The sequence below is a fragment of the Cynocephalus volans genome, chromosome 11 (genome assembly GCF_027409185.1).
Source record: "Cynocephalus volans isolate mCynVol1 chromosome 11, mCynVol1.pri, whole genome shotgun sequence".
NCBI lineage: Eukaryota > Metazoa > Chordata > Mammalia > Dermoptera > Cynocephalidae > Cynocephalus > Cynocephalus volans.
In genome coordinates this window covers 80,867,842-81,012,020 of record NC_084470.1, presented here as the reverse complement: position 1 = coordinate 81,012,020, position 144,179 = coordinate 80,867,842, and the positions used below count along the sequence as shown (strand labels likewise).

The 144,179-nt window shown below is 39.3% G+C and overlaps 2 protein-coding genes and 1 pseudogene across 4 annotated transcripts in view; 1 reads left to right on the top strand and 2 right to left on the bottom strand.

The window, feature by feature from the left end:
- PPP4R2 (protein phosphatase 4 regulatory subunit 2) overlaps positions 1-30,135 on the bottom strand; it is a 57,830-nt gene extending 27,695 nt beyond the window's left edge. For 2 of the 3 annotated variants that reach the window (XM_063114830.1, XM_063114831.1), the window contains exons 1-2: positions 29,878-30,123; positions 28,834-28,915 (exon numbers count right to left, since the gene is read on the bottom strand). In XM_063114830.1, the coding sequence (XP_062970900.1) occupies positions 28,834-28,915; positions 29,878-29,911 (116 nt within the window). In that variant the 5' untranslated portion in view covers positions 29,912-30,123. Of the gene's footprint in view, positions 1-28,833; positions 28,916-29,877 lie in introns of all 3 variants that reach the window. The other variant, XM_063114832.1, reaches the window with a different exon arrangement.
- LOC134390859 (large ribosomal subunit protein eL30-like) lies at positions 8,973-21,946 on the top strand (annotated as a pseudogene).
- A 26,029-nt stretch (positions 30,136-56,164) lies between the features above and the next one.
- Positions 56,165-141,551, bottom strand: GXYLT2 (glucoside xylosyltransferase 2). Its single transcript, XM_063115311.1, has 7 exons — positions 141,277-141,551; positions 120,332-120,524; positions 109,500-109,631; positions 73,349-73,600; positions 72,123-72,246; positions 62,190-62,362; positions 56,165-56,347 (listed from the first exon to the last, which is right to left on the bottom strand). Exons 1-7 carry the CDS (start codon positions 141,549-141,551, stop codon positions 56,165-56,167), a joined length of 1,332 nt encoding a protein of 443 aa, XP_062971381.1.
- Positions 141,552-144,179: the final 2,628 nt, after the last annotated feature.

Sequence of the window (144,179 nt, the reverse complement as noted above, 5' to 3'; positions counted from 1 at the left end):
AGTTGTCACTCAGTATCCATAAGGGATTGGTTCCAGGATGTCCTGAGGATACCAAAAACCAAGAATGCTCATGTCCCTAATGTAAAATGGCATAGTATTTCCATGTAACCTATGCACATATTCCAATATACTTTAATTATATCTAGATTACTTATAATAACTAATACAATGTAAATGCCATGTAAACAGTTGTTATACTATTTAGGAAATAAAAAGAAAAAAGTTCATACATTTTCAGTAAAGACAATATTTTTGATCCACTGTTGGTTGAATCCATGGATGCACAGCCCATGGATACCGAGAGCCGACTGCATTTACAGCTGACCCTTGTACAACACAGGTTTGAAATACATGGGTCTACTGACACACAAATTCTGTTTCTGATAAATAAACATACAGTACTGTAAATGTATTTTCTCTTCCTTATGATTTTCTTAATAACATTTTCTTTTCTCTACTTTTAAGACTACAGTATAAAATACGTGTAACATACAAAATTCATGTTGATTGTTTATGTTTATCGGTAAAGCTTCCAGTCAACAGTAGGCTATTAGCAGTAAAGTTTTGGGGAATCAAAAGTTACACATGGATTTTCAATTGCAGTGGGGGTGGTGTCAACACCCTTAAGCCCCACGCTAATGAAGGGTCAACTGTACTTTTATTGCTGTGAGGATTAACATTGATGTAAACAGAGTGCTTATTAGCAAAGTGGCTGACACCTACTAATAAGCACTCAGTGGTTGATTTTCCCCAAGAAACTCAGGATGGGGAGAACATCTGAGTAATATAATAGAGATATGCAAAGAGCTTTAGGGATGAAGGCAGTGTTGTGGGATGGCATTAGTAAGGACCAGAACAGTGAGAAAGACCTCTCTTAGACCATAAGATGCTTGAGCTTATACTGTACAGTCACATAACAGATAACAATTGAGGCAGTCTCTCTGGCCTTGAGATACTTCCAGAGGCACTTTAAATATTCCCTTTTATTAGAGGAGAAAATTCTCTACCCAATATTGCTTCTTCAGCCATTCACAAAACTGCCTATTTGCCTTTTTTAAAAAATAAAATATTTCAACTATCTGAAAATAGAGAACACAAAAAAACACCTAGACATCACTTAACATTGTCAAATCTTAGCTAATTATATTCCTTACAGTTCTTGATGAACTAGAAGACATTTACATATATTACACTTACTCCAAAAGATTCTCTGACTCCACCAGGATTTCCAATTTATTGATCCTACCACTTTTCACTGTCTCTCAGCCCTTTGATATCCTCTATCCCATCATTACCCAGCTTCAGTTATAATAATTATAATCACTCCCTCGTATACAATTGATTCTCTAGCCTCTCTCTGGCTTCACTGTACATTTAAAAAAAAAAAATCAACTTCACTGGTTAAATGCAATTCCCATCAAATCTGTGCCTATACACACATGAGGATGAAAATAAGGTTACAGAAAAATGCACAACCATGCTGGCTTGTCTCATGTACACTATTAATGCTGCCAGACAATATTACACTTCCCTGGGCTATTCACTCTCAGACTCTTCCAGTTAACAATCTCATATCTTCTCTCTCCTCAACCCTTCACTGAGTTCTCCCTCACTCTCACCTTCAATGACCTTGGTTCATAAAACTGAAGCAACAGTGTATTTCTGGAGTCCCACCACAGTTACCTACTTACTAGCATGTACATGTACACACCTGAACTCCCACCTGTTATCACAGATGAACTATCCATGCTGTCATCTATTTACATACCAGATTCTCCATGTTTACCTACTCAAGGACATCGCTTCAGCAATTCCCCCTTTCCCCATCAACTACAGTTACATCAACTTTTTACTCAGTAATAGAGCATTCCCACAAACATAAATATGCTGACATTTCCTCTCATCTTAAAAAATTTTCTGGGCCGGCCCGTGGCTCACTCGGTAGAGTGCGGTGCTGATAACACCAAGGCCCCGGGTTCGGATCCCATATACGGATGGCCGGTTCGCTCACTGGCTGAGCGTGGTGCTGACAACACCAAGTCAAGGGTTAAGATCCCCTTACCGGTCATCTTTAAAAAAAAAAAAAAAAAAAAATTTTTCTTTACTCCTTATCCTCCTAATTCCCACCATCATTTATTTGCTGTTCTTTGCTGTGGAGTATACTATAAAGCAAATATATTTCACAGGGCCTAGTTTCTAGTAGTTTCAGGTTTAGCCTAACTTCTTAAAAGTACATATAAAATGTTGACCTTGCAAGACAGGAAATTTTCACCAGGCTATATAGTCTCTGTTGTAAGATAAAGAATTGTAGCATGGCAAGGCTGCTGGCTCAAGGACAGACAAGTTACTAATTAACATGTAAAGATACTGAGAAACTGCTGTAGGGAAATAGAATGTTTGCTAAGATCAAGCTTTTGTTGGTGTATCAACTTAATCTTTTGCAAACTGCATATGGAATGTCACTTTGCTTGTTACCAGCCTCTATTGTTAAACTATTACCCTACCAATGTTCTTTTTCTGTAACTTTCTGGTCTGGAAAATAAATGTGGGGAGAGAACCCCAATTCATGGTCAATTTCCCAAAGAACCCTCACTCTTGAGGGTTCAGGGAAATTAACCCCTTCAGGGCTTCTCACTGCTCAGAAGAAATGGGCTTTGAGTAATTCTTTTGCTACTCATCACCCAGGGGAAGAGGGGTGATAAATCCATGGGAAGCAAAACAACTTTGCAATAAAATTATTTGAATGGGTTGTCTCCCTCCCATTATCTCTCAAAAACACTCCAATCAAGCTTTCAGCCCCACCTCTAAACCTAATCTGCTCTTATCAAGGTCACCAATGATCTCCATATTGCTAAACCCAATAGTCAATTCTCATACCTCATCTTAACTGGCCTATCAGGAGTATTTCACACAGGGGGCTGGCTAGCTAGCTCACTCAGTAGAGCATGGTACTGACAACACCAAGGTCAAGGGTTTAGATCCCCACACTGTCCAGCTGCCAAAAAAATAAAAAATAAAAAAACTCACACAATTACTCCCCCTTAATAATGTTCCTGGGTTTTCTTTCATCTCACTGATCTTCCCTGCTCATTTTTTTTCTGGTTTCCCAAACTGCTTAATGCTGGAGCACTGAGCAGCTCAGCCTATCACTTCCCTATCTACACGTTGTGTTCTCACCCACTCTGGAGATTTTTAGTACTATCTACATGACAGTTATATCTCCTGATCCCAGACTCATCCATTCAACAATCTACTCCACACCTCCACTTGGCCAACAACATTGTGCATGTCCAAAACTAAACTTCTGATCTTTCCTACAAATTATTCCTCCCACAGCCTTTCCCCCTCTCAGATGTGATGAAATTCCATCCTCTTAGCTGCTTAGGCAAACTCCTGAGTCACTACTGACTCCTTTCTTTCTCTCCCACACCATACCCTGTCAGGAAATCCTGTCAGTTGTTCCTTCAAAATACAAAAAGAATGTGAATACCTCCTGCTTTCACCTAATCCAAACCACTATCACCTCTTAACCTGATTTCAATAACCCCTGCTTCTAGCTTACTTTACCTAAAACATTTTCAGCACAGCCATGCATAGAACAATTTTAACACTTCAGTCTGCTAATGTCACTTCTCTGCTCAAAACTCTGCACTGGCTCCAGATTTGACTAAGAGTGAAGGCCAAAGTCCTTACAATGGTCCATAGTGATCTGCTCTTCATTCCCTCTTCCTCCTCCCCTCCTTGGTCAGTCTACTCCAGCCACAGTGGCCTCCTTGTTAGTATGTAAAAAGGCTGGACACACTCTATTTAAAAGCCTTTGCACTGCAAGATTCCTCTGCCTGGAATGTTGTTCTATATACTGCATGGCTAACTCCCTTCAAAAGTCGCCCTCAAAATGAGCCTTACCCTGACCATCTTATATAAAATTCCAACTACTTCTCCACACTTAACTCTTATTCTCCTTTCCCTTTTACTTATTTTTGCATTGCCCTTACAATCTAGTAACATAATATAAGTTGAACACCCCTAATCCAAAAATTCAAAATCTAAAATGCTCCAAAAATTCCAAAACTTTTTGAGTACCAACATGAAGCTCAAGGGAAATGCTCATTAAAGCATTTCAGATTTTGAATTTTTGGGTTAGAGATGCTCAACCATATACATTCTGCGAATATTCCAAAATCCAAAAAAAGAAAATCCAAAATCCAGAAGACTTCTGGTCCCAAGATTTTGGATAAGGGATACTCAACCTGTATATATTTTATTTATTATATTTACTGTCTGCCCACATATTTGTTTACAATATATGTATCACAAGTACCAAGAATAGTGTCTGGCATATAACAGGTGCTCAATAATTATTTGTGAATGAATAAATACCCTAAAGCCTACTTTTCAGGAGTAATGTTCACAACACACCTACAGTGTTAAAAAAGAATGCCACTTTCTAAGCAGATTTTGGAAGTATTTGTGCAAATGCCTTAGCAATTAATAGGAGAACAGATTCATATTTGAACTACAACACATAATAATAGGAAGCACATAACCACAAATGCCATAGTTCTAAGCACTTTGGACATATTAAATCAATCCTCAAAACAACTCTGAGTTAGGTAGTACTGTTTCCCCCCATCTTATTATCAATGAGGCAACTTAGAAACAGACTAATGATTTGTCCATAAATGCACAGCTAGTAAGTGGCAGAGCAGGATTTCAACTCAGGCATTCTGGCTTCAGAATCCATATTCTTAGTACATCATGACTTCTAGTCATAGCAAAAATATACTCAAGAAAAAATGTTAATACAAATGTGCATCCATATGTATGCTACTTTGTGACAGGAAAAGGGATATGAAAAAGAGTCTAGTTAACTTCAGGAAGCCCACAATCTAAAAAAAAGATAATAGCATAGCAAAATTCATATATGATGGAAGTAATCATTAAGTACTATAAGTGGGCTAAGTCACATCTAACCTAAGGTTTCAAGGGAAGTTTTATAGAAGAGATGACCCTAAGCATGTATTTTAAAAGGTCTCTGTTCCAGGGAGAGGGAACAATATGCACAAAATCAATGAGATGAAAAAGCATGCTCTACCAGAGAGAACTGGGTAGTTAGGAGAACAGAAAAACATAGGGAACAAAAGGCTGAATAACAAGTTAAGCAGAGACAAAATCACCTATGCCTTAAACTTCATAAGGACATTTAGGTTTAATTTGAGTGAGGGGGAAGTTGCATGAAGATTTTAATCATGGGAATAAAATAATATTTACATCGTAGCATGACTACTATTAATAGCATAGATTAGACAAATTAGAAAGGGCAAGCAAAACTGCAATTAGGAAAACCATTTAGAAAACCTATACAGAACCTAGGCAGGATGAGAATGAATAGATAATGTCTACAGAACCATAACCAAATATTGTCCATAAAGCTTCATGCCCATTCCCACTAACCCTGCCCTGCTGCCAGTTCTCATTTCTTCTACCTTAAATACCATAATAGCCTCTTGAGTGATTTCCTTAACTCCCCTGAATTAAGGCTCATTTTCCCTAGAGCAAAGCTCTGACTTACCCTTCCCCTGCTCAAAAGCCTTCAATAACTTTTAAGATCTTTCTAAACACAAAAGTCAATGTTATTAGCAAGATGCTTTCTTATCTATCCTAAATCTACCTCCACAGCCCCAGGCTCTTCCTAACTATCCCTTGCTCACTGTTTCCTCTGCCCACAATGAGTTGAAATGTCTCCTTGTATCATGAAACCATCACTAATTCTCCTTGCCAAAAATCAACTTCTTACTTTACTGTTCCCAAAGCACTTTATTATTGTCCTAAACAATAATCACTAGTTTTGTGTGTTTTTTCCTTATAAGATCAGGTTCCATGAGGATTCCATGTTGATTCCAGAATCATCCACCACAATCTTTTTGAAGTGAACTATCTTTGTCATGAAAACACTTTTATACTAATTTAGCAGAAGCTACAGCCTCAAGAAATATAAGCAATTCAGAGATCCCGGTAAGAACAATGAATGCCTACAATATTAGAACAGGGGTTAGTGCTTAATTTACCTAGATCCTTAAAGGTCAGGAGGCAATTTCTCACTGACATACAAGTCATGGTTATAACTATCACAGTTTTGAGACAACAAATTTGATACTCTTTATCTGTATGATGAAATGGGGGTACTGTATATGCATATATGCTGATTACAGCACATAGCAATTGACTGGCTCCCCTGTTCATGGTTCCCACTTTGCTCTAAAGGTATCTAACACACAGTGAACGGCCTTCAGTAGCTAGCTGCTTCCCACTCACCCTCCTCCCAAAAGCAGATTATTGCTGGGGAAGGCCAACTGGACAATGGCCCTAGAAATGTGAAATATGGAGAGATTCAGAGATTGAAAGTCACTGGTTCCAGGTAAGAAAAACATCTCTTTTGGACTTTCAAATTACAATTTAAAAGTTTATTTCTTATATTTTAATATTTAAATGCTATAAGAATAGTAAGTTAATTCAAGTCTGAGTGGACAGTAAAATGAGCCATTTAAACATCCAGTCTAGCAGACTACCAAATACATAAAAGTCCACCAAGGCAGTTGGACAATTTGGGTTTTAGTTCTCTGCATGTAACCCTTCAGAATGTACAAGGTCCTCTATGTTGTTATATACACTGACAATCTCCTGAAGACAGCTCACTGCCAATGAAGTAACTTTATTGTTATCTTCCTTCTTTGTTATAACTTTCCTCCTTGATTATATTTTGGTGAATTTTATATTTTTCCAACGTAAGTATCCTAGGTCTTCAAAATATCTGAATTATCCTGCATCAAACCCCAAAACTTGATTTTCCTGCGCTAGAAATTAGGTCCAAATTCATAAATGTATGTATTTAGAAATTTCAAACTTTCTAATCTGAAGAAGGTTGCTCTATAAAGCTTTTTACTTTTTAATATAAGCTTTTTCCTTTTAAAATTATAAAAAATTGCTTAAAGTAAGTGAAACTACAAACTGAGAAAATTAAGCTACTAATAGTGAAACTTTGTAATTCAGAAATAAAAATATCCAAACTGAATACCAAAAATCAACATTGATCTAAAATTATACTTCTGAGGGGCTACTGGCATTTCTTTTTCAAATATATTATACCTCAAAAATCTAGATTTAATTCCTTAAAATACAAAGCTTTGCTCAAGTATATTTTAGTTTTTCCTGGTGACTTTTTTTTTTTTAAAGCAACTTAGCAAATGTCCACTTCCATTTTTTATTTTACTGAGTGCACGTAATTAAGTACATATTCAAAATTAATATGCTATATTACTCTGGGGAACAGAAGTGGAGGAACTGTCACATCTTTTATGAACTACTACTGTATTGTTCAAATTGTTTTAGATAAAGTATCCTACTTTTAAAATAAAAATAAATTTTAAATATCCAGCCACATTTGTAATACTCTATGCTTCATATCAATACCAAACTCAATAATTTAAAAAATGAGCACATTTAGCAAACGTCATTCCATTAATGATAAAGTTTCTGTATTGTTCAGTTATAAGTTTTAAAAAAGCAAAATCTTACATCAAAAATTAAGAAATATAATTTATCTACAAATCCTCATATTGACCTAACTTTTGAAAGAATACCAACCAAATATAAAAGCCATTACTTAAATCAATCTACTACGTTGAATGCTCACAAATCTTTCAAGAGTGCATGACTCTTCAAAGCTGCTCATTCTAGTTACACAATACATTTAAGTATGTGCTTCTCCTAAACCTAAAAAGACCTATTAATACTGTATTCATTAAATCTAAGTCAGCATGAACAGTGCATTACTTTAAGAAAAAACTGCTGTCACTTGTAATTCTGGGACACTACTGATGTTTGAAAGATTTTTCCAATTTCAGAGATATTAAAATGTGGGGAAAAAACATGCTGATGTAAAATATTTATTGAAGTTTTAAAACATATGTTTAGGTAGCAAAGAAATTCTAGGGTTAAACCTTTATTTTAATAAAGTTTGTAATTATGTCAAAATTTTGAGGAATCTCTGGAATTTATATATACATATATATATGTATTTATACATACAGCAGGAAAAAATTCTAAAAGCTAAAATGTACAACAATTTTCAATTTTATTCCCATCTAATCTAGCCAACCTCTATTGCACATCACACATGAGGCTAGTATCACTTGACATTAAAACTTTCACCTCCCCACCAAAATTTCTAAAGCAGAAATAATAATAACAACAAAAATAATACTAATTATTTGTTGACCTCCTCTTATACCTGGTTAGTCTTAGGCTCATAGCATATATGCTAATTTAAGCACCAATTTTTAAAAATTACTCTCTTAAACAACTACATTTATAAAAGTTTCCCCCCCAGGCCTAATTTTAAAATAAAGTTAACATGTGGTACAGCCTAATGATGATAAAAGCAGTGAGCAAAATACTAAATGAAACATAATACTTTATTGTTAAAGAAATAAATACTACTAAGAGGGACTATGGTTTGTTTGCTCACCATTGTATCCCCAGCACCTAGCATAGTACCTGGAACAGAATATATGAACAATAAATATTTGTTCACTTAAGATAAATGAAATCTTAATAAAGAAAAAGGAGTTTAAGCAAACAATGTAAAATCAGAAATTACACAAATACTAAACGGTGAATAGTACATAACAAAAGGAACTTCCCCTTTCAGAAAATTCACACCAGTGTTTGTTTCATAATTTATGTTAAAAGTACCTGTCACATAATATGTATTTAATAAACCCCAGCCTCTTCTCCTTCCCACTTTTTAAAATAGAGCTATAGGAGTACACTTAAAATGTTCAATTCACAAAACTCAAATTAACAGAAATTTTAAGAACACATTGGCATAAAGTAACCCATACCTGAATTCAATCAGTAAACATGAAGAGATGCACTACCTGCACAAATCTTCGGCAAGTATTATAGACTAAATGTCGGTGTCCCCCCCAAATTCAGGTAAAAGCCTAACACCTGAGATAGTAGTTGAAGATGGGGACTTTTGGAGGTAATTAGGGTTAGATGACATCGTGAGCATGGGGCCCTCACGATGGGATTAAGGCCTATATAAGAAGAGACCCCAAGATAGCTTAGTCTCGCCAGAACCCAACCATGCTGGTAACTTTATCTTGGACATCCAGCCTCCAGAACTCTAAGAAAATATATTTCTGCTGTTTAAACCACCCAATCTATGGCATTTTGTTATAGCACCCCAAATAAGACAGCAAGTCTGCTATTTGGGGGAACAGTGACACATGATACAGAAGGATAGAATGACTGAACAATCAAATCATACCCTCTAAGGAGCCTAGATGGCAGGAGAAATAATGTTTCTAATAAAATATCCATAAGATACAGAGTAGAAAATGAGTTTAGACTGCAAAGTTACCACCTTCTTTGAAAATCTGGAACAGTTTAGACAACAGCTAAGTTGACAATTAAAGAATAGACAGAATCTGGACATATGAAAATTGGGAGAAAGATTACCTGCCTCAGAAAATTCACACACACACCCCAGCACTCAAGATTCAGATACCAATAATATTTTCCATTATTTTCTAAAGTTAGAAAGAATCATTCCTTTGTGGATGAAGACAATATTTTGTTTTTCTTCTGTTTATATATTAACCCAGCTCCTACTTTGTACCAGATTCTGAGCAAGGCAAGTTCAGCCCCCCCTCAAAGCTTACAGAATCACAAGTAGAAACAAATGTGTAAGCAAACAGCTATGACAGAAAATGCAATCAATGCATTTCAGAAATATAGTAGTTTCTATAGAGAAAAAGAGACCCAAGAAAATTTTTTGGTAGATGAGTATATATTTGAATGGTGCCATCTGAACAGTCTTAAAAGACAAGCTGAAGTTATCCCATGAGGAAGAACATCTGAGGTAATGGACAACAAAGTGCTACTAGCATTTAACACAAGCAAATTAGAGCACTGCATAACCAATGCACTGAAACTAATTTGGAAAAGTCATGAATGGGGGCAAAAGACAACACTGGAAAAGTTAAAAAGTAAAAAGTGCCCAGAGATCAAGAAAGAATTTTAAAGATTCAGACATTATTTGCCTCACTAATAGGATAAAAGTATTAGAAAGAATATTAACTAGCAATGCTGTACACAAGGGAGACATCAAAGGAAACAAGGGAAAGTGACCATATGTCCTAGTTTGCCCAGAATTGTCCTAATCTACATCTGTACACCTGGTGCCCCATCCAGTTTACCATCTGCACCATACATAACACAGTGCTGTTAATAGTTCCATTAAAGTAAGCTGATAAAAATTCAGTAGACTTCTCCACTTTGTACTTCCAACTTCTGCCATTATCTTGTCAAGCTGTTTGTGAAATGCATTTTTAACAGAGTCCTCACTTTATTTTTTAATTTTATTTTACTTTGTCAATATACAATGTGGTTGATTATTGTGGCCCATTATTGAAACCTCCCTCTCTCCTCTCTCTCCTCACTCCCTTTCAACAATATCCTTTCTGTTTGCTTGTCGTATCAACTTCAAGGAATTGTAATTGTTGTGTCTTCTTCCCTCCCCCCCCAGTTGTTTGTGTATTTATTTTTAGCTCCCACAAATAAGTGAGAACATGTGATATTTCTCTTTCTGTGCCTGACTTGTTTCACTTAATATAATTCTCTCTAGGTTCATCCATGTCATTGCAAATGGCAGTATTTCATTCTTTTTTTATAGCAGAGTAGTATTCCATTGTGTAGATATACCACATTTTCCGTATCCATTCATCTGATGATGGACATTTGGGCTGGTTCCAACTCTCAGCTATTGTAGAATGCTGCAATGAACACTGGAGAACAGGTGTACCTTCGACTTGATGATTTCCACTCCTCTGGGTATATTCCCAGCAATGGGATAGCTGGGTCATATGGTAGATCTATCTGCAATTGTTTGAGGAACCTCCATACCATTTTCCATAGAGGCTGCACCATTTTGCAGTCCCACCAACAATGGATGAGAGTTCCTTTTTCTCTGCAACCTCACCAGCATTTATCATTCACAGTCTTTTGGATATTTGGTATACTGGATGTATACCAAAATATTTGTAAATACTGGATGGTATCTCAGTGTGGTTTTGATTTGCATTTCCTGAATGCTGAGTGATGTTGAGAATTTTTTCATGTCTGTTGGCCATTCATATATCTTCCTTTGAGAAATGCCTATTTAGCTCTTCTGCCCATTTTTTAATTGGGTTACTTGTTTTTTTCTTGTAAAGTTGTTTGAGTTCCTTGTATATTCTGGATATTAATCCTTTGGCAGATGTACATTTTGCAAATATTTTCTCCCACTCTGTCGGTGGTCTTTTAACTCTGTTAATTGTTTCTTTTGCTGTGCAGAAGCTTTTTAGTTTGATATAATCCCATTTGTTTATTTTTCCTTTGGTTTCCCATGCTTTTGGGGTCATATTCATGAAGTCTGTGGTCCAGTCCTACTTCCTGAATTGTTTCTCCTATGTTTTCTTTAAGAAGTTTTATTGTTTCAGGGTGTATATTTAATTCTTTAATCCATTTTGAGTTGATTCATCCCAGGGATGCAAGGTTGGTTCAACATAAGCAAATCAATAAATGTGCTCCACCATATCAATAAAATCAAACACAAAGACCATATGCTCATCTCTATAGATGCTGAAAAAGCATTTGATAAAATTCAACTTTCATTCATGACAAAGACCCTCTATAAGTTAGGTATAGATGGAAAGTATCTCAAAATAATTAAAGCCATATATGACAAACCCACTGCCAATATCATCCTGAATGGGGAAAAGCTGAAAGCTTTTCCTTTAAGAACAGGAACTAGACAAGGATGCCCACTCTCACCACTCCTATTCAACATAGTGCTGGAAATACTAGCCAGAGCAATCAAAGAGAAGGAAATAAAGGGCATCCAGATTGGAAAAGATGAAGTCAAACTGTCCCTCTTTGCAGATGACATGATCCTATATATCAATCAGCCAAAAGCCTCAACAAAAAAAACTCTTGGAGTTGATAAATGATTTCAGCAAACTAGCAGGATACAAAATCAACACACCAAAATCAGTAGCATTTCTATTCTCCAACAGTGAACATGCAGAAAGAGAAATCAAGAAAGCGTGCCCACTTACAATAGCCACCTAAAAAATAAAATACTTAGGAATTGAGTTAACCACAGATGTGAAAAATCTCTATAATGAGAACTACAAACCACTGCTGAGAGAAATTAAAGAGGATACAAGAAGATGGAAAGATATCCCATGCTCTTGGATTGGAAGAATCAACATTGTGAAAATGTCCATAGTACCCAAAGTGATGTACAAATTCAATGCAATCCCCATCAAAATTCCAATGACATTTTTCTCAGAAATGGAAAAAACTATCCAGACATTTATATGGAATAACAAAAGACCACGCATAGCCAAAGCAATTCTGAGCAAAAAAAAAATAAAGCTAGAGGAATAACACTACCTGACTTTAAAATATACTACAAAGCTATGATAACCAAAACAGCAAGGTACTGGCATAAAAACAGACACACTGATCAATGGAATAGAATAGAGAATCCAGAAATCAACCCACACACCTACAGTCATCTGATCTTTGACAAAGGCACCAAGACTATACACTGGGGAAGAGACTGTGTCTTCAGCAAATAGTGCTGGGATAACTGGATATCAATACGCAAGAGAATGAAACTAGACGCATACCTCTCATCAGAGTCCTCACTTTAACATGCACTTACAGATGCCAAAGATGACAGAAATAACCAATCTCTTTCTTTCACCCTTTCCACACTCAATGTATTTAGCCATTCCCTTTCAAGGACAGCATGCAGAAGGATCTCCAGTGGTTAGGGCACCTATCTCCTTTGGGTCCTGACAAGAGGTGGGAGAAGTGGTCAACACTGCTGTCACTAAAGACCCACTGGTGTATCAGCCAATTGTGTGGTGGTCTGTGACTTGATCTGTAAGATACACACAGCTCCCAGGCTACCAATGGGCGGAGTTCATGGGAAATTACAGGTTAGGTATATGTGGTTAACAAAGACACAAAGGTACTAATCCATCAATAAAGTGAAGAATTTAAAGGCTCTCTCTCCCCTACATAAAAAAGGCCCAATAAGGCTAACTGAAATTATATTTAATTAGATAAACGATAAAGCATCTGGGACTTTCATCTTCACTGAAAATCAAAAAAGAGAACACATATAATTAATAAACTATGAACTTTTGAGACAAGCAGTATTTATTTTTCAAAATTAGACTTTTCTTAATTTCTCAAACAGAATTCTGAAAGGTAAAACTGGAAGACTTAAGACCTTAATGGCCTTATCACACTCACCATTGTTTTAATTTCAAAGGTTCCTAAACAAAAGTATAAGACACTTTTTAAAGCTTAAGGTATGCTTTTTCTATAAAGCAGGGTCTCTCAACCGTGGCACTACTGACACTTTGGGCCAGACAACCCTTTGTTGTTGGGGGCTGTCCTGTGCAGTGTAACATGTTTAGCAGCATCCCTAGCCTCTACCCACTAGAAGCCAGCAGCAACCCCCTGAACTGTAACAACTAAAAATGTCTCCATTGTCACCCCTGTTAGAGAACCACTGCTATAAAGTATTGAAAAGAAAAATAAACAAGAACATTTTAGAATTAAATAAAAATCTGAAGAAAAATGCCACATCTCGAAAATCTCACACATCTTTAATTTTACTTCCAAAGTTTTATTAGCTTAAGTAGATACAATAGGTCAAATTAAATATTTTACTTCCATTGAAATAAAAATATGTATTTATGATAATACAGAGCAATCTTAAAATGTTAATTTTGTGCGTAGTGTTTTCATTCCTTCTGTTTGAGAGTAGGACTTTATGAATTTCTGAGATCTCAGAGTGCTCTCAGTATTGTCAACCTACCAGCAGAATACAGATTTTTTTCCCTACATCCTAACTGGCTTACTTTGGCCTATTTACAAATAAACAGGCCATGACTACATTTAGCTAAAAAAATTTACAAGGACAAAATTTCAAATATAGTCATAAAAACAAACAAAATTAAATACATTGATCATATTTTGTATTTGAGGGCTATTTTCCTGATATATACGATGACTTGTCTTCGGAATGTAACTGAAAAAAAGATATCTGTGAGAAATATTTCAATCCACCAATTTTTACAAAGACTATCCTTTGTTATATAGCCATGATCATCCTTTTTAAACAACATGCTGCTGGAGACCACCTTCATCTCAAATTACTCCTAACACAATAAAAGTATAATTTATTCAGAAGTAACTTTATCAGACTATTTTATTATTTTTATCAATAAAAACCTAGCAGTTGGGGAGATGCTGGTCAAAGGATACAGAATTTCAGTTAGACAGGAGGAATAAAACACTGTTCAAATTGAACTTCATGGTAACCAAATAGCAGATGAAAGTTCTTTTAAGAATTCCAACTAATAAATTATAAAGTAATGACAGATTTAGAAAATTACTACTTTGAAATCTCCAATGAAATAAAGAATGTAGACAATAAAAAAACCTAGCAGAAAAAAACCTGAAAAAGGAACAAATCATGGCTTAATAAATGTAATAAATGGAGAATATGAAAATTACCAATGACAATAAACAAATGAAAAAATACTGGCACAAAATAAAATAAAACAAATTAAATAGAGCATTTTTCACCTACCAGATTTTCAGATACAGAAGTCTAATAATGCTCAGTGATGACATGAGTATAGAGATAATTTTCACACACTGCTGGTAGAAGCATATATTGAAAAGTTTTGTTTGGAAGGCCAGCTGGCAATATCTGTCAAAGATAGTAATGTACATAATCTTCAACCCATAAATCCCATTCTTGTATCTGTGCCAAAGAAAGAATGCTCATTTAAACATTGTTTGAATTGTTGGTAACTGTAAATAGTCCAAAGGACCATTAAAGAGGACAGTTTAAATAAATTGAGGAACACCCAAAACAATGAAATAATATGCAGCCCATAAAAAGGAGGGAAATTTGGTGTTTTGATAAAAAATATCTAAATATAGCAAATAACAAAAGGCAAACTGCAGAAGTCTGATGCCATGAGTTAAAAAAAAAAAAAAAAAAGGTTAACATATATACACTTACATATGCGCAGGAAATTCTGTTAATAGTTGTTTTTTTTTTTTTTTTTTTTTTTTGGTCTGCATTTTTATAATAAGAAACTTTTTAAATGAGAAAGAAGAATTTAAAGCAGTATTCATTCCAGTAGTCTTTGTACATGATTTTTTTTTCACATTATGGGTACAATAATAATTACTTGATTCATGTGATCCATTACACTCAAATGCTGTTATTCTCAAATTCCTCCTTAACCAAAATGGAAATATAAATAGAAAAAGGATGTATATGATAGTCTCCATACTATATTTAAGATCCTTAAAATTATGAAAGACTAAAAGTTTTTAAACTAATTTTAAAAATTTATTACCTATCCCTCTACCCACCTAATACTTTGTCAGAAAATAATTTTGTAAAGTGGCCACATCCTGGCTGTAGCATTAATTTCAGCCATATCCTAGAGTAACTAGGATAGGAAAACCAAAAACGACAGAAAATATTAACAAGAAAGGTTTCATCCCTATAATATGAAGTAGGGCATGACTAGACAGATATCAATATCTGTACAGGAGGAAAAGAAAGACAACTTGTCTTGCAATGACCCTGTGAGAAGGAATATCCCAAATTCACCAACAGTACTCACTGGGGGGAAAAAAAAACAGCCACATTCCACCCACATTCAAGATCACTCCTTGCAGGAACACTCTAGTGTGCAAACGGTTCTAGAAAAAGTGGACCGATCTTGAGTTAAAGAACCACTTTGAGACAAAAAATGGCCACCAGCCGAAAAGTCACCCTAGAAGTCACGATGGACAACAATATTCCTAAAATAAGACCAGAATTAAACAATCTCCAAGAAAGTTCCCTTTATAATGCACAATTTTAAATAGAAATACTTTGCTGTTAGTTGACAGAAAGCTACCTTACCCTCCGCTACCTTTCTCTCCCTCCCAGAGAAAGTGCAAAAATTGCAAATGCACTTTTAAGTCGCCTCACATCCCTCAAATTTCAAATACTTCTATATAGTATATCGTTTCTTCAGTTTCATCACCTGTAAATGGGAATATTACCACCTACCTCCCAATATTGTTGTGAGGATAAGACTTTTAGTTGACTGAAAATAACAAATGCAAGATGCATATATTAAAGAGAAAGCTAGGCTCACACACTTCTTCAAACTAAAATACATACATCAATTGCATCACATCACCTGTATACTTCAAATTTATGCCTCTGCAAAAATTACAATTACTAAAAGTTTTTAGCCTTTGAGGTCACTGGAAAAGTCAAAATTACAAATGTTAAGGGTACATGAGTCACTTATCTTACTGACCCTTCCACCAAATATCTCCTAATTTTTCTTCAGTCACAATACACTATATCCAACCTCCCCATACTTGCCACAACCCCCCTTCCAACTACACAGCTTCAGTATTTAGGTCATATTATGGTGTGCCATGAGGAAAGGAGAGCTGAACAGTTACATGATGTCAGGCTTAGGAAAGTAACTTGAAAGCCTCAGAAATTACAAAAATAACAGTGACAACATATTCCTACCAAAAGCACACCTACAAATTTTAATGGTGGTTTTCAAAGGATTCTGAGACTGCTGCAGTAAAAATAATAGATGTGAAAAGACAACTGAACAAGGAACAAAGAATATGTAAAGTATGAGTTTATGAGAGGTTCTGAAGTCATAATCCTGAGCATAAACCCCAATTCCATCACTCACCAACTGCACAAGCTTGTTCATTAATATTTGCCTTTTAGGAAGAAAAAGAAACAATAACCCAAAGCAGAAGTTCCTGTGTGAAAATCAAAGTCCATTAAAGACAAAGAGAAATCACAATTTCAGGTTTACCATTTTAAAATCAAAGGCTAGGTAGGAATGCTGAGGCACATGACATAAAACAATAGAGAGCATTAGAATAAAATAACAAAAAGGTCAAAAAATACTTAACAGCCACAGCCCCTACAGGGAGCCTAGGCAAATCGGAGGGAGATGGGAACAGAAATAGACTGCATGTCTAAAAGAGCCTAGGTCAGATCTGGTTGTAGGAAAGAAGAAAAAAAAGTAGCTGAAGCAAGGTTTTGGCAAACAAAACAAATGGCTCACTCAGTCATGAGTATAAAGAAGCTTGATGAAACTTAGAGAAGCACTGGGCCTGGACAGAAACCACTGTAACCACTCAATACATTTTTGTTCTTAAGACTTCATTTCATTAAGGTGCAAAACTTTAAAGTGCCTAAATTGGTATTAAACAGATGGGACTTTTACTACTAATTTTTATTTTTCTTATCACTTGTATAAACAAACTAAGAAATCTAAAATTTTTTGAAAAACCTGTATTTCACAAAAACCTCATGAAGTAAGTGTTATCACCCACATTTCCAGATGAGGAAGAGAAGGCTTAGGTAACTTGTTCCATTCATGGTCATTTAAATAGATAATGCAAATAGAGTTCTAACCAGGGCTGTGTTCTAAGCTAGGATCAAAGCCATTATTAAGCACAGAGGCAAGAGAAATACCCTAACACATACAGCCCCAAATGGTTCTTCACACTCAACCACAGAACCTCTCAATAATGTTTTTTATTTTTCACAAAGGGCTAAGTGATAAAAGAGATTATAAGCACAGAGGCAAGAGACATACCCCGACACATAACAGCTCCAAATGGCTCTTCACTCAACCACAGAGCCTATCAACAAAGCTTTTTATTTTTCACAAAGTGGTAAGTGATAAAAGAAAAAAAGGCCTACTTGCACTACCACATATACGCCAGATTTTTAAGAAAACTATTTTTTAAAAAATAGGGCACCATTACTATTATTTTTATATTATTACTAATTTCAGACCTAAATTAACTATGATTCACTTTATAGTCAATAGTGTGAGTTCTCAGTAATATTTAATATTCAGGTAATAAGTTACCCAAGGTTATTTGATAGGGATAGAGTATGCAGGGTGGTTACAAGGTAGATTCCATACATATACATTACAAACAATGCCAAACCTGGGCAGCCTGACATACGAACAGGACTGCTGTGGGTGAAAACAGAGAGAAAGGACAAGAAACTGATCACATCTGAAGACCTAGCAAAAATGAAAACCTAAAATACATTTCTCAAAGTGTAATGCATTCACAGGCACATGTAATTAAAGAGCTGACTTCTCTTCAACTGTCTATATTCTACGTTTTAGTCACTGATTAAAGTTTTTTGCTATTAAAAAAAAAAAAAAGTTTTTTGCTATTGATACTAAAACTCAATTTAGATAGGTAGACACACACACACCTCACCTTAATAATAAACTTCTGTATCAGAAAAGACATATGGTCCACAAAACAGAGGGAAAGCACAATAATTTATGTACCTTAAATACCTTATCTTCTTACTAATGAGATGTTTTGAGGCAACGTGAAGTTTCTGATAGGCTTCCAGTAATAGTCCATAAGTATTATGAACCCATACGTATATTCATCAATAAGCACAAAGTGGTATCTCTGGTTATAGACAAAAGCCAGACTTTATTAACATCAACCACTGTCAGCATACCCCAGTCCCAACCCTTAATCACTACTGCTACAATAACCCCCCCAAGACAACCTGTGCTACAATATAGAGATTCCTGTAAAATTTTCAAGCTGGAAGGAACCTCAGAGACCATCTATAACAAGCCTCTTATTTTGTATCTGAGTGGCCCATAGTAATTCAAGTGACTTAAACCACTGAAACGAGAATAATTATATTCTATAATACAAAATATATTATAATATAATATATAGAATACAGAATATAATTATAATTACAGTAGCTCCTATTTGGGGGACACTTACTATGACCCAGTCATTGTGTTAAACTCACTTAATCCCCACAACATCCCAGAGGTACATTTACTTTGTTACCCATAATGTACACATCAGGAAATTAAGGCACAGAGAAGTCAACCTTGGTCACATAATATTCAAATCCAGGTCTGTCTGTGCTTTCCTGACTCTCAAACCCTTTCCACAAGATTAAGTACCTCAGATTTGTTTCTTGAGCCAAATTAATTCTATTTATTTCAGACAGTTCTAATTTTTATTCTCCCTCAAATTTTCATCTATAGCCTTATTCTTTATTTATTCAAGGCCTCAGCAATCAAAGCAAGAATAAGGTATAAGCCCTGTTTTTCAAATGAGGAAACAAGCTCACAAATAATTCACCCAAAGTCACACATAGAAGTGGCCAAGCTAAATTCAGAATTCAAGCCATGCTCCTTCCAAGAAATGACATTATCTCCCCACCACATGCTAACTCACATAAAATAAGGGAACTAGCCAACTACTAGTAAAAATCTGGACTGAACATGGAAAATGTGAGCTCACTTGGACACCCACGAGAACAAAGATTAGAAAAACTAACTCTAGTCAGAAAGCAGGGCTGGCTGGCTACCTCAGCTGGTTACAGCACGGTGCTATATACCAATGTCAACCATTTGGATCCCATACTGGCCAGCCATTACCTGCCCCTCCCCCCCCAAAAAACACAAAGCTGGCATGTCTAGCTCCTAGAGCACCATTCAGTATATTTTGTGTCACATACATGACTCATCAGGCTTATAGCACAATGTAATGGGAAAAAAAAAAAAAAAGAAGAAAAACTATTTTCTTCATGTTCATATATTAATCACTGCACTTACTGGAATATTTAGAAGCAGGTCAGCCATTCAAATAATATTTACTGAAAATCTATTGTGCTTCTTCTGTGTACCATTGTGATGACAGTACATGAGGACTTTAGGTGACACGTGGATAATTCATATTAATTACATGTTTTAATATTTGCAGACTGTAAAGTGACTTAGAAAAATATAGCCAATACAATAAGCCAATGGTTTCAGATCCTATTTCCCACAAGATTAGGGGAAAAAAATTAGCTCGGTGGTTATACCTCTGGGGAGGGGTAAATGATGGCTTGACCTTTATCTGCAATATTTTTTCCATTTAGGGCTGGCCTGTGGCTCACTCGGGAGAGTGTGGTGCTGATAACACCAAGGCCACAGGTTCGGATCCCATATAGGGATGGCCGGTTTGCTCATTGGCTGAGCGTGGTGCTGACAACACCAAATCAAGGGTTAAGATCCCCTTACCGGTCATCTTTAAAAAAAAAAAAAAAAAAAAAAAAATTTTTCCATTTAAAAAAATCTGAAGAAAAAAGTAAACTGACCTTGAGTGAGCATTAAATAATTGCACAGATGTAACAAGCATGTGGCAAAAATCGTGAAGGGCAGTATGTGACGGACATTTTAGAAACAATGTTCAAGTGTTCAAAAAACACTGTTAGACAAAACAAAATTCCCCCCCTTAAGAAACCCACAAAAGAATGATCTAACAGCCTCAAGTGCTTAAGATTTTGTTTAGAAATAATGCAGGTCATTGCTGTTGGTAACTTCTTTTACATAACCTAACTATTATTTTCCTGATACGTCAAAATATCTGAACACAAGGAACTTGAAACTGCAGGGAGAAAAACGGAGATCAAAATATGCATATCAACAATGTAATAACTATTATTTATTGAGCACTTACTCTGTCTACCAAACACGGCACTGAGTTCCTGTGTATTAGCTGCCCATAGTTTGAGGTACTATTATTATTCCCATGTTATAAATAAGGAAACTGACTCAACAGGGATTTAAAAGTTTTCCTAAAAAGCGAAATTCTGAAAGGATGGCAGGGGTGCTACAGTTTTTCACCTCTCCAAAGCCCTATGTCAGACAGCACAACTAGAGAGCAAAACCAAAAACCAATGGACAACATTCACAACAAAACTAGATGACAAGGTAGTCCCTCAAACCCCAAACAGTAAGTAGGTAAGGAAAAACTGATAGTCACATTACCTGTACATTATCAGGATCTGTGCAAGAGAAAAGAGACAGAAGTCATGGTACACCTCTAGGGCTTAGGAATAGGAGAATCACAAAACAGCCAACAGATGTTTCACTGGAAATCATGGCAGACCAATTTCAGAACAGAAGCTGAAACTGAGACGGGTTTTGCCCACTCTAATAGTGAGAGAGTAGAAGGGACCCGCAGTGAGACCTGAAAGGGGAGAAGCAGTCTTGCTCACACAAGCTCCTGAAAATCACCCAACAGAGCTCCCATTCAGAGGTAAGCCCCACAAAGAGGAGAATGGGACAACAGTGATGAAGGAAAGACAAGGTCCAGATAAAAATAGGAGTGGAGAACAGAGCCTGCAATTTCAGAACGCAAGCTGCCATGTTCTTAAACACTTCACAAAAACTATGTGAGAGCTCTGTGTGGTTAGAAAAGCTACTCTGAACCATGCCTTCTCCTAAAAGTTTAGGAAAACTAATTTCACATAAAAATGAGCAATAGCAAAATATCCAAACCCAGTAAAGAAAAAAGAGCTTCCCTTCTCACTCCCTGGCCATCTGCTGCTCTTGGTTGGGGGCCATCTTACACTTAAGGCAGGAGAATCGTGGACAAAAAAGTTGCTGGAGTTAATCAACTAGTGTCCAGCTCATTATGAAAAGCAAAAAGCATGTGCTGGGCTACAAGGAGACTCTCAAGATGGTCTGACAAGGCAAAGTAAAATTAGTCATCCTTGCCAACAACTACCCAGCTTTGAGAAAATCTGAAATAGAGTACTACACCATGTTAGCCAAAACTGGCGTCCATCGCTACTGTGGCAATAATATTCAATTGGGCACAGACTGTGGAAAATACTCCAGAGTGCAGAATCATTGATCCAGGTGATTCTGACATTATTAAAAGCATGCCAGAACAGACTGGTAAAAAGTAAACCACCTGTACTGGCCAGCTGCAGGGCGGGGGGGGGGGGGGGGGGGGGGAATAAACCATACAAAGTTTTTCTTTAATAAAACTTGCCAGAGCTTGTTTAAAAAGGAAAATAAGAAGCAGATAACATTCCTATAGATAAGGAAGCAAGCCAGACTCTTTCAAAACACAGATCAAAACTGCATCATACTATTTCAAAATGAGCTAAAAGACATTGAGAAAAATAATACAAGACAACATAAGTCAAAGTTAGAAAAACTCAGAAAATGAAGTGATAGAATTAAGTAAAGAATGAGAAATAAAAGAAATAAAATTACTTCTGAAATAAAGACTACAGTAGAAAGTACACAAGAAAAAATGAACACAACAGATAATGGGATGTCATTCAAGGAAGGAAATTTTAAAAATCAAAATGAAATGAAATTAAAATTTTCCCTGTTGAGCATCTGGAAATCACATGTCAGATAAAGGACTTGTATCCAGAAACCATATATAAAGAACTACAAAGTAAAATAAAATAAAGAACTATACATAAATACATATAATGCTATATATAAAGAACTCTCAAAACCCAATAATCAAACAACCCAGTTTTAAAATGGGCAAACATCTGAATAATCACTTTACCAAAAAAGACATAAATGGCAAATAAACACATGAAAAAATACTCAACATTAGTCAGACAGAAATGCAAATTAAATGTAATTTGCATATAGCAGAATGGCTAAAGTGAAAAAGATTGACCATAATAAGTGTTGAAAAGATGTGGAGAAACTAAACTCAACTCCCACACTGCTGGTGGGAATGCAAACTGATACAACCACCATGGAAAACAGATGGGCAGCTGCTTAAAAAAAGTTAAATATACACCTATCATAAGATCCAGCCATTTCACTCCAAGGTATTTATCCAAGAGAAAAAAGGGTTGGCTGGTTAGCTCAGTTGGTTAAAGCACAGTATTATAAAACCAAGGTCAAGGATTCAGATCCCTGTCACAGCCAGTCTCAAAAAAAAAAGAAAAGAATGCTATGTCCATACAAAAACTTGTACACAAAAGTTCACAGCAGCTTTATCTTTATAATAGAAAAAACTGGATATAACCCAAATGCCCTCAACAGGTGAATGTATAAAAAATTGCGGCATATCTATACAATGATTACTACTCAGAAATAAAAAGGAATAAACTGTTGATACCCAAAACATTTATCGAACTCAAAATAATTATGTTGAATAAAAGAAGACAAAGTACATACTATACCACTCCATTTATATACAATTACAGAACACACAAACTAATCTACAGTGACAAAAAACCTGTCTGGAAGGAGGGGAGCACATACAGGGAGGAAAGATTACAAAAGGGCATGAGGAAACTTCTGAGGATAAGGAATGGATATGTTCATAATCCTGATTGTGGTGATGGTTTCATGAGTGTAGATGTTAAAACTTAGCAAATTGTACATTTTCAAAGAACATAGTGTCAATTATACCTCAATAACACTGTTTATTAAAAAAGAAATGAAGAAAAAGAATTCAAGACAAAATGACAAGTACTGAAGATACGCAAAGAAGATGCAATACAGGAGTACAAGGAATCCCTGAAACAGAAAACCAAAAGAAATAATTCAAGAATTACTTTCCTAAAATTTTAATTATGCAAAATTTGAAAATATTGGAAGAGCATACCATATACTTAAGTATACTTACCCAAAATCCTGAACACTGTTTTTTAAAATGTTTTTTAAGACAGCCTAGAAAAACACTGCACTTTAAAGAAAAATACCTTTTCGGAAGCTAGGCAAAAAGAGTAGGCAGCTTAAGAGACCAAAAATTAGATTATCATCAGATTTTAACAGGAACACTTTAATTGGAGGAAACAGTAGAATTAACATATTTAAGATACTCAAGGACAGAAAATGTGAACTGATGATTTTATAGCTAAGCTGACCTTCAAGAATAAAGGGTAGGAGTGAAAAGACAACAGAGTGGGAGAAAATATTTGCAAAATATACATGTGACAAAGCACTAATATCCAGAATATACAAGGAACTCAAACAACTTAACCGCAAAATAACAAGTAACCCAATTAAAAAATGGGCAAAGGAGCTGAATAGGCATTTCTTAAAGGAAGATATATGAATGGCCAACAAACACATGAAAAAATGCTCAACATTCAGCATTCGGGAAATGCAAATCAAAACCACTTTGAGATACCATCTCACTCCAGTTAGGATGGCTAATATTCAAAAGACTAAGAATGATAAATGCTGGTGAGGATGCAGAGAAAAAGGAACCCTCTTACACTGCTGGTAGGACTGTAAAATGGTGCAGGCTTTATGGAAAATGGTATGGAGTTTCCTCAAACAATTACAGATAGATCTACCATATGACCCAGCTATTCTACTGCTGGGTACATACCCAGAGGAATGGAAATCATCATGACAAAGGGATACCTGTACTCCCATGTTTGCAGCTCTATTTACAATAGCCATGAGTTGGAACCTGCCTAAATGCCCATCACTGGATGAGTGTATAAGGAAAATATGGTATATCTACACTCTCCTATCAGGAAAAAAAAAAAAAAAGAAAAGAAATACTACCATTCGCCGCAACATGAATGGACTTAAGAGAAAATTATATTAAGTGAAATAGGCCAGGCACAGAAAAACACCGCATGCTCTCACTTATTTGTGGGAGTTAATAAAAATAAATAAATATACGAACAAATAAATGAGGGGGGCCACAACAATCACAACAATTCCTTGAACTTGTTAAAATAAGTGAACAGACATGATGTTGATGGGGGGAGAAAAGGGAGAGGAAGGGGGTAAAAGGAAGAACTGGCAAAGGGACACAAAAATCAACCACAATGTATACTGATAAATTAAAATGAAAAAAAAGGAAAAAAATAAAAGAAACTCCCTGGACAAAGGGGGCAGACCTCAAGTTCCATGAGGCCCAGACTCTAGCATTTCCACACCAAAAAAACACAACTATCATCCCCAGCAGCCCCAATCATACCCAGCCCAACAGTCCCCAGGGCCCTGCTATCATGCTAACACTACTCCCCAGCAAATGAAACAGCAACGCTCAGCCCCTGACCTCAAGAAGAGTCGGGCGGCCCTGTGAGTCCCACATCGCAAGCAGAGAGGGCCCTGTAGACCCTTTGCTGGGAGATAGGAAGACACTGGAGAAGCTGCTTTCCCAGAAGCCCTGGAGCAGGGAGGCCCTGGAGAGGACAGAGAAGGTCCAAGTAGGTGATGGAAGACTGGGGGTGACTGAGCAGGAGGATAAGGGGAGGAGGAGGGCAGGGAGTTGCCAGGAACAAACCAAAGTGAAGGAAGAGCAAAAGTAAGCCACCTTGGGTCCACTGCTTGCAGAGATGGGTGTCCCACAAACACTGCTATGGGTGGGGGGCTGAGAGGCTGCATAGCCAGTGTTTGTATTCTCTTTTCGAGTGTGGGTAAGGGGAAGAGAACTGAGAGTGAAGCGAGTTTTCTCTGGTTCCTATCTGTCTGCGGTGGGTTTCTTTTTCCAGGGAGGTGTGGCAGGATCTAAGTCATTCCTCTCTCCTTCCTCCTGATGTATTTGGGGGAACTGTCTGGTTTGGCTGGAATCCCATGAGGATGTGTTACCCTCTAATAAAGGATAGCAAACAGAAAAATAAAAATAGAAAACAAAGGGCATAGAAAACATACAAGACACACATACAAGAACTCAGGAAATACTGTTCCCCTAAGCCACGCCTCAGGAATATACTACAGAATGAGCTTCAGACAACCAGATTACGGACACACATTGAGGACTGATGGTCAACATTAGATATAAAGCTACTGTAAAACTAAGACTAAATGACTGTTAAAAGGGAGTTATATAATAGCAATATACTCAGATAATGTAGATACAAATACTTTTTTTAAAAACGAGCTAGAAATTAGATTATATGTAAAAAAAAAAAAAAAAAGTTGACGTTCCTAGTAATTATATTGTTGCCAGTAATATTATTATTAGTATTAATATTCTTAGACTTTCTGGTGTATAATGCTAGATGCAGTCAATAAGTAAGTATGTGATATGCTAATTCTATCATCCCGTGTCCTTGAGAACCAGGATTTTAGGTGTGAAATTTTAAAATCCCGTAGTTCTGATTTTGAATTGGAAGTCTCAGTATTCAATCTAGCTCTACCATTAAAGAGGCTAGAAACATTGACCAACTCAGTAACAATAAGCATTTCCAGCACAGAAGTTGTAGTCTTTAAATACCATTTCCCACTAAAAGGCGGCATGGCTTCTTGAGAAATGGCTGATTCCAGGTCTGGGGCAAGAAATGAGTTTGGAACATACTCCCATACCAGAGATCAAGGATGCTGTCAACTACTAGGATCATGTCAAAAGGACTACAGAGGAAGTCCAACTGGAAGAGGCTTCCACTGGCCAAATGTGAGAATTTGATCATCAAAAAGGATAATAATTACAACTCAAACCAATAAAATACGTTTAAATCCATGACTGAAACCCACCACATGTTCTTCTGTTTATTCAGCACATACTACATATTTAACATTATATTAGGAAGTACGTTATATTCAGAAAAGTGTTGTCAAGAAAATGTCCCATTTTCAGGAGGAAGTAATCTTTTCAACAAAAAAATTTTTTGAAGTGGTCAAAAACAATTAATTTGGGGATTGTTTAAGTTATACACATATATAGTATCCCTCCCTCAACAATTTAGTACCCCATGGCTTGGCATCTTTCCTAACTTCCTATATTAAATGTTTACAGGTAATTTTAACAGACTAAGAATGAAAATCACTCCAATGCTCTTTAATTTTCCTACAATCTCCTCAGTAAAAGCCTGGACTTAACAATTCTAAAACCTCTCTAAAGTTAAAAACAGAAGCATCATTTTTTGAGAAGAAAAACAAACAGCCTAAGCTGTCACTGATTTTAACCCATAAACAAAGTTTCACATGCTTCTATTAATACTTTCTTTCCATATTATCAGTGAAAATGAAAGTGTTCAGAATTATAGAATTATCTTACGCAACTCATCCATCCTAAAACATCAGAGATCCAAATCGCTATTCTTCAGATTTTCATTCTCCTGTTACAATCTTACAAACTAGAGAAAGCTCGGTTTAGCCATAAATGGATGGTAGAAACTCTGCAAATTTTATTATCAAAAGTTAAGGTACATCATGTTGATAAAAAGAAATCAAAGTAAAAAATATTTCCTAAACTCCATTAAATGTAAGAATAAAGAATCTAAGAACACCAATCATTTCAATACAATACACTCTTAGTAAATACACAAAAAACTAATGTGAGACTGTAAGTCCTCTACCAGGACAAAATAACTGTCCAAAAATATCAGATAATTTTCCTAGCCACTGGTGATCCAGTAAGACAAGATATTAAAGCTATCTTTTAGAAACGTTCAACTATTTACATATTTACAGGCAATGTATTTTATTAAAAAGGGAAGACAGTCTGTACAGACCTCATAAACTGAATAAGAGGTTTTAAGTATTTATCTCCAGATAATTTGATATAATCTTGTGCATCGAAAACTTCTCAAAGTAAAATGCTTTTCCTCTTGCTATTGTAGAGAGGGATAAGTTCAGACCCACTAGCAATTCCAGGGGAATAGTGGCAATCTAAGCATTTCTGTTTTAGGAATTAATTTATTTTTGCAAGATTATACCCAGTCATTTTTAGGCTTATCTATAAAAATTCAATTTACTTGTTTTGCATCAATTTTTTTAAATCAAAGTGTTCTATATGAGACTATAATTCAGAAGTAAAAATGATTTTTATTCCTCTAGAGTGTTCCATTTTTAAAATGTAATAAATAGAAATACAAGATTGAACACATCAGTCACATTCTTAAGATTACTGGTATATTTTAATAGAACACTAAGGAGGTTTGGTTTGTCTATACCACCATTAAATCAAGCATTTGGGCATCAGAGGGTTTTTTCCTTTCTAAAATTAGGCTAGTTATTAAAAGGATAGACTACAACCATAAGCAAATCTTGTGTGAAAGGAACACTTGCTAATAAAGCCAGAGACATTACACATCAGTTGCTGAAGGCAGACAGCCCACTTATTAATGTCGCATCCAAAGAAACCTTCCCCCTCCTGCTCCCTATCCCGCACTCCAAGAAAAGACTACAAGGAAGTCATCAAAGATGTACTATCCTCTACAAATTAACTTAGCCAGACTATGAAAACAACTCCTACCACAGAAACTACAAAACAACAATAAACTGAAATGTTCCTTTTGGAAACAGCCTTAACTTTAGTGTAAGTTTCAGATTCAGAACACTTGGAAACAAGCCTAATAAAATGCTGAGCATATGCAACAAGTTAGCTATCCTTGAAAGTTTACAGGACAGTCAAAACTGTACCATCTGGAATTTGTCAGATAATCACCCTGAGTCCTCAAGACAATAAATAGAAGTGACACTTCAAAACCCACGTATATAAATGACAACAAAAGGTTGGATACAGGACGATATGAGAAAATACCACCAACAAAAGACTGAAACAGAATCAAAGTCACAATATTCTGGGAATAAGCCTGTTTTTCATGGCCAAAAAAAGTCATAATGGAATAGGCATTCTTTTCTCTGGCTCTTTCTGACTAATAAGTTCTCTAAGTGTGTCAAAGGGTAGATATAATGAAAACTTTAACAAATTTTAAAAATTCATTTCAGAGCATGCATAAAACAGGAAAGTATATACACTTACTACATTCTTTAAATGACCAGAGCTCCTACGATTCAAAAAAATGCATTATTTAATTCTTCCAAATACACTTTTCCCCTCTCCTAAGCAATTTAAAATGATGTGTAGGTCTATGACAACAAATGCATGTTTTCAACTCACATTGTTTCTCCAGTCTTGGCTACATGACAAAGAAACTGATCCAGGACAGGACAAACTTCCTTTTTCCCCCTCTTCTCAAAATCTAGATAAGGGAAGAAACAAATGTTATCAGTACTTCTCAAATGCCCCCTAAAAAACAAACTTTCCTTCCAGTCCTTCCCCACATTAAAAAGCAATTTTTAAAAATCTGCCTGTCAATCAAATATGCACCTCGACCCTGCCTGTTCTTTCAACAAGTCACCCTCCTCAGAGATAACAAGAATCCTCCTAAAGGGGGCACTCAACTCCTCTCCACAAACCATCCTCAACACAGTGTTTCTCAAAGTGTGGTCGGTGGAACATCAGCATCAGATTTAACTGGGAATCTGGTTAAAATAAAAATCCCCAGGCCCAGATTCCCACAAATTGTTTCTCTACGTGAAGTCCACAAATCTGCCTTCTGAGGATATACCAGCTACCACAAATAGCTGTCCTCAGTGATTCTGAACGACAAAAAATAATTCTCAACACCTCGCTATTCTAAGTTTGAGAACCACCGTTCTCAAGCCTGTTGCTTGGAGGGCGACCACCTTAGAATTAGGGAGCGACGAAGGATGACTTCGGAAGCCCTGAAAAAGGCTTCCTGAGACAACTTAAAAGTTGCTCTACCACCACCTCCCCCACCTCCCCTTTTACTTTTTCTCTCACCCCGACGCCCGGCGTGCAGGGGGCCTGGAGAAGAACGGAGCCTGCCTGGGAAGAAGAGGGCTGTGGGCCCTCGAGCGGTCCCCGAAGGGGTGAGAGAAGGGCCGGGGCCCCTGCCAGAGCTTCCCCGGCTCCCCTCCCCCAGCCCAGACGCCGGCGGCCGACACAAAGCCCAGAGCGGGGCGGGAGGGAGCTGCCCACAGGGCTCCCCGCCCCTGGGGAGGTGGAGGGGGATGGGAACCGGGGAGACGCGCCCCCGCCCCGCGCCCGGCCCTGGCCTTCGGAGGCACCCGCCCTGAGGGGAGAGGAGAGAGGGCAGCGGAGGGTGAGGAGGAAGGGAGAGGGGGCAGCTACCCCCACCTTTCAGCGCCTCCTGCAGCCTCTCGACGTCCATGGCTTCCCGGTGTCCCTCGCAGCCTCCGCCTCCCTCCGCGGGTCTCCCGGGGACCGGAACGCCTCCCCCCACCCCCCCGACGCCCTCCCCCTCCCTCGCACACACTCCGGCACGCAGGCGACCGGGGGGGGCAGCGAAGGGAGCCGGGGGAAGCGAGAGAGACAGCGAGACCAAGAGAACGAGCACCTCCCCGAGCCCCTACCACCAGCCCTCCAACATGGCGCCCGGCACGTCACCGCGCGCACGCTCCCCGCCGCCGTCCTCGCGCCCGCCGCGCGCCGCGGCCCGGATCCCGAGAGCGCGTGCGCAGTGGAGGCGTGCTGCCGGGGCCGTGGGCAGCCCCGGCTAGCGGCGGCCGCCCCAGCCCCGCCCCCGGTCGTCGCCCTCCGACCTGCTTGAGGGCGGCTGGGGACAGAGGTGCGAGGCAAAGAGTTGCAGGTAGACTCCCTGGCGTGGAATCCCTGCCATTTGCCAGCTCTGTGACCTTGAGTTATCCGCTTCGCCTCTCTGAGCCTATTTTCCCAATCTGTACAATGAGAGCACTAGCTCCGACCACCCTGTACAGTTGCCGTGAGAATTGAGTGACAGCGTGTAAATATTAAGTTCAGAGTAGTTATAAAAAAAAAACTCAGTGCTAACTCTTGACTGGTTAGCCCAGTCGGTTAGAGTGTGGTGTTTGTTATAATGCCAGGGTCAAAGGTTTGGATTCCCGTACTGGTCAGCAGCCAAAAAAATAAATCTCTAAGTGACAAGAATACGTCCTTGCCTGAACTCAACATTCGTCACCGACCCACCTGTGAAGGGAAGCAATGCATAGCAATGCATACAGCAAAGTGATTAAGAGCTCGAGGTTTGGAATCAGCTGGATTCAATTCGCAACTCAACTACTTACTCCCTATGTGAACCTGAACTAGTTACCTAAACTCACGGAGCCTCAGTTTTTTCATTTATAAAATGGGGATTGTACAACAGCCGTGAGGATTGAGTGAAATGGCGAACGTGAAGAATTATAGCACAGTGCCTGGAACTTGTAAGCACTCAACGTGGCTGCTGTTTCTATGATCAGTGTGATTACACGTATTGCTACATTACATAAGCGCCCAGGAAGTAGGAGAGGGCGGGACCTCAGAAATTCTCTTCAGCCCTGACATATTACAGATGGGAAAACTGGGGGCATAGAGAGTAACTCTGGCAAGATAGCACCAGAACCCAGATCCCAAAACATCTGGGTACCAGCCAGTGTGTGGACGTTTTTATACTCTTCTCCTGTCTGTGAGCTTTTAAAAGAGAAAGTACTAAATTGTTCCACTTTCTTTTCCCAAAGCCTAGCACAAAGACATGGAAGGAAGGGAGGGAAAGTGGGATGAAAGCTCTTACTTGAATTGTCTTAGAAGGTGCACATTTGGACACAGCCATTACACTGTTGACCCTCTTGAAAAATAGTGGCTCTGACCCTGACCCTAGGGGGTAGATGTAGACAAAAGCTCCCACACCCAAAATACCTCTCAAATTTTGCCATCAGAGAACCCATCTCCTGTGTCTTTAGACCCTCTCGTTGTCCAGAGCATCCAACTCAATTACAAACAGCCTTGCAGGGAGAAGTACTAGAGTAGCATCATCAAACCGTTGGCAAGCACTTACCATGAGCTGGGTTTAGTTTATCACAGTCCCTTCTAGTCTGAAGGGGCCTACTGCCTAGATAGCAAAGCTTAGTCTCTCCTTCTCTCTGTCACCCTGTCTACTATTCAAGCAGGTCTCTTACTGTAAGAGCTGTGCCATACAATTCAATTGCCACTAGCCATGTGTGGGTATTTATTTTTAATTAACATTAAATAGGGCCGTCCCGTGGCTCACTTGGAAGAGCATGGTGCTGACAACACCAAGTCAAGGGTTAAGATCCCCTTACCAGTCATCTTTTAAAAGAAAAAATCCAGTTTCTCAGTCACACTAGCCACATTTCAAGTGCTCAATAGCCACAAGTGGCTGGTGGCTTCTGTATTGTACAATGCAGATAAAAAAAAATTCCATTAGTGCAAAAATTCCTATTGGAATTTTCTATAAGAGAAAACACCATACTAATTTCTTCCACTTTGCTTTGTCTCTTTCATTACTGTCAGCTCAAGTCAGACCAGATTTCTTATGGCTCTTTTCTCTTATTTCAAGGCCTGTGCACCTGTGGTTTTCCGTTTGAAAGATCCTCCTCTCCAATTCACTTCGCCACCTTCCTCTCATAATTCAGGTCTCAGCTTAAACACCACTTCCTCTGGGATACTTTCCCTGATTCCCTTCGGCTATCATTGCTGTATGTACTTTGTCTCCTGTCACAGATGTCATCCAGTCCTTAGAAGTGAGATTGCAAGGAGAGAATGGGCAAGAGAAAAGGCTGGAAAATTAGTTCCTTTGGTTCATTTCTTCCTTCTTCCTTGGAATTCTTTTCTAGCTGGTGGCAGCATGTATCCTGATGTCTATGATTGCTAGAGCCTCCTACTGGTGTAATTCCCTTGCAGGAAAACAATATACAAATGTGGCAGTCAGCCTCCACAATTGCCCCTTATGATCCTTGCTTCCTGGGGTTCATGCCCTAGTATAACCTCCTCCCACACTAAATCAGAGCTGCCTGTGTGGCCAGTAAGAGTACACTGGAGGACATGATGTGTGACTTCTGAGGCTAGGTCATAAAAGGCACTGGGGCTTCTGCCTTGGACTCTTGGATTGCATAATGGGGACTCAGTGGGGGAAACCAGCTGCCATGTCATGAGATCATGAGACAGCCCTGTGAAAAGACCAACATGGAGAAGAACCAAGGCCTTGGAAGTGGATCCTCCAGCCCCCACTGACATCTGGATCATAACCTCAGGAAAGATCCTATGCTAGAACAGCCCATCTAAGCTGTTTCCCAATTCCTGAGCCACAGAAATTATGAAAGATGACAAACATTTCTAACTGTTTCCTCTAAATTTCAGAATAATTTGTTACACAGCAGTAGATAACTAATGCAACAAATTAGATATTTAATTGTAACAGCTAATATTTATTAAGTACTTTCTGTGTGTTTGGCATTCTTCTAAGCACTTTACAAAAATATCTAAATTAATCCTCACCAAAATTCTGAGATAGGTGATATTAGTATCCCCACTTAACAGAAAACTGAGGTACAAAGAGGTGAAATAACTTGCCCAAAGTCACACAGCTACACAGGGAAGTGACTGACCCATGATTCAAACCCAGACTGGCTTCAGAACCCCCAAACTTTCTTCTTGAGAAGATTGCAAAATACCAGGAGAGAGGAGATGTAAGTGTAGAGTCTGATGAAAGGAGGAAGGCAAATATGCAAATCAGGTGTTCAGAGGCCTGCAAAATCTCGTACAGGCTGGGATGGAAATTGATTTTTAGAAGAGCCACACTTATAAACTGAAAAAGATTTGTATGAACAGAGAAATGACCTCCAGGCAGAGAGAATGGTATTAAAAAGGTAAATAGTCCCTGAGGGTCTCAATGAGCTGGGGAGAAAGAGGTGCATATTCTTTTTCCCCAGTGAGCTCATGGTCTAATGGAGGAGACAGACCTTAAACGAATATGAATACACAGGAAGACTGGCAAGGTGAAGACCCATTGCTGTGGGTATGTACAAGAGGAAAAAGGCCTGAACTTGGAGAAGACAGAGTAAGTGGTGGAAAATGAAGACAGAAAGAGAAGTGGGAGAGAGAAACCAGCCAGGACTATGTCTGAGCAAATGTGGGAGGATCCTTTTATAACCTCAGGAAAAATTACTGGAGTTTGGCTGTCCTGAGATGGGTCTGTGAGAAGGGACAAGAAGAGGAGATTGAGGAAAAATCTAGAAAAGCCAACATCCATTCTACACAGGCTGGAGAACAGGGTACAGGTTGGGTTAAAATACCACTATATTTGGAATCTTGCAGGTTCTTTGATTCTCAAGACCTTTTACTCATGCCTTTAAGGTTTTATTTCTATATCATAATGGGTTTGAAGATGAAGCTGAGGTAGGAAGATGGACAAATAGTGAATAATTCAATTTTCTAAACAAATATGAAGGTAGTTTCACAAATCATTAGAGTTCCCTTTTTCCCCAGAGACTTTTGAAAACTAACAATTTTTTTGTTGAAGTAAGAGTAACAAAGGGTCTGTGCAAGAAGACCATGGGTTGTTTTCTCTAGTGCTACAGTGGGCCTGATTGCTGCTGGTGGCCGTGTTGGGTGAAGAGCAGTGTCAGAGGAGGAGATGTGCAGAAAGTGAGACTGCCTGGGTGGTTGTCTTAATTAAGTCTAACTGCAGTAATGGAAGTTGGCTTCAAGTTGTGTGAAAGAAAATGGGAATTTATTAGGAGAGTAAGATATCCCATGGGATCCAGGACTCTCGCTGAACCCAAGAGCCATTCTCGTCTTCAGCTCTGCACACATCTCTCTCTCTCTCTGAATCAGTGTTCACTGTTCACAAATATACATCATCATGTCAAAGGGATTGCTAAGACAACTGACCAGCATCACTCTGTCACAACCAGAGTATCTGATTGGCCTGACTTGGGCCAATTGTCCACTCAGCTATGGCTTGGAACACAGGGTCTCCTCATGTAAACCTGCATGCTGTAGCCATGGAGATGAGGGCAGCAAAGCCAGGCAATGGCAGTTTCCAGAGAAGAAGGGGAAAGGATGATCAGAGACATCCAAAGAAGACTACAGCAAAGGGGCTGATTAACCCTAACCAAACTCACAAAGGAGGTAGGATGGTGCTGTGTGGAGCCTGAGCAAATGAGCAATCTGAGGGAGAGTTCATCTGGACCGTGGGTGGCTTTTAGAAACACAGTCCCATCCCCATGTGAGGGCACACTCCTCCAGTGCATGCAAGAAATGGCATCTTCCTTTCTCCCTTGGACAGGGCTGGGTAGACACCAATCAATTCTTGCTATCAAATTTCGCCTTTTTAACCTAGACACACTCTCTCTCTCTTCCCCCATCCCCCATCTCTTTACACACACATATATTGTATATACTGTGATGACTAATTTTAAGTATGAACTTGATTGGACCACAGAGTGCCCAGATATTTCATCAAACTTTATTCAGGGTGTGTCTGTGAGGGTGTTTCTGAATGAGATTAACATTTAAATCAGTAGACTGAGTAAAGCAGATTTCCCTACCTAATGTGGGTGGGCTTCACTCAATCAGTTGAAGGGCTGACCCTCCCCTGAGTAAGATGAATTCTTCCTGCCTCACTGTCTTTGAATTGGAACACTGGCTGTTTTCCTGCCTTTAGACTGGAACTAAATCATCAGTTTTCCTAGGTCTCTAGGATACTATCAGCAAGACCAGGAAATTAGCATTGATACACTACCTCCATCTGATCCTCAGAGTCCATTTATTTATTTATTTATTATTTATTATTTTATTTATTTATTTATTTTTTAAAAGACTGGTAAAGGCATCTCAACCCTTGACTTGGTGTTTTCAGCACCATGCTCAACCAGTGAGCTAACTGGCCATCCCTATATAAGATCCGAACGCGGGGCCTTGGTGTTCTCAGCACCACACTCTCGCGAGTGAGTCACGGGCTGGCCCTTCAGAGTCCATTTAAATTGTACAAGTTGACTTAATAATGACCTTTTTAGGAAAATAATCCAGTCCAGGTTCATATATTTCATTCCATCATTATGTTTCTTCAGTCTTCTTTAGGCTGAGAGAGTTCCTCAGTCTCTCCTTGACTTTCATTGCTTTGATTCTGTTGAAAATTACAGTTGTAAACTGTCCCTCAGTTTGGGTTTGCCTGATTTTTCCTCATGATTAGATTTAGGCCATGTATCTCTGGAATGAATGTCCTAAAGGGATGTCATATTCTTCTCATTCCATCCTATTCTATGACAAACAATTTCAGTTTGTCCCATAACTAATGATGTGATTACGGTAGTATCTGCCAGAGTTCTCCACTATAAGATCGCTTTTTTCCCCATTGTGATTGTATTAGTTTCCTATGGCTACTGTAACAAGTTACCACAAACTGGGACGCTTAAAACAAGAAATTTATTCTCTTATAATTCCGGAGGCCAGAAGTCAGTAGATGTCAGAAGGGCCACACTTCCTCTGAAAGCCTTAGGGAAGAATCCATTCTTTCCTTTTCCACCCTCTGGTGGCTGTTTGGTATTCCTCGACTCATGGCCACATCACTCCAATCTCTGCCTCTGTGGTCACTTTGCCTCTTCCTCTTCTGTCTGTCAACTATCCCTCAACTTCACTCTTAAAAGGACACTTGTTATTGGCTTTAGGGGTCACCCAGATAATCCAGGATTATCTCCTCATCTAAAGAGCCATAACTTAAATTATATCTGCAAAGACCCTTTTTCCAAATAAGGCAACATTCACAGCTTCCAGAAATTAGGACATGAACATATAATTTGGGGGACCACCATTCAGCACACTAAAGGAACTAAAAGTGTTTTGTGGGGCAGTTCTTTGAGACTATGCAAATATTCCATTTCTCATGAAACTTTCACTCACTAGTTTTAGCATCCATTGACGTTTCTTGGCTGAATTAATGATTACTATGATGGTTGCCAAGTAGCGGTTTTCTAATTCCTTCATTCCCTTTACATTTGTAAGTTGGCATTCTAACATAAGGAAAGCATTACCTACTCTCATTTATTCATTTTTAATACTTACATTAGTTTGGACTCACGGGTTCCTATTTTATCCAATGGGTTATGATCCATTACTGTCATTATTTATTTGATACCTAAGTTTTCCTCATCTTGGCCAGTGGGAGCTTCTTCAAACTGGCTTCTGCATCCTTTTGATATGCTCCCATCATTCTTGGAGCAATTCCTTATTTTCTGATAAAAAAAGTTATTCCAATTGTACACCATGGTGACTATAGTTAATAACAATGTATTGGATATTTGAAAATTACTAAAAGAGTAAATTTTAAGTTCTCTAACCACAAATAAATGATAAGTATGTGAGGTAATGCATATTAGCTTGACTTAGCCATCCCACGACGGATACATATTTAAAAACGTATGTGAAACACCATAAATACATATGACTTTTATGTCAATTAAAAAATTAATTTAAAAAAAAAAGCTATTCGAGGCTTATCTTCCGTCTTCCATGGCCCAAGCCTGGAATCAGACAGTTCTCCAGGAAGTCCTGATTGTTTTTAGTGGAGAATGCTTTTTAGAAACCAAGATGAGATCGCTAATCAGTTCATTGCCATTGCACCCTATCAGCAGACAGAGCTAGAGAAAACGTACATGTATTAGTATATATACACATCCACGTATACATTTATTTCTATGTCCATGTACATATATAAATACTATGTATATATTGAAAACCATGAGTTCACAGATTCCAATGCCAGTCCAACACTGGAGCATTCAATTTAGTTTTCTCCCTTTCGGTATGGGTAACTCTTCTCCAACAGTAAAGAAACCGTCTGCAATTATCCTCAATATATTTACTTATCAGATCAGTCCTCCTAGTATGTAACTGATCTCTCATCACCACCTCAAGTCCCCTTAACAGTTGCCCTTTTAACCTCCCTTGGGCTCTTACATCCTGAACCAGGCTACCTTCCCTCACTCCCTTGCAGATTCCTACTTTTCTTGGCCACACCTACCTGATTTTAGACTAAATTATTCTGAAAGGAAGGGTAAAAATTATTAGTACTTATAATAATAATAATAGTAATCTCTAATTACTCAAATACTGATGACTTTCATTTCATAAAGCAACTCAAATAATTCTAGGTGAGCAAAAGCCTCTCATGACGCTCTCCACCCAATACCCATCACAGCTACATGGAGTGTTAGGAGTCTGGTGTGAATCTTTCCAGGTGTTATTAGGTGTTTACATGTTGTTTTAGTCCATTTCTGTTGCATATAGCAGAAATACCTGAAACTGTGTAATTTATAAAGGAGGACGCAATTTAATCCATAGCACGTCTCACCTGTTTAATAATTTACGTTTTAAACTATGTCTATTGGATGTCTCTGCATTACTAGAATACAAGTAAGCACCCCAAGGATGGGAAACTATGTTGTTTTTTTTTTTTTTGAAAGATGACCAGTAAAGGGATCTTAACCCTTGACTTGGTGTTGTCAGCACCATGCTCTCCCAAGTGAGCTAACTGGCCATCCCTATACAAGGATCCAAACCCATGGCTTTGGTGTTATCAGCACCACACTCTCCCAAGCGAGCCACAGGCCAGCCCGGGAAACTATGTTTCGTTCGCTAATTTTTCCCAAGTGCCTTGACCAGAATGTCTGCACTCCATAGGTGCTCAATAAAAAAAAATCACATAAATATATATTAAAATGAGTATTCTTGGCTTAAATATCTCTCTATATATAAATGGTAACATATTTTTCTGCAATTTAATTTTTTTAAACAATGTGTCTTGGAATCTTTCCATTTAAATTAGATCTTTCTAATTTAAATCTTATTTTGCTTACTACTTTGGAGGTCAGATGGAATATTATGAATCAGTTCTCCATGAATGATATGTAAGACTATTCAATTTTTCTCTACTAGGTACAATGATTTAGGATAATTTAAGTCTCAGTGTCCTCTTTTACAAAATAGAGACATTGTTCACCTAGTAAAAAGACAGAGGATTAAAAGAGACACTAGGGCAGTACCTGGAAAATCTTTTTGTATGTTTTTGTATTATTATTCTTATTACCTGTGCTAATACTACTACTGCATGCTTCCTTCTGCCTACATAATGCTATTTCTCTAGGACAATTGCTGTATGAGTACATTTTTGATCAAAACTACCAACTGACTCCCCCCAAATAGCACTGTCACCTTCCCAAAGTGTGTAAGTGTACATATACTTGTGGATGGTTTTGTCAATTTAACGGGTAAAAAAACAATACCTCTCTTTTGTTTTGATTTTCTTTCCAAGATGTATCAATTATTTTGAGCATTTCCCCCATGTATTAGTCCGTTTGTGTTGCTTGTAACAAAATACCTGAAACTGGGTGATTTATAAAGAAAAACGATATTTATTGCTAGGCTGGGAGGGTCCAAAGTCCATATGGTAGTGGCAACAGAGACCCAAGGGTCTCACATTGCAAGATGGTGGAAGCAGAGACAGACTCTCCTCTTCTTTTAAAGCTCTCAGAACCACGCCCTTGACCACCATTTTTAATTCATTCACCACTGCATGGTCGTACAATCCAATCACCTCTTCAAGGCTCCAACTTTCAATTACCATAATAGGATTTCCCACCCTCTTTACAGTCACAGTGGAGGCTAAGTTTCTAATACATAAAACTTAGGGGACACAATTCAAGCTTCAGGGAGTTTTGGGGGGACATACTTCAATCCACTACACTCCATATTTTTTGGCCAAGTGTATAGTTTCATCCTTCTTTACATTTCACTCCCTAAAGACTGTTGAGACAACCCAAAGTCATGTTGACTGGATTTAGCTGTCTTCTGGGTTTGTGAATGGGCATGTCATTTCTGAATTGTCTAATGGCATGGGGATGTTGTTAGTCACCACCCACAAGGATGGGATAGGTAGGGTGGGGAAGGGATCAGCCTATTTCAGCATAGTCACAGGCTTGGAACATAAAGCTGACCAAATATTTCCTGAGTGAGTATTTCGGGCCAGGAACTGGTCTGTGGAGACAGCAGTAAACAAGGCAGATAGGCTCCTTGCCCTTATGGATCTTATAGTCTACTGAGACAGACAAGCATAAAGAAAGCAGACAATAAGTAAAAGCCCAGGAACTGCAGATTGTGGTAAATGCTACATAGGAAATGAACAGGATACTATGGTATGAGAGCAATATGGGAGGCCACTTTGGGTGGGGTGTTCAGGGGAGGCCTCTCTGAGGAGATGACACTGGGGCTGAGACCTGAAAACAAGCCATGTTGGGGAAGAGCTGGGGGAACTAAAGATGCAAATGCTTTAGACAGGAAAGGGCTGGAAGAGGTTTGAGGCCTGGTGAGTGATGGGGGAGAAGAGCAGTGATGAGGTAGGTGGAGGCTGGGTACTGTGGGTCCTTCTAAGCCACGCTAAGGAGTTTGGTTCTCAATGGAATATTTTAAGCATCAAAATGACAGGCTCCAATTTTGCTTGTCAAGGTCACCAGGGAGCTTGTCCAGTCTTCCTTTCTAGGAGCCCTGATGGGACACCTCTTTTTTATTGATGCTCCAGTTCTTAACATTTCCTCCAGTATCCTAAAATCTACAATTGATAATGTGCTACATGGACCTGTCACTCTCAGAATTTAGAGTGAATTAGAATTACTTGGGGAAGCTTGATAAAAAATGGTATTCTGGCTCCTCATCCCAGAGATTCTGACTTAGTAGGCCTGGGATGGGAGCCAGGCATCTCCTTTTGGCAAGCTCCTAGGTCAGTGGTATGCATCAGAATTACCTGAAGGGCTTATTGAAACACAGATTACTGGGCTCTATCCCCAAAGTTTTGGATTCAGTAAGTCTGTGCCAGGGTCCAAGAATTTTCATTTCTAATAAGTTCCCAGGTGATACTGATGCTCCTCATCCAGGAACCAAACTTTGAGAACCATTGCCCCGGGTGAGTCTAATAAAGGGGTTCCTGGGCCAACACTTTGAGAAACACAGGCCCAGAGATGAAAGATAATCTTACCAGTATGTCATGAAAGGCCCTTCCCAGTATCTCCCCAGCCTGTCTTTCTGGCCTCATCTTGTTCCACCCACTCTTTGCCCTAGGCCACCCCATAGCATTCTTTGCTCTTGGTACAGAAAACTTCTCACCATTCTTAAAACTTATTGTAGCTGTGCATACATCCAGGCCTTTACACATGCCATTCCTTCTCCTTGCAACGTGCTGCCCCAAACATTCCCCTAAGACTCAGTTCAGCTGTTTTCCCTTCTGTGTTGAGTGTCCCCAACTCCCTGCTATATGTTTGCTGCACCTTTCACTGGAGTGTCTATCACTTTGTATATATCTCTAACATAAGTGCTTGAAAACTTTTTTTTTTACCAAGACTTGTAGTAAAAAATTCATTTTATATTGCAACCCAATAAACATGACTTATAAATTATATAAAATTAAAATATAATTTTATAAGAGAATGCTTTTATTGCTATGCACTCTGATATATTCTACTCTATTTCATTTTTTTTTAATGCTAGCTACAACTTTTTAAATTGACTATGGTATGAAAAACACAGCTATGATATATTTTTCCCTTATCACGTAATTATTTTTATACTTATCTCCACAATTAAGGTATAATCTATTTAAAGGTAGGTTTGTATCTTATTCATCACATGTCTCCAAAGCCCACTAGTGACTTTAGCACTTAGTAGATACTCAGCAAATATTTGAGTGAATGAATAAATGAATATAAGGGCCTATGGCCTTTAATTTTCCTTAGCCAGTATTGATCCAAACATTAATGTTTAGCTAAACACAAGTCAATTGGATGAATTGTTGAATCAACTAGATACCTGTATGGAAATCAATGAATATGATCCCTTATCTCTCAACATACCTAAGAATGAACTCATGGGCCAGCCTGTGGCTCACTTGGGAGAGCATGGTGCTGCAACACCAAGTCAAGGGTTAAGATCCCCTTACCAGTCATATTTAAAAAAAAAAAAAGAATGAACTCACAGTGGATTATATACCGAAGTATATATTCTACTCAGTTTGAGCTGCTATAACAGAATACCATAGGCTGGGTAGCTTAAACAGCAGACATTTATTTCTCACAGGTCTGGAGGCTCGGAAGTCCAAGGTCAAGGCACCAGCAGATCCTGTGTCTAGAGAAGGTCACTCTTCTTGGTTTGCAGACCTCCATCTTCTCATTATATCCTCACATAGCCAAGAGAAAAATCATCTCCCTCCTGTTTCTTCTTATAAGGAAACTAAAACTATTCATGAGGGCTCACCCTCAGGGCCTAATTTCCTCCCAAAGGCTCCACCTCTTAATACCATTACATTGGGAGCTAGAATTTCAACATATGAAATTTGGGGGGACACAAACATTCAGTTCATAATAATATAAAATCTAAAACTATGACATTTTTGGAAAAAAACACAGGAGAAAACCTTTGCAACTTGGGCTTGACGATCATTTCTTAGAACATAAAACAAAAAGAAAAAGTTGATAAATCAAACTTTATCAGCACAAAAACTTCTGCTCTTATAAAGGTACCACTAAGAAAATGAACTGAGGGCCTGCCCGTGGCTCACTTGGGAGAGCGTGCTGCTGACAACACCAAGCCAAGGGTTGAGATCCCCTTACCAGTCATCTTCTTTAAAAAAAAAAAGAAAAAGAAAAAGTAAATGAATTGGCAAGCCACAGACTAAGAAAAAATATTTGCAACAGATATAGTAAAGGACTTGTATCCAGAATATATAAAGACTCCCAAAACTCACGAATAAGAGACAACCAATTTCTAAAAACATCAAAAGATTTGAAGGAAAGGACATTTTACCAATGAAGACATATGAATGTCAAATAATCATATGAAAGAATGCTCAAAATCATTAGTCACTAGGAAAATGCAGCTTAAAACACAATGAGCTACCACTGCCCACTCATTAGATTGGCTAAAACTAAAAACATCGATTGTATAATGTTGATGAGGATGTGGAACATCTGAAACTGTTGGTGGGAATGCAAATGGTACAACCAACCTGAAAAACAGCATAGCAGTTTCATGGAAAGTTAAAAATACACCTACCATCTTGCTCACCCATTCCACCACTAATCTCTACCCAAGAGAAATGGAAATATATGCTCAAAGACTTGTTCAAAGCAGCTTTATTTGTTTTATTCCTAAGTAATAGACTTTATATCAGTTTTAGGTTTAAAAAGAAATCAAGCAGAAAGTACAGGTAGTTTCCACCCCCTCATATGCATAATTTCTCCTATTATTAACATTGTTACATTAATGTGGCACATTTGTTGCAATTATGAACCAATATTGATATATTATTATTAACTCAATTTTACATTAGGACTCCCTCTTTGTGTTGTACAGTTTTGTGGGTTTTGCCAAGTGCATAGTGTCATGTATTCATCATTAAAGTATCACACAGAATAGCTTCACTGCCCTATAAATCCTCTGTGCTCCACCTATTCATCCCTCCCTCCTTTCCTCCTCCCCTGAAACCCTGGCAACTGCTAATTTTTTTCTCTGTTACCTCAAACATTTATTATTTGTGTTGGGAACATTCAAAACCCTCTCTTCTAGCTAGTTGAAACTATACAATAAGTCATTAATGATAGTTTCCCTACAGTGCTATAGAAAACTAGATCTTATTCTTCCTATCCTGCTGTACTTTTGTATCTATTAACCAATCTCTTCCCATCCCCCCTACCCCCTACCCTTTGCAGCCTCTGGTAGTTGCTATTCTACTCTCTACTTCTATGTGATCAACTTTCTTAGCTTCACATATGAATGAGAACATGTGGCATTTCTCTTTCTGTTTCTGGCTTACTTCACATAACATAATGTCCTCCAAGCTAATCCATGTTGCCCCAAATGATTTCATTCTTTTTTATGGCTGAATAGTATTCTGTCGTGTGTGTGTGTGTGTGTGTGTCACATTTTCTTTACCCATTCATCTGTTGACGGATACTTGGGTTGATTCCATATCTTGGCTATTGTGTATAGTGCCGAAATAAACACAGGAGTGCAAATATCTCTTCAATATACTGATTTCCTTTCCTCTGGATTTATACCCAGTACTGGGATTGCTGGATGGTATGGTAATTCTACCTGTAGTTTTCTGAGCCACTGCCATACTGTTTTCCATAAGGGCTGCATTAATTTACAATCTAACCAATGGTGTAGAAGGGTCCCACTTTCTCCACATCCTTGCCAGCATTTGTTATTTTCTGTCCTTTTTTGGTGGCGGGTAGGGTGGCTGGCTAGTATGGGGATCTTGACCTTGGTGTTATAAGGTATTTTCTGTCTTTTTTAAAGTAGCCATTCTAACTGCAATGAGATGATATCTCATTGCGGTTTTGATCTGCATTTCCCTGATGAAATAGGGGTCAAATTTCATTCTCCTGCATATGGATATCCAGTGTTCCCAGCACTGTTTATTTAATAATAATCTTTTCCCTAGGGGGCCGGCTGGATAGCTCACTTGGGAGAGTGTGGTGCTGGAAACACCAAGGTCATAGGTATGGATCCCCACATCGGCCAGCCCCCCCCAATAATACCTTTCCCCAATGAATATTCTTGGTACTTTTGTTGAAAATCAGGTGGTTGTAAATACATGGCTTTATTCTGGGTTCTCTATCCTGTCCCATTAGTCTATGGGTCTGTTTTTATGCCAGTATCATGCTGTTTTGGTTACTGTAGCTTTGCAGTATATTTTGAGGTCAGGTGTTGTGATGCCTCCTGAGCAAAAAAGTATACTGTTCTTTTTCTCAGGATTACTCTGGCTATTCAACAGTTTTATTTGTAATAGCCAAAAACTGGAGATAAGCAAATGTCCATCAACAAGAGAATGAGTAAACAAATTATGGTTAATCCATGGAAAGAAATATTACTCAACAATAAAAATGATTGAACTATTGATACATGCAACAACATGGATGAATCTCAAAATAAGTGGGCAGAGTAAAAGCCAGGCAAAAAATAATATGTACTGTATGATTCAATTTATATAACATTCTAGAACATGCAAACTGATGTACAGCAGTATGGTGGAAAGGAGTGATGAACTGAAAGAGACAGGAAGAGACTTTTGAAGGTGATAAAAATATTTGTTATCTTGAATGTGCAGATGGTTTCAAAGGAGCCCACATAAGTCAAAACCAATCAACTCATACCCTTGAAATATACATAGTTTATTGTATTTCAATTATATCTTAAAATTGTACAAAAATTCTTTTCTTTTTCTTTTTTTGGTGGCTGGCAGGTATGCACAAAAATATTAATGACTAACTAAACACAAGTCACAAATGCAAAAAAAAAAACCCTAGTCTAGAATATAACGCATTTAAAATATATACCTTAAAAAAGGAAATAAGAGATAATAGAACTTAAAGAATTTAGGGATCTTTGGAGTTAAAAATAAATCACCCAACTACGCTATTGTTCAAAATACAATTAAAATAATAGCCGTGCTACAAACTAAAAGATAAATGTTATAAACTTTGAATATGTAAAATAATAATAGTGATGTGAGAAAATAAGAGAATATATAAGAATAGTAAATTCCAAATATTTGTGCAGAGAGTTAATCCAGATTTTCTAAAATGGAAACAGATTAGAAAGAAGGTGGAGGAGGAAGAGAAGAAGGAGAAGTCTCATAATTAGTTAAATAAGATATGGGTATTATTTAAATTCAATTTTTACTCATAAAAAAATACCAATTGCAATGATGAGACAAAGATTTAAATACAAGTGGTTTATCTGGGGACCAAATCCAAGGAAACACTGGTAGAAGAGTGGGGAAGTAAGACAGGGAAGGCAAGGAAACCACTAAAGAATATATTATCGAGGAAGTTACTACTGTGGGCATTTTGTGCTTCCTCCCACTGGGGACTTCTGGGATAGAGTTCTGGAACAGACAACTAAGAGTTTCTCTACTGGAGAGGAGAGGGAGCTGGGGTATTATTTATCCACCACATCCTGTCAATCGGTGGTTGAGGACTATTCCCAGAGGAGTTAATTTTTGGGCCAGCCCGTGGCTCACTTGGGAGAGCGTGGTGCTGACAACACCAAGTCAAGGGTTAAGATCCCATTACTGGTCATCTTTTTATAGGGATTTAAATTTAAAAAAAACAAAAACCAGAGTTGTTAATTTCCCAACACTTTCACCCTGCTCATAGGCAAGCAGAGCAGACTGCCTTGGCAAAAGAGAGCCTTCAAGCATAGAGTCACGGGTTGGGTATTAGAATTTGACCTGGCATGCATGTGTGTTAAGGGAATAAGGCAGGGCGTGTTATGGTGGTCATCCATTACATGCTAGAAACTGTGGGGTCTAAATAGACAGGTGGTAGACTTAAGAAGCTTACATTCCAGCACACAGTACACCAACTATTTTCTTGTTCTTGACTTTATCTAAATTTTTTTTAAATTTGAACACATCTTCTTGGTTTAATGGTCTCCTACACCACCATACTCACTCAAACAATAGCAGAATATCAGGGGAATTATTATAAACAAGTTTTAAGCATTTAATATACCAAAGCTGGTATTAGTCCTTCTATTTTTCCTTCAAGTCTATGCTTGCAATCATTTCCAATAACAATAATTTTGATGAAGAAAATCCAGTTTCTTCACATGACGTTTATACTTACTTTGTCACTTGAGCCAAAATGGTAATCCTGAAAAAATGAATGGTATTGTTTTGATAAACCCTAAACGTTCAATAAAGAGACAGGCACAGGCATTCCCAGGAGTCTCTTTATAGTCATAGCCTATATGTCGTATATGTAACAAGTAGAAGATACAACTATACTTGAGATTTTGACTATCACCTCTGGGTGGGTCTATGGGGACTGTGGAGCTGAGGAATTGGTACGGCACTCTTGTCCAACAGATCAAGTTTATGACAATCCACCCCCTACCCCAAATCATCCATTCATATTAGACTGCTTGATTGTTTGTGATATGAGGGCTTTATTTGGTTAAAAATGTAGTTCTCGATGAGAAAAAAAGATACATTATAGTTGTTTTAAAATAAAACCAGGAGAACAATTTTCTTGAAGAAAATTTAATGGCTGGAATCCTAGAAACATGTGTGGTTTTCAATAAAATATTAATTTAAAAAGCATTGTTAAAATGATACATTTCTCTTGGCATCATTTGAGCCATGAAACCAGAGCTATTTCTGGACTTTTCACTTACATGAGCCAATACATTTTCTCTTTTTTTTTTTTCTGTGCTAGTTTGAGTTGTGTTTGCCGTCACTTACAATCTGAAGAGTTTCAACTACTACGAAATTGGTACCAGGAGTGGGGTGGTTTCCAGGCAGCCAAAATCTCACAAATGTGAGAGCCATAAATATCAGATTGTGGAAATAGAAAGCATTTATTTTTCCTTCTTTTTAAAAGAGAGCATTTAAACAGAAAAGAACTTAAACATCATCTGAACCAACCATGTCATTTTATGGATAAGTACATAAATCTTCGAGAAACTGAGTGACTCAATATACTTTCTATGAATGAGCCTTTATAGGATGAGTTATTATAGCCTGGCCCCAATACTTACATGAAAAGTAATTTTTGAGATCACTCAAAATCAATATACTGTGTTGTGAAGCTTTGCTGACAGTAATTGGTCCCAGTTCATGATGCAGTGAAACTACTTTACTTATGTATTCCTAAAGTATTTTTTGAGCACAAGAAATGTGTTAGACATTGAGTCAAATGTTGGGCATAGAGCAAAGATCAGCAAGGAGTGTACCCTCAAGGAACTATATGTGTCTACTGGGGAAGGTAGTCAATGAACTAATAGTTTTACATATAAGCATTGTTACTGTTATGATAGATAGTGCAAGAAAAGTTCAGAATGATAAGAGTAAATATAAGAGAAGGACCTGCCCTTTTATGGGGGAGCAGGGGGATATGGCATTTAAATTGAAACCTTGGTTGCACAACTCTGAATAAACTGAAATGCACACTTCAAAAGGGTGAATTTTAGGCTCTGAGAATTATATCTCAATAAGTGTGTTATTAAATGTGTATAGGAAAATATCTGCATCCCTCTGTCCATTTCCATATGCTCTGCAATGTGGTCGCAATGTAGAGCTGGGCAGTGAGATTACTGGTGTATGTGCATGTATGTGTGTGTATTTTCCAGACTTCGTGCAATAAACGTACTACATTTGGAATCAGTATTTTTTAAAAGTTTACTTAAAAAGCACTTAATTCTTGCAAATATTATGTCATCATTTATCTAAGCAGAGGTATGGAAATACAAATAGATACATTTTTACTTATATTAGAAAGAAATAGTGGAAGGAAAAACTGATATAAAGTGGTTGCCCATAGGAAAAATAAAAAAAATAAATAGATTCAGACCAGAAGGATAGTAGAAATTTGGCAGGGGAAAGAAAGTGCAAGATCTGGCCAGTTAGCTCAGTTGGTTAGAGAGCAGTGTTGTAAGACCAAGGTCAAGGGTTCGGAACCCCAGACTGGCCAGCCAATAACAACAACAAAACATAACAGCAACAAAGAAAATGAAAGTGGGATGCAGAGTGGAGGATTCCAGGGGTGTGCAAAGTCTTGTGGTAGGAAAGAGCCTGGATTCTTAAAGGAACAGAAAACATACCAGCATAAATGGAAATTAGTGAAGTGGGATAGAACAACTCAAGATGAAGCTGGGTAGGTATGTAGGAGGTAGATCACACAGGGACTTTCTGAGACATTTGGAAAGGAGCTTAGGTGTTATCCTAAGAGGAAAGGGGAAACACTGTAGGGTTTTACACAGGGTGGGGGTGGGTTATGGCTTCGGGGGGCCAGAGTCAATGCGGAGAGATGAGAGATGTTAGAGCAACAAATAGGCCAGAGATGACAGGAACCCAGAGAGTAATGTTTTGAGCAGAGGCAACAATAAAGATAAACAAAAGAAGCTGACTCGGTTAATACTCAGCAGGTAGATGCAGTCCATTCTCTTTTTTTCTGTACTAGTTTGAGCTGTGCTTACTGTCACTTGTAATTCTAAGGGTTTTGCCTACTACAGAAATTGGTACCAGGAGTGGCAAGGTTTAGTAGTGAGGTGACGATTTACTGATGAAAGTGATGTGAAATCAGGGAAAGGGAAGAGATAGGATAGTGTCCAGGTTTCTGGGATAAGGCAAGGTGGTAAATATTGGTGACATTTAATGACAATAAACAATGGAGAAGGAGAAAGAAGGGGAAATTATGAGATTGTGATGAAGGAGGGGGGGCTACTTTTGAGCTGTGTTCTAGAGAAAGAATTTGATAAGGAAGCAAACATAAACAGATTGCAGTGGAAATGGTGGAACTACTGCAGCCAGAGATTCCCCAACTTTTCTCCCTAAGTTTCTCTAAAAAGATAAGGAAGGCAGAACTTCCGCATATGGACCCCCGGTAAGTAAACTTCTTGACACCATGGTGGACTAAGCTGCCATTTCTTCAATCTGATATTCTTTTTTTTTTTTTTTTTTTTTTTGTCTTTTTCGTGACCGGCACTCAGCCAGCGAGTACACCGGCCATTCCTATATAGGATCCGAACCCGCGGCGGGAGCGTCGCTGCGCTACCAGCGCTGCACTCTTCCGAGTGCGCCACAGGCTCGGCCCCAATCTGATATTCTTTAAAAATCCATTAGCCATTTATTTAGTGGAGGAAGGCAGCACAAACAAGAAATTTCATGTTTTACTAATGTTCACCCAGATTTTACTATTTCCTCAATAGTAATAGAAGTAATAGTAATGCATGCTTTTAAAGTTGGCTATTGCTTTGGATCAGCACTATTATTAAGAGTCTTATTTATATGTGAATACCTATTGTTTAAGGCACAGAAAGGTTAAGCTTCTTCCACAAAGTTATATAGCTAATACCTGAGAAAACTGGGATCTGAGCCCAAGTCTGTCTGAATTTAGAACCTATCTTTTAACCACTATTGTTTATTGCTTACCATCATATAGCACTGTTTGAATGTTAAAAAAATCTTCAAAATGATATTCCAAGGCTTATCTCATGATTCAGGTCCCCCACTTCCTTTATAACTCTGTAGGACCATGGAGGCCACTTCCCTTAGTTTGAGATACACAGACTTAAGAAAACATTCATTGATTCAGTATGTATTGAGAACCATCTACTTGCAATGTTCTTCTACCTTCATGGTACCTTCTGTGGATAGACTGTCCCCCCAAAACTCATTAAAGTTTGATCCCCATTGTAACAATGTTAAGAGAGTGGAAAATCAGAGTATGGCGGTGTTAAAAGGTAGTGCCTTAAGGAGGTGATCGGATCGTGAGGACTATGCCCTCGTGAATGGATTGATTCATTTGTCGATTGATGGATTAACTGTTTAGTGGGTTGTCATGGGAGTGGCACTCATGGCTTTATAAGGAGAGCGACTGAGCACATTAAAGAGCACTTGCCATCCTTGCCATGTGATTGCCTGTGTCACCAAAGGACCACGTAGTGAGTTCCCATCTAGAAGGACCTCACCAGATGTGCTTCCTGGTCCTTGGACTTTCCAGCCTCCAAATTTCATTTCTTTTTTTTTCTTTTTTTTTTTTTTTTTTTTAAAAGATGACCGGTAAGGGGATCTTAACCCTTGACTTGGTGTTGTCAGCACCACGCTCAGCCAGTGAGCCAACCGGCCATCCCTATATAGGATCCGAACCCGTGGCCTTGGTGTTATCAGCACCGCACTCTACCGAGTGAGCCACGGGCCGGCCCCAAATTTCATTTCTTTATACATTACCCAGTTTCAGATATTCTGTTATAAGGAACAGAAAGCAGACTAAGACAGAACTAATCTTTTACTTTTAATCTCTGAAACACTTTAGCTTCACTGAAGTTTATGGAGCTGAAAGAGATTTCAGAGAACATTTCTCAAACCTAAATAGATGAAGAAACTGAGGCGTGCCCAAGTTAACACATCTGCCCTATGCCACGCAGGTTACCAGCCAAGGCAAGACCAGCATCCATCTGGAACCCGGGTTGGTCCAAACCAACAGATGTTATTGTATCACAACTTCCTATCATGGGTCCCTGCTGCAGCATTAGCTAATGTGTATTGAGTGTTTACCATGTGCCAAGCACTTTATACACAGTATCCCATGTATTCCTCACAACAATCTATGAGGAGGGGCATCATTGGCCCTATTCTAGTAGGTGAGAAGTCTGAAGCACAAAGGTAAGTAAGGTGTCCCTGGTCACACACAGAAAATTGTGGAACTAGATTTAAAACTCAATTTTGTCTAAATGTAGTACCTGTCCTCACCACACCTCACATAATTTGATGTGAATTCTCAGTTACTCCAGAAAATGATTTCCAATCACCTTAGCATTTTTAAAGTGTTGTTTAAAAATATAAAGAGGTTGGCCAGTTAGCTCGGTTAGTTAGAATGTAGCCTTATAACACCAAGGTCGTGAACTTGGATCCCCATTCTGGCCAGCTGCCAAAAAAAAAAAAAAAAAATATATATATATATATATATATATATAGAGAGAGAGAGAGAGAGAGAGAGAGAGAGAGAGAGAGAGGGAGGGAAGGAGAGGGAGGGAGGGAGAGAAAACTCAGTTGAGGAATTGAGCACCTTGTGCTGGTTTAAAAAAAGACTTGGAATTGGTGGGGGGAAAAACCTTTATATAGACTCAAAACTCTTGGTTCAGTCATTTATATGATTTGTACTAGCTAACAAGTCAGGTTCAATTTTGCTAAATAAAATATAGGAATGTAGAGAAATAATTTTCACATTGTCCAAACTCTGTTCATCCTATCTCAGACACAACAATGTTAAAACCAAATAGCATCATTTACAGTACGGCATTTTTATAAACAAAGCAAATTTTTAATGATTTTTAAAAATAAGGGCTGACTGATTAGCTCAGTTAATTACAGTGCAGCCTTGTAACACCAATGGCAAGGGTTCAGTTCCCGAACTGGCCAGCCACACACACACACAAAAAAGTAGACTAAGTTACTTGTTAAGCCAAATATTTCTTTACTAGTTAGAAGTACTTAAATATTACTATTTAATATTATATATCTTTAAACCTGAAATCTAATAAAGGAAAAGAAACATACCTTCAAAATAATACCAAAAGATAGGGCCAGCCCGTGGCTCACTTGGGAGAGCATGGTGCTGACAACACCAAGTCAAGGGTTAAGATCCCCTTACCGGTCATATTTTAAAAATAAAAATAATAAAAATAATACAAAAAGACATATTTTAAAAGAATTTTTTTAAAAAAGGCAAAACAGGAGATAGCATTTTAAAAAACGAGACAGTAATTAAATCATAATACTTGCATTTCTTTTAATTTGCTTTAGTAATTCCTTTTCTTTGGAGTATTCTTTTTTATGCTCATTTCTTTGTTAAAAAAAAAAAACAGAGAGAGAGAAAGTTTCCCAACATAAAAAATGCATTCAAGGTCTCCTTGGGAGCTATAAACAATGCGTGCAGTTTTTCAGTAACAACACAAACATGTAAAACTGATGAAGCAGAAATTGCACCTAATTCTTACACATTCATGCACATCACGGTGACACAAACACAAGCATTTCATCTCGAAGACTCAAGAGAACATTTCCAGTTTTGACCTGTGAAGAACAAAAACTAGGACAAAGCTCTGCATTTCTTTGTCAGAGAAAAATCTCATCAGCTTTAAATACCAGCAATGCAATTGTGAAATGATTTGATCTACCTGTAATTCTTCAATTCAGAGGTATAACAAATGTTGGCTCCTCCTTTAAAAGGTATATGGTGTATGTGTGCGCACGCACATGTGTGTGTTTTGTTTTTTTTTTAATTTCTGGAAAACTCCTATAAAGATTTGACCTAGGGCTGGCCCATGACTCACTTGGGAGAGTGTGGTGCTGACAACACCAAGGCCACAGGTTTAAATCCCTGTATAGGGACGGCCGGTTCGCTCACTTGGGAGAGCGTGGTGCTGACAACACCAAGTCAAGGGTTAAGATCCCCTTACGGGTCATCTTATAGAAAAAAAAAACATTTGACCTAAAGATTAGAACTTAGTTCTACCTGCACAGGGATTCCCCAGTTCTGTCACTCTGCCACTAAAGCTGAGCTTCTTGGTACTACTCAGAAGCTTACATCATAGACAAAAAGGAAAAGGAAAAAATGAAAAAGAGGAATGTGAAAAAGTAGGAGAGAAACAGAGAGACATAAGAAAGGCAGCCTATCATTCTGTTAAATGAGAATATAATTTGTGCTCCCATGGAACTCAACGTATGTGAATTTGGTCAGGAAATCATATTCATTGTGTTCTATCAAATACATACAGTTTATCTTTTACGTATAAAAATCAGGCAATATTTATACATAAATCTAAATTTGTGTAAGTGTTGTCCTGTTTTCAGGGTGGGTTGGAGTGATTATTCCATTATTATTTTGTGGATCGTTATCTTGTGATCAATCATTGTGAATAATAATAACGTTTTTTATGGTTTGGTTTGCTTGTTTGTTTTTGCTTCTGAACACAATAACTGCAATAAAAGAAGTACTCTTCAACCTCCATGAGTCCACATAAATACCAATTTCAAATTCAGTAAAAGTCACAACAATTTGTGATGAAAGCATTGAATGAAATAGAGATTTCATACAAATAGTAAAGCTTGGAGCATTATATTCAAAATGCTAAATTGTCATTTTGAAAATTGAAGAAAAACTTAAATTGATATTCTAGCCAGTTAATTTTTTAAATATTGAAATTTTCAATGTAAGTCACAATTTCTGAGATTGAAATTGGAGAAAAACTCAGCAAGAAAAATATTGTCAGCATTTCTAGTGGCCCTGCTTCTGAAAGCCTTAATCTCAATGCATACAAAAATATTGTCACATTTGCTATTAGCGTTCTTTCATTCTCCAATGGAACTCCACAGTTATATGCATTAAACAGAATTTTAAAAGAAATGACAAAAGAAGAAAAGAGAAGAGAGGAGAAGGCAGGACAGGAGGAAAGAAGAGAACCAGCTCATGCTCTTTCCAATAGCGATTCAATGTGACATGTGGGGTAATATGCTTTGCAAACTTCAGACCACAGATCTCATGTTTTACAAGTCCACTGATAAAATTTGTGCCTCCCAGATTTCAAAGGTGTTAATATAGTAGTTTGCTGGGAATTATCAAAGGCAGGGAAAATACTGCCTCATGGTAATATAGCTATAGAAAATACTTAGCATTTCCAGGCAATAGGTATTAAAAGAGCAAATTTCCCCTAAATTCTCCACCAAACTCACCTAAAATTTCAGGATACAGCACAGAAATTCCAAGGTAGAAAATCACACCAGGTTCCAAGGTTTCACATTCTTATACTTCACCATTCCAGAACGTTCTAGGGTTCTACCATTGAGACTGTCAACCTTGTCCTCGATATTCAGACCAGCACCAATAGCTATTGGTTGTAGGTAACCCTGCCTTTCATAAAATAAAAGACATTGTTATATTTGAAGTCTTCACAGCAGATTTTTTGTGGGACTCCCCAAATGAGGAAAGGAATTTCTTTTGGTCAGTGAGCCACCAGCAAATCTGAGTGACAGTTGTGGGTTTTACTGGCCATTCTGAACAAAGAGAAAGAAAACTGAAATGGAAGTTAGGAAATTATGTTCACATTCTGGCTTTCACTAAAACCCTATCTGTGGGTTTATAGGATGCATTTTCCCTCATCCAAAAGACAATTCAAAAATTGTTCCACATCCTATCTGCCCAAACCACAGATGGAAAGCCTAGCATTAAAGATATAAAATAATGAATGATGTCACCTCTAGTGGTAAAACATAAAATATAACAGAAAAAGTAAGAGTTTCATATCATAATGGTAGTTTCTTTAACAAAAATAAAAAAACATAGGCCACCCAACTAACCAAAAGGAAAGTATGGGTTATTACCTAACATTTTAGACTTAAATTTGTTACCACTGTACCATAATGGTGCTGCATAACAAAACTGATTGATATCTATATGCCTTTTTGCAGTGGTAAGATTTTCATAGATTTTTTTCAGGGTAAGACTTTTTCTGCTGATATAGCACCTACAATATCCTACTGGATTCCAGTATATAGGATAATATTTATACTAACAAAATAATATTTTCAATTTTATACTTTCAGATTGCTTTCTATATGTGATAAAAGGTATTTAATATTTTTATTTCCCAAAATTTCTCTGTAAGATAGGATGCATCTTACACAGACCTGTGTGTCTTAGAGAATAGCAATTACATTGGGTACGTTCATTTCTTTGTGTCACAATTCATTTATTTAGCTTGTGGAGATGATACAGGCCTCTACTAAGTTCACTAGGCTGTTGCAAACATCAAGGAGATAATTTATGCAAAAGTCATTTGAGATAATACCCCTATGCAAAATACCCCTATGCTGATACCTATATGAGCAACTAGGGCTTAAGCCAGATCCCTCTGGTGAATAGAATATAGAACTTCCTCTGCCGTAGCTAGGCAATAAAACCTGCATAGTTCCTTGGCTAACAGCTGGGTAACCCTAGAGGGAAAAAAAAAATTAAAGAGACCTTTCTAAGGCTGGTAGGAAGTTGAATTTTCTTGCCAACAGAATTAGCTGAACTATTTGTTTTGTATATACTAAATCTGAAGTTGGCCTTTGATTTCCACCATTGCCCAAGAGTTTAAAAAGGAGAGATGACCACTCCTGCTGAGGACTAAGAGATCAAATGCTCTGTCTGTGGGTAATCACAAAATCACATCTCTTTGCTAAAGTTACCCCTTGGGTTTGACATCATTACTGAATTTCCCTTCAGAAGCGATTGTTGCACAGAAATTTCTTATAATTCAGTCCCCTACAAAGCTCATCAATTTTTCTTGAGAAACATCCTGGATATATGCTTTATCCTTGAGCACTGCCTGATTAACTGAAATCTGAATGTTTCTCCCAGATGTATTTTAAATAAAGCACTGTAAACATAATCCTTTTGTCTAACTTTTTAGTCTCCTATCTAAAATTCTCAGCAAAGAACCAGCTTTTGAGACCTCCTGTTTTAGATATGTGTTATAATGGAAAATAGGGAAGTAGGAAAAAAAGGCTGGAAAGAACTACATTATAACGGTAATAATCTTTTCCACTGGTTGATGGGATTATGGCTGATCTCATCTTGATTTTGGTCCATTGACCTATATCTCTACATTCAGTTTGTTTGTTTGTTTCACAAATATGTATTACTTTTATAATAAGGGTGTGGGGGGAGCCAATTGCATAGAAAGAGGCTCAGGGATGCTAGATAAATATAACACCCCAGATGCCAATGAAATGGTCTCAGACACTTAACAGGAATTGGAAGGCTGACAAAAGTTCCTCTTCACAGCTAGCTCAATCTGCTTGAACAATGTTAAATGCATAATAATAGTTTTGTTGTTTTTTTTAAAAAAACAAAGATAAATAGCATTTTTTTAAAAAAATTAAAGAAAAGCATATTCCCTTTTAGGGACAACTAATTTAGCAAAATTTAACAAGGCTTTTAAACTCAACAGTTATGGAGCACCATTAAATATTTACACAAAAAAGATCCAGGCATCTTAAAGATTATTTCCTTGGTCACAAGATACTTAATTGACTCGCAACAAGACGAAATATTCAGTGCATCTGGTTGGGGCCGACGTGGATGATGACGTGTTTCTCATAAGCCCTTTTCATTGTTTTCTCAATTTGCTTCAGAAAAACTTGTGGGATTCGTCCACATAAAGTGTGCACAGTCTCCAAAAACTTCAGCTGAAGAGGGTAATACATGGATTGAAAGAGATTGTCTTGAAAGGGAAACTGAAAAGATGATTTTTAAAAAAAAGAAAAGAAAAAGCGTATTTTAGTTACTGAAGTGCCATTTAAAATGAAAATCACTTTTACAAGGAAATGACATGGGAATTACTGTAGGCATGCAGGCACAGGTTTATGTGTTCTTAGACAAGTGAAAAGACCTCTGAAGACCTAAGTTCAGCTCCTGACTCAGCTGTACAACTGCAGGCAATCATTTAACCTCTCTGGACCTTAGTTTCCTTACTTCTTTAAAAAAGATGATTTATTTGGGTCCTTAGGCTCTTAAATCTAAAAACAAATATATATCTAAGCACAGGATAGTCTTGTTAAATACAAATCACAAGAGACCATTGTTTTGGACTAAGTTCCTGCACTAGGCCCCAAAAGACCAGAATAAAAATCAAAATGGAGTCACTCATGCTAAGTTCCAAATCTAAACTAAATTGTGGTCTGGCCCTCTAAGAAATCAGGAGGGAGAGATAACAGTCAATTTCCCAAACAGGCCAGTTTAAGTCTTCAATTGGCATAATAATGAAGTTTCCTCTACTTTAACTTTTTTTTAATTGAATCATAATTGATTATACATATTTTGGGGGTTCAACATTAATGTATGTTGATCAAATCAATATTATTAGCATATATATTATTACAAAATCATACTTATTCTTCATGCCCCTTATCCAATCTCTCTCCATCTCTCTCTCCCTCCCCCCTCCCACCTCTGATAACCCTAGATTTCTTCTCTCCTTTTGAAAGAGTAACTGCCCCGTGGCAGCAGTGAAGTGCCTGGTCATGGGAGGAGGGGTTGCCCCCCCATCCATACCTCAGGACCCCAGGCGAGCCCCCACTCTATTTTAATTCATACACAAAGAGAATAGCCTGAAGTATCCTGATTTTAAATAATCAGTTATTTTTCTATTGTTCTGTCTCCCTGTTCCCACCTTACAAGGAAAGTAACTTTGAAATGATCAATCCATATTTTACTCTTTGTTTCTGCTTTCTTTAGCCTATTTTGTCTATAAAACCAACCTCCTCTGCTCAGTTCACTGGAACACTTATTCTATTTTATGAAATGAAGTGTTGCCTGATTCTAGAATCACAATAAGACCAATTGAGATCTTTAACTAAATTTGTTGTAATTCTGTCCTTTGACAGACTATATATAGCATGTTCATGCAGAAGCAAGACTGAAGTAGATACTCACTTGAAACCTACTATAACAAAACACTAAATTCTTCATATTTTTTGCTTTTGAAGCAATCATAATGAAAAACTTTAGGATATGTCTATGCTAATCTCATGAAGTCCAGAATTTAGCAATTACTAATGAACTTTATTTTAATAGTTCAGGTACCAAATATTGGCAGCTGTTTTTTTCCCAACTTTATATTGGGTTTTTGAGTTTTGTTTTGTTTTTTTTTCTTAATTCTCTGGTTTTCCCATGGAATATGTCCATGAACAGTATTTTCCAAAATAAATCTTTCAGACACTTAGTAATTAGCATGTGTCAAAGTTTTATTACAATCTTGTTAAAAGAAAAAAGGCCCCCTAGTAGATCAAGTCAAAGATTCACTCTTGGCAAGGACATTTTATATGGAAAGACTAGAGTGAAAAAAGCAAGAAAATAATGGTGAAAGGCCAGTACTTTCTTTCCTGGCAGCAGAACGTGTGGGTTTCTGATTTCCTAGAACAATCTTAATCTCTTTAGAGTTCATCAAAAATATTGCCTAAGTATATTTATCAGCAATGCCAGTTTCTTCACAGCAGGAGATTATGCATTACATAATGAAAGAAGGTTGTGTCCCAGACCAGGTTTGGGACATGTTTTCTTTCATAGCATTAATGTAGATCTTTGATACACCCCTTGTGGCCAGGTTTGAGTATGTCCTTTTCACTACTGTGTCACCAGGGATGGGAACAGAATAGGTCAGAACCTTGGAGTCATCCTTGATTCCTCTGTTTTCCCACACCCCACAGCCAATCCATCAGCAAGTCCCGTAAACTCTTCCCATCTTCCCCCTACCATGCAAGTCCAACTTTACTCTCTTTACTCTATCTCTCACCTGGATGGCTGCAGTCAGTCTCACAAAGAGCCTTTGTGTTTCCACTCTTGCATGCCAACCACCAAGTTACCAAGGTGACATTTTTAAAGCCTAAATCAAAGCCTTTCCTGTAGGGGCTTCCCACCACAATTAAGTTTTTTTTTCTTTTTTTTGGCTGCTGGACATCCATCACAATTAGAATAAGAGTCCCAATCGTCCCTTGTTTCCTTGTTCTGAAGGCTCAAGGTGACGTGAATCCCTCCCCTCTCTTGGCTCATCTCACTTATCTCACCATTCCTGTAAGGGTGACCTTTTCCCTATCCTTTGGGCAAACCAAATTCATTCCTGCCTCAGCGACTTTTCCTTAGATCTCCCCAGAGCTGCCCCCATCTGATCAAGTCTCAGGCTTGCAGGGGACTTCACTAATGACTGCAGCTAATGAAACACTCCTCACCCAGGGAATCTAGACCTATCAGCCTGCTCTTTGACATCTTTTTAACAACTTTCACTATATAATAGGTTGTTTGTTCATTTCTCTGTTTACGAGTATGGCCTGGCTTCTTCCAACAGAATATATGCTTCATAAGGATCAGGGCTTTGTCTATCATGTTAACTTCCAAATTCTTAGAAAATGGTATTGTTCCTGCATAAAACAGGCATTTCAGAAATAATTGCCAAAAGAATTACTGGAAGACTGTCTATGTGACAGATGACTTTCCTTGGGTGATGATGGGAAGAGACTGCACAACCTCTATACACAAACACACACACACACACAGGGTTGGGAGAGAGAATATTTTCAAAGAGAGACAAAGGGAGAAAGAGAAAATGTAGTAAGACAGAGAGAAAATATTTGTAAATAGGGAGAGGAAAAAGAGAGCAAGTGAGAAAACACGAATAAGCTAGGGAAAGAGATAAGTGTGAAATTTTTATCATCAAAACAACTTCTATTTATTATTGAGCACAACCGTAAGTCAGGCTCTGTACTAAAAGTTTAAAGACCATCATTTTGTTGAATTCTCACAATACTTTTATGAGGTAGATAATATTATTATCTCCATTTCACAGATGAGGAAACTGAGGCCCAAGGTGACCTCATTTAAGTTAATTCATTAAGAACACAGTTAATGGCAAATCACCAGAAAGTGACAAAATTGAGATTTGAACCCAGGTCTGTGCAGGTCCAAAACCAAGCTCCAAGCCACTACACTACAGTGCACAGCACCATAGGGGATGAGGAAATATATCTTTTATGATGGAGTCTGTTTCTATTTACTCACATTTTGGGATGGGGTTAGTGATTTTCCTGACTGAAATGCCCAAATGAAAATTGTCTTTTTAAGCTCAGTTGGTTAGAGTACAGTGTCATAACACCAAGGTCAAGGGTTCAGATCCCCACACCACCAGCCAACAAAAAAAAAGAAAATTGTCTTTGTAAGCCCAATTGAGGAACATCATTGAGTATATTAGGCAGAATCATTTATGAAACAAAGTTATTTGGACCTCTTTCTGATCCCCCAGAAAACAAATGAGATGAGTTGTAACTCAAGAACTACAATTGCTCAGTTCCAAACCAGGGCTGAAGATCAAAAAAGAAACACGAGAGCAGCTCTGATACACACATAGCTGCTGCATAGTTATTTAACTTCCACTTGGACTCCTGAATGGGTTTGCCCCTGGAGTCAGTGTTTGAATATCTAAATGTGAGGAAATCACTAAGCACAGAACAAATTTTCTAATTAAATCATCTGGCCTTTGAAAACCAAACAGCACAAAATACAGAAGAAAGAGGTATTAGCTTCAACGGATGCTAAACTCTTTCCCTGCATGCTAAACTCTTTCCCTGCCCAGAAGACAGCTCTGGGAATTCTAGAGTTGGAATTTTCTGGGACTTTCCCTAGCAAAATGCACATTGTCATACACACAAAAATGTGTTACTATGACAAGAGATTCACCCCCGACCTCACTCCTGATAAAGCATGTTCGTGAAAGCCCAAGGGTTCCTAGATCCTAAAAAAAATAAACAAAAAAAACTTCTAATAAAGTCTATATACTTTATGTTACAGACTAGGAAACTTTCAGTAAAGGGTTAGGTAATAAATAGTTAAGACTTTGTGGATCGTACAGTTTCTATCAGAACAAATCATCTCTGCCATTGTAGCACCAAAGCAGCAGAGAGAATACATAAAGAAATGGTGCTTCCCAGTAAGACTTTGTTTATGAGTGGGGAAATTTGAATTTCATATAGTTTTCCCATGTCATGAAATATTATTATTCTTTAAATTTTTTTCCAACCATTCTTACCCTACATGTCTTACAAAAGTAGGCAGCAGGGCAGATTTGACCCAACTTTGCTGACCTCTGCTCTGTTTCTTGGAATTATAGTTTCAAAACTGTAATCCCTAAAAGTACCTGTTGCTGGTTTTCCCCCTACCAACCTCAAGTTAAAGGTAATGTGGAATACAGTGTTTCCAAAATGTGGGAGGCCAAGTACTAACAGGTAGTACTTGATTTTAGGTGATAAACCACAAAGTAAGTTTCTTTCAACCTTCCCATTCACTGCAAGAAAATAGCTCACATACGTCTTTAACTCCTCTAACATTTGCTAATCAATCTCTTCTTGGAAATAGGAATGGGCCTCAGGTTGTCAGGAATCCTAGTCCAGGCTGAAATTCTATGTGTGATCTTTCAGACCCAAAACCAGGTATTTACAAGGCTTGCCTGGCAGGCCTTCCAGGGGCAAGGGGCTTCCTGTTTACACTAGATTTAGTGAACAGCCAGGGCATGGCAGATTTCTTGCAGAGTTGTGGGCAAGGACTCGGGCCACTAGGTTCATGCATGTATCTGCATTCCTAGCACAGCCACCTCCATTTGGATGCCTCCTTATCAGGGGACTTGGCTGAAGCACTTTTCTCTACTTTGACTCAGTACCTTTCCGTTCCTAACCCTTTCTGATCTCCTCCCCCCATCCCTGGCCTATGGATCCATAAATATGCAAGAACCTTTTTTTTGGATTCCTTGGCAGTGAGATTCCCATCATCAGTGCTGCATCTACTTGACCCTCACCTGGTGTCATTTGCTGGGGAAAAATGGAACACTGAGGAGCTGGTGCCTCTTTTCACTTCTTGCTTGCATTGTTGCAGTTAGGGGAAAAAAGGTTAATTGCTACTTGTAGTTTGGCTCCTTGTCCTAACTGACCGCTCGACATCTGGTTCGACATCTGATTGCTTTTCAGGTTGGAGTTGGCAACCAGGCAACATATTCAGCTTGAATTGAATAATATCATTTTATTTTTATTGTATGAGGGGTCTTCAAAAAGTTTATGGGAGGATTCATATTATCTTCTTTTGAGGGGGAGGGCAGGCAGCTGACCGGTACTGGGATCTGAACCCTTGACCTTGGTGTTATAATACTGTGCTCTAACCAACCAAGCTAACTGGCCAGCCCCGTATTATCTTTTAATTCAATTTTTCCACGTACATTTTGATGTACCCTTGTTATATCTTTTCCCTAACCCTTTATCCTCTACTATGGCAATTGGCACAGGAGTTCTCTTTCTGATATGAAATTTCCTCCTAAAGTAAATTTATTTAAGTAAAAAATAATGAGTGACTTGTGTGGACATACATATTAAGTCAAGAGCAGATACAGTATAGTATTAGGTGGCAAGTGGATATAGTGATATAGGGTGACTGAGGTAGGAGAAACCTTGTATAACTGAATGCTTTGGGGCTACATGGCCTTCAAAGGGACTGGTGATCAAAGCGCTTCATGCTGATAAGCACATGTCTGCAGAGCACACTTACATCCCGTATGGCTTCATAGAGTGCTTTGAAAGTTGGCTGCTTATCATCATGGTAGACACCTCGGTTCCCATGCAGAACAGACACACCTTCACGCTCAGCCTCTCTGCAGTTGCTTCCATACATGCAGTGATCGGGACGGTAGTTCCACTGGCAGGGAAACACATAGAGATACTCTGGTGGTGACAAGAGAAAGACATTTGTCCAGTCAGTGCCATCTCTCATCTGCATGTCTGGTAATTACACTAATGCCTCCACTAACTGTACACTGCATGTGATTTCAATAAACAGGAGTGTGATCATGACTCACAGGCCAAATTTCACCACATTTGTCAAAACTCTGAAATCAAGAATTGAAGGGGCACACATTAGTGATGATGCAGGTTTCATCCAAAAAAGGAAGGCAATATAGCATCTTGAACAAGAAGGCAAACAAAGGTGTCAGAGAGTCTGCATCCAAATCCAAACTCTCTCACTCAAAAACAGTGAAATCTAGGCCCAGTCACTTAACTTCCTTGTAGTTCAGTTTCCTTATCTGTAAAATGAGAATAACAGAACCTCCCTTTTATTTTGATGGTTAAATTTTCAAAATGCATGCAAAATGCTTAGCAGAGTGTCAAGCACATAGCAATGTTCCATAGTGTTAGCAGTTATAACCAACTCTTTGGAAAGGTTTTGTAAAATGGACAGACCCAAAAAAATAGGAATCAAGAATAAAGCAAAGATTCCTCTTCGGATTAAAAACAAACGCACTCAAAACAAAAAAGACAAAACAAAAACAAAAACAAAACCAACCACCTACAACAGCAGAGAGAAAAAAAACTAAAGTAAAAAGCAAAAACCAAAAAAAAAAAAAAAAAGCCCTATGCTAAGGTAACTTATGCACCATGGCTATGCATGGTTCTTAACCAGGGGGGCGATTTTGCTCTCTCCCCTGCCTCCTGCCCTGGGAGCCATTTGGCATTACTTGGAGGGATACATTGTTGGTAAGTATACACGGGGGGAAGCTACTACCGGTAGCTAGTGGATGTTCTAAACATCCTACAGGGACCAGAACAGTCCTCTACAATGTAGTAGTGCTGATGCTGAAAAACTCTACTCTAAAACTATTGTACTCAGAAAATTTCCCTTCGGTGACCAGGATTAGACAATTAGCAATAAATTCATAAATTCAACCAAGCTTCCTGGTTCCGCAGCTTGATGCCTTCAGGGCTGAGGCCAGAGAAGTATGGATTGAAACTCTCTGCAAATGTGTGTCACTGATCATCTTTGCACATACATAGTCCACAAGTGGGATGGAGTAGTGGTCACCCACAAGTCAAACTATCTAGATTTGAATCCCAACTCTTCTATTAGCTGTGGGACCTTTCTGCACTTCAGTGCAGAGGGTGGCTGTGAGAATTAAATGAATGCAAAATATCTAAAAGTGCTTTTGAATTGTGTCTGGCCACAGACCAATTGCTTCCTTTTGTAATCCAATGGGTCACATTACTCATTTGTAATACTTGCCTGGGCATTTACATTGTGCTGTTTAAGCAACTGCTAAAGTTCCCAGCTGAATGAATTGTCCTAGAACTCATCTCTGTTTTTGTAAATACACTGACTGAATTGACAAATATTTAGTGAGTGCTGTGGACAAAGCAAATAATGGGAGAATCCAGTTCCTGCCTTCATGGAGTTTGAGATTGGTGATGACAGTTGTTTTGTTTTGTTTTTGACTGGCCAGTTCAGGTATCGGACCCAAGACCTTGGCATTATTAGCACCATGTTCTAATCAACTGAGCTAACTGGTCATCCCTGTGATAAAACTTTCTATGTCTTTCCAAGTAATTTAGAACTCCACCACAAAAGAAAATCTTTTCTCTCTTTGCAGCCTTCTTAGAGGACGAAGCCCAGTGAGGGGCACTCTAGGGCAGAAGACAAAGCACAAAGGGTTTGGGCTAGAGAATCAGACAGTCGTAGGTTCAAATTTAACTTCTGCCTTCTCCTAGCTCTCTAACCTTTGTGAGTTACTAAAACATTTGACCTCAATTTAGGAGTAAAGAGAAACCAAATTATCCAGGTTTGAATCCCAGCTTTACCATGTGTTACCTATGACCTAACAGTGGAGTGGCTAAGACAGCAAGCTCTGTAGTCAACCTGCTGGGTTTGAATACAGAACTCTGCCACTAGCTGAGTGAATTCAAATTATATAACTTTGCTGTGCTTCAGTTTCATCGTGTGTAAAATGGGGGAGAATCGTAAATATAACCTGTCCAGTAAGATTTGGAGGAGTACTGAGTTCCTCTATATACATGCTTGGAACAGTGCCCAGCACATAGAAAGTACACAGTAAATGTAAGCTATAATAACTACTATTACCATAGTTATTGTTATAACAAGAACTATTACATTATGTTGCTGGAAGTTCAAAACAACATAAACTGAATCAATCTAGCATAGTTTCCGACACACAGTACACCTGTGATACATGTTTTATTCCAATTGCTTTTAGACATGTAGGTGGCCTTTTATTTATTTATTCTTTTATATATTTATTCTTAGCCCTTTATGGGCCACATATCTCTTCAAGAATCTCATGAAAGCTTTAGACTCTCTGTATTAGTCCATCTCTGTTGCTTATAACCTGAAACTGGGTCATTCATGAAAAAATGAAATTTATTTCTTACAGTTTTGGAAGCTGGGAAGTCTATAGTCCAGGGGGCACATCTGGTAAGGGTCTTCTTCTGGTGGGAACTCTCTACAGGGTCCCATGGTGACCAGTGTGTCACATGGCAAGAATGGCCGAGCAAAAGAGAGCTAACGTTCTCACTTGCTCTCCTAATAAAGCCATTGGAACCACACCCATTACTCCATGAATGGATCAGTCCATTCACAGGGGCACAGTCCTCACAATCTAATCACCTCTTAAAGGACCCACCTTTCAAATACAATAATTAGATTTCCCACCCTCTTAACATTGTTACAATGAAGATAAAATTTCCAATACATGAACTTTTGGGGGACATATTTAACCCATAGCATCCTGACTCTGGAAAAATGAAATTGGGTATATACGAAGACATATAAAGAACATTTGCTTACAAGTTCAGGGATTTAATGATCCCCTAAAGATCAGCTAAGAAACCCAGCTGTCAGACATTAAATATAAAATTGGCCCAGACAGAATTTGATTCACATCTTTACAATCCCTCTTCAGAACTTTCCAAAACAAGAAATGTAAAATATATTGAGCATATCATTGAAACAAGTATTCGCTCACCACATTTTTGCAAGGCATTGGTGTCACTGGAGAATAAAATGCTGCTTCTGCCCTCAGGGAATTTAAACTCTTGTAAGGAAGATTGTGCATAGTATTGTCAGAATGAACATGTTTTATCAGGGTTTCTAGAAACGAAACTTCATTTCTGGCAGGTGAGATGAGAGGATAGCTCAGTAAACTTTCATTCAAACTCAGACTGTTAGTAAGGATGGAAATTTTTTTTGGTGGCTGGCTACTACTGGGGTCCGAACCCTTGACCTTGGTGTTACAACACCATGCTTTTACTAACTGAGCTAACCAGCCAGCCCGATAAAGATGGAATTTTGACAGTCAGAAACAGAGACCAGGCCTGGCCAGTTAGCTTGGTTGGTTAGAGCATGGTGTTATAACACCAAGGTCAAGGATTCAGATCTCCATGCCATCCAGCCACCAAAAAAAAAAAAAAACAAAGAAAAAGAAAGAGGCCTGGAAGAGCATCCAAGGAGGAGAAAATAACCTGATCATGGTAAAAGGTTTGGAAATCAGAGTGTGTTTAAGAAAAGACAAGATCTTAGTTTCACTGAGTCAAGACAATAGGGGAAAAGTTGTCATATAAATATATTACTCTAGCAAAAGATAGTTAATAGAAATCCATATCAGGTTGCAAGTAACCAAATATTGGTTCTAGTTTGTGATGCAAAAAAAGAGTGTTTTCTTTTGAAAGGAGATGGGGTAGCTCATAAAATGAGAGGTAAAGCTGATTTGGGGCAAGAGGTGGAGGCAGCTCCTGGGATCTGGGGGGTGGGTACCAATTAATGTCAGTTTTTCAACATTGTTTCTGTGATAAAACAACCTTGGCCACTTTCCACTCTTGGGTTCCCAGACTTAACGTAGCGGAAGTCATGGGAGGGCAGGGATCTAAGACTGCATGCAATGGGGGAAGAGTAATTCCCTTAAAGAAACTGGGGCACTGTTACCAAAGAAAAGGAAATCCAAAGTGGGCAGTAAAAGATAAGTCTTTTTATTCACAGATAAATTTCACAAGGGTTACACTTTGAAATCTCCATTTCATTAATGGGAGGAGGAGGAGAGGGGGTAAACTGGATCATGGGATGGGCTGAAGACAGAAAACCTATGCGGATCAGCTAATGAGTATGTAGAATGGACTAATGATGGTTATTTGGCCAGTAATCAATAACCTGTTCTGAAATAGATCTATTTTAAGCATGATTATCAATGTTGTCAAAATCTGATGTTTAAAAAAGATAGCACAATGAAATGTTCAGGTGGTTTTTCCCACTGCTGAGAAAATAATACAGTGAATGATTTTAAAATTCCAAATCTTCCAAATCTCAAACCATTGCAATTTATTTTAAATATATTTTCCAAACCAACTTATCTTCACACCCTTGGTCTGTGCTATTTTTCTGTCAATTTTATATAGATAAAGAAACTCATTAACTGGTTATCTATGAGTCTGAAATCCCTTAGTGGTAACTTTAGAGTCTACATTTATTTTCAGAGCCTCCTAGCTACTTGCAAAGTACTGTGTCAATTGATTGTTCCTTACATTTCTGATTATTTCATACTTTTGGGTCTCTAAGATTATGGGATATCTTATGCCTGTTTATTTTAACTTCATGGAATAATAGGCTATTTGCTTGCTGCTGTGTATCAACAGAATGGAGGCTGTTTGGTTGCATTATTAATAGTTTTTTGGTTTTTTTTCTTTTTTGTTAATATCCCATCCTGGAAGTCAGCTTTCCCAGTATTCCCTTCTTCCTTCTTCCAGAACGCACCTTGTTCCAGAAAAGGGCAACTAATTCTTCCAAGGAGAAGACTTTTTTTTTTTTTTTTTGTGGCTAGCTGATAAGGGGATCTGAACTCTCAACGTTGGTGTTATAACTCCACACTCTAACCATCTGGGCTAACCAGCCAGTCGGACTGTTCCCCCACCCCCTGAAGACTTTTCTGATACACAATCTAAGGAAACTCTTCTCTCCCTCCAGCCTTGATAGTTTCTTTCTCAACCCCTAATTTGTTTCCTTCACAGTATTTATCACAATTTGTAATTTTGAACAACTAGTTACTATTCTTTGGGAATCTACCTTTTCCAAATGAAAGGTGAGTTTTGTAAAAATAGAAACTGTCTATCTCATCTGATGCCATATCCCTAGCACCTAGCCCTGTGGCTGGCACATAGTAGGTGCTCAAAAAATATCTGCTGAATGAATAAAGGAATGAATGAAATGAACCTTATACTTTCCCCTACCATATGTATCTTCTGCTTTAATCTTGCTGTCTTCCTCTTCTTTCTGTCCCCATTTCCCTTTTCTTGCATTTTCCTTGCTGTGATTTCTTTCTCTTCCATTTACTTTGTCCCTTCCCTACATTCTCTTAGTTCCATTCATTCAACCAGACAACACTTCTGAAGATGAGCTCCAATAAAGGCATTAAGCCTTGCACTGTGAAAGACATAAAGTAGACACAACCTTTCTCGCACGGACCCTACAATTTCCATTCTTTTCTTTTTGGCTTTATGTCAGGCTCATGAGCTTCCCAGACTCCCCAAACAGTGATTTGTTACCAGTTTCCTAGGACAGGCCTAATACCAAACATGTGGGCCTGTCAGCCCCACAACACAACACTCCTAATTGCCTGTTGCTAGGTGCTTTTGGGGTGGTGAGTACACAGTGTGATTGCACACTCAAGGGCAGAGCTGCAGTGATCCTGGGCAGGATGAGGATAAGGGTCTCACGGGGCCACTGAAGAGACCTGTCCCATGTGACTATGAGTCCTGCTCCCCATGGCCCCGTGAACTCCTCCTGACTCCCTGGGATCACACACTCCACTCACAATCAGTGTATATTCCACAGGCACTTCAGCTCTTCTCTCTCCACTTAGGCACAACTTGACTGCTTCTACTCTGGCCAAATGCTCTGTCTCATCATCTGCACATGGCTGGTCTCATTTTCTTCCCTCCCCACGGCCCACTTTTCTAGAAATTGCCCCTGAACAAGGAGGGGAGCTATGTGGTCATGTATGAGAGAGGAAAATCCCACATGATCTTGCCCCTTTGTCCCCTAATGACCGGATAAAGGGTGGTTCCCCAATCCAAAAAGAATTGATTCATAGCTGAACTGGTCCAGTCCCCCCCTTTTTTTTTCCTCAAGAATTTGAATTAGGAAACCTAGAAATCCATCATCATTGGTTGTGGACTTGTACGGTTGTATGGACTTGGCATTGGCAATCAGGCTGGGCCAAGGTCAAACAGAGAAAGCCTTCTGAGAGACAAAATGGAACTAGGCCCATGGAGATGCAAAGATGACAGGCAGAAGGCCCCTGAGGGATGAAGAAGTTGCTTTGGTCCTCAGCATTCTCCCACAGCCAGTTTTCATGAAGCCTGGCTTGAAATGATCCATGTGACCATGGGACTGCCCCAGACTCTCACAACTCCTGGCCTCACTTCACTGGCCTGAGTGGAGTTTTGTACTCGGAAACCTAAGCCACTCATCCAAACACATCCTTCTACATAGAGTTCTCTTGCGGCTCTTGACAGACTTACCCCTTCTGTAGAACTCTGCTCTTAACTCGAACTCACCTGCAAAGATGTGAGCTCCACTTTCCACCACCCTGGCTCACCTGCCAGGAAGTGTCCTGCGCAATGAACTACCTGCACGCCCCACTGGGCCTCATCTGTCTCCTCTTGAGCCAGTCTGTTACCCAGCACTGTAATTACACACCCACAGGCATTTACTATCTAATTATAGCAAGACTTTTAACACATTTTTTAGCTAATGACTTTTAAACACATTTTAAGAAGCAGTATTACTGGCTACAGGAGACTATAATACTAATAATATTCCAGACATGTGCTCCAGATTTTATGGGCATGCCTCACCATGGCAACCCACAGAACCATAACAATAAACGTGTTGCTCTCCTGGGTCGAGGCCAAATTGTCTTCCTCTCTTCAGGGAAAAGGTGACAAATCTCTTTTTCAAATATAGTTTGTTCCAGCTGATAGAAAGTGCTCACAATCAATATAAATGAAGAGAAACCTTACAACATGATGGATATTGCCGGATTTCAATTCAAAGAGCTCATGTTTGCTAAAGTGTCAGGTTAAAGTAGGAAAGAGGAAGGTCAAATGCAGGCTGCACAAGGAACACTCAGGGAGGTGTGCCGGTTGCTCAGTTAGTAAGAGCGTAGTGTTACAACACCAAAGTCAAGGGTTCAGACCCCCTGACGCCAAAAAAAAAAAAAAGAAAGAAAGAAAGAAAGAAAGAAAAGAGCAAAAGAACACTCCAGGAATTAACCTAACACTCACTGACCTGAAACCAGAAAATTTGGTTATATACTTGATACTGCTCAGAACCAGGATATAGAGCAACTTTATAATCATTTTATAATATTTATTCAATGGATCTAAGACTGGAGTGCGGAAGCGATCAAACTCAGCTGGTTTCAGCCCCACTTAAAGACAAGGGGCTTGTGTCTAACTGCAAAGTTGCTTACGACTGCCTTCAAGGACTGCCTTCGAGCATTATTAACTCCCTGACCACATCCTCAAATAATCTGCACCAGGCTAAGAGGATTTCTGGGGAGGCAACTGTGTGAATCTTTTGAATTCTGCAGTTGGGGAAAATGGACAGAAAAGCTTATGTCACACAGTTTTAGCCACACAACAGAGAGGAAAATGCAGTATTTAAAGGAAAGAAATAATGTAGCAGAAAGATACTTTTTGAGGTATCTGCCCAACACTTTAGGATCCTCTCCCTCTGAGTTCTTCTCTGCCCCATTTGGGCTGGAGTTGGAGTGGCCTGAGCTTGTAACCCTGATCTGATACTCACTAGTTATGCAGCAAAATTATTTAGCTATGTTTCCCTTGGTATCTTCATCTGTAAAATGGGGATTATATTCTCAGGGTTGTTGTTAGGATTAAATAAAATAATGCTTAGAATAGCATGTGCCACTTAGTAAACAATAAATGTCAGCCATTATTCCTCAGCTCCATGCCCCCAGCCTAGCTGATCCACGCTGGAACCATCTGATTTCTCCCCTGGGAATTTGGAATTGGGACGAAGTTAGTCTTTCTTTGTGGCTGGACCTGTAGCATGAAACCTTGGTACTTTGCTTTGAGGCCTGAGGGGCAGAGAATGACAATCTCCAAAGACAGAAATAAATTGCTTCAATGAGAGAAAGTAAATCTCACCTAGGTTCCTCATCACTTTCCCTCTCCTGCTGCAGGTCCTGGGCTGAGCCTGCCTGCCTTCCTACCTTGGTTTCTAAGAGATACCTGTCTGCTTATTAAAAAAGTATCCTTTTCCCCATACTGGCGCCACACACACACACACACACACACACACACACACACACACACACACACACACACACACTAAATTAAATTAAATTAAATTAAAATTTAAAAGTATCTTTTGTGCTTAGACTAACTCCAGGATTCTTTTATTTGCAGCCAAGAGTCCTAACCAATACATCTATACCTAGAAAAAAAAGATGAAATCTGCTTAAGAAAAAGGAGGAGATGCAGACTAAATTCCCTGTTGCTGTCAGAGGAAATTGATTAAAACATGCCACAAGTGAACAGCCTGGACGTTGTCTACTGAATCAGTATTGGGAGTCTTTTCCCAGAAACTCCTATCAATCTGCTTTTTTTCTTTCCCAGGATTTGATCCTTTTTGATCCACATACATATGAAAGTAGGTTTTTGTTTGCTTTTGTTTTTTTTAAATTTTATAAAGTTTACTAGGAACCAAATGTGAGGATTGACCCAGGAAACACCATCTAACAAAGTCAGAGAAGTGCTCCTGAAATTAGGTTTTATTACAGAATTTTGTTTTTTTTAAAAAAAGTACATAGTAGGTGCTTCAAGGGTGACATGCAATTACAGTTCTGAAGTCTTTATAAACAGTGTCTTTACTTCAGGATTTTTAAAGACAAAGGAAAGGCCTGAAAAGGATGAGGCAGGGATTGCTTGTTTTCTCCAAAGATCTTTCTCAAGGAAAAAACATGGTTTTGATTTTAATGACATTAAATAAGAATTTAGCAAAGAAGAAAACAAAACAAAGCAAAACAAAACAAAAGAAGAAAATGTTATTAGCGTCAGGTGTTAATACAGAAGCATTGAACAGAAATGTTCATCTCCCTCCCTCCCCCACCCCACCAAATCATTGACTTAACAATACAATTTTTTTTTTTTTTTGGCCCCGGATGAAAAGAAAAAGAGTTTTGGGAATCTGAGTCTTTATTCTAGACTCTTTTAACCCTGCACAAGTTAGAGAACTGATTCCCTTCAATCTAGCACTTGCTCTGACCATAGAGGGTCTCGTGCCTGGATTATAATATTTTCATTATTTTTGTGCCTCACATCAAGTTTTTTTTCTTTTCTTTTCCTCACATCAATTTTGACTATACTTAGAAGAATGAGGTGGCAAAATCTAAAAGCTGTTCTCTAAAAATGGATCCAGTGACGGAGGTTCCAACATTTAGCCTTTTGTGTCAGTAGCACAAGGACCCGCCTCCATCAGATGCCCAGGGGGGCCCATGAAAGGGTAAACTTTGTAGGGGAACACAGGCTCTCTGTGCACAATTCAGCCCAGTCAATAGACTGGAATGTGCTGTGTGGGGCGAGGTGGGCGTCCTCCCATACAAATGGCATTCTTGAGAGAACCTACCTGGATTGAAATAAAAAATAATATTTAATAAATCCTGGTCTCCCCACGTGATGGCATTCTTGTACTTCTGGTACAGAGGGTACAACATGTCCTCCCAAGCCAAGCCTGTTGGAATCATGCTGTTCTGGAAAAGAGAAAACCATCAGAACAGCTGAGGCAAAGCAAATACTTCTTGTCTTGTCCACTGAGAAGTAATGCAGAGGGACTGGTTTTCTTTCCTTCAGAGGAATGTAGCAAATAGAGGAGGGGTCCTGCTATCCTCAGGGTATAGGATGAAGCAAAATTAGGGCCGAAGACTGTCGTTTTGCCAGATGGACACATGGATACTAGATGGATCAGGAACTGGTAGTTGGGCCTCTAATCTCTGCTCAGAAAATCATGCCTGAAATTGAATCTTTCTTAGGCTTATTTCTTATCTGTGAAGTGAAGGAACAAAATACGGATAGCAGAATTAAAGTATCTTAAGGAAAAACACCTTTCCTTGTTTTAAAGTAAATATTTATTTTTCGAATAAAAGCAACACATTCATAGACTAAGTATTCAAACAGCCCACAAAGGTATAAAATAAAAAAGTAAAAACATTCTTCCTCCATTCTCCTCCAAATCCCATTCCCACTTTTCCCAGAAGCATCCATGATTAACAATGAATGGTCTCTTCTGGAAATTTCTAAGGCATAAAAGTGATCACACTCTTCAGTCATGATGTGCTGTATTTATATATTTTTAACTCCATATTTCTTAGAGTTCTTATTATATCACCGAAAGATTAACACATTCTTTTCAGTAGGAGGATTTTTTTGGAACAGTTCTATACTGATGTTCATTTAGTTTCTTTCCAGTTCTTTGCTAGGATAAAAGATGAGCCCATGAACACCCTTGTACAAATACCTGTGTACTTATGTAAATACATTCATGGGGTAATTCCAAGAAATTGTGCATGGTCTTTGAAGACTTGGATATGCACAGAGTTCAAACATGAAATTCAGAAATGCAACATAATATTCCAGAATGGTAACTCTGGATGAAGCTTTAAATTCCATAGCCTTCTGGGCTTTTCCTGAACAAATAAATACTCCATAACTTTCCAAATACTTTTCTCTGGCCCCTTCCATCCTCACCTCCAGGCCACCTATTTCTAAAATCAGCACATTGACACCCCAGGAATGTCACTGTTGAAAAGTCTAACTGCCAAACTGTAAATAAGCAATGCCAAAGCACTTTGTTACCTTGAACTGGGCACTTCTTATGCGAGTTAAATTCATTAACATGACTCCTGAATTAACTCCTGCAGAGCCATAGAAAGGGTGCCGTGCAAAGCGGCTGTACCAGCCAATCTTCGGGATTTCATGCTCCGGGGCCATGGCTGCAAGCTGGGTGGAATTAAATTGTCTCAGAAGCTTCCAGATGTCATCAACAGGTCTCAGAAAGAGAACATCAGTGTCCACGTAGAGAAGTGAGTCCACATCCTTTAAAATCACCTTTGTGAGTAAGTGACAGGAGACAAAACAAAAACAGGTCAGAAACAAAGGCAGTGGCCTGAAATGTAAATAATGCCACCAATTCTCATTGGTTAATGTTGAATTCCAGAAGCGGTGCAACTCTTAATTCTCTTTCTGCTCTTCTCCTTTGACTGCAGGGATAAGTGTCAATCAAGAAGTAGATAAATCTTCATCTAGATTGGCCCAATGCCAGGACCCTAAACTGTATCTGATCAGGGTCGACAAAAGATGAAAACATCAGCAAATGACTGTGGCTCTCTCTTCTTCTTCCATTCTCCAATAAGGCCATCTGCCTGTCTTTCTCAGTCTTTCCTTTGAATAGCCAGGTTAGTCATTAGAAAACTTGTTTTGTTTTTTGGCAGCTGGCTGGGATGCGGATCTGAACCCATGACCTTGGTGTTTGTCTTAGGGTTGTGCTCTAACCAACTGAGTAACCGGCCAACCCTGGGCATTAGAAAACTTGATGTGGACAATCTCTAAACCAGCTCATGCCAAGCTTTGCAGGTAAATACTCTGTCTCTGGATACAGTTCTTCTAGTGTTTTTGAGTATGGCTCTCCATCTTTTGAAATGATGTTTTTAGCTAAGATTTGGATTTGGGAACAGGCAAAGCCAGCTTTGTTTGTATATCAGGGACTGGCAAACTTTTCCCTCTAAAGGGCCAGATAGTAAATATTTTAGGCTCTGTTGCAACTACTCAATTCTGTCGTTGTAGCACAAAAGCAGCCACTGACAACATGTAAACAAATGAGAGAGTGGCTGTGTTCCAGTAAAACTTTATTTAGGGACACTGAAATTTGAATTTCATATAATTTTCAGATGTCACAAAATATTCTTCTCTTGATTTTTTCCAGCCATTTCAAATGTAAAAGCCATTCGCAGCTTGCAGGCTGTGGTTTGCTTATCTCTGTTATAGATCATTCAAGCCAGCACCTTAGGTAAATGTAACTGCTTAGCTTACCAGAACTTTGCCCTGGGGTTTGAGACTTCAAAGCCTTAATTAGTAATAGTGTTATCTGCCCTGCTTTGCTTAACCAAGGAAGGATTTGAATCTTCCTAGATCCCTGGCCTACTATCATCCTACCATCATAATAACACTCACTATGGACTGAACATTCATATATCGAAGTCCTAACCCCCAATGTGATGGTGTCTGGAGATGGGGCATTTGGAAGGTAATTAGGTTTAGTTGAGGTCATGAGGATGAGACCCTCAAAATAGGATTAGTGCCCTTATCAAAATCACATTGAGATATCGTCTCAGCCCAATTAGACTGGCTATTATCAAAAAGATAGAGAATAACAAATGCTGGTGAGGATGTGGAGAAAGGGGAACTCTGCTACACTGTTGGGGGGACTGTAAATTGGTGCAGCCATTATGGAAAATGGTATGCAGTTTCTTCAAACAACTGCAGATAGAATTGCTATAAGATTCAACAATCCCACTGCTGGGTATATGCCCAAAGGAATGGAAATCATCATGTTGAAGGGATACCTGCACTCCCATGCTTATTGCAGCTCTATTTACAATAGCCAAGAGTTGGAACCAGCCTAAATGTCCATCATTGGATGACTGGATAAGAAAAATATTGTATATATACACAATGGAAAATTACTCTACCATAAAAAAGAATGAAATACTGTCACCCACAGCAACATGGATGAACTTAGAGAAAATTATGTTAAAGCCAGGCACCGAAAGAGAAATACCATCACATCCTCACTCATAAATGGGAGCTAATAAAAACACAAATAAATAAAAAAGAAAGAAAGATACAACAATTACAATAATTTGTTGAACTTTCAAAAGGAGAGAATAGAACTGAGGTTCGCAGAGGTGGGAAAGTGGGAAGGAAGGGGGTTAAGGGAGAAATTGGTAAAGGGCCATGAAAATCAATTACATTGTATAATGTTGAATATATTAATTATCCTGATTTGAGCATCACATATTGTACACAGGTACTGATATTCAGTGCTGTACCCCACAGATATATACAATAAACCATGATTCAGTTAAAAAAAAAAAAAAGAAGAGATACCAGAGTGCTCTCTCTCTTTCTCACTCTCTGCCATGTGAGGACATAGCAAGAAGGTAGAGAAGGTGGCCATTTGCAAATTAGGAAAAGAGTCCTCACCAGAACCCATGCTGGCATTCTGATCTTGGATTTCCAGGCTCCAGGACTGTGAGAAATAAATGCCTGTTGTTTAAGCCACCTAGTCTATGGTATTTTGTTATGGCAGCACAACCAGACTAAGACAATACTCCACTGGGATCCCCAATATTTAAAACTGATGTGTACTATATGATACAAGTATCTCAGGGATTTCAGACTTGAATGATTTCAAAGCCTACATGATTAGCCACAGGATTTATCTTTCCTTCCTCATCTACTAGAGGAATGAATTTTATAAACCAATATAATGAAATTAGAAATAATGATTATCTACCATTTCATAAAAGATTACCTTGACATTCATTTTAACAATCCGAAGATTCTAATTTCAGAATTAGGATGAATTCTGTAAATGGAATACACAAATCTTTTTTAAAAAAAATCACCACACTATCCTTATTTTGCCCTGAAACTTTGTCACAGATTAGCACTAGTCTCATATTTTTTTTTGAAAATCACAACTTCAGAGTAATGTGGAAGAAGGACAAACTCTCTGTAAAAGTATTAATAAGTACATGTTATGGTAAAAAATTATGTATCATATGTAAATATAATTATAATGTCTTGCATGCCCAAGATCATCCCAAGGGCTCAACACCCTGCTAATCTTATTTTGCTGGGAAGGAAAATTTAAGCATAGAAAAGTGTTCTGTTCAAGTTCATGTGTCAAATAACGCTAATGATGAATGCTGGATTTTGGCAAATGAGGTTATATAACAAGATGAAGTTACTTTCTAGAACATGTTTAAGGATTGTATGGTGTTCTTACAAAAAGCTAATTTAGAGTTAAAGAATCAGAGAGGAAGAGAAAGCTAATTCAACCCATGTAAAATAGTATAAATCTCACTTTATGGCTGATTATCTAGCAAGACCTAAATAAAAGAATATAATATTAATACTTATATCAAAGGAAAACAAAACAAAAAAAAGTTGAAGAAGGCCCAGAAAAGGAAAACTTAAGAGATCTGAAGGATAGAGGCATTCCCTCATGAAGCTACTCTACAGGCAATAACCTTTAGTCAGGAGAGAGAAAGGCAAACAGTTTGTATCAGAAATGTATAAAATCAGAATAATCTCTCTTTTTTTTTTTAAATGAAAACTTTATTTTTGGACTCTTTTACTCTTTAATATTTTCAAAATTTACAAATCTATCTCAGAGAAGCTAAAGAAAATTGAAAGGAACAAAGCTCTTTTAAAATAATATATTTTGCCTTCCCTCTTTCAGAAAGGAACATGTACTGTGCCTGGCACCTGAGATCTCATCAGAACAATCTTAAATAGGGTAAAATGTTTATTTAAACAATATGCTATTATTTGACATGCAGATTGTTCCCACTTTTTTACTATTGTAAACAACACTACAATGGGTTTCTTTCTAGAAAACTTTCTAAGCACATAATATGGCATTTCCTTTTCTTTTGAACTTAGCAAATATTTACATAGCTCAAAAATAAAAATATGTTAAAGTAAATTCATTGACAAGTTATTCCTCCTTGTCCCTCAGTCACCAGGTCCTCTCCTTAGAGTAACCATTGGTATTGGATTGCTCTGTTTTGTGCCTGAGATATTTTATGCATATACAATTCCCTCTTTTATGCTACAAATGATAGCACAGAATACACAATGTCACCAGCCTGCTTGTTTTTTGATATGCTTGTTTTTTGATGTGGGAGATCTTCCCGTATCAGTACATAGAAATTTTATTTATTATTTTTATGCCTGTATAGTATAGCCAGCCCTCCATATCTGTAGGTTCCACATCTGAGGGTTCAACCAACTGCAGATAGAAAGTATTTGGGAAAAAAATAAACAATAAAAAATAACACAAATTAAAAATACAGTAAAACAATTATTTACATAGCATTTACATTGTATTGGGTATCATAAGTAACCTTCAGATGATTTAAATTATACAGGAGGATGTGCATAGGTTGTTATATAAAAATACTATGCCATTTTATATCAGGGACTTGGAACATCAACATATGATTGGTCCTGGAACCAATCTCCCATGGGTACCAAGGGATGACTGTATTCCCTGTGTGGATTTAACCATATAATCTAGCCACCTACTGTAGACCATTTAGGCTGTTCTCAAGCTTTTGTTATTACAAATAATGTCACATTGAAAAACCACCTCATCTTAATTCATTTCAAGCACATGAGTGTATCTGTAGGATAAATTCCTGAAAATATAATTACTGAGTCAAAGAATACATACATTTCTAAATTTCATAGATAATGTCAAACTCACTTCCTAGAAGTGGACCAACTTAGGCTTCCACCAGCAATGTAAGAGAGTGTCTCTTACCCATCATCTTCACCAGCACAGCCAATGATCAAATTCTAGGAGGCATACCTCAGAGGGAACTAGTCTAACAACTCATTTTAGTTAACAATTTCCTGCCAGTCTTGCTCTTGTATGTTGGCCTGGGATCTAGCACTGTGGCAGTAGGTGGTGCTTTTGGAAAACTTGTAAGTTTTCAGTTAAGGTGGCAAAGCCAGTGTAACTTAAACTAGAAATTGCAAACTAAGGGCCTGGGGGTCAAATTCAGCCCACACATAGTTTGTTTTTTATTTTCACTTTTTGGCATACATGGACTATTTAAAAAATTTGAATTAGTTGCCAACTTTTTTTTAAGCTGTAGATTTCCCCAAAATATCCAAGTTTCTGTCTTTTTTTGAAAAATCTACAGCTCAGGTGAGAACAGCCTGCATCTTACAAGGGAAAAATCTGCTGGTGCTTGGTGACAGGCCCCACTGTATTCTCAGTTCATTCATACCATAAACAATTATGGAGGGTCTATCAGGTGCCAGGTGTAACTAGCATTGTCCAAGACAGACAAAAATCTGCTCTTAGGAGGGAGTGAGATAACAAACCAGGTAAATCCATTGACTATATACTACACAATCAGGTAAAAGATAAAGGGACCAGGAGACCCAGGTATGGAGGAGTTTGCAATTTTGCATAGGGTGTTTGGGGAAGGGCTCATGTGGGAGGAGGTGAGCAGGTATGAATAGACAGGAATGTGTCTGGCACTCTCAGAACAGCAACGGGCTTGTGTGGTTGGACCATGGTGAGCAACAGGAAGGACAGAGAGGGAAGGGTGGGCTGGTCTCTTAAGGCTTTGTACGCCCTTGTAAGAACTTTGGCTTTGTAAGAACTTTGGCTTTTACTCTGAGATGGAAGCCAGTGGAGGGCTTCTAACTGAGGAGTGGCATGATCTGACTTAGATCAAGGGTCCCTCTACAAGCTGCATTGAAAACAGATTGCTGGGGAGCACAAGAGAAGCAGGGAGGCCAGTGAGGATGCGATTTGTAAGGTTCAAGTGAGATATAGTGGTAGCTGGGCCCAGGTGGTCACAACACAGGGAGTGAGAAGCGGTCAAATCCTAAATATAGACTGAAGATAGAGCCAACAGGGTTTCCTGACAGACTGCATGTGGAATGAGAGGAAGAGAAAAGTCAAGGGCAGCTCCAAGGATTTAAACCTAAGCAACAGAGAAATGATGGAACTTCCATGAGCCGAGATTGCACCTGATCTGTATCATTCCTGTGCTGCCTGTTTGGCCCATACAAGTATTAGAGTTTACAGCTGTTGAAACCTGGCTCCCTCCTGCCCCCTCATTTTCCCTCCCCAAAGCAAAAAGAAGCATCATATACAGGTTCTCCTTGACTTATGATGGGGTTACATCTTGATAAATCTATTATAAGTTGAAAATATGAGGGTCTTTCAAAAAGTCCATAGAAAGATTTGTATTATTTTTTAATTCTATTTTTCTATGAACTTTTTGAAGTACCCCTGTACTGTAAGTCGAAAATGCATTTGATACCTAACCTCTCAAACATCAAATATGCTCAGAACACTTACATTAGCCTACAGTTGGGCAAAATTATCTAAAGTGAAGACTACTTTATAATCAAATGTTAAGTATCTTGTGTAATTTATTGAAAACTGTACTGAAAATAAAAAACAGAATGGTTTTGCATCATTGTTAAGATGAAAAATCACATTCTGGCCAGCCACCAAAAAAAAAAAAAAAAAAAAAGAAAGATTAAAATAAAAAGAAAAAGATGAAAAATCGTTAAGTCCTGGACCACAATGGTGGTTACATGGGTGTGAGCTTATTAAACTAAGCATATACAGTTTTGGCATGCATTTTTTGGTATGTAAATTATATTTCAAAAGAAACAACACAAAAAATAGCCCAAATGGTACATTTCAGAGACATGAGAGAAGACAGTATGTAAGAATTCTCAGTCTGGTATCCCTGAGTTCCAGTCCTGGCAGCATGAGGCACTAGCCCTGTGACTGTGGATGAGTGGCTAAGTCTTTCTAGGGCTCAGCCACCCATTTGTAAAATGTGGAAAGCAAGACCCCAACCTACCACTCCCCTGGTTGTCACAATGATGCAGTGAAATAAAACACACAAGGTACTCAGTACAGTGGCTGGTACACAGAAAGTACTCAATAAACAGCAGTTTTGTAAGAAGTCTGTGTGTTTTCCCTTTAAAATGTCAAGGGTAATTAGTTACCATTCACATCAGTGCCCACAGTACTTCAAAGCATGTTTCGACCACAATAAGCCTTTTATGTAGTCAGAGTCAAGCAGAGAAGAAATGAAGTTTTTGAACCTTTCTAATATCATAATCCACTTATTACCTTGACCGAAAACAAGTACATAAAGCCATTTTACTCTTTATCTGAAAAACAGACAAAAAAAATTGACTCTTTCTATAACATTGCATCTCTGGAGGCTAATTCTGCAGCAATTATTGCTGGTATTAATTTGAAGAAGATCACTGTTGGCCACGTTATAATGGGAAGAGGAATATTTACCAAAAGGATATAAAATTAGCCATTCTAAATCCTTTATGGAAATTAGCACTAGAAATGAGGGCTTTGTTTTCTTAGAGAAGGGGGTGTAAGGCAGCACACAATAGCTATTTGTACCCAATGCTGCCGGCTGTAACGTAATGGGCCTTCTTGATCCCACCCATCCACTGCCCCAACCTGGTCGTCCTCCTCCTGTGAACTGTGTTCGGCAATCTGTGCCAAGTGTGGACTGAAGCCCAGCCACAGGCAGCATGACTGTCGGAGGTTCAAGTCCATTTTGTTCCAATCCTGGTCTAATACTGCTACAACTTGATGGTTAAAAGCTTTGGGTTTAAAATCTGACTGTCAGTCTTCAAATTCTGTTTCCACCACTAACTGTGTAATCTTGGGCAAACTGCTTAAGTCTTCTAAGCCTCAGTTTCCTCCTCTTGTAAATGGGATTGATAACCTATTTTGTAGTGCTTCTGGGAAGATTAAATGAGATCATGTGTGTGAGCCCCTGGCATACTTACAGCATGAACTCAATAAATGCTGTCTGATATTATCATCCCACACTCATGAGGGCTAGGTTCCTTGACTCACAGTCCAGGTAACCAGTAACTGGCTATATTAGTAGTAACAGTAGTGAAAGGATATATTCCCTCAGCTTTAAGAGGAGCTTTAAGGGAGAGACAGAGAAGAGGCAAAGCGAGATGCAGGTAACGACAGGGGCAGCACAGAAGCACACAGCAGGGCCCCTAAACCAGTCTGGACTGAAGGCAAGGAAGGCTTCTCAGAAAAAGTGGCATCCAAGCTAAGAGATAAGTAAATGAAGAGCAGGGCAAAGAGTGTTGAAGGTAAATGGAATGGGATGTGAGAAGAGAGTATGGCACAGTGCAGAGCTGCAAGTTGCTTAAAGGGGCTGGAATACACAGCGGGAGAGTGAGGATTGTGAGAGATTTAGGCTGTCAAAGCAGACAGAAGCCTGATCAGGAGCTATGCTGACACACTTAGACCTGATCTCCAGTGCAACAGGGAGATGTCCAATGACTGGACCCATAAACCTCAAGGTCATCCTTGCTTCCTTTCCCACCCACATCCAATCCCCAGCAAGTCCTATGAGCTCTACCTCCAAAATATCTGAATCTGTGTTTCTCTCCCTCTCTACTAACTCACCCTGAGTCCAAGGCACCATGATGATTCTCCTTGCATCCTGTAAGGTTCTGTTTCCTGTTCCCTCTGTGTCTACACCCGCCCTGCTCCAAGCCATTCCTCACATAGTAGCCAGAGGGATTTTTAGTTTCCAGCATAATTTCTTCTTTGACCCACTGGTTATTTACAAGTGTCTTATTTTCCAATTATTTGGGATTTTCCAGATATCTTTTTGTTATCCATTTCTAATTTAATACACTTTTAGTCAGGGAGCATCCTCTGCATAATTTCAATCCTTTCAAATTGATTGAGACTTATTTTATGATGCAGCGTGTGGTCTATCTCGGTGAATGTTCCCCATATATTTGAAATAAATGTTTATTCTGCAATTGGTGAATGGAGTATTCCATAAATTCCATAGCTATTGATTAGGTCACTTGGTTGATAGTTGCCAAGGTCTTCTATATTCTCACCGGTTCTCTGTTTATTATAACCACATGAGCTCCATTAAGCTTTCTCTCCAGGCACAAAGAAAGGGGAGAGAAATGTGAACTTAATGCAAATTCATTTACAACAACAGATAGGACTTGGGAATCACTACTAATTTTCACATTTCTCCCCCAACCTCCCCTTTCCTTGGGTCTGGAGATAAAGCTCAATGGAGCTCCCGGAGCTTATGATAAGCAACATCCATCCCAGACCTGTTAGTGAAATAATACCAAAGGCTTTCCAAATGGAGGCCAAGCTGTTCACGTATTATTCTCAAACACCCAGGTCTGACTCACCCCTTCTCAGAATGGCTTTCCTGGAGAGCACCTCTTCTTTCCCTCACATCCTCCTCATCACACCACCTGACTTCCTTCCTTCTGTCACCCTTCACAATTGGTGGCTTTTTGCTAAATTATTTTCTCACTTATTGCTTGCCTCCCCCAATTAGAATAGAAGCTCCACAAGGGTAGGGACCTTCCATGTCTAGTTAATTTCTAAATTCCATTTGCTTGGCACAACACTATGCACACAAATCATCGTAACACAAACTAAGGAATTCAACTGTTGAACTGTCTCAGACCATGTCATTTTAAATGTGCCTCATCGGGCCTTCCAGTCAAGATGACAGAATAGACGGTCCCTAGCATCACTCTCTGCCACAGATCAACAAATTTACAACTATAAAAAAGCAACAACAGTCAAGCTAGGGACACTAGAGCTCTAGGGAAGAGGAGGAGAGACCTATGGAGTACATGAAGGCAGGAGAAGCCACAATGAAAGAAAGAAAAAGCTGCTTAGAGTGTTTCAGGCTGTGGCCGCTTTAAGGCTGGAGCTGCTGAGTGCATGGAGCAGGAGCAGGCAGAAGCCGCAGCTGTGCCATCCATTCAGATGAAGTTACTTGGAGGCAGCAGGGGAGAAGAGGGCCCTGGTAGTCCCCAGGGCAGCAAAGCCACTAATAGGGCTCCCATGGACCCACATAGGAGTGAGGAGCCACAACAACTGAAAAAAAGGAGCCACTCAGAGGCCAGTGAGTCATCACTAGGAACCAGAGCATGGCCTGTTCCATGAGAAGTGTTTGGAGCACAGGCGGTGGGGGAGACAGGCCCACCAGGAGAACACTGGGACACAGCAAGGACAGCCGATCTGCCACCCAGTCAGCACAGGATGACTCAGAGGAGACTGGTCAGGAATACAGAATTGCATGGGGTGCCGTTTGATGAAAACACTCAGACCCAGATCAGAGTTTCTACACAACCCAGGTGCACCAGGTCTCTGGAGAGACAGAAGTACCTATAAGGTCAACCATTAAACCCTGAGCTGCACAAAAAGCCTTCCCTAGGGAATCAGCAACAAAGCGGCAATTTAGCTCAACCACAGAGCTCAAGTACTGGTTCCCACAGGAAGTTCCCCTATTTTAGAAGTCAGCAAAGGACAAAAAATTAGTTCTGTCCCAGGCACACCACCAGAACCTCAGGGCCCACCAGGGGACCTGAGACATGGAGCCAGGCACAGGAACCCCTGCTCACAACCAGGCACATCACTAGTGCCTCGGCACCCTCCAGGAGACCTAAGGCATGGAGCCAGGCCCGGGCCAGACCCCCCCACCCACAAACAGGCACACCATCAGTGCCTCAGGGCCTGCCCAGGGGCCCAAGGTATGGAGCTCAAGACCAGACCCCCCCATAACCAGGCACACCACCAGGGCCAAGGAGCATGCTGAAAACATCACTTCCATGTGCATGGCCCATCACAGCCACCACAGTAGCCACAGCTGCTGTGAAAGTGGCTAGACATCATAACCACCATGCAGATGGTCTACCAGCCACTGGAGTGCATTGACACAAGGAGAGTCACCAGCAGAGACCAAAGAAAAGAAGATGTCTCTCTCCACAAAGCCCATTTCAGAGTGACAGAAGAAGCATCTGCACTACGATAATATCGGGGACCTGAACACACCTGTCAGCATTGGACAGATCATCTAGGCAACAAATCAACAGAGTAACCATTACTCTTTCAGAAGGAGAGAAGAAATCTAGGGTTATAAATGGTGGGGGGGGGGAGGAAGAGGGGGATAGGGAGAGATTGGACAAGGGGCATAAAGAATAGGTACAATTTGTAACAATATATATACTAGTAATAGTGATTTGATCAACATACGTCAAAATTGAACCCCCAAAATATGTATAATCAATTATGATTTGATAAATATATAAATAAATAATAAATGTGCCTCAAGGCTGATCTCAGAAGAGAAGGAAGGGTTCTGAGAGATGAGAAGGTCTGTGAATAACTTAAGTGTAGAAGACTAAAGTTCCTGAAGGGAAAACCATAGAGCACCTACCATACCTAATATCCTTCTTTTGCTGATGTGGATGGCAGTCACCCTCTGGGCCTCTGTTTACTGGACAGCTACGTCTCTAAGAACATCATTCCATTTCCTTATCTCTCTAGCATTTCTAAAACACCCTGAGGGGCCGGCCAGTTGCTCAGTTGGTTAGAACAACGTTATAACACCAAGGTCCGTACCAGCCAGCCAAAAATAATAACAACAAAAACAAAATAAAATACCCTAAAAGCTAAAGGAATAGAGAGAGCTGGAGGAAGAAAAGGACAGAACAAAAGCAAAGATAAAGGAGACATTTAGATTCCAGCAGAACTGAATTCCAGAGAGGCAACCACTGAAAAACGATGCTAATGCTAATCAGGAGAAAGAAAAAAATATATATGTAGAGAGAATTAAAGCAGGAGGTAGAAACAGAAAAGGAAAGGAGAAGGTTTCAGAAGAAAAAAAGAAACACTCCCTTATTGCCAAGTGAAGACATCTCCTACATATATGAAAAACAAAGAGACGAATATAACTAAAATAGCAACCATTAATCTATACAGAATCAGAAAGTCACAGTCTTAAAATATGCTAAATCAGATTATGACTAAAGAAATGATGCTCCCAGTGGAAAGACACAAGAAATACAGCCCTTGTTTCAGTTTGGAAAGACGAAAAGCTCTGGAGATGGATGGTGCTGGCAGTGGCACAGCAATGTGAACATACTTAATGCCACAGAAGTGTACACTTAAAAACAGCTAAGATGGAACGTTTTATGTTATGTACATTTTACCACAATAAAAATAGGAAAAAAGAAATACAGATACATATTAAATTTTATCAATTAAAATAAAGTTTGCTTTATACAAATATATTTTTGGAGTTATTCCAAGATAATATTTAGTTTCCATAATTACAAAAGGTCCCTGAGGTTCCTGTCCTTTTTTTTCTTCTTATCCTGTTTTGATGCATCAATCATTCCTGTAGCACACATGTATCTACGTAAATGTCTTGTCAAGCAGAGAGACCACCTTTGCCAAGAGAGGTGTACAGACAGTGTCACCTCTTCTAACCTGTCTCCTTTTCTCTCTAACAGAGAGCTTTCTCCTGAATAGGAAATTCTGGGGAAAAATGTCTGGTGTCCTCTGCCCCTTCTCAATCTGCAGAAAGATAAACTGGATGGAATAGGGCTTCTAGGGCTATATGAACCTTCCCCTGTGGAAATAAAACTCCTAAGTCCCTAAACCATAATCAGAAAGCAAAGGAAATTTACATTTCGACACATAAAGTTAAGTTCTCTTTTCCTCCACCATCCTGGCATGCTCCTTTTCAAGAAATGCATACTGGACCTATCTGGAAGCAGGATGTTACAGAGACAATAATTATTGAGGAAAGGCAGAAAGCCAGATAATAATGAACATTTCTACTGATGTCTGGGTAACTTCTGAGAGATCGTCTAGTAAACACAGGTGAAAATCTGAAAGATGCAAACTGTAGTTAAAAGAGGACATAGCCCAGTACTTCAATATAAGCAATAATCCCATAAAATAATTAGTTAGATAAGATACTATTCTTACTAAATAACTGTACTAATTGTAACCACTTATATAGTATGTATTATGTGCAAAGTACTGGTCATCCAGCTTTCCCATACTATTAATCCTCATAACCTAATAAGGTAGTAGTGTCATTATCCCCATCTCATAGATGAGGAAACTGAGACTCAGAGAGGCTAACTTGCCCAAAGTTACACAGCTATACTGAATATTCAATCAGTTGATACTTCTGTCAATAAAGCAACTTACAAACATAAAGCAATAATAATCTTTCATTTATTTAGCACCTGTTACGCGTTAAGCACCATTTCAGGCATCTCGCACATGTCGCTGCTAGTGCCTCAACAACTCTGCTAGGGTGGTATTTTACCCTCATTTAACAGATGAGCCTCAAGAACTTACTTAAGGTCACAACCAGTAAATGGCAGCATCTGGATGAAGCCAGGGCTCTTTGACACCAAAGCTCATGCTCCTTCTTCTCCACCCCTGCTGATGGTCACCTAACACGGAGCAGTAACAGTGCATGTCCACGATGCAAGTGACGGACGTGGTCAGGGTTAGAGCAGTTGTTCTTAATCTTCAGTGCATAATGACACTCACCTAAGAGGTTTGTTTAAAATGCAGATTCCCAGGCTCTACCTCTGGATTCTAAATTATTAGGTCTCCTGTGGTCCACAGGAACCTGTGTGTACATGTGTATGTGTTTTAAAGTTGTTATTCTGAGGTCATTTTAGACTTACAGAAGAGCTTGCACAAAGAGTCCAGAGCGTTCCCATGTACTCTTCACCCAGCTTCCCCTTGTGTGAACATCTTACGTAATCATGGAATATTCCTCAAAACTAAGAAATTAACCCTAGTACAATATTATTAACTAAACTACAGAACTTACTCAGATGTCACCAGTTTTCCTACAAACCTCCTTCTGTTCCAAGTTCCAAACAAGGATCCCAGATTAGATTGCAGTTAGTTGTCACGTCTCCTTAGTCTCCTCCAGTCTGTGACAATTCCTCAGTCTTTGTCTTTTCATGATCTTGACACCTTTGAAGAGCACCGGTCAGTTATTTTGTACAAAGTTGCTCGGTTTCAGTGTCTAATGTTTTTTCTTTAGACCGAGGTCATGCATTGTCAGGAAGAACACCACAGAGGCGACGTGACCTTCTCAGTGGAGCATACCTTGGTGTACCTGATGTAGACATGTTATTACTAGTGACAGCAGCCTTGATCACATGGCACAGGTGGTGTTTGCCGATATCCTCCATGGTGAACTTATTATTTTCCCCTTTGTAATTACTAAATATATTGGAGGAGATACTTTGCAACTATGCAAATATCCTGTTTCTGGTTAAACTTTCGCCACCTAATTTTAGTATTCACAGGTAGATCTCACCTGCAGTAATTATTACTATGGTGTTCTAACAGCAATTTTCTACTTCCCTCATTCTTTCTACATGAATTAATTGGAATTCTTCTGAAGAAAGTGGTGTCATTTCTCCCCATTCATTTATTTATTCAGTTATTTATTTATATTATTATGAACTTATGGAAAATTATTTTATTTGTGGGTAATAACCCAATACTATCATTATTTATTTTGTTGCTCAAGTGGTTCCAACTCTAGTCATTCAGAGCTTTTTCAGATTGGCTTCTGTGCCCTTTCAATATGTGCCCCCTCCCTTTAAAAAATTATTTTTATTAAAAAAAAAAGTTCTCATAAAATTAAAAAAAAATTTAAAAAGTTCTCATAGAAGTAGAGAGTAGAATAATGGTTACCGGGAGCTGGAAGGGGAGAAGTGGTTAACTAACACGTACAAAACTATACTATCTCCCCTAGGTGAATCATTGTGCAGCATATGCATGTATTCAAACAACACATTGCACCCCAAAAAGACCTACAAGTAAATGTTAAAATAAAAAAAAATTTTATTACTTAAAAAAATTTTTTTAGTACATCTTTACTTTCCAGCACCACAAGACACTCCAGGCTCATCTTGCATGTTCCCTGGCCTCAGTTCTGTAACCAGCCAGTTCTCCAAGGATCCCTGGTTCCTTTCATTGAAGGATGGAATTTGGAAACCAGTATCATTGCTACTGGGGCGCCACTACTTCTGGCTTATCTCAATGGATAGAGCTAGGAAATATATGTATGTACATAAGCTCATGTATACATACATATTTATAATTATTTCTATGTCTATTTACCTGTACATATATATTAAAAAAAACCAACAACCATGAGTCCACATTGATACTGATCTCAGGAACCTGTGCATGTGTGTGTGTGTGTATGTGTGGGTGTGTGTGTGTTTGTGTATGGCTTTGAGAAATAATTTGTAAAAGGGAAAGAGAATTTTGAGCTTATGCTATTGGCGTGCTGGGCTAAGTTTTGAAGAAATAGGTATGATTTGAATAAATGAAGTTGGAGGTGGGGGAGCGGAGCAACAGCATACAGGAGGCAGAGTGCGCAGCATCTCGGGAAGACAGTAGCAGACCGGCCAGGCTGGAATGGAAAATTCATGGTTTGGAATAATGCTGAAAGTTAACAGGTGAACTCCGTCAGAAAGCAAAGGGCCCTGAACACCAGGCTGAGAGGTCTGGACTTGATCCTACAAGGAAACAGGAACTTTACGAAGATTCTGAGCCTAAAGCTACCTGTGAAAATGGCATTCAAAAACCAAAAATCTGGGAGTGGCATGCAGGAGGAAAGGGACACAGGTGGCAGGGAGATAAGCAAACAGGTCAGTACAATAACCCTTTTCTGTATTATCATTGCCAGCTTTATTTTTTGTATTAATGTAAACATATCCAGACCCAGAACACCTGGTCAGAAAAAGGCCTGTGCCTTCGTGGCTCTGTAATTCTGGCACATCTGTACGTCCTTTGAAATGTGCACAGATAGCTTACATACATTATAAAAAGCTTTGATGTTCTTTATCTTTTTTCTCTTATTGGTTTGCCATTTTAAAAAACTGTCTAAATTCCACAATACACAAATTCATGCTTGTGTGTTATAAAAATGTACAAACAGTTCAGTAGTTGATAGAATAAGGAGATCAAGGGGCTGGCCGGTTAGCTCAATTGGTTGGAGACGGTACAAGATAACACCATGGTCCAGGGTTCAATCCCCGCACTGTCCAGCTGCCAATCCCCCCCCCAAAAAAAACCTACAAAAAACGAAGAATAAAATGGTCAAGTTGCTCTTTATTTGCTCTTATCCCCACCACAGCACCACTCCAAGCCCCTACAACCCTCTCTCCCCTCTTCAGAATCAGCCAACATTAACAGTTCAGTGAATATCATCCCAGACTGTATCTACACATTTATCTGTATGTGGGATCTCTGTATGGCCAGGAAGTCAGGTCTCAACTCATGTTACCTTCTCAGAGACTTTCACTACCACTACTCTTTGAACTCTTATTTTTTCCATAATTATTGTTACTACCTAAAATTAACATATAATTTACTTATTTTTGGTCATTCTTCACATATATACAAACATATATACTTTTGGTTTATTTAAAAGTACCAATGGAGGGCCGGCCCGTGGCTCACTCGGGAGAGTGCGGTGCTGATAACACCAAGGCCACGGGTTCGGATCCTATATACAGATGGCCGGTTCGCTCACTGGCTGAGCGTGGTGCTGACAACACCAAGTCAAGCGTTGAGATCCCCTTACCGTTCATCTTTTAAAAAAAATAAAAAAATAAAAAAAAATAAAAGTACCAATGGAATCATATTACACATCCCATACTTTCTCACTGTCTGATTTGGGATATTTCTCTTTCATATTAGATGTATAGAGAACAAAGAACGTTCTGTTCAATGCTATATATTCTCAAGCATCCCCTGTGATAGTTAAAATAGTTTAAGACAGTGGAGAGAATGACAAGCACTCGGAAAGTGTTGTCCTTGTATAATGCTTTATTTCCTGCTTTTAAAAAAAGTATATACATTGGGAATTTGTACAAAAATAAATAAGCATTCTTGATGAAACAGTGTTCCACCATTTTAACTGTTTTAATTTGAGATTTTAAAGTTGTTCATTTTGTTAAATTATTAGCTTAAAATGGGGTGGCATAGAGAAAATTAAAGCATATCATTTTTTATTTATTCTTCTATTGTGCCCCCTTGTGGAATTACATGTAATGTATATATTCATGTTTGTGATCTCTTAACAAAGAGTAGGGTATACCAATGTCATGGCTGTATTCGTACATTCTCCCATCAATGAAGTAGATTCTTCTGATCAGTTTAATCTTTGAAAATAAGATTCAGATTGCTTCTGAGCTGGACAAATCAATGATGGCTTTGTTCAGGATGGTTCTCTTAAAACTGTGGCTCATCAAACTTGTGTTTGGTCTTTGATTTCATCAGCTCAGCTGTGTGGCCAACTGTTAGATCTGCATGCAGGACATTTTCCACTGGCCTTGCATAACTGAAGGTATCTGGTTTCTACAGCATGTTCTGAGATAATGACTTTTTCAGATCTTCCATCTGCTTCCATGTTCCTTTTTGGCTTGCTCCCCCTCTTATCAGGTGTTGCAATCCCAGCTAGCAAGTACACACTATCTTTCCTTGTTGGCTGTAGACATCCCATTAGCCATAGCAACTGTCATTTAAAGCAGAGATCAGTTTCTTAGTCAGATGGTGCCTCCCCAAAGAATGTATTCTCTGCTAGGGAGTTGCTGAAAACAGGATTATTGGGTCACAAGGAACTGTAGCTCTTTGCTCAAATTGGACTAATTTTCACAGAAGGTTTTCCCTCTTCTTATATTTGAGAATCAAATCCAACTAACATTTACTGAGTGGATACTGGGTTCAAGGCTCGGCACTTTTATAAATGTTATATCTTTAAATCCTCTCAGGCACACTTTGAAGCTATTAAAGCCCTTTTTATAAGACCATCCATCCCTCCATCTGTCCATTTGTCTACCCACCCATCCATCCACCTATCCATTCATCCTTCTTTCCACTTACCACCCATCCATCCATCCAAACAGTTTTACAGAGTGACTTCTGTTAATATACACCAGGCATTACTCTAGGTGCTGGAGATCAAAGATCATTGTCCTGATAGAGCAGGCTATAAATACAACTGCCTCACTAAACTGGTGAGTCTGAGCAAAGACATATGTTCTGTTTTTATGCCCATTGAATAGTTAAAGAATGGAAGGTTCAGGGAGAATTTCCCAAAGGAGGTGTTTTGGAACGCTTTCGGAATGTCTTATACAAGTACAGGAGAGCATGTGGGCCCTAATAAACTGCAAGAAATAGAGCAGAATGACTACACTATGGGAGAAACTTGAGCTCCAATCCAGGCTCTAAGATTTACCCTAGGAAAATGATTTCATTTCCATAAACTTCAGTTTCTTTATTTGTTAAGAGGACACACATGAGTACATTCCTCAAGAGCTGTGAAGAGTTAATGAAATCATAAACCTAAAGATCCTAGCACATGGTAAGTGCAGCAGACATTGGGCCACCTGGCATTCATTCCTCTTTCCTCACTGGTATGTTCTGAAGACATATTTTAAAGCAGCATTCCTCACACTATTTCAACTGTACCTCATAGTAAGAAACGAATTTACATCACAACTCTAGTACATGCATATGTAAATATATGAAATGAAAACAAAAATGTCAAAAATAACATTTGTCCTTACTATATGCAATGCATGTCTATTATTTTCTATTCTATTCTACTTTATTTCATTTTTTTTTAAAGCTGATCATAATCCACTAAATTGATTTAAGAGTCACTGGTGGGTTATTCCCCACAATTTGAGAAACACAGAATAGTCAGTTAACAAAACTTGGTAAATATACCTATACATAGATAGGCAAACATATGGACAAGTAAGTAAAAAGTCTATGTCCCCCACTATATTTCTCACTCTAAGAGAAAACTACCAATTTCAGTTCTTTAAATTGATTCTGTGGGTATGTAACTCCATATCTCTAAATAATATACCTTAACTACTGACTTCCTACCCTGCAAGTATAGGATTTAGCTCTCTTTGACACAAACTCCCAACCCCACTGCACACATATACACACTGCTCATGCCCCACAATTATATAAAAAATACTGTTTAGATCAATATACAATGTTATCTTTTGATGACTATGTAAACACTATTTCCAGTTAAGCCAGGAAATGAACTATGAAATTCCCTTTCTGTACCACCCTGTTTTTCCTGAAATAAATAATTGCCCTGTTTGCTGTTATTAGTTTGTTTGGTTTTCCACATATTTATCAAAGTTTGCTCCAACCAGGATGCTGTGCCATGATCATCTCTCTTCCCCTGAGACTTCCTTCATGTCTTTTTGTGTGGTATTCCCTGCCTCCTGGATCCCACATCTTCATCTTTCTAGATGTTCTCCATTTTGATGGACCACACTATCCAGCAGCTCCTTGAGAGAGGATTCATATGAGGTAAATATTTTGGAACTATGCACATCTGAAAATGCCTGGGCTATTCATACACTTGACTTGTAGTTTAGCTGGCTATAAAATTCTAGGTTGGAAGTAGTGTTGCCTGTGAATTTTAAAGGCATTACTCCAATATGGAGGTTCTTCAAAAAGTTCATGGAAATATTCATATTATCTTTTAATTCTATTTTTCCACAAACTTTTTGAAGTACCCTCATACGTTAGCATTTTCACCCTTGCTGTTGAGAAGTTTGAAGCCCTTTTGATTTCTGGTCCTTTGGAAGTAACCTTTTCTCCCCTTTCTGACAGCTAATATGATCTTTTTCTCTCTATTGTTCTGAAAGTTCAAGCCAATCTGCCTGATGCTATATGTTTCTTGTTTTTGTTTTTGTTTTTCAGATAGTGTGATAGTCTTTTGGTGGGTTCTCTCAATCTAGAAACTTATGTCTTCTTGTTCTGAGAAATTTTCTTGAATTAATTTTTTTTTTTTTTTAATTTTTATTTTTATGTTTTTATTTTTTTTTTAATTTTATTTTGTCGATATACATTGTAGCTGATTAATGCTCCCCATCACCAAAACCTCCCTCCCTTCTCCCTCCCCCCCTCCCCCCCAACAATGTCCTTTCTGTTTGTTTGTTGTATCAACTTCAAATAATTGTGGTTGTTATATCTTCTTCCCCCCCCCCCCCGGTTTGTGTGTGTGTGTGTGTATGTGTGTGTGTGAATTTATATATTAATTTTTAGCTCCCTCCAATAAGTGAGAACATGTGGTATTTCTCTTTCTGTGCCTGACTTGTTTCACTTAATATAATTCTCTCAAGGTCCATCCATGTTGTTGCAAATGGCAGTATTTCATTCGTTTTTATAGCTGAGTAGTATTCCATTGTGTAGATGTACCACATTTTCCGTATCCACTCATCTGATGATGGGCATTTGGGCTGGTTCCAACTCTTGGCTATTGTAAAGAGTGCTGCGATGAACATTGGGGAACAGGTATACCTTCGACTTGATGATTTCCATTCCTCTGGGTATATTCCCAACAGTGGGATGGCTGGGTCGTATGGTAGATCTATTTGCAATTGTTTAAGGAACCTCCATACCATTTTCCATAGAGGCTGCACCATTTTGCAGTCCCACCAACAATGTATGAGAGTTCCTTTTTCTCCGCAGCCACGCCAGCATTTATCGTTCATAGTCTTTTGGATTTTAGCCATCCTAACTGGGGTTAGATGGTATCTCAACGTGGTTTTGATTTGCATTTCCTGGATGCTGAGTGATGTTGAGCATTTTTTCATATGTCTGTTGGCCATTTGTATATCTTCCTTAGAGAAATGCCTACTTAGCTCTTTTGCCCATTTTTTAATTGGGTTGCTTGTTTTCTTCTTGTAAAGTTGTTTGAGATCCTTATATATTCTGGATATTAATCCTTTGTCAGATGTATATTTTGCAAATATTTTCTCCCACTCTGTTGGTTGTCTTTTAACTCTTTTAATTGTTTCTTTTGCTGTGCAGAAGCTTTTTAGTTTGATATAATCCCATTTGTTTATTTTTCCTTTGGTTGCCCGTGCTTTGGGGGTCGTATTCATGAAGTCTGTGCCCAGTCCTATTTCCTGAAGTGTTTCCCCTATGTTTTCTTTAAGAAGTTTTATTGTCTCAGGGTGTATATTTAAATCCTTAATCCATTTTGAGTTGATTTTAGTATACGGTGAGAGGTATGGATCTAGTTTCATTCTCCTGCATATCGATATCCAGTTATCCCAGCACCACTTGCTGAAGAGGCAGTCCCTTCCCCAGTGAATAGGCTTGGTGCCTTTGTCAAAGATCAGATGGCAGTAAGTGTGTGGGTTGATTTCTGGATTCTCTATTATATTCCATTGGTCAGTGTGTCTGTTTTTATGCCAGTACCATACTGTTTTGGTTATTATAGCTTTGTAGTATAGCTTAAAGTCAGGTAGTGTTATGCCTCCAGCTTTATTTTTTTGGCTCAGCATTGCTTTGGCTATTCATGGTCTTTTATTGTTCCATATAAATGTCTGAATAGTTTTTTCCATTTCTGAGAAAAATGTCTTTGGAATTTTGATGGGGATTGCATTGAATTTGTATATCACTTTGGGTAGTATGGACATTTTCACTATGTTGATTCTTCCAATCCAAGAGCATGGAATATCTTTCCATCTTCTTGTATCCTCTCTAATTTCTCTCAGCAGTGGTTTGTAGTTCTCATTATAGAGATTTTTCACCTCCTTGGTTAACTCAATTCCTAAGTATTTTATTTTTTTGGTGGCTATTGTAAATGGGCAGGCTTTCTTGATTTCTCGTTCTGCATGTTCACTATTGGAGAAAAGAAATGCTACTGATTTTTGTGTGTTGATTTTGTATCCTGCTACTGTGCTGAAATCATTTATCAATTCCAACAGTTTTTTTGTAGAGGTTTTAGGCTGTTCGATATATAGGATCATGTCATCTGCAAACAGGGACAGTTTGACTTCATCTTTTCCAATCTGGATGCCCTTTATTTCCTTCTCTTCTCTGATTGCTCTGGCTAGTACTTCCAACACTATGTTGAATAGGAGTGGTGAGAGTGGGCATCCTCGTCTAGTGCCTGTTCTTAAAGGAAAAGCTTTCAGCTTTTCCCCATTCAGGATGATATTGGCAGTGGGTTTGTCATATATGGCTTTAATTATGTTGAGATACTTTCCCTCTATACCTAACTTATAGAGGGTCTTTGTCATGAACGAGTGCTGAACTTTATCAAATGCTTTTTCAGCATCTATAGAGATGATCATATGGTCCTTGTGTTTGAGTTTATTAATATGGTGTATCACATTTATTGATTTGCGTATGTTGAACCAACCTTGCATCCCTGGGATGAATCCCACTTGATCGTGATGAATAATTTTTCGTATGTGTTGCTGTATTCTGTTTGCTAGTATTTTAGTGAGGATTTTTGCATCTATATTCATCAAGGATATCGGCCTGTAGTTTTCTTTTTTGGTTATATCTTTACCTGGTTTTGGTATCAGGATGATGTTTGCTTCATAGAATGAGTTTGGGAGATTTGCGTCCGTTTCAATCTTTTGGAATAGTTTGTAAAGAATCGGTGTCAATTCCTCTTTGAATGTTTGGTAAAATTCTGCTGTGAATCCATCTGGTCCTGGGCTTTTCTTTGTTGGGAGCCTTCTGATAACAGCTTCAATCTCCTTTATTGTTATTGGTCTGTTCAAATTTTCTACGTCTTCACGGTTCAGTTTTGGGAGCTTGTGTGTGTCCAGAAATTTATCCATTTCCTCCAGATTTTCAAATTTATTGGCGTATAGTTGTTTATAGTAGTCTCGAATGATTCCTTGTATTTCAGATGAATCAGTTGTAATATCGCCTTTTTCATTTCTAATTTTTGTTATTTGAGTCTTCTCTCTTCTTTTTTTTGTTAGCCATGCTAATGGTTTGTCAATTTTATTTATCTTTTCAAAAAACCAACTTTTTGATTCGTTGATCTTTTGAATTGTTTTTTGGTTTTCAATTTCATTCAGTTCTGCTCTGATCTTAATGATTTCTTTCCGTCTGCTAACTTTAGGATTGGATTGTTCTTGTTTTTCTAGTTCTTTAAGGTGAAGTGTTAGGTTGTTCACTTGCCATCTTTCCATTCTTCTGAAGTGAGCATTTAATGCAATAAATTTTCCCCTCAATACTGCTTTTGCAGTATCCCACAGGTTTTGGTATGATGTATCATTGTTTTCATTAGTTTCAATAAACTTTTTGATTTCCTGCTTGATTTCTTCTTGGACCCATATGTCATTAAGTAGAATGCTGTTTAATTTCCATGTGTTTGTATAGTTTCCAGAGTTTTGTTTGTTATTAATTTCTAGTTTTAATCCATTGTGGTCTGAGAAGATACATGGGGTAATTCCAATTTTTTTGAATTTATTGAGACTTGATTTGTGACCTAATATGTGATCTATCCTGGAGAATGATCCATGTGCTGATGAGAAGAATGAATATTCTGAGGTTGTTGGGTGGAATGTTCTGTAGATATCTGCCAATTCCAATTGGTCTAGAGTCTTGTTTAGATCTTGTGTTTCTCTACTGATTCTTTGCCTAGATGATCTGTCTAATATTGACAGTGGAGTGTTCAGGTCCCCTGCTATTATGGTATTAGTGTCTATTTCCTTCTTTAGGTCTAATAGAGTTTGTTTTATAAATCTGGCTGCTCCAACATTGGGTGCGTACATATTTATGATTGTTATGTCTTCTTGATGGATCAGTCCTTTTATCATTAAGTAGTGTCCCTCATTGTCTCTTTTTATGGTTTTTAGTTTAAAGTCTATTTTGTCAGATATAAGAATAGCCACTCCAGCTCGTTTTTCTTTTCTGTTTGCATGGTAAATCTTTTTCCATCCTTTCACTCTTAGTCTGTGTGAATCTTTATGGGTGAGGTGGGTCTCTTGTAGGCAGCATATAGTTGGGTCCTGCTTTTTGATCCAGTCAGCCAGTCTGTGTCTTTTAATTGGGGAATTTAAGCCTTTAACATTAAGAGTTGTTATTGAAAGGTGTTGATTTATTCCTAGCATTTTATTGGTTGTTTGGTTGTCTTAGGTGTCTTTTGTTCCTTGCTTTCTGATTTACTGTTTGGTTTCTTTGTTTGTTGGTTCCTTAGGTTGTAGATAGTGTTTTTGTTAGCTTGTTTTCTCTTCATGATTGCCATTTTTATTGTACTAGTGGGTTTAGATATTTCTTAGGTTTTTATGGCAGTGGTAGTTATTTTTCAGGAACCAAACCCAGTACTCCCTTGAGGATTTCTTGTAAGGGTGGTCTTGTGGTAGTGAACTCCCGCAGTTTTTGTTTGTCTGAGAAATATACTATTTGCCCCTCATTTCGGAAGGATAGCCTTGCAGGGTAGAGTATTCTTGGCTGGCAATCTTTGTCTTTTAGTATTTTGAAAATATCATCCCATTCCTTTCTAGCTTTTAGGGTTTGTGATGAAAAGTCTGATGTTAACCTGATTGGGGCTCCCTTATAGGTGATTTGACGTTTCTCTCTTGCAGCTTTTAAGATTCTCTCTTTGTCTCTGAGTTTTGCCAATTTGACTATGACATGTCTTGGAGAAGGCCTTTCTGGGTTGAATACATTTGGAGATCGTTGAGCTTCCTGGATCTGAAGATCTGTGATTTTTCCTATACCTGGGAAGTTTTCTGCCACTATTTTGTTGAATATGTTTTCAATGGAATCTCCATTTTCCTCCCCTTCTGGAATACCCATGACTCGGATATTTGAGCGCTTGAGGTTGTCTGATATCTCTCTCAGATTTTCTTCCATGTCCTTGATTCTTTTTTCTTTCTTTTTGTCTGCTTGTGTTATTTCAAACAGCCCATCTTCAAGTTCAGAGGTTCTCTCTTCAACTTCGACAAGCCTGCTGGTTAAACTCTCCGTTGTGTTTTTTATTTCGCTGAATAACTTCTTCAGTTCAGCAAGTTCTGCTACATTTTTTTTCAGGACATTGATTTCCTTGTATATTTCCTCTTTCAGATCCTGTATACTTTTCCTCATTTCATCATGATGTCTAGCTGAGTTTTCTTGTATCTCATTCAGTTTCCTTAGAATTATCACTCGAAATTCCTTGTCAGTTATTTCAAGGGCTTCTTGTTCTATAGGATCTAGAGTATGAGATTTATTAACTTTTGGTGGTGTACTTTCTTGATTTTTTGTATTTCTGGTGTCTTTTTTTTGGTGTTTATTCATTGTGGCAGGGGGTTTCACAGTCCACCGGTTTAAGACTAATGACTAACTAGGATGTTGCTGTGGTTGCCAATTCGGTATGGCTCCCGCCGTGACTGCTCAGTTGGCCTCTAGTGTCTTGTGTGTGTGGTTGCCTCGGGTCTTGGGCTTCTCCGGGGATCCACCTTTCTGGTCAGCTTGTACTCTGCTGGGCTGGTGGATCACGTACCACAGGGTGTGTGATCTCTGTTGAGCTTTCACTTTCTGTACAGGACTTCTCCCCGTTCCGTGTGCTCTGGCCCAGGCTGTTAGATTGTGCAGTGGCGACCCCACCGGGTGTGTGGTTTCTGACGAGTCTCCGCCTCCCTGGCCGCACGTCTCCCCCCTCTGTGCACACTGTGCTGGGCTGGGGCGTGTCTTCTGCACCCCTCGTCTATCAGCTGGGCCTTCAAGACCCTGCTCAGCACCGCCTCGCCCAGGAAGTCTACCAGGTTTCTGCTAGGCACAGACGACCGGTCTCTCTGGGTGCCTTTGTAGCACTGTGTAGATCTTTCTCGGGTCTTGTTCACCTTTGTATCCCCCCGGTATAAACCGAGTCTAGTGCCCGCCTGCAGCCTGCTCTCCGGCAGGTTCAAGCGGACCTGGGAACTCTCCTACCACACTATTCCCAACCAGGAATTCGTTAGGCTTTTTTCCAAACTGGTGGTCGCAGAGATGGTATCTGTCTCCCAGTAACAGGAAGTTTACCGGGGCCGGAGTCCAGGGTGTGGTGGAGTGACAGTCGGCCCGCCCGTACTTCCTAGCCCTCCCAAAACTGGTCGGGACGCCCCACACCCCCAGCCCTGCCAGAGAACCGCGGAGGGAGTGGGAGAGGAGGTCGGCCCGCAGGGTCCGGAAAGCCCCGCGCCAGGCCAAGCAAATGGGCTCAGTGATGGCCGAGCAGGGCGGAGCTGCCCGCACCTGGGAAAATGGAGGCAGCACCGTGGCAGTGAGTGGCCTGGTGGTGCAGGCGGGAGCCGCGTGGGCATCCACCCCCCGAACAGAGCTGTGCCAGGGATCACTCACAGTGCTGTGCCAGGTCGGGCGCTCGCTCTGTCTCTGGTTTGTTGCCTTCCGTGTTCTCGGCGCTGCCGCCTCGGGCTGTTCAGTCGCGGCGCCGCTCGGGCGCTCCCAGGAATCTTCTTTAATGCCGGCCTGAAACCTCGAATCCTGAATAGGGCAGCTGGCCGCCTTCAGTGCAGCCCCAGCCTCCGGGATCCTGGCTGCATCCAGAGCAGCCCTGGCGCCGTGTTCCCTGTTTCAAGACTCGCTTTTGCAGCTAAGAATCAGTTCTTTTCCTGCTCCACACTTCAAAGCTGTTGCCTGTAAATGAGGCAGCCTCTCCTGCCGGGGGCAAAGTGGCGTTGAGCCCCCACGACCAGCCAGCAGCAGCAGTCCTCCCTTAAGAGATGGCCAGAGGAAGGTCCACAAGTTTCCCTGCTGCCTGAGGCCCAGTGGCCACCTTTTCCACCTCAGCTACTCCGCACCAGCCGCCGCAGCCGCCGCCATCTTGAAACTCCCTCTTGAATTAATTTTATGTTGATTTCCTACCCTTTGTATTCTCTTATTTTTTTTCCAGAGCTCCTATTGTTCAGATGTTGGACCAGCCCTCTTTCTGATCATTTTATTGTGATTTTCCATCTCTGGTTTTTATTGATTTTTTGGCTTACTTTCAGAAAGAGTTCCTCAATTTTTCTTTCAATTCTTCTATTGAGTTGTTAATTTCTGCCATCATATTTTGAATTTGAGTTTTTTAATCCTCTAAATATTTCATTTTTTTATAGAATGCCATGTTTCTTTCATACATGTCATGTCTTATTTTATTTCTCTGATGATACTAATAATAATTTCTTTAGAAGTTTTGTTCATCCTGAATATACTATTTTCTCTAAGTTTATGTTGTCTATTTGTTTTGAACTCTATCATTCCTGTTAGAGGGTTTCTCCAAATGTCTAGTGATTGCTGGATCTCTATTTAGGTTTAAGAGCTGTTTGTAAGTATGTGGAGGGGGCCTGTCAGCCATAGTTTCAGTGTAGAAAGCTCTAGTAAGCCACCCTAATGGGGAATACCCTGATGTCAGTGTCCTTAAATCTCCACAGATATTTCTTCCAAATCTCTGGAAAGCAAAATTTTCTCTGCAAGTGGTTCCCTCCAGTTATAAGAGGAGAGAAAAAGGCCTGGAGTCTGTGTGTGGAAAAAAGGCCTCAGGTCTTAACATGTCCATGTATACTTAAGGTTTTGATTGAATCTCATGTTTCAACATGATGGCCTCAACTGTGCCTGGATTTTCCTAGTCTACAGACCTCTGTTTTACCTTCTTTAGAAACTAAACCTCCAATGTTTTGCCCATGGAGGGAAGATGCAGATTCCCAGTTAAATGATATAAAACAGACAATGTGCGGGGTCTAACTGCCTTCACAAACAGAGATGCAGCTAAACCTTCTCTGATTTTAGGCTCATCTTCCTTGTCACTCCAGAGCTATTGATGCCACCAATTCATTGGTTTTTGGGGGCTTGTGTAATGTTGCTTCCTGGCTTTCCTGACTGCTGGTTAGAGATATAGCTGACTCAAATTGACTAAGTTGGTTAATAACACTCAAAATCTATTTCTAGGTTTAATTGCCATTGCTCCTCTCCTGTTCTTTTTGTTCTAAAATAGGTTTATCCTCTTTAAAAAATTAATTATCAATTTTAGTCTAGTTTTAGGAAAGAACAAATATAAATGCAAATAATTTGCTTGCCATTTTTAATTCAGATGTGAGCTTAGTTGGCTAAACTTCTCTTCCATTCCAAGAGCCCCCAATGTGCTTTCAATCAAGTCCTCTTCTGATTAACTCAGTCTGAGACAATTATGATTGCTTACAACCAAAGAGTTATGTTATAATAGGTAATCAACAAATATTAGTTATGAGTCTCAGAATATCCTTCATAACAAACATGGTAACTCCTTAGTTCTAAAAATACTAGGATGGTAATTATGTTGGGGTCAATGTGATTGATGTCACACCTATAATGTGACTGATGTCGTTATCTGTTGGGGCATGTTACAACTGTTCTGTGTTGGTTATGGCTTGGCCAACTGGGCCAAAAAAATGTTGTTGCTATTAACCAAGAAAAGGTCTTTTGTGGGAAAAGAGTTAATGATCTCAGTAGTTTCATGCCACATGTCAGTCCTAATAAAAATAAAAATAGTAATAAAAATAGCAGCTAATCCTTACTATATTCCAGGCACTGTTTTTAAGGGTGTTAAATGTATTAACTAATTTAAATATTCAGTAGGATATAGGCGATATTCTTATCCCCATTTTACAGATGGGTAAATTGAAGCAAGGAAAGGTTAAGTTATTTCCCAGATTGCTAAGTGGTAGAAGCAGGATTTGAACATATTTGGGCTGCTTCCAGAGACTGTGGTCTTAAGAACTACACCATAATGCCTGCATATATCTCAAATTAATTTCTGTCTCCAATAAACATTTCCTAATACTTTGGCTATTATGTTTCCTAAAGGTCACACTTTATATATTATCTCATACTGTTCACCTTGACAGAGCAAATGGACCTCTCTGAAGGCCTGAGATGCATTGTTAAGCCAGATAGATATCTATTGTTTGCCCTCTGCAGCAAATCTTCATCTTTGGACAAGACCAACTCATTTTCCTGTGGTAAAACTGACCCATGTGGTTTAGATGTAGTTGGCCTCCTGTTGCCCATGGGAGAGAATGTGACTAATGTCAGGACAATCAGAATATCCTCTCTTCCTGAACATAATGTTTGGTTCAGAGATGAGCACCCGAACCATGACCTTGGACTAGACAATAGTTTCTTAGATATGACACCAAAAGCACAGCAACAAAAGAAAAAATAGATAACTTGGACTTCATTGAAATTAAAAATTTTTGTGCTTTAAATGACAACCTCAAAACCATGAAGACAATCCACAGAGTTTAAATTTGTCCACTTCATCTAAGTTATCTAATCTGTTGGCATACAGTTATTCATAGAATTGCTTTATAATCCTTTTATTTTGGTAATGTTGGTAGTCATGTCCCCTCTTTCCTTCCTGATTTTAGTAATTTGAGTCTTCTCTCTTCTTTGCTCAATCTACTTATAAAAGGAAGTCCATTTTGTTGATCTTTTCAAAAAGTCAACTTTTGGTTTTGTTGTTAGCCTCTATTCTTTTTCTATTCTCTATTTCATTAACTTTCACTCTAATCTTTATTACTTTCATCAATTTGCTTCCTTGATTTAGTTTGTTCTTCTTTTTCAGGCATTGGAAGTTGGAAGGTTGGGTTACTGACTTGAGATCTTTCCTCATTTGTACTATAGCAGTTTACAACTACAAATTTCCCTCTCAACCTTGTTTTAGCTGCCTCCCATAAGTGTTGGTATGTTGTGTCTTCATTTTCAATCTAATTGCATTTTAATTGCTCTTGTAATTTCTTCTTTGAGACATTGGATATTTAATTTCCACATATTTTTGAACTTCCCAAATTTCTTTCTGTTATTGACTTCTAATTTCATTCTATTGTGGACAAAGAACATACTTTGTATAACTTCAATTTTTTAAAGTTTATTGTAGCTTTTTTTTTCTTTTTCACCTTACATATGGTCTGCCCTGGAGAATGTTCCATATGCACTCAGAAGAATGTGTAATCTACTGATGTTGGGTGGAATGTTCTACAGATGTCTATTGGTTCAGTTGGTTTATAGTGTTGTTCGAGTCTTCTATTTCCTTGTTGATAGTATGCCTAGTTTTACAATCCATTATTGAAAATTGGGACTGAAGTCTCCCGCTTTTATTGACGGATTGCCTATTTCTCACTTCAATTCTGTCAATTTTTGCTTCATGTATTTTGTAACTCTATTGTTAGGTGCATATATGTTTATAATTGTTATACCTTCTTGATGGATTGATACTGCTATCATTACAATAGAATATCCCTGTTTAGTAATGTTTCTTTTCTTTTTTAAAATTCTATTTTATCTGATATTAATGTAGCCACTCCAGCTTTCTTGTGGTTGTTATTTGCATGATATATGTTTTTCCATCCTTTTACTTCCAACCTATTTATTTCTTTGAGCCTAAAGTGTGCCGGCTGTAGACAGCACATAGTTGGAATATATTCTTTATCAACTATCTCTGACAATCTCTATCTTTTGATTACATTATTTCATCTATTCGCAGTTATTAGTTATATAGTGAAATTTATGTCTGCCATTTTAATCTTTGTTTTTAGTATGCCTCATGTCTTTTCTGTTTCTCTTTCTTTCTTGCTTTCTTTTGCATTAAGTGAATATTTTCTAATACACCATTTTAATTTAATAATTTTTTCACTGTTTTTTTTTGTTTGTTTGTTTTTTGGAGTTTTTTTCTCAGTGGAGCACAAATGTACCACAGTCTGATCCAATTCAATTCAGGCCCATTTGAAGTTTTGAGGCCAGTGTGTGAAGTTTGTTCTGACACTAGGAGGGCTTTTTTCCTGGTTCTCCGTTGTAATCTAACTGACCTACGGTTTAGCTAGTTGTTCTCATGAAGCTACAAGCCTCCCCTTAATTAAGAAAGCCCCTGGCTTCTTGCTCACACTTGCCTGGAATTTAGGCTCTGTAACACATAATAGCTGGTAGAAATGAGAAATGATGATGGCCTTCCCCTCCCAAGGAAATACCATATCCTTTAATATCCTCCAACTGGGAGTTGAATAGAGAGGGATCCCTGTGTTCTTGAGTGAACTGCCTTGCAGTAAGTTGAATTTCCATCCCTTTGAGTTAGAAGGGAGGTGGGAAGGAGTGGATCAAGGTTCAAAAGTCACAAATCTTGCTCTTTTTACCAAGTTTTAGTAAATTTTCTTGAATAAATGTTTCTTCATTTGCTTAGATCCTTAGCACAATTTCTAAAGAATCTAGATAGTTATTTTTAAAATAATTTTCACCAGTAATGCTTATTTCACTGGGGAGCAATTCCACAGAGCTCCTCATGCCACCATTCTGGAAGTTGCCACCTGCCATGTTCTTTTTCTGCTGCAGTTGCTAAGCCTCTAGAATTTGGATTTTAGGCTGCCTCAAGCAATCATAATACTCATGGAGTGAGCCTTACAGGGGACTGAGAGAGACAGATAGAGCCCTGATGACATTACGTGAGCCTCTGGATCAAGATGTGCTTGGAATCAGCCCTTTCGTCTGGACTTTGCAGTTAGATAAGCCAATAAGTTAATTTCCTTATTTGCTTAGCTAGTTGGAGTTGGGTTCTCTCACATGTAACCAAGAGTTGTAATTATTATCCTGAATGTCAAACTTTTAATAGTGTGTGAGCAAATGTTAAGTATTGTGGAAAGCTTGTTCAACAAAATTGATATCTAGGGTCATTTCAGTAGCTAATCTCATCCCAATAATTTATAGTCTCTTGGTGCTTGATAAAGTGTATAGACCTCATTTACGGTGATTCTAATTGACATTCCTCTTAAGGAGGATTTTTACTATATTCCTGTATGTCTGTCAATATTTGTTAACACCCAAAGGATTGGTTCCAAGTATGTCTCAATGTTAATTCCTAGTGCTGAGGTAGAATATTAATAATAATACAGAGTTCTGACCTTAATTATAAAAAGTCTGATAAGCCTCCCTTTTCCATTAGTCTACAGCTAACTCATTAGAACATCTCTGATAAGCATACCAATTTCCAAACATTGGAACCAGTTACAGGCCTCATTAACAAACTGTAAGTGGAAAAAGGGAAGATTATATTTTGTTGCCCTCAATGTAATATATAAAATCTACGTAATCTAAGATTTTTGTTTATTTGCAAAGATACTCCTTTGAAATACTAAAAATTAGGACAATTTTCTTGGAAATATGGAATCAGAAAACCCTCAGGATAAATTACAGGTCAGGGGTGTAGGCAAATTTTTCCTGAATCTCTTGAGAGTACCTTTCTCTAACTCCTTTCTTGAATGTGGATGCTTTTGGGAAGTGTTGGGAGCAAAAAAGACATCAGACATTACTATCATTTGGAACTTATTAAAGCTTGGTGAAAAAAACCTTTCTCCCTGAGTGAGGCCTGCATAGCACCTTATCCTGCTTCACATACCATATTGGGTGCCACTTGCCAGTAAAGCCTCTGAGGATTCTGCAATCCAATGGTCTCTGTCATGTTTTAAATATCTCTAGGATCTTAGAGGTCCTCAATTACTGAGGCGAGAAGTCTTTGTAATCAAGCAGGCACAGTGTGTATCAAAATCTGTACGTCTATTGTAAAATCTCTCTACTTCCAATTAATTGGGGGTAACATGATGTGAGTTCATGCAACTTAATTATTCTTCCAGAAGTTAAGGCTTTCTGGCCTTTACCGAGGAAAAAGGGAAAAGTCTTTCAGGATAAATTTTAATAAACAAATTTGATTTGTTTGCAATTGGCTAGTTGTTTTAAATATGTTAAGCTTCTGGACTGCCTGAATGAAATAGGCATCTTAGTAAGCTTAATCAAGCCATCTGCCTTTTAGTTTGCCCTAATAATGGTCGTGCTCGTAGGACCCTTATTCACAGGAGAAAAGTAAATGTCCACTGACTTCTAGGATTTTATAAATCTTGAAATGGTGGGATCTGAATTCTACTAATTGTACTTGAGAATCTAATAGGCTTGAGATGCAAAGACTTGTGCTCTGATATTATTCTTAGAGTAACAATCTTAGCTGAGAAAGGGTCTCTTCTGCAGGTTTGGGGTAGAAGACAACCTCTCAGAAAACGGGTGAGACCTTGGTTCTCAACCAATTGATCACCTTCTAGAATGTTTGCAATGTAGGATCTCAATTTCCTCTGTGCTGCCTCAGCAGCACACCTGATTTGGTTTTATAGAGATGAATTTCAAGGAAAACATGACCTAGACTTTATTTCAAATTACCCTGAAGATCAATAAGTCTTACCAATGCCCAAAAATGTGATGTTTATAATCTGCTGTTATGATATACAACTGGGAAAAGGTAAATGCCCTGTCAACTACAATCTCTCTTTATTATTTTTAAGAAGGGCTAGTTTCCATTATCAGAAGCAGATAAGGAATGCCAGCGCCCATTTGTCATTCAAAATGGAACATTTACTTTTAGCTGGAAATGAATGAAAACCATCATGTAGTGGGTTTGTTTTTTTAAGAGTGGTAATAAAGTCACAATTCAAGGTCATGGAAAATTCAAATGTGCTTCCATTACGTTGCTAATATTTTGGATGGCGGGGGGAGATAATTTCCCAACATTAACTTTGGATTTCTAATAGTTCTATTTTTCCAAAAACGGAAACAAGCAGAAGAAGAAGGCTGGCATTTTCCCTCACCTTCTCAAATGGTGGTTTTTACATCACCAACCTAGAGATTTTAGTTCCAGTTTGAGAAGGTCTTTTCTTATCCCTGTTTTTATGCAATTAATCCCCTCATAACATGTATAAAGGTCTTTCGCATGTGAAAAATAGGTCACTTAATGAATGAGTGAGCTTGGGCAGCAGATCAGCACCAACACGTCCAGACTGTTCTTCTCATAGGTCTCTGTGTAGAAATGCTAAAAGTTCCACTTGCCATTTAGGGCCAGACCAATAGATGATGGTAAAGCTCCCCCTGCTTGGATATTTCCAGACCCCTCAAAATCAAAATATGACCCAAATTAAACTCATTTTCCCCTTTGCTAAAACTGCTTTTCCTCTAGTCTTTTCTTTTTTTCTTTTTTTTTTTTTTTTGTCGTTTTTTTTTTTTCGTGACCGGCACTCAGCCAGTGAGTGCGGCGGGAGCGTCGCCGCGCTCCCAGCGCAGCACTCTACCAAGTGCGCCACGGGCTCGGCCCTCCTCTAGTCTTTTCAATCTCTAAATGATACCACCATCCATTTCTCAGGTCGAACCATAACAAATTGCCTTTTTTGTAGCTCATAAATGGTTGAATATTGGCAATTTCAAATAGACCAACCATAATAGTTGTTTGGGTCAGAAACCTGGGTGAAATCATTTTCACCTTGCTCCCCTTCGACTCTTACAATGAGCCAATCATGAGGGCTGGTGAATTCTACTTCTCAGTCAGGTCCTGAATCCATCTTTAAGGCAACCTCCACAGCAAAAGCCATCATGAATTGGCCTCACCACTTCTACTGTCTACACTGCAATGAACCAGCATGTCCTCTTTAAAACACGAGTCTGATCATCCCACGTCCATGCTAGAAATCATTCAATGGCTTCCCAACGCCCTTAAGACAAAGACCAGACACTTCACCATGGCTTACAGAGCCTGCAAGCTCCAGCTCCCACTGATCTCTTCAATCCCATCTCCCTTATTTTCTGGTCCCTGTGACCTTCTTTTCTTTTCTCAGTGCCTCCATACATAGTATCCCATCTGTCTGGAGCCCTCCGCTCTCTCTCATTACACCCCAGGCCCTTGTCGTACAGTAACCTCTGCTCCTTCATTCATGCCTCAGCATAAATGCCACTGCCTCAAGAAAACCTTCTATGACACCTCCCAGACCAGACTGAAGCCCCATATTCCATACATCCATGAGACTGAGTTCTCCACCTCAGCACTGATTATAGTTCTAATTACTTGTTCAATGCTGTGCTAAACCCAGAAAACAGGACCATGGCTGTCTTCTTCACTGCCATATCACCGTCAGAAAGCCAGGGCCTAGCACTTCACGGGCTCTCAACAAATGTTTACTGAAGGCATGAATCCCTCACAAATATTAAGGATGCAATTCACAACTTGAAGCTGCCATGCCTGCTCAATAATATTCTGTTCTGATATATCTTAACTCGTTTTTCTATTTGGGATTTTAAAAAAGAAGACAATAACATGCAATTTAAAAATTCAAAACTAAAAAGCTGAATCAGAACTCTGGACCCTTTATGAAATATACCCTAGCATGGCTATATCTAGTAGTTGTTCTTGTTAAAGAGAAATAACAATAACCAAAGCTAACATTTTTTGAGCGCCAACTATGTGTCAAATCTACAGATGAAACTGAGGCTTAGAGAATGGGGGGATTTACTGAGGTGCACACAGCTTGTAAATAGTAGAGCAGTGGTCACAAAGTCACATAACACCAGACACAGCTTGTAAGTAGTAGAGCAGTGGTCACACAGTCACATAACACCAAACACAGGTTGTAAGTAGTAGAGCAGTGGTCACACAGTCACATAACACCAGACACAGCTTGTAAATAGTAGAGCAGTGGTCACAAAGTCACATAACACCAGACACAGCTTGTAAGTAGTAGAGCAGTGGTCACACAGTCACATAACACCAGACACAGCTTGTAAATTGTAGAGCAGTGGTCACACACTCACATAACACCAGACACAGCTTGTAAGTAGTAGAGCAGTGGTCACAAAGTCACATAACACCAGACATAGCTTGTACATAGTAGAGCAGTGGTCACACAGTCACATAACACCAGACACAGCTTGTAATAGTAGAGCAGTGGTCACAAAGTCACATAACACCAGACACAGCTTGTAAGTAGTAGAGCAGTGGTCACACAGTCACATAACACCAGACACAGCTTGTACATAGTAGAGCAGTGGTCACACAGTCACATAACACCAGACACAGCTTGTACATAGTAGAGCAGTGGTCACAAAGTCACATAACACCAGACATAGCTTGTAAATAGTAGAGCAGTGGTCACACAGTCACATAACACCAGACACAGGTTGTAAATAGTAGAGCAGTGGTCACACAGTCACATAACACCAGACACAGCTTGTAAATAGTAGAGCAGTGGTCACAAAGTCACATAACACCAGACACAGCTTGTACATAGTAGAGCAGTGGTCACACAGTCACATAACACCAGACACAGCTTGTACATAGTAGAGCAGTGGTCACACAGTCACATAACACCAGACACAGCTTGTAAATAGTAGAGCAGTGGTCACAAAGTCACATAACACCAGACATAGCTTGTAAATAGTAGAGCAGTGGTCACAAAGTCACATAACACCAGACATGCTTTGGATGTTCTCAGACCCGCAGTCTTTGGAGAAGACCACCTCTGGAATATAGAGACCCTCCCTCTACACACTGCAGACTAACAGCATCAACCCAGGATCCAAGAGAAACACATTTTCAGCTGTAAGTTAACATCTCTAAACACATCTCAGTTAATTTCACAATGTTTCCAAGACCAAGTCTCTCTCAAGCTACCCCTTATCAAAAACAGGTGTTCCTACCGGAAGAAAGAGTCTCTGGGCAGCACAGGGTTTGAATAATTTCTTCCATTCCTGAGGGTTTCCAACAGAAAATGTGATGGGATAGATTCTGTGCTCAAACTTCTTTGTGTATGATTCAGGCCACTGTCGTAACTGAAAAACATGAAAGGCAGGGAAGGGTGATTAGACTACAGGAAATATGGAAAACACCTGGAAAGCTTCTGGATGTTCTAATGGAAATTATTCAGGCAACTCACATAGAAAGTCCAATTTCATCACCACTGTTAATGTTCATGAAATGAAAGACCATTTTCTCCTATTGAAATTGCTAGGATTTAAAAAAATAACATTCACAGTTGGCAAGGATGTTGGAAAACCAGCACATAAACACTGCTGAGGGGAGTATAAATTTGAACAAACTCTCAGAAGGGCAATATGGAAATTGGTAACAACAAACCCCAAAAGATAGAGGTATAAGGACTTTCACCACGACCTAGTTCATAATAACAGAACTTGGGAACGATCTAAATGTCCAATTATAAGAAATTTGGAAAATTAATTATGATAGAACTATACAATGGAATAATGTGCAGTTAGAAAAAAGTACATCTACATGTACTGATATGGAAAAATGGTTATAATATATAGCTAGGTTTTAGAAAAAGCAAAATGCAAACAATATTTATAATATGGTTCTGTTTAATGGGAAAAAATATATGCATATACATTTTATATGTAAGAAAAATCTGGACAGTATGCACCTCATTATTAAAAGTGGGCACCTCTAGAGGTGGTGGTGGTGGTTTCATTTTCTAAGTTTATATTTCTGTGTTCTTAAGAACTTTTATAATGAGTATATACTACTTTCTTTGTGTATATTAATTTTAAATACACTTTATTTTTAGGGCAGTTTTATGTCTAAAAATTAAGGAGAAAGTAGAGAGGGTTCACAAATAGCCTCATTCCTCCCTTGGCCCAATATTTCTCCTATTATTAACATTTTGCATTACTGTGGTATGCTTGTTGCAAATGATGAACAAGTACATTCTAATTATTAACTGAAGTCCATACTTTATTAACAACTAAAGCCCATAGTTTACATTAGGGTTCACTTTTTTTTATACAAGTACATAGCCATGTACCCGCCATTATAGTATCATACAGAACGGTGTCAATACCCTAAAAATCCTCTCTGTTCTACCTATTCAGGCTTCCCACTCTCCTTCCCCCCAAACTCCAAGTAACCTTTTTACACTCTTTTAGTTTTACTTTTTCCAGAATGTCATACAGTTGGAATCATATAGTCTGTATCCTTTTAGACTGGCTTCTTTCAGTTAGCAATATGCATTTACAGTTCCTACATGTCTTTTTATAGCTTGATAGCTCATTTAGCTCTTAACATTGTGTTCCACTATATCGATATACCACAGTCTGTTTACCCATTCACCTACTGAAGGACGTCTTGATTGATTCCAGTTTGGGGAAATTGTGAATAAAGAAGCTATAAACATCTGTGTGCGGGCTTTTTTGTGGACAGAAGTTTTCAACTCATTTGGGTAAATACTTAGGAGTGCAATTGCTGGGTTGTGTGGTAAGTCTACATTCACCTTTCTAACTGCCAGACTGTCTTCCAAAGTGGCTGTACCATTTTGCATTCTCATCAACAAGGAATGGGAGTTCCTGTTGCTCCACATTGTCACCAGCATTTGGAGTTGTCAGTGTTCCAGACTTTAGCCATTTTTATAGGTGTGTAGTGGTATCTCATTGTTATCTTAAGTTGCAATTCCCTAAGGACACATGATATTGAGCATCATTTCATATACTTATTTGCCATTTCTATATCTTAATTTTCTCAGTCAATACCTTCCAACTGCCCTAATAACAGAATTAAGAATTCTGTTAACACAATTTAAGAATTTATCCTAAGGAGAAGTTCCAAAAGTGCAAACTTATTTATTACAAGGTTGTTTATTGGAGTACAGTTTGTAACTGAAAAACTAGAAACAATCCAAATTAGAGATTGGTTAAATAAGCTCTGGGGTATATCTACATCACAGAATACAATGCAGCCATTAGCAATAATGTTATAGAACTGGAGTCAGCAAATTATGGCAGGGCAAGAGCCAAATCTAGCCTGACACAAATAGCCAAGAATGACAACATTTTTAAACACATATTTCTGGCAAGAAGTTAGCTGTCATTATAACTGTTACTTCTGTTAAAAAAAAAATTAACTGGGAGGCCATTAGACTGAGTCAACTCCAGTGCCCTGAATTCCTACATAACTAAATTGAAACCCAAGTCAGTGTAAATGGTCATATTCTGAGCCAATCAGAAACTGACAACTAACCTCTAACTAGGGACTTTACACTACTAATGCTCAACCAATCAGAAACCACCAACCAACCTCTAACTAGAAGCTATTCACTGGAATGATACAAACAAGGCTACTGCTCCATGTTAACCAATCAATATTTTCTTTGTCTTGCTTCCACATTCAGGTTATAAAAGCCTTTCCCTTGAGCCTCTTCATTGGAGTCCCTGAAGCACTTGTGATTTGGAGCTGCCTGATTCTCGAATCACCAAATGCTCAAATAAACTCTTTAGTATTTTAATGTGTCTCAGTTTCTTTTAACACTTTTTTGAAATCACAGATTCTCTTCAACTTACAATAGGGTTACATTTCCATAAACCCATGTGAGCCAAAAATATCATAAGTTGAAAATGGATTTAATGCTGGCAACACAGCAGACAATCCGCAACTTAGTAATGCTTCAACTTAGGATTTTTTGACTTTAAGCTGGTGCAAAAGCAGTACACATTCAGTAGAAACCATAACTCCATCATAAGTTATAAGCAGCTCCTCAACTTATGAGTGGGTTATGTCTGGATAAACCCATAAAAAGTTGGAAAATTGTTAAGTCAAACCATCATAAATTAGGCACTATCTGTAATCTTTTATCTCTGGCTGCTTTTAAGATTTTCGTTTTATCTTTAGTGTTCTGTTTTTTACTATGCTGTATCCAGTTGCATATTTCTTTCCATTTATCCTGCTTAGGATTTACTTGTCATCCTGAATCTGTGACTGGTGTATTCCATCATTTCTGGATCATTCTCAGCCATTATATTTTTAAATATCTTCTCTTTTCTAGACTCTCCTCTCTCGAGAGAGGAGAATTCCTATTATTGATCCATTTCGCTTCTCATTCTATCCTTCATATCTTAATCTCTATTCGGTATTTTCCATCTCTTTATCTCCCCATGTGGCATCTTGTATAATATCTTCTAGTTCACTACTTCTTTCTTCAGCTCTGTCTTTTCTGCTGATTAGTACTTTTCACATGGGCCTTATAGCTGTTCTCACAGCCTGTTATCAAGACTCCCAGAGATGTCTGGGCTGTCTTACCCTTGTTCTGATTTAATCATGCAGCTCAAAGTTCAAGAAAGTACTTGGATCTCAACCTGAGGAGGCTGAGGGTGATAAAAGCCTACTCAGTTTTGGAGTATTCTGCACCATATATTGTTCCTGTATATTCTACTTCGTATATTGTGCACTATGGCATTCTGTAATCATATTGTATATTGCATACCGACAAGACTGTTGAGATGCCCCTTGCTTCAGATGAGGTGTTCCTTAGCACAATCCAAGCTAACCAACACGCAGAACTGCCCCAAATTCTAAATGTAACATTGGGCTTGGAGGGGAGCAGTTGAGATTTCAGAAGATCTGATGTCACTCTCTCATTTAGACTTAATCGTTTGCAACTGTGTGTCTACCTGTGAGGCCCTTTTTGGAAACAGAGAACTTAGACCTCCCTGTGTCAGGGCTGGGACTAGGGGAGGTAAGTAAGGTGCCTAAGGTGCCAAATTTAAGCCACCACTCAATTCCGGGTTCGTGCAAGTGCTGACCATAGGCAGCTTGCTTGCCTCACTTTAGCTCCAACCTTGCACTCTGCTATTGGATGACATTGCTGGTTTTTTAGCTGAATAACCTGATTGTGTTGACTTCCTTCTATATCCTACAGATAAGTGAACTTTGATTTATCTAGGTGGCATCTGTGTGTCTGGTCCCTCTGAAGGTTAATGAGAACCTCCTTCTAACCTTTGTCAATTTGGTGGCTGAATAATCTTTCACTAAGTTTTTCTATTTTATTGATTACAGTTCATTTCTAAAGTTTGTCCTTGTTCTTTTTTTTCCAAATTTGCCTACTCAGATTTTCTCTTTTATTTCTGTGTTTGATAAGCCCACAATCCGAGGTTTTTGTTGTTTCTGCTGACTCTCCTGGTACTTGTTTCCTTATGTGTCTGTTGACTTTTGGTTGTGAGCCTATCTATAAGAACTCCATCTGTAGAAATTCTTTGATGCCTGGGTTGACAGACCCTCCAAGGAGGATTTGTGTTTGCTTCTGGGGGCATGGAATGCCCAGAGGCACAGTAGATACCAGGATCTATTTTAATTACAATTCTCAGCTTGTATTTTTAAAAAAGGACCTCACAGATACTTTAGTTTCAGGAACTAAATCCACTTTAGAAATGACAATGGTCTCAGGTTCCCAAAAGAGAAAAGACTTAAAAAAAAAAAAACCTCATTCAGAGTCAAGACATTTTTTCCTTGTTTCCTGTGTGATGTTCTTTTTGTTTTGTTTTGTTTTGTTCTAACTTTGTACATCTTTTTCCTGAAAGTGTGGCCCTTCTTGGGTCCCAGCTTTATGAGGAGTGTTCTTCATTCACCCCGTCTGCTGAAGGCTTTGAGTCTAGTCCCCAGGACCCACGTAGTAACCAGTAAATCCCCGCTACAGATCCAGTGGTGTCCATGCTCACTTACCTACCAGTCTTGAGCTCCCACCTCATTCTTTACCTCACTAGACCACCTCTCCTTTCTTGCAAGTTCATTCATTCTTTTAAAGTTAAAAAAATATATATTTTTGAGCATTTACAGATAGTATAGAACAGAAGACTTTTAGGATCTTGAGTCCATTATATCACCTTCATAAGGGTTTGGCTGGCACACGGTAACAGACTAGATACAATGAAGCCATTAAAACTCAGTTGGGTCAGGTTAAACTAGGTTTTGATGCAGTAACAAATAACCCCCCAAATCTCAAGAGTTTATTTATTTTAAGAGTTTATTTTATTTTAAAAATACAACTTTATTTCTTGCTCCTGCACCCATTCAGATTGGTAAGGGACTCTGCTCCATGTTCTCATTTAGGGGCCAGGCTAGTGGAGGCTCCATCTTAACTCACACATCCATGAACACTGAAGCAGGAGAAGGAAATGTGGCAAAGCACACACTAGATTTTAAAAGCCTCCACCCAGAAGTGATACATTTTACATTAAAAGTCATGTACATCATTGTCACCCACATTTCACTGGCCAAAGCAAGTCACATGATCACACCCAACTTCAAAGGAGTCAGGGAGGGCTGAGCCCGTGGTGCACTCGGGAGAGTGCCGCGCTGGGAGCGCAGCGACGCTCCCGCCGCGGGTTCGGATCCTATATAGGGATGGCCGATGCACTCACTGGCTGAGTGCCGGTCACGAAAAAGCCAAAAAAAAAAAAAAAAACAAAGGAGTCAGGGAGATGCCAAATGACAGGGGTCTAAAAGGATGGAACATCCAATGAGGACCATGAAGGTAAGACAACGAGGGCCACACAACAAAGGTCGCACACTTACCTTTACCCAAGTCCTCCATATACTTCCCTCACAGGGGCTGTTCACCCTTAGCTTGCCTCCTCCAGTAATGAGAATCCCAATACCCTCCAAAAGTGCTCCTCACACAGAATTAAAACCAGCTTCCTGAGACTTCCCACCCATCACTCCTTGTTTTGCCCTGCAGAGCAACACAGAAGAAATCTAACTCCAATTTTATATGTCTTTTAACTATTGAAAAATCCCTCATCATTTCATTCTCTGGGTTATTTTTCCCTAGATCCTCAAAAAATACAAAACTAATAACAAAGAGACATGGCCCCTGTCCTCTAAAAAACACATGATACTATTTCAAAGCAGCCTTTTGGAGCTTTTCGTTTCTTTAAAAGAAACAATATCCCTCACCCTTTTCTGGTTACTTTGTTATTCGCAGGAGGCTAGGTTGCAAGCAATAAAACCAATTCAGGCTGTTTAAGGCAAAAAATAATTTTGGGTTTTTTTGTTGTCTTTTGGAGGCTGGCCAGTATGGGGATTAGAACCCGTGACCTTGGTGTTATAAGGCTGTGCTCCAACCAACTGAGCTAACTGGTCAGCACCCCCACCCCCACCCCAAATTTTAATGAAAGGATATGGGGTAGCTCAGAAGACCACTGGGGAGAACTGGAGAACCAAACTCAGGGACTATACCCTGACCCAGCTTGAGCCAGGGCCAGGTGGCGTGTGTGTCTTGTCTGTCTGTTAATCAGAACCTGCTACTAACCAATCTGGTAAGGAAACTCCAGCCACTGTCGCTACAAGTCTCACAGCCTGCCCCACCGACTCCAGGCACTGGAAGCTCCTGCTGACACTTCCTGCCACAGCAGTCCTCCCTCAGCCCCCCAGCACACACACACATGCACGCACAAGATGTTGCTGTCCACTGGCCCCACCTATCACCTGAAGGGACTGGCAGGCCTCCTTACTGCTGTGTCCCACGATTTCCTGATTCTGCATCTGTGGCAGGAGCACAGATTAGCCAAATCTAAATCACATGCCAGATCTCAAGCTGCCAGAAGAGGCTAAGAAATCAACCAGCTGCCATTTTCTGCTTGTCTGTTCGGAGATAACAAAAATAAATGAAATTTTAAAATACTATGTACAGTCAGCCCTCTGTATCCATGCTGTATCTGTGGGTTCCGCATCAAAGGATTCTACCAACCACAGGTTGAAAATATTTGGGAAAAAAAATTGTGACTGTACTGAAGATGTACAGACTTTTTTTTCATGTCATTATTTTCTAAACAATACAGTATGACAATAATCTATATAGCATTTACATCATATTAGGTAATCTAGAAATGATTTAACGTATACAGGAGGATTTGCATAGGTTATATGCAAATACTACAACATCTTATATCAGGGACTTGAGCATCTGTGGATTTTGGTACCTATGGGAGGTCCTGGAGCCGATCCCCCATGGATACCAAAGGACGACTGTGAATATAGCGTAGATGTATACAAATACCACCAGGCATATTGTACTTATGCAACTTTCAGAAAAACTACTTAAATATAGAAGAATTCGCCCATACTGCAGCCTCCAAAGAAATCGTAATGGCAATTGGCATTTTGTTTTGTTTTCACCCTGAGGTAAAATATGTGGCCCTGAGCTTCCTGGGAAGTTATTACAAGAAACTCTGGATATGCCCACAATGCCTCAGTGTTAGAAATGACAGCCATGAGAAGGGGGACATGCCCTTCGCACCAGCATTTGCTTGTGCCTCGGCAGGAACCAAATGCCGCTGCTCTATTTCTTTTGTCCTGACAAAGTACCCAACATATAGGAGATGTTCCAAAGAATCTCTGTGGAATGAAAGAAGAAATATATGACCCGATTTGGCCTCACAATTACACTCCTCAATAAGCAGAGTAAGTATCATTTGCCCTGGGATACAGATGACAAAATTGAGGCAGAGAGAAGTTCTATGACCTACCTAAATCTAAACTAGTACCATAATCTCTGTATGGAAAAGAAAGGGGTGATACTACATGCCCTGCCTGGCTTTTAACACCCTGTTTTAATTTCCTTCGTTAGTTGAGCTTCACTGGTTTAACAAAGATGTGAGGAAATGAGCCTGCAGAAGGGTCAAGCAAGTCATCAGGGACATGCCACAGCTTCACAAATGTCTACGATAATTTTCCCATGCAATGTAGTTCCTAATTGATAATGCTCCAGTTACTATGGCTCATAACAAATTACCCCAAAACTTAGGAGTATAAAACAACCATTCATTATGCTCACAGATTCCACGGATCAAGAATTTGGACAAGGGGCAGTAGGAACAGTCTGACTGCTCCATGAAGTCTGGGGCCTCAGCTGGAAGCCTTAATGCTGGGGCTGCTCTGAAAGCTTATCCACTTACATGTCTGGTGGTTGAGGCTGGCTGTCAGCTGGCCACCCTCTCCGCATGGGCCTCTCAATGTGGTCTCTCTGTACAGGATAGTTTGGTTGTCCTCAAGCACAGTGACCAGGTTCCAGGACAGGCATCCCAACGAAAAACTAGCCAAAAGCTGTGTTCTTTTTATGACCTAGCCTCAGATGTCACATAGCATTACATTTGGCATACTATATTTTATATATACCTACATATTGCTTTAAAACAAATTACCCTAAAACCTAGTAGCTTAAGACCACACACATTTATTATCTCATATAGTTTCTTAGGGACCTGCAAGCTGGTTGTGGTGGCTCAGGGTCTCTCATGAGATTGGGGACTACAGTCATCTGAAGGCTTGATGGAGCTGCAGGGCCTGCCTCCAAGTTCACTCACATGACTGCTGGCAAGAGGCCTTCAGTCCTCACCATGCGGGTCTCACTGAAGGCTACTCTGACATGGCAGCTGGCTTCCCCCAGAGTGAGAAATGCAGGAGATAAATAAAGTGACCCAAGTTGGAAGGTAAAGTGCCTTGTATAACCTAATCTCAGAAGTGACATACCATGACTCTGCCCCATGCTATTGGTCACACAGACTGACTCTGGGACAGCATAGGATGGAAATACACAAGGGTGTGAGTAACAAGAGGCAGGACCACTGGGGCCTCTTTGGAAAGTACAATCTGCCACACAGACATAGTTACACATCTTCTTTCCCTTATCATTTTTAAGGCCAAATCTGTATTTTATTCTGCTCCATCTCTACACCCCAGCTTCTAGCATGCAGTAGGTACTCAATAAATACTTGTTAGATAGATATTGTGCAGAACATGACCAGTATTCACCCTTATCCAGTTTCCCTACATTCCTGCATACAGAGCACTTCTCAGTCCCCAGTGGTTGGATGGGCCTTTGACTGCTTCTGGCCAGTTAAATGTTTGTGGAAAAGACCTGTGTCGCTGTTGTGCTGAGGGAGTGAAAGGCACAGTCATGATTCTCCAATCTCTCTCTTTCCTGAATCGGCATCCCAGGAAGCATAGATGCCAAATGCTCCAGCAGGTGCAGCTATGCACACGAAGAGCCTCAGTCAGCTTGCACCCAAGATCTAAGAGGCTGCGTGGGACAAAGACTCTGTCCTCCATGGAAGACAAGTTGCAGGCATGCGGGAAATCTCCAAGCTTTTTAGGAGTTGTTACTGCAGCCTGACCTAACCTATCTTGATTACAGACATATCATCTCTTTTATCAATCCTGTTAGCTCCCAGTTGCAGATGGGGAAACGGAGGCTCAAAAAGGCCAAAAGACTTGTCCAAGATCATGCAGCAAGTAAATAGTGAACCTGAGTTTGAATTTGAGTCTTCTGTCTACTAGCTCAGGAGGCAGTATGGTAGAGTGGTTAATACCATGGAGGTTTGAGCTAGTAAACTTGACCTGACACCTGATGGGCAAATCACTAAAACTCTCTGAGCCTCAATTATCTCAGTCTGTAGAATGGGGACATGATGTTTACCTTCTTCAAAGGGTTGTTGTGAGGATTAAATGAGATGAAATCATAAATCACAAGCCCTTGACAAATGTTATATATTATTATCATTTCCCTTATACTACAGCTTCAAAGCAGCTAGTTATGAGTGTTTCAACCTTTTTCCTTCCCCCTTCCCCCAATTCAGATCTTTTACAAAGCATTTTCCAATAAGTTCTAAGACTATTTGCTCCCCTGGCTTCTCTTGGTGAAGATGTCAAGGTGATTTTCTTCCTTCAAAAACATAACACGTTTTCTAGCTTTATATTATTAACCTTTCTCTGCCCAACTTGCTTTTTTTGGTATTTCTCATTAGCATGGCTAGCCTGGTGACATGGTGTTGCACTTTTGACTCAAGCTGGCAGATACAAAACAAAGTAAGTTCTCTCTCTGCCAGCATTCAAGAACTTACAGCAAGAGAAAACTTTCAAGGAAAACAAAGCTTGGTCTGTAAAGGTCATGCATGTACCTACTCTAGTGGAAGAGGCCTTTCCAAAGCTCTTCTTTTATACTGGTAAAAACTCATTACTTGTTTGTCAGTATGAAAAGAGTCAAATGAACAGTGACCCAGCCACATAGTAAAATACTATGTAGTCACCAAAAAGGACGAAATAAGGATACAAATGTACTGACCATGAACAATGCAGATGACATGGTTTTAAGTGTAGAAAAGCAAGTTCCATAACATATAGAGTATATTCTTGATTTTGTTATAAAAAAAACACCCCAATAATTTGCATACATACATATGTATATAATTACACATATGCTTATCTACATATACAAATACAGACACATACACACACCTGCATATAAAAAAGAACATGTGGAAGAGCCACTCAAAATTGTTCACTGTGATTATTCCTTGTGTGGGACTGAACAGTAGTGAGGACTTCCATCTTTTCATCTATCACCTATATTGTTTGAATTTACTTCAATGAACATATATTACTTGTTACTTTAAAAACATAAACAGATAAAATAAGCTATTTCCCCCCAAATGAGAACAATGTTAATAACACCAGCAAGGATCGAGGCCTGTGTCAGGTGCTTTAAGTGTTACCATCTCATTAGTCCTCATATGTCTGTGAGGTATGTGTAATTACCCCTCTGTCACACCTGAGGAAAGTAAGGTTCAGAGTCAAGTGGTCAAAGTCACACAATTGAGCACGCAGCAAAATACATTAGTGAACAGGACAGGAAGTTCCTAAGATGTATCTGTCTGTATTCAGTAAATTCGTGCCACGATTTTCACAAATTCACCTGTTTATCAAACTCAGGCTTCAGAGAGTCTTCAGTGAAGATGTGAAATTGGATCTTCCTGTGGCTAAAGAGCACGGCTGATTTGAGCATGACCAGCGTCTCCTCCAGCCGATTGCCACAGGCCACCACAGCCAGGTGGATCCAGAGCTCAGGTGGCAGCATAGCTTGGAAACTCCTGGGTCCTCCGGGTCTCCTAGAAAGAAGAAATACAAGTTAAAGCTATTACTAAACTAAAAAAAAAAAAAAAAAACCCAGCTAGTGAACGGTTGGAACATTTTGAAACATGAACAGGCACAATCTGTTATATTTTATAAAGTGATAAGCATTTTGACAATTCTTCCTGCTTACAGAAAAATACCATTTATTCCCATATTTATCCTGGCAATAGCAGGATGAGTCACTGTTTGGACTGCTATAGGTGTCTGAGACTTTTTCTGCCAGCACTCAGCTGTCTGGTGCCTGCTGGCTGCCTACTGGCCCGTGTTTGGAAATAGGATTGCTAAACTTCAACAGCTGACACAAGGGCTGTGGCGCTCCCACTCGCACGGGCCGTGGAAATTAGATTTAAATGCAACTTGAACAAGAAAAGGGTGGGCTGTGGCTTTCCCACGTGAAATGAGCAACATGATATTCCCATCATCTGGATGTTTTTAGGTTGCGGTGGAATGCATGACCACTGGACCAAAGAAAAATTATGCAAGTCTGGGAGGTGAGCAAAGAAAACAACATGTGCACCCCTTTTACATCTCGGGAGAGTCTTGAAGAAACAGGTGTTAATCCCAACTGTCTCACCAAAGATTGGTGAGGTTGTGGGTGTGAAATTCAGCTTCCAGTGTGAAATTCATATTAATGAGAAGCAGGCAGGAGAGAGGGCAGGTTAAGCTGAAAATGACCAAGGTATCAAATACTGAGTCAACAGCTGAGAGGGGAATAGAGTCCAAGAGTCCAGAATCATCATCCAGCTATTTCCTAGTAATAAAGGATTTATTCCAGACAAGGAGAGGCAGCCAAGCCTCAAACACACCACTGAGAAACATTTGCAGGCAAGTTGGAAGAAGTTGGCCCAGAAAAGGTGCCCTGAGACAAATGAAACTAATTTACTTGCACAAAAGATTTGGAGACTGGGGGAACTTGGATGTCAAATGCTACCTTCCTTCCAAAACCTTCGAGTTCAATCAGCACACTGCTCCATTATTCACTCTCTGTTGAATAATGGCAGGCTCGTTCCAGATTTCCTTCACCAGGAGGAAAGTTGAAGATGCGGGTGGAGCACTTGGGGAAACTTTCCAATCTGATTACTTAAGAACATGCTTAGTAGAAGCACAGCCTCATGGCTCAGCTAAGTCCAGATGTGGAGAGTTATGTGGTTTCCACTTTACTTTCAGGGATCATAGGAAAAGACAGTAGAGATGTCCTAAGTATGTCAAAAACTGCCCACTTATCTTCATCCCCCTGCTGTTACCCAATGTGGTCACTACCTTCTCTCACCTTGATCACTGTGACAGCCCCCTAGGTGGTCCACCTCCCTCCAGTCTTACCTTTAACGCCCACCTTATGCTTTCCCCTTGTTGGTACAAGGGTGATGTTCTTCTAAAATGCAAATAGGATCATGTTACTTCCTGATAAAATCATGTAAGGGCTCCCTGCTGCCCTTAAGATCAAGTCCAAACTGCTGATTATGCCTCCTACATACATCACTTGCAAGTGCCTACAGCACCTCCAGCCTGAGGGTGGCTGCTCATAATCATGGTCATGGTCACACTTACATTCACATTCTGTTTCATTTCTACCCCACAAGACCATGCTGCGTTAGTTCCATGTCTTGGCATATACATTCTCTCTCTCTCTCCTCTCTCATTCTCTCTCAGAAATACTCTTCTCCACCCTCTCTTCTTGCTAACTCCAATACACTCATTAATCAACAAATCTTTACTGAGTACCTATATAGCACCAAGTCAGGAAAGGCCTCACTGAGAAGGTGAGATCTGCCAATGACTTGAAGGAGGTAAGGGAGTAAGCCAAGTGCATTGCTGGGGGAGGAGCATTCCAGGCAGAGGGGACAGACAGGGCAAAGGCATTAAATCGGGGGTGTGCCTGGAGAATTTGCAGACCCCTGCCTGCAGGACTCACATGCCTGTTCTTTTCCTTGGCTTCATGGGTGGGTTTTCATGCTCACTACTAAAGCCAACTCCCAATTAACATGTAAAAGGGTGGGAAGGATATGTTAAAGATAATGCTAAAATATCAGTCAGTTAAAAAAATCACAGTCAAGACACTAGACAAAATATGCTACAAAAGAAATTTAATGTGAACTCATTTGCTTAAAATTATGCCCAGTATTTAGGAACACAAGCGCTGTTCAAATGTACTAACAATAAATGCAATCACTTACATATCTTAAATAAGAATACCCTCCTCCTGCCCCAAACAGAACTCTACCTAATTTAGCTTGACCTATTGGGCTTCTGCACGAATAACAAGTTTTAACCTTAGTAATCAGGGAAATACAAATTCAAACAATAAAGGGGTTCAATTTTATTTTCAGATTGGCAAAAATGATAAAATAAAATAAAAGTTTGACCATACTGAGCTTCAGTGTGGATATGGGGCAGGGGACAGCCCAGACATTGCTGGAGACAGCTTAAGTTGGTCCTGACACTTTGGAGAGTCATTCGGCAACTTTTAGCAGAGTGAAGATGGACACACACCCTCCAGTTCTACTCCTACATACATAACCTGAAGAAACTCTTGCACATTTGCATAAGACCCAGGCAAGACTGCTCAGAGCAGCCCTGTTTATGATTATGAAACACTGGAAATAAACTTTGCTGTCCATGTAAAGGAGAATCAGGAATATATGTGATATGTTTAAATGGCAGGGTACCATGTAGCTATGAAAATGAATAAACCAGAATGGAACGTACCAACCTAAGGCCAAAGAGGAAAGAAAGCAGTCTGTAGAAGAACAGCAACAGAATGACATTTAGATGAAGCTTAAAAACAAGCAGAACAGCAATGTATGTTATTCACAGATACATGTACTAAGAATAAAATGCATGCAGGAGGATTAAAAACACCAAATACAGGGTTGCAGTTATTTCTGGGGATTAAAATGTTATTACTTAGTTGAGTGGTGGGCATACAGATATTCATTTTGTTATTATCTGTAGTTTTTGGGTCCCCAAACGATTTGACAAATACATTTCTTTTTAATTAAAAAGAGCTTGCACTCCCTGCAGCACAGCAGGCCACCTCTTCTTTTCTCTACAGGCTTCAGTGACTTGGACCTGCATGGTACAAAAAGCAGGGGCCGGGGACTGCAATCTTTCATGGTGTCTGGTGACAGGTACTAAAAAGAAAAATAAAAGCCTCTCTTGGTGCCAGTTCAAGTATCAGTGGTTGGGATTTAATGAGACCTTTGCTGGCCTCACGCTATTACTTCTCATACTACATTAAAAATCTCAGGCTTCAGGTACTAAGCGTTTGTGTTCTGTGGTCACAATGCCTAATAAAGTTTAATGGCACTCAAATGGTGTGCTTACCACCACCTCCTACAGATGGCACACTCAGCACCTCTCAAACGTCACCGAGACTCTGCCAGGATCCAAGGGAGTCCACTCTCGGAACCTTGAACTTCTCATCCCTTTTAATCACTGGGTTTGGGTGGGGAATGGGTTGTGGGGAATTCTAGCATCGCTTTGATGGTTAACCACGTTCTTATTTATAGTTTATAAAAGGGGACTGGAGTGGACATTTGCTATCCAGGATATTTGAAGACTTGTTAAGGTTGGAGCTGATGGCAACTGTCTTGGCCACCCCACTGGTAAAGCCTAAATGGGAATCAACATAAACAGTAGAATGCAGAGCCAAAGGATGGTGGGCCAGATCTCCAGGGACATTACCTGAATCCAGGTGCACCTGATCCTAACCTTGAACAGTTTAGTTATTAAGCCAATAAGTTCCATTTTGCTTAAGCCAGTTTGAAACAAACTTATAACTTAGCAACCAATAAATAAATAAATAAATAAATAAAATAAGTCCTAATGTAGGTCTTTAAAATGTCTCTATTCATCTTTGGCTCTTCCCACCTCTCTCATATTCACCTGATTCAGCATTTGAAACACCCATGGAATCCATTCCTTCTTTGTGGCTCACTGCTACAACCCTGGTCCAAATCCTCCCCTTTCTTCAAGTTTTGTAGCTGGAAGAGATGCCAGACACCATGTAGGGCAGAGGGTTCCCTACCTGGCCAGGGATTCTAATCACCTGCAGTGTTTGTTCATAGGCAGACTCCCACCGCACAGAGATTCCGATTCCATGGGCGTTGGGAGAGGCTCTGGAGTTTGCATATTAACCCACCTGCACTACACACCACAGCTCAGCAGAGTCAGGAACTCATGATCTGAGCTGACATCTTCCCTTCCCTCTCTCTCCCAATCTCTTTGCCCATGCCGCCAGAACACTCACTCTATCCTCAACCTTTGCTCAGAGTCTCTTGGCCTCTTGTCTTAATAAATACGTAGCTGCCTTGTGAGGACACCACCTCCCCAGCAGGCCTCCTGCCCCAGGGGCCTCAGGGCAGGGGACCGGACTGATGCCCACCTTGCTTCTCCCTGCCACACCCAGACGTGGAATACGTCTGGATAGTGAAGTCTGTACCATGAAGTCTTCCATCTTCTCCCTGTCCTTGTTAGTGGTCTCTAGCAACTTCTCACTTATTCCTCCTCTTCATTCACTGAAGAGTTCAGCTCCTGGCTCACACTATTCCTCTCCTCCCCGCCCTAATTCTGTCATCATTCTCAGGGACTTCAACCTCTACTTAGTTGATGCTTCCAGCTTCCTGACACTTCAGTTCTGAGACCTCCTTACCCACTACTGTTTTCTTCTTTCTACCTGAAACACCCAACGCTGTCTTCAGATCCTGAACCTTTACACAAATTGTCTTCCCAGCCTGGAATGTTCTTCCCTGGCTCTGTGCATGTCTACCTTCTTGTCGATGAGAAGGCAGAGAGGACTTCCCTGACCTTTTTATTGAAGAGGAGTCCTCACTTTTATTTTCTATCAATGGTTTTTGCTTATTTCCTTCTAAAAACTTACCTCAGCTGATGATTCTTTCATTGTCATTCATATCAAGTGTACAAAATTATGTATAATTGACGTAAGACCATGTAAATAAACAAAAATCTCTATCTTTAGGAAAAACATTGCAATAAAATACACAACGTACACTTTCAACTGGAAAATATAAAACATTATATATCAAAATATTAAAGTTGGTAAATGAAAAAAGATTCTTGCCCCATAAAACCTTGTTCAGCTGCACTAAGTGTACATATAATTTTAGATTCTACTTCTTTCACTTGATTCTTTTATTTTTCTAATTAATTTTTAAGTCTTAATAACCATTACTTTTACTGGCTATCTACTATTTGGTCCAACTAAAATACCATAACTTATAGTCATTTTCCTTTTGTTGGTTGTTTCTGATTGTTTTCAGTTGTTAAAAAAAAAAAATGTCATGCACTAAACATCCGTGGGTCAATAGATTTTTTTTCTTCTTTTGCATTATTTCCTTAGATTACATTGGCAGAAATGGAATTATTGGGTTAATATCTATTATCCTATCAAGAAAGTAGCAATTTTGATAGTTTCTCAAATTTACCCAAGAGTTCTCTAGGAAAATATCAGACCACAAGAAGAAAACAAATAACATGATAAACACTACCCTAGCCACCTCTGAATTACTGCACAATGTAACCATAATGCTGACTGCTGAAACAAGATGAAATGGGTTGCAGAAAGCACAGTGCATCTTAATTCCACGAGTTCCAAAGGGGTGATACATACATGGTAGTTAACATTTAGACACTACTTCAAATGACAGAGTGACACAGAAAGTTATTCCATTTTCAGTTCTTTTTCAACAATGTCAATAAGAAAGTCTCAGCTTAGTGCTAATATGTCTTGAACACCTTTCTAATATTGCCTAATCCTCCCTTTCAGTTGAAAAGCCAGCAGATTTCAGGTGCAGAACCTTCATAAGGCAAAAGTACTAAGCTAGAAATGAACAATATTGTTTACTTCTCTTACTGTTCGATTTGACAATTACCTTCTATTTATGTTATTGAAGACGATTTCTGGTAGTGTTATAAATTTTCTTTAAAAACTAAATGTACTTAGGTTGTGGGGAAACTAGAACCCTCAAACATTGCTGGTGGCATTATAAATTAGTACACCACACCACTTTGGAAAACAGTTTGGCAGTTTCTGCCGATGTTAAATATAGAAGGTGCCATATGACCCACTAATTCTACTCCTAGATATATACCTACAAGAATTAAAAAACAGGCTGGCTGGTTAGCTCAGCTGGTCAAAGGTTCAGATCCACATACTGGCCAGCTGCAAAACAACAACAAAAAACACACATATGTTGACACAAAAATGTGTATATGACAGCATTACTCACAATAGCCAAAAAGTCTAACCTAAAAGTCCATCAACTGATAAACAGATCAATTAAATGTGGTATATCCACACCAGGGAATATTACTGGGCAATGGAAAGGAATGAAGGACTGATGTATGCTATAATATGTATGAACCTTGAAAATATTAAACCTGTGAACCTAGTGGACATGCAAAAGGCCACATATTTGATTCTACATATGTGAAAAGTCCAGAGTGTGAAAAGTCATGCAGACAGAAAGATTAGTGGTTATCAGGAACTGGGGGGAGGGTCAGATGAGCAGTGCCTGCTTAATGGGTACAAGGTTTCTTTCGGATGTGATGAAAATGTTCTGAAATTAAACAGGGGTGATGACCACACGATCTTTTGAATAAACTAAAAACCACCGAATTGTATACTGTTGAAGGATATTTGAATTAAATCCCAATAAAGCTGTTACTAAATGAATATATAAATGCACTTAGGTTTATAACACGGTTAGATTTTGTTAAAACTTTTAAAGTAGGCAATGGCAGTGTAGCAATATTATGAGAATCATGATGCCATGTGGGAATGACGGAAGTGTGGAAAACTCTGTCCCAATTGTCCTGGCTCAAGCCATCTCCACACTCAAATGAAAAATGATATTCAGAATAAGAGAGGAGGTTCAGAGCACAGCTTCCATGCTCCCCCTCCGTGATGCCTGAGACGAGGCATCTCCTTAATCACTTAAAAGTCTCAGGCGTGTGACTTAATTAAACTTCAATTTCTGGAGTGTATAAATAATGAAATACGGCATTTATGTGTAGTGCTATTTACTTTGTAGCCTATTACTGCAAAACATACTGAATTATTAAAGCAAGTAATTGGTTCTCCTCAGACCTCTTCTCTGCCGTTTCCTGCTACCTCTTTTATCAGCGCTTCTCCTTAACTGACAAGCTAAATTAACTCAGGTAAACCTGATGCTGCGATATGGGCCAGCTGTGTACACTGGATGGAAAAATCACACTTTAAAATACAGCCCCAAACCATGCTGTGGGCAACTAGTTTTAATTAGGGTGGGAAACAGAAAAATATTTGGAAAAAAATGTTAGAAGATGAATTTTAAGAAGTTCACCTAGGGGAAGAATAGATTAGCAGAGTCCCCTCCCTAGTGGAATCTTTTGCAAAATAGAACTGCTTAGCTATTTTAACATGGGGAAGGTCTGCAAACGAGGCCAGAGTGGCAGTTAAGGAAGTGGAAACAACACCTTGATACAGCCTCAAGAAGTAGAGTGCTGACGGGTAATTATATCCGCATCAAGTGTTGGCAGCGAAAGTCACTAATAAAGTTCCCTGCAAACCACAGGTTTTGGAAGGCATGAGTCCATTGACAAAAAATGTCCCTATTGAAGCTGTGATTAGAGCCCTCACTTAGAACCCAGACATGACACTAAGGACTTTGCTAACAGTTAAATCACATTTAATAACCCATGGTTTGGAGTTAAATCAAATATCATTAATCTTTCAAGACAGACAGAAAAGCTGACATTTGCCTTGAAGTCATGGTATTATATGAGTAATGTCAACAGAATGCCAAAAAACTGCCATGGGGGGCTTAATAAAATTATTTGATAAATGCATTTCATTATTAATAGTACATATTTAGTTTGGTTCATGACATCTGAAACATGGCTATGTTCCTAAACAAAGTCTAGGTCTAACACATAGTAAGTATTCAATGCCTGACGTCAGTATTTATGTCTACATGTATATATGTGTGTGTGCTTGCTTTTAGACATCATTGTACACATACATATACTTTATGATTAATAAGTGTCACAGCAAGAATTCAAACCCAGGGAGCTGGACTGAAGAGGCCATGCTTTTAATCATTACGCTGTATTTGAGACCACACACAAGTGAGTGAGAAAAGTAGCCTTCTCCATGCAGGTGAAGTCTCTATCTACCCAGGGCTCCTGTCATGAACTGAATTTTGGCATCCCCTCCATCTCACAGCCTCCCTGGGTGCCCTTGTACAGGGAGCAATTCCCACAACATACCTTCACCAACTCAACCTTCTTAATCAAACCATTTACCACTAGCTGAGGTCACTCACATCTGTGTTTATTTATTCTTTCTCCAAAGTTCTATGATGGTGTCTGGACTAATCCTCATTTCATTTTTTTTCCCCTTATGATTGTTCCTGACATACAGGAGATTCTACTTCTCCACCTCCCTCTTCTTTTCAAATTAAGATGTTATTGAGATTTTATAAACCAGCAGTGCTAGTTTGAAATAAACGGCTGTTGACATATGAGGGAGAAGAATTAGGTGAGCGTTACACACTCTGCCAGTGGACATTTCTATCTCACTGCCCAAAAAAGAGCATAAAGGTCTCACAAATGTGAAGAGAGGAAAAGAGGAAAAATAGTCTCCCAAACTCACTTCCATCCTCTCAAGCCTCTGGCCAACAAAGGATTTTAATTTTTATGACAATTTATATACTTTAAGTTGTTTTATAAATTATACAAGTAATACATATATTTATGATGGAAAAAATTTAAAATACAGATAAGCAAAAGAGGAGTTCTCATAATTCCAATTCCATAACCACTGTTAACATCTTAGTATACTGTCTTCCAGAGTTATAGCCAATATATGTGGGTGTGTGTATATAAATATGTAAATTTGTAATAAAAACTTTTTTTAAAACCCGAAATGTGGTAATTTTTATAACTTAGTTTTCACTTACAAATATAAACAATCTTCAATTACAAAAAAATAGACTTTTGGGTGGGGGCAGGGGGAGCTGGCCAGTATGTGGATCTGAACCCTTGACGTTGGTGTTATCAGCACCATGTGCTAACCAAGCAAGCTAACTGGCTAGCCCCAAATAGATTTTGTCAAAGATATTTTTTTGAAAAGGATTCTAGAAAGTGTCCCAATCATTTAAATTTTGAGCAATTTTGCTCTACAAGCATGTGGAGCATGCATAAAGCAAATGTACTTCACAGGGCCTGATTTTCCAAAGCCTTGCAGTTTCAAATACTGACCTTGCAAAGACAGGAAATTTTTCCCAGGCTATAGTCTCTGTTGTAAGATAAAGAATTGTAATACAGCAGGGTTGCTGGCTCATAGACAGACAGGTTACTGATTGATATGTAAAGATACTGGGAAATTCCTGTAAGAAGAGAATGTTTGCTAAAATCAAGCTTTTGTTGCAAATTGCGTTATAGAATGTCACCTTACTGAATGTTACCAGCTTCTATGGTTAAACTTGTTAAACTGTACTTAGCAAAAACCCCACCTATGTTTTCTTCCTGTAACTTTCTGGTCTGGAGAATAAATGCAGGAAGAGAACCCCAATTCGTGGTTAATTTCCCAAATAGAAGGAATGCCTCTATCTTGAGGGTTCCAGGAGATTAACCCCTTTTTGGGGTTTCTCACTGCTCAGAAGAGATGGGTTTTGAGTAATCTTTGGTGGCTCCATCACCCAAGGGAAAAGAGGTGACAAATCCATGGGAGGCAAAGCAACACAAGCATATGGACTTGGCTTCAAATTCTAGATCTGCTACTTAGCTGTTCCACCTTGGGCAAATGCTTTAACCACCTCTAACCCTCAGTTCCCTCATCTATAAAATGGGCATATTGATTATATTGGATATCTGCTTTTGGTTCTGGTGTTTCTTACTGGCACCGATTTCCAGGGCTTTCTGGTAAGAGCTCCTCAATTTACTTTGGGGGGAATCACTGTCTTTCTATTCTCAATCTGTGAGGTTGGAGGGGCTGAATCAAACACCCCTCACCCTGCCAGCTGCAGACACATGTCCCAGGTGCGGCCATCAGTGACTGGATGTGCATGTTATCCACATCAGGTCAATAGAGGCAACCCTGGGACTTTTGCTGGGTGGAAATTGTTACATGGAGAAAACTTACCTGAGAGTGTTGCCCACACACCAGAGCTAAAGGGCAAAGGCAAGATGGTTAGAAATCCTGGATACACCTATGACTGAAGCATTATCTCCATTATACTTTCTAATTTTATGAGCCAGTAAATCCCCTTTTATGACTAAGTGACACAAACTGATGAGCTGGGGGGGCTGGCCAGTTAGTTCAGTTGGTTAGGGCACAGACTTATAACACAAAGGTCACAGGTTTGGATCCCCAAACTGGCCAGCCACACACAAAAAAAAACCCAACTGATGAGCAGGGATTACCAACTGTCACTTGCAATGGAAAGAGTTCTGACCTACCCAATAACAGGACCTGCCCCTTAGGTTGTTACAAAGATTAAAGAAATAATGGAGTGAAGAGTTTAATATAGTACCTGGCATATTAAGTTGTCATTAAATATTGGTTATCATCATCATTATTGTTAAATATTAACTTGAAATTCATTAGAAGCATTCATTTTTCTCTAAATATGTTATATCCATGCCAAAACATGGCCGGGCAGGGCAGCAAAAAGCACATTATTTTAAGTATCATCATTCTATCTTACTACAAACCAGATTTGAAGTGTTTGTATACTTCTTAAAATTCTCAGACTTTAATATCAGTTTCCACTAACCCACTCTCCCTATGAGATAAAATATGATACATGGATGCTAATGCTTATGACTTTGGGTCCAGTCCTCAGACAACTGGGGTACTTGTAATTCTCACAAAACTCAAAGGACGAAAATGGAGAACAAAGTCTCAAGCCCAACCAGAGACTTGGGCCCCTAAGTAGCATTGTCTGTGAACAAAATCCTGCATTTTGGTTCCCTGAGGACACCTCCTAATTCCCAGAGAACTCTCAACTCACTCCCTGCTTTTCTAAGCTGGGAAAAAACAGTTCTCTGCCCTTGAGGAGACATCCAAGCTACAGTTGCCTAGGACTATGGGTATGAAACTTTCCAGAAAGATAGCCCAACACTCCAAGAGGCAGGAAAAAGGGTCCTGCCTCCTCTACTCCTTCAGCTTGTAATGGGTACCAGGAACCTGGGATTAGTATATCATTTATCACACACGGAAACTGAGTCTCAGTTACCTGAAGTCTTAAACTGCCTCCCCCCAAAAAGCCTGTTTGAATCTGCATCTTAGCTCACACTAACATGTGCTGAGTTTCATGTGGTACATACCATTCTAGAATTTTACCTGCATTTTCTCATTTCATCGTTGAACTCAGGAGAAAGCCAAGATTTGCTGAGGAAGACTAATTCAAAGTCATAAATCTAGTTAGCTGGGTCTAGTTATGGTTCAGTACCTAATCACCAAGGCAATGATGGACAATAATAGTCCTCAAAACAGCGAGTCATTTGGTGACTGACTCCCATGAGCCAGCCTTGTGCTGGGTGCTTTGTGTACACTATTATTTTACCTCTTTGGATTTTACTTTTCTCACCCATAAAAGGGAATCATATTTTGTATCACATGTTCTCTATTGTCTTTTACTTATGTAAAGCTTTATTTTAAATTGTACTGTATGAATTTCTAGTAGAAGGTTACAGTCTTTCCTATTACTAAAAGAGAGAGAGATCATGTAAAAGTCACTTAAATATACCAAATATACCCTTAAATATACCAAAGTCACTCTACTGGCACAAAATCAGGAACTCCCAATAAAGGTATCTTATTTTAGGAGCAGTTTTCAGAATCTCATAATCTGAAATAAATCAAATGCTGGAGAATATATAGGAGGAACATAAAATGAATTCTATCTTCAATGGAAGTGTCTTATTTTTTAAAAATTATTTTTGAAATTGCAGTAAAATATATATACCATAGGATTTTGTCTCTTACTTTCTTATAGTGAATCATAAATGGAAAAGTATTCCCAAGGAAAACAAATCTGTCTTCAAATTTTCTTCCAAAGAATCTCACCTATGAGTTTGTATGGGGAAAAGCATCAATATGGCCACTATTTACTGAATTTAGTAATGGTGCTAAAAGCAGGTGCTGCATATCCAAATCAGTCAGGACTCTTTGGTGGTGAGCGACAGAAATGCAAGCCAAACAAGATTGACAAAAAGGGGAACTCACTATATCATGGAATCTGGAAAAGGTTGGAACAGCACAGCTGGCAAAAGGCAGAAGCTGACCTTGAGGACGAAGTTAGGACCTGCCTCCACCTGCTCCCAGCTGCTTTGTGTTGCTTCACATCTCTCCACATCATCTTGGTTTCCACATAGTCTCAATGCAGACAGTTTCTGAGTTTCATATCTTACAGCTTCAGCCACTAGAAAGAGTTTGCCCTTAGGTCTCTGATCCTGATTTTTAAAAATTCCTAAGAAAGGCTCCAATTTGGTCCAGGAATCTACCCCTGGTTAATCACCCATAGCACGGGACAAAGTCAAGTGTACAAAACAGCTGCTCCAGGGCGTTGTGAATGCTCATTTCCTGAGTGCCCCCTGCAACTATTCCCCTTTCCTTCCATTGCCCCCAAATTTTGATTTAAAAGAACTACCCAGTTCAGCTAAGATGATTTTGGGTTTTTTAAATTTTTAAATTTTTAATTGACACATAATAATTGTACATACTTATGGGGTACTGTGTGATATCTTGATACATATATACAGTGTGTAACAATAAAATCAGGTTAATCCATCACTTTAAACATTTATCATTTCTTTCTGTTGGGAACATTCAAAATCCTCTCTTCTAGCCAATTGAAAGTATACAACAAATTGTTGTTAATTACAGTCACTGTACAGTGCTATGGAACACCAGAACTTATTCCTCCTATCAGCTAAGATGATTTTGGATGCAAATAACAGAAACTTCAACTCCTAAGCATGTAACAGAAGGGCCCAAGATTGGATAGACCACAGGATTTGTTAATTCCAGGGCTGAGTGGGGTTCTCAAGGACTCATATTCTCTTTCTTTCTCTACTCTGCTGCCCAAAGGAATGGCTTCATCCTAAAGCTAGTTCCCTTAGGAACATGGTAGCAGTTGGGGCTATTTATTTCCTTGGTTATATCTAGGAGATGGAGTCTTTTGTCCAGTAACTTAAGGTAAGTCCTTCCCTTCTGGCTCATTGGGCCAGCTTGGGTCAAGTGATACCTGTGGACCAATAACTGTTGCCAGGGGAAAAAATGTGTTGATGAGCTTAGTCCTAGCTACACAAAATTCATACTATGAAGGGGTGGATTATCATGGTGGGCTTAGACCATCCCCTGGAGCTACAGTCCACTCAACAACGGGCAGGTCGAGCGGGGTAGAGAGGCCAGAAGCCAACCACAATGTCTACCACACCACAGGCCCCCAAGTGGTTTGGGTGGTCTTGGCCTCCTCCATAACTCAAGGTGTGGGCCTTCCATCGGTAAAGCCAATTAGCTCATCTGATCCCACCCCTCTACTCCTTCCTACTCCCTCCTCCAAATTATAGGCATTTAAACTAACCAAAGCCATTGAGATGGGAGAAGACTTCTGCTGGGGCTTCTGGGAAATAAAAACATCCCCTTTCCCAGATAAGCAAGGGAAGGAAGCTATAATGATCCATATGGTAATGGATTACAGTTGGAAACTTCAGCACAAACCCATGTTTAGCTTAATATAGAGATACTCACATATGGAAATATCTATAGATATGTGTAAATAGGTTAGTATATACACATGTATGCTTTGCTCAGTCAGCTGTGAAGGCCAAAAGAAATGACATCCCAGTAGCCACAAGCATGGCTAGTACCCAGGCATTTGTTGATTCTGGGCATTTATAGTGCCCAGATCTTGGTTTCTAATACCATTCTCCAGTACAAGGAATCAGGGCCCCTTGAAGACATGGCTGATTCTAGGACTGGGGCAAGAAATATATAGGATGAGCCTGGAGCATCCTGTAGTGCCAGAGAGTACCAGTAGTGCTCAGAAAAACAAAAATGAAGACAAAAACAAAAACATGTTGATGCAGGTATGTCAAAGGAGCTCTAACTGAAAGAGCTCCTAACGGCCAAATCTGAACAATTCCAGCAACAAAATAAAGTCATAATGGCTCATAACCCAAAGTATAAATATGAGTCCATGAGTCCATACTGATATATATATAAATGATTGATTGAATAAATAAATAAATAAGGGAGAACAAACAGATTTCACATGCAGAAAAACTTCAAATGATGTATTTAAACATTCCACTCCTTAAGTATGGGCTGTACATAGTGACTTCCTTCCAAAGCACACAGTATGGAAAGGAGGAGGAAGTAAGTTCACAGTGGAGAAACCTCACAAACACTACCTCAGTCAGGTGACCAAGGCCAGTTTAGCAGTCATAAATCATGTTCAGAGTACGTACACTTGATAAGATGTGAGGAAAATGGCACTTTGCCTCTGTGGTTTTCCTCCTAGTAATCCATAACCACAGTATTATCATGAGTAGAACATCAGACACATTCCAATACTGAGGCATCCTGCAAAATAACTGATCAGGACTCTTTAAAACTGCCAAGATCTTTACTTACATACAATAAAAAACAAAAACAAAAATTTAAAAAACTGTCAATGTCATCGGAAAGTAGCAGGAAAAATCTGAGAAACTGCCACGGCCAAGAGGAGCCTAAAAAAGACAATGACAGCTAAATGTAATATGTCATCCTGAATAGGATCCTGAACAGAAAAAGGACATTAGGTAAAACTAAGGAAATCTAAATAAATTAAACATTTATGAAAATGTATCAATATTAGTTCATTAATTTTAATAAATGTATCATACTAGTGAAAGATTTTTATAATAGAAGAAACTAGGTGCTGGGTATATGGAAACTGTACTTTTACAATTTTTCTTTTTTTATTATTATTATTTTATTTATTTATATATTTATTTATTTATTTATTTATTTTTTTAAAGATGACCGGTAAGGGGATCTTAACCCTTGACTTGGTGTTGTCAGCACCACGCTCAGCCAGTGAGCCAACCAGCCATCGCTATATAGGATCTGAACCCGTGGCCTTGGTGTTATCAGCACTGCACTCTCCCGAGTGAGCCACAGGCTGGCCCATTTATTATTATTTTTTTAACTTCTCAATATACATTGTAGTTGATTTTCGTGACCGTTTACCGGTTCCTCTTCTTCCCTCCCTCTCTCCCTCCCCCCCCCACATCATATCTGTTCACTTGTCTTAACAAGTTCAAGGAATTGTTGTGATTGTTGTGTCTTCTTCTGGCCCCTCCACCCTTTGTTTGTGTGTTTATTTATTTATTTTTATCTCCCACAAATAAGTAAGAATATGTGGTATTTCTCTTTCTGTGCCTGACTCTTTTCACTTAATATAATTTTCTCTAAGTCCATCCGTGTTGTTGCAAATGGTAGTATTTCATTATTTTTTATAGCAGAGTAGAATTCCATTGTGTAGATGTACCACAGTTTCCTTATCTACTCATCTGATGATAGACATTTGGGCTGGTTCCAACTCTTAGCTATTGTAAATAGTGCTGCAATACACATTGGAGTGCAGGTATCCCTTTGGCATGATGATTTCCATTCCTCTGGGTATATTCCCAGCAGTGGAATAACTGGGTCATATGGTAGATCTACCTGTAGTTGTTTGAGGAACCTCCATACCATTTTCCATAAAGGCCGCACCAACAGTGTAGGAAGGTTCCTTTTTCTCCGCAACCTCTCCAGCACTTATCATTCTCAGTCTTTTGGATATTAGCCATCCTAACTGAAGTGAGGTGGTATCTCAAAGTGGTCTTGATTTGCATTTCCCAGATGCTGAGTGATGCTAAAAAACAAAATCTATTAAAAACAATTCCCTCTCTTTTAATGTTGCTATTAAAGATCCTCACTATTCTCCTAAAGAGTATGGGACTGTTTTGAATATTATTAAATAATATGCACCTTAATAATATAAGTGCAGTCTTAGCATCGTGCTGGCACAAGATGGGTACTGCATCATTCATTAGTTCATTCCACAAACATTTATTGAGTACCTACTATGAGGTCATCTCTGTTCTAGGTGCTAGTGATACCATGATTAATAAGACATGAAGTGTACTTGAGGGGGGGGCAAGGAGCAAATTAAATACAATACTCACATAATGATGAGTGCTTACCATTAAACAGGGTAAGGGAGTAAAGAATGATGGGGAGGGTTCTGTTTTCTTGGGCAGCTAGGAAGATCCCTCTGAGGAGAAAACATTGAAGCACAGACCTGAAAGAAGTGAAGGAGCTAGCCATGTGAGCAAAGAACATTCCAGCAACAGGGAACAAGTGAAAAGTGCTGAGGCAGAAATGAGCTCAGTATATTTGAAAGCCAGGGTGGCTGAAGTGGGGTGAGTGAATGGGGAATGGTAAGAGATGAGGTTAGAGAACTAAATGGGGTTGAGATCAGGCAGGGACGCTAGAGTGGAAACACACAAACCAGGGAGTGGACTGCCGCAGTAGTCCAGGTGGGAAATGATGGTGGTTAGGAGCTCAGCGGTAACCGTGGAAGTGGTAGAAATGGTGGGATTGGGGATACATTTTGAGCCAGACCAACAGGGCTTACTGATTGAGTAGGTTCAGAGGGTGATAGAGGGGTCTCATGGACCAAGGACTGAAACGAATTGTGAATAAAATCAAGACTCATAGCTACATAATATCGTAGATGGAACTCAAGATTTAAAGACCTTTAATGTGCTCTGGGCTACCAGCTAATTATAGGATGGCCACAGACTTGGCATTTTGCTATAGAACATCATCCGTCTTTAGTAAGACCTTTATTCAGGCTTGAACCCTCTGAGAAGACTTATCTCAGAGACCAAAGGGAACTGCAGGAAATGGTGTCTCTTGATGAGCAAGTACATATGTTTCCTCTCATTGGGGCAGTTGGGGAGGCTGCCAAGTGTAACATGTTTCTTTATTGTCTCCCTCCCCCACAAAATTCTGGAAGGGCAGCAACTCCATTCACCATTGTACAGTGAGTGCCCGGCAGAGTATATGTGCAATAAACACTTGCTGAATGATTGGGGAATAAAATGACAGAGGAACACCAGAGGGCTCTAGGGGTAGCCTAAGTCTCCCTTAGAAAACAGCAATATCCAGGCCAACATGGAAGAAAAAGAACAAAGTTCAGGAGAGGGTTGGGGTTGAGTAATCAGTAAGAGCTCTAGGATGGAGCCAATAAATGAGGAACAGTGATTTTGCAAGAGATGGCACAAAGGGCCATGTAACAGTCATTGTTGGGATTCTGCTGTTAAACTTGATGATCTCATTACAGGATCATCAAATGTCAGAGCTGGACAAGATATTAGAGAACTTTTGGATTGATTTGCTCATGTTACAGATGAGTAAAATAAGGTGAAATGGCATGGGATTAGAGCCCAATTTGCTGGACTCCAGATGTCAAATTCTTTTTTATATCACACTGATGAGCAGTTACATTGAACTTCCTTTTCCATATGTGGGCTCAAAGAGGAGTTTTCAGAGGCAAGCTGTAGAGATAGTCTTCTAAAGTCTAAAATCCATTCCCAAGTACAACTGTCATTTTAGAATTCAGTTTGATGAAAAAAGAAATCATCTCTCTTGATAAACCTCTCCTCTTATTCAGTGAAAATAAGGCAACCCATCATGGTTCCCTTTTAGACATGGCTGCCAAGAAGCTTAGAGCTAAATTTAATACTTAATCCTCCTAACAAAGGTGGCTTCAGTTTTTGACAAACGGTACTTATTTCCCCCTCTACTTTATGACTTTTCGTTGTTTTATAACTTTCAATGGCCTTATTGTATAGATGTCTTTCACTATATGTCGTCTCAAATTCTCTTTGGAAGTCAGCCAGGTAGAAATCACCAATAAACCAAAATAGAAGGAAGAGTTCATCTCTCCTGTGCTCTGGGACTGCTACTACCAGTATGGTGTCCATTTTCAGATCCCACTCTTGACCTAAAAGCTCAGACCTTACCTCCTGCCTTTATATTTGTAGAGAAGGAAGCCACCACAGGACAGATTGCACACAAATGACTGGTTATAAAATTGTAGGGTCTGCCTGCTAACTAGGCAAGTCCTTGGAAACTTCTCCGAAATGAAAACAAGATGTGGAAGGAGAGTGCTATGTTTCCTGCGCTGACGTGGCAGAACCTCACTTACAGCAGTACCCCGGGGGAGGCAAGGCAGCCTAGTCTGCGGATGGTCGGCAGGTGGTGGACTGTGTCACATCCAACTCCAGGCTTTCCGCTAACTACAACCACAAGTGTGACCCTCCCCAGGCTGGAGAAATGAGATCACGTAGCCTTCATCTTTTCTGGATTCTAGCCACGTAAAGAGATTAAAGCACTCATTTTCTGAAAACACAAGGCTTTCTCTTCCCTCCCTAAATGAAATTCCTCCTAAACCACAAAAATTTAACCCAGGCAGAATCAGGAAAGCAATAAAGGAGTCCATGCAGAGATCTTTTCTCCTGCTCTCCTACTACTTGAGAGTTTTCTGTTGCCATTTCTGTTGAGGTACCGAAAGAAACAACAAATAAGTCTCAGAAAATGTCAACTGTTTATGCATTTGAGTCAGAGACTTCCTGTGGCTATTTGTTTTTTACTCTTTCCTGAGTTTTAAAATTTTGTTCTTTATTCCTGTGGTGCTGGCCATGATTTCCATGATAATCTAAGAGATATGTTCAAAAGAAAAATGGCTTCAAGGATACTGTTGCTCACGGAAACAGTCCTTCCCTAACACCTCCATTTGGATTCTGTTCATGATCTCCTCCTAGTCAGAACCAATTTGTTCAGATAGAGACAAGATGCTGCCCCAATGTTCCCAACACCTTGAAGAATTAGTTCCCCAAATCTAGGATATTTCTTTAGAAAAATCTCAGTAAAATTATGAATTGCAGGCAAGACTATTATATGACATCACCATAGCAGGTAAGAGCTCAATGTGAGCCCAGACTGCCTGGATCTTCATCCTTACCAACCACATGTTGTCTGTGAACCTTAAACAAATTGCTAATCCTTGTGCAATACTTTCCTCATCTGTAAAATGGGGATAACATTAGTGCTTACTTCACAGAGCAGATTCTCAAACTTTGATGTACATCAGAAACAACAGGAGGGTTTGTTAAAAGACGGATTACCATCCCTACCCCCATGGTTTCTGATTCTGTAATGCTGGGGTGGGGCCTGAGGATCTGCATTTCTATAACAAGTTCCCAGAGATGCTAGTGCTGCTGGTCCAAAGTCCACACTTCCAGAACCAGTACCAAAAGGTTATGGTGTAGATTATGTAGTTACATAGGTAAAGCCAGTATTAAGAGTGACTATTTTTGTGCACTGCTATTAGCACTGTCCTGGGGAATAACTATATTAAGTGGTGTCAGTTATTATTTTACAAATTGTCCCATCAAACTTAGAAACCATAGTAAACTTGGAGTTAAATCCTAATATCATCTATTATAAGAAACCTCAGCATATAGGAGGGGAAAATCCTATTAAGTTCGTAACAGAAATTTCCTTATTTTAAAGAGCATATACATTCACAAGGCATTGTAAATTGTTGTAAATATTTTAAAGGGATTCCATAGATCGTTTTTTTCCCCCCTAAAACTTGTCAGTACCCATCTGTACATGTATTATGGGGCAGAAGAGAAACAAAAGCTGACACAGCTACTTCTTGAGGTTTTGTGTCTTTTCTCTTAGTTACAATAAAAGAGCCAAAACAGATTTAGTCATTATGGTTAAAAATAATTCAACTCGTTTCAAGTAATTAAGGAGCTCAGCAAAGGCGGGACCTTGTAATGGCAGTTAGAAACAACAGCTTTGGAAGGGCAGAGGAAACAGACCCGCTACCAGACCAGGGGATTGTTAAAAAGCTCTCCACAACAAAGGAAATGAATGCAAATCCCTAACCTGAGGGCGTTCCAGCAACCCTAAGGCCAAAGATAAAACGCTCTGATGAAAAGCCCTGCCGTGTTAAGCTCTGTGTGGGGAAAGAGAATATCAAACTCAATGCCAAAGGTTAAGATGTTTTACTTTTAGGACCCTTTGACCGTACTTGAGCCTGCAACAGAATGAAGAACAGGACCGCCCCCCCCCCCCCGCGCCCCTCGTCTTTCTCGTGCCACGCATCACTCCTTCCAGGGAGAAAACTCCTTCTTAATAAACTTGTGTCAAGTGCCTCTTCTGTTCTAAGTATGGGGGTACTTAAGGTTGAACGAGAGAGGCAGCCAGTCCTGGGTAAACATCTAACTTTCCCAACTCAATCAGATCTAAGTTTTCGGTAAAAATATTCCAGTGAAACATGAGAACTAGATAAGGCATTCTTGGGCCGCGATAGCTTTTGAAAAATTAAACAAAGGGCGCATGTTTGCAAAAAAGCAAACATACGCCTTGCCTTGACAGTTTAAAAAATATAACATACAAACCACTTTCCCTGACACTTCTTCAAAAATGTACGTGATCATCAACATTGCGCCGTTACGGGCACTGCACAAAGGCGGTTCTTCATTGCTAGCAGCCCCTGGGTGAAACTTGAAGTCTGTCCCTCCAAGCCCAAAGGCTCCCTCGGACTTGGCACGAGTAGAGGGAGCGAGACACGGGTCCCCAGATGGGATTCTGGGGCTGCCACGACTCACCTCGCCAACTTCTCCAGGCTCGCCGCGCTCCGGCGGCCGGCTCGGGGACGCGGGCGCGGGGGTCGGCGCTTCCGAGTGCCCGGGCCAGCCCCCGGGAGGGCGCCCGGACCCGGCAGGCGCGCGGGGACCGGCGCGGGGTGGCGCTGCGGGACGGACGCGGGGTGCGCGGGCGGCGCGCGGGGCTCGGCGCGGCCGGCGCGCAGGGACAGAAGCGCGAGCAGCAGCGCGGCCAGCGCGAGCAGGAGCAGCGCCGCCGCCTTGCTGCGGAGCTTCATGGTGCGGCGCGACGGCGGCGGCGGCGGCCCCCGGGCGGCGCGGCCCCTCTGCGCATCGCGGCGCGCCGGGTGGCGGCGGCAGCAGCAGGACCAGCGCAGCAGCGCGCGGCGACTGCCTCCTCCGCCCGCCCGCCCGCCGGGGACTGGGGTCGTGGCGGACGGCGGCGGCGACGGAGGAGATGGGAGGGGAGGAGGGAGGGGAGGAGGGAGGGGAGGAGGCGCGAGCGGGGCTCTAGGAGGAGCAGCCCGCTCCTACCGTACTGTGTGGAGTAGCCGCCCGACCGCCCACCCGCCAGCCGGCAGGGGCTCGGGCTGCAGGTAGCACGGACTCAAACCATCCATTCATTTGCTCGTTCGTTCACTCACTCACTCACTCATTCACCTACCTACCCATTCCATCCGCTCTTCCATCTGATCGCCTCAGGCCATGATCCACTCATTCGTTCACTTACTCCATACGTTTCCCCATCGTTAATTTTATCCATCTGTCCATGAGCTCATGCACCTATCCACACATCCAGTCAGGCAGGGACATCTCTGTCCTGTTTGCCCGGTGCAGGGCCCTGCACATGGTGATGTCTAATAAATAACAGTTGGATAAAATCATTGCAGATCCATGTAGTCTAAAGAAATTACAGAATGAATGTCAAAAGTCTGGATTTGAAATCTGACACTGTCATTTGCTGGCTTGGTGATCCTGAGCGAGCTGCACAACTTTCTTAGGCCTTAACCTCCTTACGTGCAAGATGGGAATGATAATATGGCTCGCCACAGAGGTGTTTTATGAGCATTAAATTAAATAATGCATTCAAAAAAACTAGCACCGTGCCCGGCTCGCAGTAGGTGCCCAATAAAAGTTCTGTGATAATTAGTATAATAAACTGTAGCTTATCATATATGCATAAATGCAAATTTTATTTTCTTTCTAGCATATATTTCAGATAGAGTAATAACTTCACAACCCAATGTAAGAATGGATTTTTTGGAGACTTTAACAGCTGCAATCACAAGATCAAGGTCAGAATTTTCCAACTATTCTTCCAGGGCATCCCCAGTCATAAATCTGAAACATTAAGCACATCTTATTTTTCACCATGAACTGATGGCCAGTAGTCTATAAAGTCTCTTTTCAGCACAGCCACAGAATGAGAAACACTAACTATAACACTGTCCCTGAGTTTCTACAAGATTCCATGTTGCCTTATAAATCCTCTAAAATTCAATTAAATTCCAAAGTGTTCTCATGTTAGCATTTTATTTTAATTCTTTGACAACCTATTGTATTTAGAATTCAAGGAATGAGAGTATTTAATAACCTAGAACCTCTTGTCAAGCAGGCATAGGAAATGGCAAGGTGCAAGCTCCAAGTCTGGGCATCAGATGTGGGCAAACTCAAACAATCCATTGGTTCTCAATGGTGGGGGGATGGGGAAGGGGTGGTATCATTCCACGAGGAAGCATCTGGAATTATGGGAAGGATGTTTTGGGTTGTCTCAATGACTGGCAGATTCTACTGGCATATTGCTAGCCCTCCTGCAATGCTCAGGACACTCCAGCACAACAAAGAATTGTCCTGGGCCAAGTGCCGATGTGGGGGCCCTGTTGAGAAACACTGGGCCAGGCTGAGTGAGACCCAGTATACAGGCTTTTTCAGGGTTAGAAAAGGCCACTGTTATGTTGGCATAAGGCCAGTGAAGCAGGAATTCTCAAACTCTGTCTCGCCACCTCCCATCTCCCTCAAGAAGGACATATGCAATAAAATGAGGCTAAGCAAGTAAAAGTAACACTTCATAGTAGCTGGGGGTTTGGTCTCAACTGCCTAAGTAGAACTAAGGATAGCTAGACTGAATCAAACAGAAGACTTGGTTTTCTTAAACCTTACTGAAGCATAAGGAAGGTCTGATTTAACTCCTTCTCCTGGTCCAAACCCAAGTTTTGGATTTCACCACTCTGGTTTAAAATGACAGCTTATAATGTCAATGGAAAAGGGGTTCCAGACTTCGATATCCATGGCTTACCCAATATCTCACTTGGACATGTAATAGACAAAATGTTTGTATATTCCCTTCCATCCCCTTGAAACTTATTTCTCCCTGAGGAATCTAGATACCTCTAGCTACCAGGTTGCTTAAGCCAGAAATTGGATGGGACCCATCTTCTCTCCCTCACCTCCTATATTAGTTATCTATTGTTGCATAAGAAACTACCCCAAAATTTAGTTGCTTAAGACAATACACATATAATCTCATAGTTTTTGTGGATCAGGAATCCGGGCACACCTTAACTGGGTCCTCTCTTTCATAGTCTCTCACAAGGCTGCAATCAAAGTGTTAGCCCAGTTCTGTGGTCTCATCTGAATGCTCAACTGGGGAAAGATCTGCTTCCAGTCTCAGTCACAATGTTGCTGGAAGGATCCAGTTTCTTTCAGATCATCAGACTGAGGGCCTCAGTTTCTGGCTGGCTGTTGGCCAGAGGCCACCATCAGTTTCTTGACAGGGGTCCCTACCTATCGGAGTAAGAGCTAGAGAGACAATGTCAGCAAGATGGAAGTCACTGTCTTTCACAACCTAATTTCAGAAGTGATGTCCCATCACTTTGCCAAGTCCTACTTGCTAGAAGCAAGTCATT

Excerpts from the sequence above, each read along its gene's own strand:
- GXYLT2 (XM_063115311.1), bottom strand. The coding sequence starts at position 141,551 with ATGAAGCTCCGCAGCAAGGCGGCGGCGCTGCTCCTGCTCGCGCTGGCC. Across the intron at positions 72,247-73,348 it reads TAAGAAGTGCCCAGTTCAAG|AACAGCATGATTCCAACAGG; the intron begins GTAACAAAGTGC and ends TCTCTTTTCCAG. Across the intron at positions 62,363-72,122 it reads TATTTTTTATTTCAATCCAG|AGTATCTCTATGTGTTTCCC; the intron begins GTAGGTTCTCTC and ends TGTCACCACCAG.